At 42.6% G+C, this 105,077-nt stretch overlaps 2 protein-coding genes and 1 long non-coding RNA gene across 4 annotated transcripts; 2 read left to right on the top strand and 1 right to left on the bottom strand.

The window, feature by feature from the left end:
• The first annotated feature begins 10,957 nt into the window (after window positions 1-10,957).
• On the top strand, window positions 10,958-13,922 carry LOC129818827 (uncharacterized). The gene is made up of 2 exons (XR_008753983.1): window positions 10,958-11,111; window positions 11,206-13,922. It is a non-coding gene; the product is annotated as an uncharacterized LOC129818827 (long non-coding RNA).
• An 8,973-nt stretch (window positions 13,923-22,895) lies between these two features.
• On the bottom strand, window positions 22,896-30,488 carry LOC129818825 (sorting nexin-18-like). Its single transcript, XM_055875084.1, has 2 exons — window positions 28,678-30,488; window positions 22,896-26,819 (listed from the first exon to the last, which is right to left on the bottom strand). The coding sequence occupies exons 1-2, from the start codon at window positions 30,158-30,160 to the stop codon at window positions 26,581-26,583; spliced, it is 1,722 nt and encodes a 573-aa protein (XP_055731059.1). The 5' UTR covers window positions 30,161-30,488; the 3' UTR covers window positions 22,896-26,580.
• A 2,274-nt stretch (window positions 30,489-32,762) lies between these two features.
• On the top strand, window positions 32,763-94,805 carry LOC129818826 (ADP-ribosylation factor-like protein 15). Of its 2 annotated transcripts, XM_055875085.1 has the most exons (6): window positions 32,763-33,125; window positions 43,952-44,204; window positions 59,833-59,977; window positions 60,267-60,326; window positions 66,258-66,466; window positions 92,299-94,805. In XM_055875085.1, the coding sequence occupies exons 2-6, from the start codon at window positions 44,151-44,153 to the stop codon at window positions 92,449-92,451; spliced, it is 621 nt and encodes a 206-aa protein (XP_055731060.1). In that variant the 5' UTR covers window positions 32,763-33,125; window positions 43,952-44,150; the 3' UTR covers window positions 92,452-94,805. The 2 variants fall into 2 exon arrangements, with proteins under 2 accessions (XP_055731060.1, XP_055731061.1); XM_055875086.1 differs by lacking the exon at window positions 43,952-44,204 and having other exon boundaries at window positions 32,770-33,125.
• Window positions 94,806-105,077: the final 10,272 nt, after the last annotated feature.

Raw genomic sequence — 105,077 nt, 5'->3', positions numbered from 1 at the left:
TAGACAGCCATAGTGAAGTAGTGAGCGCAATACTTGTTATACTGTACTTACACAAGTAATTACACAGTAATAAAGGCATTGTAATGTAAAGCGTTATCCACCTGACTGTATGGCTCTAAATAATTGTGTAACAACATAGTAATAACTATGATAATTACTAGTATAGTAACCAGTAACAAGAAAAACAATGACCTGGTTATTACCATGTTGTTACCCAATTCTTCAGAGCCACGAATAAGTGCTCCCAAAATATCTAACGGAATAGAGTTGATGGATAATCAAATATGGATAATCAAATAAAAAAGATGATTTTTTGGAACAAATCTTTGGAAGGAGTTCTTCTAAAACGGACACCGTTTTGGTGGGTTCTGTGCTTAAAAATGAAACGTTCTGCTGGGCTGACCCAAGCAGCACATTGTTGGCTGATGGCTCTGTTTGTGCCCGGGGCTGAAAGGCTCTCCAATGGCCATAATTCGTTTCTCATTGTTTGGGTTGAGGTATGTGGAGGAGGAATGTTATGAATAGTGGAGTGAGGGGTTGAAGGCAGTGCCTCTCTGGGACTGTTTTCCTTTGAGGTTTCTAACAATGTATCCAACCTAAGAGAGTGGAAATGGGGCCAAATGGTTGGAACATTAGTAAGCACAGCCGTTGTTGTCAGCCATTGTGCTCGTGGCCTGTCGGATGCGTCCAAAGTGACGCTTGAGAACGTGAGCAAAGCACTCTTCAAGTGACCACGTGAACAGATCACTTCAGCGCTGTTGACGTTGAACGTCGAGTTTGAAAAACAGAGTGTTCAAGTGGAAGTCTCTCGTCCACTTTTGGGGCGATACTTTTTAACACCCGAGTGGGGTGTTCCCCATCCTTCCTTCCTCGTCTGTCCTTTCCCCTGTCCCTCCATGTCACTCTTCAGCTGAAGTGCTGATCTTAGGGAAATGGAATCAATCTGTCGATATGGGTGTGCACCATGTGTAAGTGTTCTGGACAATGTAAAAGCAGTTGTGTTTGTAGGGGCCAGGGGAACATTTTGATGTGAGAAAAACACACACACACACACAGTGAAGGGTTTGAAAAAAAATATTGTATCTCAGTTCTAGTTGGAGAAGTCCCAATTAGAGAGTTATAGTAGGCTGGGTATCCACACCGCTGGCTCCACCCATCAGTGGCTATGTCCCGCCATTTGGGGGACACACAGTGTTTTCTCAATAAGCCACAAAGGGCGGGGCCCCCCTCCCTCCTTCCCTCCTCTGCCACCCTCTCTGGTTACACCACATACGTACCACACTGCCACAGTGCACTATGGGCATCAGTGGGATTAGATTAATCTACCACAGACTCCCTCCAGTCCCGTCTGAGGACTAGTGAAGCACCTCTCTGCCGGAGACATGCATGGAAACAGACAGAATGGGGCCTCCAGGGCTTTGATTACTAATCCCTTCTGACCAGAGGTCCACACTCACTCAACACACCAACTTAACCTGCTCCAGAGCTGCAGGCAGGCAGTTAGGCAGACAGGCAGAAAGACAGAAAGAGCAGAAAGGCAGGCAGTCAGAGAGAGCATTGCTGAGAGAACAGGCAGGCAGTCAGAGCAGGGTGGGCAAGCAGGCAGGCAGGCAGGCAAGGTGGGTGGGCAAGCAAGCAGGGATTTATAGAGCGCCATGCATTTGAGTGATCTGGTCTAGTGAGAGACAACACACAGCCAGGAGAGAATCAGCGCGGCTCATCCGCTCACACTAGATAAAGCAGCAAGCAGCCCCCTCTCTCCACCCACCTTCCATCTCCTAACTCTCTTTATTCTAGTGTAAGACAAAGCAGTTGTGACTCAGACCCAGAGCAAACAAAGTTTAAGTTAGTTAGACTAGAGAGATCTAATAACTAGAGACGTCCTCTATAAAGGGTGCCAGCTGGTCTCAGCATCACATAGCATGAAGGGAGGAGGGGAGACGAAAGGGGAGATCAAATGTCAAAAGAATTCCAATGAGCACCCTGAGTCTTCAAGTAGGGCTTCTCTGCTCGCTGTTCCCATTGAGAGATTTCCAGATCTCTACGGGAAGCTCTTACATTACAACAACTCAAGCACTGCATAAAGTACAGACCCCAAAAAATGGGTCATTGTAAACTTTTTCAACAGAAGATTACAAGAACTCAAATATTGCATTGCAACAAAGTGCAGGCCAGACGGTCGTCTATAAAGACGGAAAGATTGCTGATCTTAAACAACATTCAGCTGTGTTTAATGCCTTTGTTTTTCCTCTGCTCCTCCAGAGTTGTGTAATCACAGTTCTTTAAAGGCCTCTCATCCACCGCACATTCTTTGTGGTATAAAATGCTGCCTTCCATGCAGGAAAATCCCCAGACTGAGTGATTCTGTGGCACTGTAGCACTTAGCTCTGGCCTCGGCTCAGTGCAGCAGTCAGGGGTGTCTTATGCAATCTCTTAGCCTACGCGAACGGCCACAAATAGTGTCTGCTATGCACTCACAGCCGTATGATTTCCCTACATTTACATAGACATTTGCATTGCATCGATCTGGAGAGGCGCTAGTTTGAGTTGTTAGATGATGAACTTCCATTCATCCACACACGTCCATGAATAGAGCTGTTACTGTATCAGAGGTTGAATTTAGGTCATTGTGTAGGATAACGTTCCTTTTTCATAAAGCCACTTGACTACATCCGTTCCAATGCAATACATCTTCATTCATTTGAACGTTAAGTCTTTATGTTGCGCTGCCACAGTACAGTACCCAACCTGACAATTGGCTCTCACCCAGCCAAATGACATTAGCCTACTGCCTAACTGCATCCATGTTTATGTTCACCTTCACCAACATTCCTCTCTCTCGTGCCACAGCTAAAGGACTAATAGGGTGTTGACTGTGGAGGGAACACTCGGTCTATAACAATTTGTAAGTCGCTCTGGATAAGAGCGTCTGCTAAATGACTTAAATGTAAATGTAAATAACGGACACACACTGGGCCTGCGTTACGTTGTGTTAAGTTTGAATAAGTCAACGGTCACGCTGGTCTTAACCTCCTGTGCTGTGCAGTGGCCTGTTTAAGCTGTTCTCTCTCTCCCTCTCTCGTTTTGAAATTGACCAGGCTACTTTGAGTCACCACAAATGAAAATGCCCCTCTGTTACAAAACACAAACATGTTTAAGACTATAGTATGGGATTAAAATAGATTTTCTCCCCAAATCTACTGTTGTTTTATATGTTCCTAAATTGTATAATACCTCAAAACATCAAATACTTGTTATATTTTTCAAATATAAAGTGTTTCCCTGCTGTCGAAGACTTAATATTGCATATTACAGTATATCCAGTTGTCTTATACAGTGTAGCATAAGTGAATGACCATGGAGTTAGTGATTGAACAGCACCCTCTGATGGCCGTAGGTGGAATTGTCAGAGCTATGTGAATTTCTTGAACTGTACAGATGTCGAATCTTAATTTGAACTCTCTCGTCGAAGGAGGAAAGTAATCCTGCAGCAAGATGATTTGAATATCGAAATATTTAAAAAAAATCTCTGCCAGGGGCCAGCTGGAAGCGGTGTTTGTAGGCTATATGCAGGCTACAGGGCATCTTGTGTGAATTAATATTTGCAGGTGGTAGATGTATCTTTGGGCACAGGCACTATGGCGTTATTGCTGTATTGTGCTGTTAGTGCTGGTGTTAGTGCTGTATTCTTAGTCTTAGTCTTGTATTGACGCTTTGCCTGTTTGATGGTTCGTCGGAGGGCATAGCGAGATTTCTTATAAGCTTCCGGGTTAGAGTCCTGTTCCTTGAAAGCGGCAGCTCTAGCCTTTAGCTCAGTGCGGATGCAGCCTGTAATCCATGGCTTCTGGTTGGGGTATGTACGTACGGTCACTGTGGGGACGACGTCATCGATGCAATTATTGATGAAGCCAATGACAGATGTGGTGTACTCCTCAATTTCATTGGAGGAATCCCGGAACATATTCCAGTCTGTGCTAGCAAAACAGTCCTGTAGCTTTGCATCTGCTTCATCTGACCACTTGTTTTATTGTTCTAGTCACTGGTGCTTCCTGCTTCAATTTTTGCCTGTAAGCAGGAATCAGGAGGATGGAATTTTGGTCAGATTTGCCAAATGCAGGGCGAGGGAGAGCTTTGTATGCATCTCTGTGTGAAGAGTAAAGGTGGTTAAGAGTTATTTTCCCTCTGGTTGCACATTTAACATGCTGATAGAAATTTGGTAAAACTGCATTAAAGTCCCCGGCTACTAGGAGCACCGCCTCTGGGTGAGCGTTTTCTTGTTTGCTTATGGCGGAATACAGCTCATTCAATGCTGTCTTAGTGCCAGCCTCAGTCTGTGGTGGTACAGTATGTAAACAGCTACGAAAAATACAGATGAAAATTCTCTAGGTAGATAGTGTGGTCCAAAGCTTATCATGAGATACTCTACCTCAGGCGAGTAATAGCTCGAGACTTCCTTAGATATTGTGCACCAGCTGTTATTTACAAAAATACATAATCCGCCGCCCCTTGTCTTACCAGACACCGCTGTTCTATCCTGCCGGTGCATTACATAACCAGCCAGCTGTATGTTGTTAGTGTCGTCGCTCAACCACGACTCCGTGAAGCATAAGATATTACAGTTTTGAATGGCCTGTTGGTAGTTTAATCTTCCGCGTAGGTCATCCATTTTATTCTCCAAAGATTGCATGTTTGCTAGCAGAATTGAGGGGTGTGGGGATTTATTCAATCGCCTCAGACTCCTCAGAAGGCAGCCCGCCCTCCTTGCCTCTCTTTCTCTGCCTCCTCTTCACACAGAAAACTGTGGTCGGGGCCTGTTCCCGAGGGAGCCGTATATCCTCCGCCTCGTCAGAGTTGTGAAAGAAGAAAAGGGATTCTGCTCGCCCGTGGTGAGTAATCGCAGTCCTGATGTCTAGAAGTTATTTTTGGTCATAAGAGACGGTAGAGGCAACATTATGTACAAAAATAAGTTACAAACAACGCAGATAAACTAACACAATCGGTTGGGGGGCAAGTAAAACGCCTGCCTTCTGCTTCGGCGCCATCTTACTATTAATGATGACGGTTACTGATGTCTATCGACTGTACATAAAATGACGGTTGTTGATGTGTATGGCTGAATTTCAGATACATTTTTGTACATTTGAATGTTGCAGTAATAGGACCTAGGCCTAGCGTTTGAGCGAGTGAGCAAGAAACAATGATTTTGAATGCAAGCCCTTTGTCAGGTTGGTGGGTGTAGCTGGTGTATAAAGTCAGGCGCAGGAGAGCAGAGATGAGTGAAACACCGCACGTTACTCGACAGCACAAAGTAAAAAGAAAAAAAAAAAGAAAAGAACGGTTGCCACATAAACATGGGTGATAAACAGCACCCGGTACAAACCAGCCGGAACATACCGACCTGAACAAAGAACAATCACACACAAAGACATGGGGGAAACAGAGGGTCAAATACATGACCAGTAATTGGGAAATGAAAACCCGGTGTGTGGGAAAACGAGACAAAACAAATGGAAAATGACAAATGTATCGGCGATGGCTAGAAGACCGGTGACGTCGAACACCACCCGGTCAAGGAGAGGCATCAACTTCGGCCGAAGTCGTGACACCCTTATCCTAACGACTCGACTGCCCCCACTTGGAGAGAAAGAGAACTGTTCCTTTTCAGGGACTAATGAGGCTCATTTGAATTTCCTGACGCAGCAGGAAATTTCTCAGTGACAAAAGAGCGATCAAGTTAAGATTAGACATCTGTAGTAGGCTGATGTACACTGTCTTTTACCAGAACAATGTTCATGGCTGAGTGATTATACAGTATATGTCACCGGTGAAAACTGAATAGCAGTAGGATCATTTGCATGTCTACCAGTATGTAATAACAAAATGCATGTGTTTCAAGGGCAGGATTTTTCAAATTAGTTTTTGAAGGAAAAAAATGTATTTAGTGCAATAATGTTGTCCGTGTATCAATAAACTGCACTACGTTAGTGCCTAGCACTTTATATGTTAGTAGCGATGTCATCTTTTTGTTGCATACGATTGCTTGCATCTAGGAATTTCGCTGTTTTGATCAAAACCCATTCATTTGTCAGATAGTAATAATACATTGCGTGAACCATTATTGTTATGTTGCCGTTATAACAGTAGGAGAATATGCGTATAATTCAATTCAATATGGGGCAGTGTTAAAGTAGACAGATTAAAACTTCTTAAGGAACAGGCCTCTTTTTTCTCAATTTCCTCCTGAATGACATGCCCGAAGTAATGACATGCCCGAAGTAATGACATGCCCGAAGTCTGTCTCCGACAGACGTGTATGATTGGTTCTTAGAGCTATTTAGATAATCTAGTGAATCCCACTAGTGAGATGTCTAAACTAATAACTGAAAGATACTACTTTTTGCTATTGTAAAACGCCAAACTTCCCAAATACCACCAAATAACTGAAGTAATCTCACGTCTTTCATTTCACCTCTTTTTTTCAGGTAACCCATAAGGACAGCCTCCCCTCTGAGATAGTGTTCACGGTGAAGATGGCTCCATTCCATGGTTTCCTGCATAGGTCAACACCAGGGAGAAGATCACCACTACCAGGGGACCAGAAAGTTTCTCCCAAGAGCATGTCAACACTGGCCACATCCAGCACCTCGAGGTAATGGATTATATGACCAATGAGGACCACTCTGGAAAGTGTTCTCATGTAACTCTTTATATTCTGTTATTCAAATGCACATCTTGTCATACAACGTTTTATTTGCAATTCAAAATGAAATGAAATTCAAATTGATTTAATTGAAATGTCATTCAATTCAGGTGGATCCGGACCAGAGCTCTTTCCTCCTGGACAAACTCCAACGGCATCAGAGGTCCATGACACCAGGGTCTCTGTGGATATCATCCCGCTCCATGTCATTAAAGTGACCCTGGAGGAAGGGCCCTGACCAAGGAGGTCATATAGGTCAACAACAGACACTTCTCTCAGCTCCACCTTACATCTACCTACATGTACAAATTACCTTGACTAACCTGTATCCCCGCACATTGACTCGGTACCGGTACCCCCTGTATATAGCCTCGTTATTGTTATTTCGTTGTGTTACTTTTCCCCCCAAAAAATTACTTTAGTTTATTTAGCAAATATTTTCATAACTCTATTTCTTGAACTGCATTGTTGGTTAAGGGCTTGTAAGTAAGCATTTCACGGTAAGGTCTACACCATGTGTTGAACATGCCCACATTCCTGGACTCGCCATTCCTTTCTTCACTCGCAAACAGGTTAGTAAAAGGTTGAAGGTCATCTACTGTAAGTTCTTATCTTCTTCAGGAGGATATGATTGATGTAGAACCTGTTCGACCAGCAGGGTTTTGAGAGTAGTGTCTCTACTGGGCAGATAGATTTCCTAACTTCTGGGTCATTTCTGTGGTTTCAGGTGGATTCGGGACATATTTATTATGTCCATGATGGAAGTGATACACTGGCAGATAACTTCAACATCATGGCCAATGACGCCGACATCTGGAAGCACACACTACACGGTGTTTGTCCTTGTGACGCCTGTCAACGATGAGGCCCCAGTCATAACAGCCAACGGGATATTAAGGGTGAGTGTTTTAGTGTGTGATAACAGAGATGGAAGAACTGAAATACGCATTGGAAGGAACTTGAGAAACTGTCCCAAAACAGAGTACAGTGGAGAATGTATGAGGTTACCTAAAAGTTGCTTTAGTCTCATGGTTTTGTGGGTGGGATTTATAAGGAAAATGTGTCATTGGATACTATTTTTAGGTGGGTTGAGGAAACTGTATCACTGGGTACTTGGCAGCATCTTTTACCTTTCAACTTCTGTCATGGAAAATCCTTGTGTAAGTGCAGAGGGTTAGAGTATAAAGTTAGGGTGAATTGATCAAATACCTGGAATTCCTCACATTCTCTCAGCTACCCAACACCTCTTTAGAGTAGCTGAGTATGATAATAAGAAAATGAATGACCTATGGAGTATAATGATCTGGGAAAAGAGATAATCCTTATTGAAGTGCCCAAAATGTCCACCAGGAGGTGCACATGAGCCACATTTATTTCCACCTACACATCATTCAAGGGCATCATAGCACTCTACTCCACAGATATAATTGTGTCACCATTACTTCTAGGTGTGTGTTATGTAATGCTATGTTTTGTCAGGGGTGGGTAATGCTTTAACCCTCTGTCCTCTACTGTACCTTTCCCCCATACAGGTGTGGGTGAACTCAGTCACAGAGATCTGCGTAGATGACCTGAGTGTTGAGGACAGTGCCTTTCCTCCTGAGGACCTAAAGTTAATCGAAACCCCGCCTAACAACAGACACCGGGCCCTGAAGAGCTCCCCCTTCAGGCACATCCGGAACTTCACCCAGACACACATCCTTTGGGGACAGCTGGTGTGTGAAATATTAAAATATATTTTTTGGGGGGTTTGTATCATTTGATTTACACAACATGCCTACCACTTTGAAGATGCTACAGATTTTTATTGTAAAACAAACAAGAAATAAGACAAAAAAACTGAAAACTTGAGCGTGCATAATTATTCACTCCCCCCAAAGTCAATACTTTGTAGAGCCACCTTCTTCAGCAATTACAGCTGCAAGTCTCTTGGGGTATGTCTCTATAAGCTTGGCACATCTAGCCACTGGGATTTTTGGACATTCTTCAAGGCAAAACTGCTCCAGCTCCTTCAAGTTGGATGGGTTCCGCTGGTGTACAGCAATCTTTAAGTCATACCACAGATTCTCAATTGGATTGAGGTCTGGGCATTGACTAGGCCATTCCAAGACATTTAAATGTTTCCCCTTAAACCACTCAAGTGTTGCTTCAGCAGTATGCTTAGGGTCATTGTCCTACTGGAAGATGAACCTCCGTCCCAGTCTCAAATCTCTGGAAGAATTTCCCTGTATTTAGCCCCATCCATCATTCCTTCAATTCTGACCAGTTTCCCAGTCCCTGCCAATGAAATACATCCCCACAGCATGATGCTCCCACCACTATGCTTCACTATGGGGATGGTGTTCTCAGGGTGATGAGAGGTGTTGGGTTTGCGCCAGACATAGCATTTTCCTTGATGGCCAAAAATAAACGTTTTTATCTCATCTGACCAGAATACCTTCTTCCATATGTTTGGGGAGTCTCCCACATGCCTTTTGGCGAACACCAAACGTGTCGCTTATTTTTTTCTTTAAGCAATGGCTTTTTTTTGGGCCCCACCTCTGTAAAGCCCAGCTCTGTGGAGTATACGGCTTAAAGTGGTCCTATGGACAGATACTCCAATCTCAGCTGTGGAGCTTTGCAGCTCCTTCAGGGTTATCTTTTGTCTTTTTGTTGCCTATCTGATTAATTCCCTCCTTGCTTGGTCCATGAGTTTTGGTGGGCAGCCCTCTCTGGGCAGGTTTGTTGTGGTAACATATTCTTTCCATTTTTTAAATAATGGATTTAACGGTGCTCCGTGGGATGTTCAAAGTTTAGGATATTTTTTTGTCACCCAACCCTGATCTGTACTTCTCCACAACTTTGTTCCTGACCTGTTTGGAGAGCTCCTTGGTCTTCGTGGTGTCGTTTGCTTGGTGGTGCCCCTTGCTTAGTGGTGTTGCAGACTCTGGGGCCTTTCAGAACATGTGTAAATATACTGAGATCATGTGACAGATCATGTGACACTTAGATTGCTCACAGCTGGACTTTATTTAACTAATTATGTGACTACTGAAGGTAATTGGTTGCACCAGATATTATTTGGGGCTTCATAGCAAAGGGGTGAATACATATGCATGCACCACTTTTCAGTTTTTTATTTTAGATCATTTTTTGAAACAAGTTATTTTTTTTAATTTCACTCCATTAATTTGGTCTATTTTGTGTATGTCAATTACATGAAACTCAAAGAAAAATCCATTTAAATTACAGGTTGTAGTGCAACAAAATAGGAAAAATGCCAAGGGGAATAAATACTTTAGCAAGGCACTGTATGTTTGATAGTGAAATATATCACACCTGAGAAGACTAACAAAGGTTTGGGATTGTTTCACCATAAATTAATAAAGATTGATTATTAACACAGGTGCCCTGTCAGGAGGATTCCACTTCCAGGTCAATGATGGGGTGAACTTTACCCCCGTCAGATCTTCAGTGGTTCTCAGCCTGGAGAGTAACCACGCCCTCACGGTGTTCCCAGGTAAATGGATATATAGACCTTAAACCAGACACTTAAGGTGTTCCCAGGTAACATAATAGGAAATAGAATTAAAGCCTCATTCTCTAGCCTGGTCCCAGATCTGTTTGTGCTGTCTTGTCAACTCGCCTGACAGTGACCATAGGCGTTGGCAAGACAGCACGTACAGATCTGGGACCAGGTTAGTAAAGCCTTATTCTTTCTGCTGCATAATAGAGTCATTCTCAGCCTGTACTGAATCAAATGATCACGGTGCGAGCTGCCAGCCTGTACCAGCTGGTAATGTGGTAGACCACTAAGTAACTTAATCATAGTCTTACTTAATGTTTCAATAATTACGGCTACTGGTCAGAGTTCTGGTTTATTACGGTTATACGATAAAGAAGGTGGCATAGTCCTACATTATACAGTAAAGCAGTCCAATCACCCTCGAAACCATTCTAATAGTGATACAGTATGTGATGCTTCCTGTTATCTATGCATACCTCAATGACAAAGCGTATCACATGATATTCTCAGTTTGTCTGCCTCCTGTTTATGTTTTCAATAGTGTAATCTTCCTAGATATCCTGCCTAGCAGATGAGGCTTGTGGGAGGAGCTATAGGTGGACGGGCTCATTGTATGGACTGGAATGGAATAAATGGAACGGTATCAAACATATGTAAACCACGTTTGCCTCCATTCCATTAACTTCATTCCAGCCATTACAATGAGCCTGTCCTCTTATAACACCTCCCACCAGCCTCCTCTGCTAAAAAAAGAACATGAAATTGCTACTTAGACTGCCTGTCTGTGTTCTAATGTTATTCTAGTAACGTTACAACAGACAAAGAATTTTGTACAACGTTGGTCATGCCGTTTATAGTTATAGCAGAAGTTTGTACAACATGCCTTTGGCCAGACATGCTCAGAAGGTAAGCCTATCAGGAAGAGGCATCCAGAGAATCCGTTCAAGGAGCCACTCCATAGGTTCCATCCCTACTTTACAGTCCTGTTTTTTCTATGCAGGCTCAGTGAAGATCAACTCTCAGAATGAACTTCTGGTGGTTACCAACGACAACGGTGATATAAGAGGGGACCACTCGATTCTTTACAGTGTTACCAGTCCTCCAAAGCTGGGGAGACTGGTCAGAAAACAGACAGGCAACTCTACCGCAGAGATCTCCTCCACAAAAAACATGGTATGCATATATGTGTATGTATAGTGGAGTTAAAGGGGCAGTGGTGTCTAAATGGGATTTTTCTGTGTTTTATATACAGTACCAGTTAAATGTTTGGACACACCTACTCATTGAAGGGTTTTTCTTGATTTGTACTATTTTCTACATTGTGGAATAATAGTAAAAACATCAAAACGATGAAATAACACATATGGATTCATGTAGTAACCAAAAAAGTGTTAGCATTCTCTCAACCATCCTCACCTGGAATGCTTTTCCAACAGTCTTGAAGGAGTTCCCACATATGCTGAGCACTTGTTGGCTGCTTTTCCTTCACTCTGCAGTCCAACTCATCCCAAACCATCTCAGTTGGGTTGAGGTCGGGTGATTGTGGAGGCCAGGTCATCTGATGCCTCACTCTATCACTCTCCTTCTTGGTCAAGTAGCCCTTACACAGCCTGGAGGTGTGTTGGGTCATTGTCCTGTTGAAAAACAAATTATAGTTCCACTAAGAGAAAACCAGATGGGATGGCGTATCGCTGCAGAATGCTGTGGTAGCCATGCTGGTTAAGTGTACCTTGAATTGTAAATAAATCACAGACAGTGTCACTAGCAAAGCACCCCCACATCAGCACACCTCCTCCTCCAAGCTTCACGGTGGGAACCACACATGCGGAGATCATCCGTTCACCAACACTGCGTCTCACAAAGACCTGGTGGTTGGAACCAAAAATCTAAAATTTTAACGCATCAGACCAAAGGACAGATTTCCACCGGTCTAATGTCCATTGCTTGTGTTTCTTGGCCCAAACAAGTCTCGTCTTCTTATTGTTGTCCTTTAGTAGTGGTTTCTTTGCAGCAATTCGACCATGAATTGCCTGATTCATGCTGACTCCTCTGAACAGTTGATGTTGAGATGTATCTGTTACTTGAACTCTGTGAAGCATTTATTTGGGCTGCAATATAAGGTGCAGTTAACTCTAATGAACTTATCCCCTGTAGCAGAGGGAACTCAGGGTCTTCCTTTCCTGTGGCGGTCCTCATGAGAGCCAGTTTCATTATAGCGCTTTATGGTTTTTGCGACTGCACTTGAAGAAACTTTCAATGTTCTTGAAATGTTCCGTATTTACTGACCTTCATGTCTTAAAGTATTAATGGACTGTCATTTCTCTTTGTTTATTTGAGCTGTTCTTGCCACAATATGGACTTGGTCTTTTACCAAATTGAGCTATCTTCTGTATACCACCGCTACCTTGTCACAACACAACTGATTGGCTCAAACGCATTAAGGAAAGAAATTCCACAAATTAACTTTTAACAAGGCACACCTGTTAGTTGAAATGCATTCCAGGTGGCTACCTCATGAAGCTGGTTGAGAGAATGCCAAGAGTGTGCAAAGCTGTCATCTAGGCAAAAGGTGGCTACTTTGAAGCATCTGAAATATAAAATATATTTTGATTTGTTTAGCAATTTTCTGGTTACTACATGATTTCAGATGTGTTATTTCATAGTTCTTCACTATTATTCTACAATGTACAAAATAGTAAAAAAAAAATAAGGAAAAACCCTTAAATGAGTTAGTGTGTCCAAACTTTTGACTGGTACTGTATTTTGTGACGACCCTCCCACTCTGTCTGCCGTATTCTCTCTTTGCTCTTGTTTCCTTATTAGGATGCCGGTGGGCGGAGTTGGGAGGGTCGTCAGCTACATGGGAAACACCTGGGCCCAGTGTGTCCCAGGATAAATACACCACTTCCCCATTCATGGAGGAGACTCTCTCCATGCAGACACCTTTATAGATTTTGTTGTGTATCTTGGTGGTTTTTGGTTGTTTGCTTTGGCACCTTTCAACACCCTGCATTTTCACATTCATGCATGCTAAACACTCACTTACACTACTGATTACACACACCATTGTATATTGTACTTAGTTTACTTTATTTAATAAATATATGTTTCGTTATTCCTTATCTCCACGTTGTCTCCCTTTTGTTACGGGCTTTGAGCCGGTTCGTGACAATTTCCACACAATGAGGTTGGAAAAATACTGTGAAATTGTGGAAATTAAGTGTAAGAATTTTTTTTTAAATTTCAGCTTGTTTTCCATGGTTGAAGTTTTGGTGACATCTAAGTTAATAGACCGATAACAAAGAGTTTCAAACCTCTCTGCCAATAACATCTAGTTTTCAGGTTACATAACCCTCCCATTAGCCTCTTCCAATTAGGCCTCTCACTCAGACCACTTCTAGTGTAATGTCCTGACCAGAGTTCTTATGTGTTTTGTTTGTTTAGTGTTGGTCAGGACGTGAGCTGGGTGGGAATTCTATGTTGTGTATCTAGTTAGTCTGTTTCTGTGTCCAAGTCTAATATGGTTCTCAATCAGAGACAGCTGTCAATCGTTGTCCCTGATTGAGAATCATATATAGGTGGCTTGTTTTGTGTTGGGGATTGTGGGTGGTTGTTTCCTGTCTTTGTGTTTTGTCTGCACCAGCTAGGACTGTGACGGTTAGTTTGTTTTGTCATTTTGTATAGTGTCTTGTTTTGTGTGAATTAAATAATGGAAAATTACCACGCTGCACATTGGTCCTCAGATCCTTCTCGCCTCTCCTCGTCTGAGGAGGAGGACGACAGACTGCCATTACAGCATTGGAATAATAATTTATTTTGTAAAGTGGTTTCTTGGGTCACACAGCATTTTCAGTCACCTACTTGTCTGTAGAACAAGTCGATAAAAAGGTTGTCAAGCCCCGCACAATGTTTTTTAAAAAGTCTCATGGAATTAGGCCTACATTGACCACCACACATGGCTGCTTCTATGGGCTGTATCATAGATTGAAATAGCTATTATATTTCCATGTGAAAATGTCATGGGGATGAATAAATGGTAGGCCACTCTGATAGGCCTTCATTATGATCAAATAGCCACAGTAGCCAACTTGGCCACTGTTAAAACTAACTTAAAGCATGTTCACAGTAAACGCGCGCCGGAGGTTGCACAGAATTTTCACAACATTTAAGTTTCCACTCGGGCAGACCTGAAATCAGCGACGAAAAAAATGAGGGAACATTGTTTCTCTCCCTCCTTTTGCGTGTGTTGCAACATGTCTGTGAAATACACTTGAAATAAATGCACATTCGTTGTGGTTTTATTTAGGTGATCAACAAACCCACCAATGGCTACCTGGGTCTTGGAGAGCACCTGAAAGAGACTTCTAGGCGGACATCCACGAAGGCAGGGTCCATCTCATCCAGGACGGGAAGCCATCTTTAGGTGTGTTCATCGGCCTCTCTACAAGCTCTTCAACCTGGAGGTCGCTGTGGCAATCGTATCCATGGTGAACAACACGGGCGTGAAGCTAGTTCAGGGTCAGACCACCGCTACCTTGACAGCAGAACACGTGGCGGTAGAGACCAATGGGAGACAGCGTGACCATCCACTACACAGTGACCACATCGCCACACCATGGCTGTCTCCTCATGTCTGACCTGCCAGTCAGTGAGTTTAACCAGGAGGATCTCCACTCAGGCAGATTGTCCTACCACATGACAGACCTCACTTCCTCCTCTGATAGCTTTGAGTTCACGGTCTTGACCACGGAAAGTAACCTAACTGCTGTGACGGTCGTCACGGTTCGACCGCTCATCCATCTCAGCAAACGCCTCCTGATCCCCAGCTGCATCACCGTGAGGCTGAGGAAAGACGCTCTGGACACCACAGAGCTTGCCGCACTCAGCAGCAGTGACCCCGTCTTCCACAACTTGTCACCTCCCAAACATGGCAAGCTGGTCAAGGGGACCTTTGACCTCTTGGATGGATCCAATCACTCTGTGGAGAGCTTTACCTTCCGGAACGTGGTCCAGGGCAGGGTGGCCATGGGGGAGGCCTTGGTACATCAAAGACGCAACAACAACACCGCCAATCAATCAACATATTTACTGTCCCAATTGGGAAATTTTGGCCGACCACAACACAACAGAGGCCCATGTGTCCATGCTCAATGACTCATTCACATTCCTTCTGAGGGCAGATAATATCCAGCCAGCTGTGGGAGTGTTTCTGTTTAGCATCGTGCCATATGACGAGAGTTTAAACCTCACGAGCAGGTCACCACGCACAATCGAACCACAGGCGACACAGCGACTAAAATGCACTCTGCTACCCACCCTCACAACACGAACCACAAGACCCACAACAAAAATACCCTAGAGAAGCAGTTCAAAGGAAATCACACAGAGGTTTAACCTCAGCTTGTATCCAATGTGACTATTGACTACCGACACATTCCATATTTGTGACCCGTTTCAGGAAACTAGGTGTATGTCTAAAGTTACAACTTCACAGGAGAGCCATTTTAAAAATGTTCTTCTTTTATCAAAATTCGTTTTTGGGGCAGAAATACCTTCTGGAACATGTGAACTTTCAAGTGCATTAATAACAAACCTGTATGACATCTGTAAATACGAATACAATTGTTAAATTACAACAGCAACCTTTACACTAGCCATGATTGGCTGAGATAATGAGTGGGCCGGACATGTCGAGAGAGGAGTTCAAATTGGTCTGCCATATAGAAGGCTTCTGTCTATTTGAGCTGGTCAGTCTGTGTTTGTGATCTTGTCGAACACAGCTTTTTCTAAATGTAGGAAATGTGTTGTGTAGTGGAGCTGCATAAGTGTTGCTCTCCACTTTCTGGAGGATCATGTCAGTGGACTTAGAGTATGACAGCTAAAGAGGTGGAGAAAACACCTGCCTCCGGATTACATCTTCAAATTAAGGGCTAGCGTTAGCTGGCTGGCTCCCTAGTCGTATCCTAGAGTTGTTTGCTTTGCTAGAGCGAGCCTAATGTTAGCTAGCTAACATTGAACAAGGTTGGTCAGCTCCCAGCATATGCATGCTGTGTAGTAACGACATGATGTGGCACTATGGTCATTGTTGTTTAACTAGCTAACGCTCGATGGATGGCTCATTAGCTAACGTTATGTGACGTGTGTGTGATCTTACACGTTCTTTACCTAGCTAGGTTCATTGTTTATCTAGCTAGATAGCTACATGTCTTAAGCTAAAGTGTACTGTTAGCTAGCTAGCTAGCGTTAGCTGGCTGGCTCCCTAGCTGACATTATTATTCGTAACCCAGAGCTGTTGGCTTTGCTAGTTAGAGACTAATGTTAGCTAGCTAACATCGAACCTGGTTGGTTAGCTCCAAGCATATTCATGCAGTGTAATAACGACATGATTTGGGACTATGTTCATTGTTGTTTAACTAGCTAATGTTAGCTGATTGGCTTGTTAGCTAACGTTACGTCATGTGTGTGATCTTACATATTGTTTACCTAGCTAGTTTCATTGTTTACCACCTAGCTAGCTAGCTACATGTCTGAAGCTAAATTGTACAACACCCGTTGAATATAGCCGGTGTCAGTAAACATCTGCAAAAAAGCAGAATGAAGTTGTTGCAGGCAGAGCTGGTTAGGCTGTTTTCATGTTATCCAGAGGTAAACAAATCGTCGTCCAGAGCGTCAAGTGCGGGCTCTGAACGCTTCGAGAGCAAAACAAGATGGGTGGGTCTAAAGCTTAAGAGGGTGTCAACAATGCTGAATGGGTGTAGACAAAAAAGAGCTCTTCACTAGATACCAAAACATTCAAAGGCCATTTTCTCAAAAGTAAGTTTTCAAGTTTATCAACTTTCCAAGCAGACTTACTTTCCCATTGTTCCTCAAAAATGTGGTGTATGATATACCATTTTGTATTTCTGAGTCTTTACTTTTATCCAATGTAAAAAACACAATTTCAGATTTTGCTACATAAGACCGAATCCAGGTGGTGAGTCACATTTTGATATTTTCAATGTTGCTGCTGCCTGCTGTTGGGCTCTTGTTCCCAAGGTGTTGTTGTTAAACCTGCTTCAATGACCCATTTTGTGTGAATGGGGCAATTTCTTAAATGGAAAGTTCTAAATTGGTTCTACTATTCGCCCTCTGTTACAATGTTTTACTTATGGTCGGACTTGATTACCAACAATAACGAGACAGTCTACAGGGAGGAGGTGAGGGCTCTGGGAGTGTGGTGCCAGAAAAATGACCTATCACTCAACGTCAACAAAACAAAGGAGCTGACCGTGGACTTCAGGAAACAGCAGAGGGAGCACCCCCCTATCCACATCGACATGACCGCATTGGATAAGGTGGAAAGCTTCAAGTTCCTCGGTGTACACATCAGTGACGATCTGAAATGGTCCACCCACACAGACAGCGTGGTGACGAAGGCGCAACAGTGCCTCTTCAACCTCAGGAGGCTGAAGAAATTTGGCTTGTCACCAAAAACACTCACAAACTTTTACAGATGCACAATCGAGAGCATCCTGTCGGGCTGTATCACCGCCTGGTACGGCAACTGCTCCGCCCACAACCGTAAGGCTCTCCAGAGGGTAGTGAGGTCTGCACAACACATCACCGGGGGCAAACTACCTGCCCTCCAGGACACCAACACCACCCAATGTCACAGGAAGGCCAAAAAGATCATGAAGGACAACAACCACCCGAGCCACTGCCTGTTCACCCCGCTATCATCCAGAAGGCGAGGTCAGTACAGGTGCATCAAAGCTGGGACCGAGAGACTGAAAAACAGCCTCTATTCAAGGCCATCAGACTGTTGAACAGCCATCACTAACATTGAGTGGCTGCTGCCAACATACTGACTCAAATTTCTAGCCACTTAATAATAAAAAATGTAATGTGTATAAGGTAGTTGTTGTGAAATTGTTAGATTACTTGTTAGATATTACTGCATGGTCGGAACTAGAAGCACAAGCATTTCCCTACACTCGCATTAACATCTGCTAACCATGTGTATGTGACCAGTAAAATTTGTTTTGATCAATTCAACCTGTCAGTGGTTAGAATGACAGACCACAGGAATAATTGGAGCACGAGCCATATACAGTATGTGTATATATATATATATATATATATATATATATGTATGGCTCTGTTTTTAGCCAGAAAAGTGAACTGAGACTACAATAGATCTGCTTTCAAGGTGTCTTTAGTTTAAATGCAGTCAGCCAGCCATCATGTGTTAATGATACCTGTCTTCTAGTCTTGTTAGGAACAATAGACTTGACTAACACACTCTTTTGTTTGTAAATAATAATACTTCATCCAGTATTTTTGTAACCAAATGATAACTGTATCATGCCTGTGATTCGGGCATGCCATACCCAAATCAGTGTTTTAAATGACTGAATGCAGAGTAGCCTACTGTACATGCAAGTAAATACAGCCTGCGGTCCACTATTCCTATGAAAATTGATATACAGCATTTGATAAGTATTACTGTGTAAATCTGTTATCACTTTTCTGTTTGACTCAGTATCATATTGTTCATAATTCTGATGAAATTCAAATGAAGTGACTTGGCAGATGTCTCTGACCCTGATACGTTGTTACCATGGTAAGTCTGTACTAAGGTCAGATCTACACCCTCGAGGACAGCTATGACGAGAACACCCAGTATCTTTTCACACGTACTCCACCCCCGTCAATGAGCTTTCTGTGCTGCAGCTTGCAGAAATCTCATTGTCATTTCAGAAGTTCTGCATGTTTTGCAAAATACACAGATATCCTATACATTATATACGTAATTATATGGCGAAAGATCTGTGTATTTAAACAAATTATATATACATTATATATACAAAAGTATGTGGACACCCCTTCAAATGAGTGGATTTGTCTATTTCAGCCACACCCTTTGCTGACAGGTGTATAAAACCGAGCACACAGCCATGCAATCTCCATAGACAAACATTGGCAGTAGAATGGCCTTACTGAAGAGCCCAGTGACTTTCAACGTGGCACAGTCATAGGATGCCACCTTTCCAACAAGTCAGTTTGTCAAATGTCTGCCTTGCTAGGGCTGCCCCGGTTAACTGTAAGTGCTGTTATTGTGAAGTGGATATGTCTGGGAGCGACAGCGGCTCAACCACGAAGTGTTAAGCCACACAAGCTCACAGAACTGTACCGCTGAAGCGCGTAAAAATCGTCTGTCCTCGGTTGCAACACTCACTACCGAGTTCCAAACTGCCTCTGGAAGCAATGTCAGCACAAGAACAGTTTTTGGGAGCTTCATGAAATTGGTTTCCATGGCCGAGCAGCCCACACAAGCCTAAGATCACCATGTGCAATGCCAAGCGTTGGCTGGAGTGGTGTAAAGCTCACCACCATTGGGACTCTGGAGCAGTGGAAACGCGTTCTCTGAAACACCATCTGGCAGTACGACGGACTAATCTGGGTTTGGCGGATGCCAGGAGAACGCTACCTGCCCGAATGCATAGTGCCAACTGTAAAGTTTGGTGGAGGAGGAATAATGGTCTGGGCTGTTTTCATGGTTCGGGCCCCTTAGTTCCAGTGAAGGTAAATCTTAACGCTACAGCATACAATGACATTATAGACGATTATGTGCTTCCAACTTTGAGGGAGGCCCTTTCCTGTTTCAGTATGACAATGAGATACTGTCATATTGCAATGGTTTGTCGAGATTGGTGTGTAAGAACTTGACTGGCCTGCACAGAGCCCTGACCTCAACTCCATAAAACACCTTTGGGATGAATTGGAATGCTGACTGCGAGCCAGGCCTAATCGCCCAACATCAGCGCCCGCCCTCACTAATGCTCTCGTGTCTGAATGGAAGCAAGTCCCCACAGCAATGTTCCAACATCTAGTGGAAAGCCTTCCCAGACGAGTGGAGGCTGTTAAAGCAGCAAAGGGGGGACCAACTCCGTATTAAGTCCCATGATTTTGGAACGAGACGGTCAATGAGGTCATGTAGTGTAGGTTGTGTGAATGTTTTATCCTTTGCATGTTGTTTATTTAATAGCCCAGTATTGCGTACCTTTAAACATCATCTGAAATGAGTAGCCTATATTGGTTTTGACTGACCTTTTTTAGTTTCCTTAAAGACTATAGTACAGCTTTTGTTTCTTTATATCCTTCCATGAAGCACTACACTTTTCCACCAGACCAGTTCATGGGGGCGATGTGGGCTGGACTGGGGAAGAGTGAGGTACACACGAGGGGGAGGATATGATTTCACATACGCAAACTCTGTTAAAGGGAACTCAACAAGGTTTAAGAAAGGTTCAAAAGTAACATTCCACAAACATTGCAATATGCTTCTGATTACTATCAGAAAGGACATCAGGCCCATTTAGTTACAGTTAGGAATATGATTTAAATCAAGTTCTAACAGGCTTAGTCTGTTTCCACAGAGAGGGACAACCCAAAAGCCCCAGCCAGTGGAAATAAAATCTCTTCCTTTGTTCTGGGTAATGAATGGACTTATACTTCTTCGCCACAAAACAGTCTTCAATGATTGTGGACTGTGGACATTACATAAACTGTAAGTTCGGCTCACATTAATAATTAAACGGGTATGATGATAGCGGAAATCACTCCAACTGTATAGAGAGACCGTGTGTTTAACATTGATGCCATTGCAGTTTGGCTGCACAGTTCAGAAGACTGCTATGATAGTCTGAATTTCACATTCAGAAACAGCCTTCACAGCCGGACTGCAATGTGGTCAATCTCAAACATGCAGTACTTTTGAGAGAGAGGAACAACCAGCCTGTGTAGCAATGAGTAATGACTGAATCAGCTGGCTGTGCTGTGCTTTGAACTTTGCTCGAGAGAGAGAGAGAGAGAGAGAGAGAGAGAGAGAGAGAGAGAGAGAGAGAGAGAGAGAGAGAGAGAGAGAGAGAGAGAGAGAGAGAGAGAGAGAGAGAGAGAGAGAGAGAGAGAGAGAGAGAGAGAGAGAGAGAGAGAGAGAGAGAGAGAGAGAGAGAGAGAGAGAGACAGAGACACAGAGACACAGAGACACAGAGACACAGAGACACAGAGACACAGAGACAGAGAGAAAGAGAGAGACAGACAGAGAGACAGAGAGAAAGAGAGAGAAAGAGAGAGAAAGAGAGAGAAAGAGAGAGACAGAGAGAGACAGAGAGAAAGAGAGAGAAAGAGAGAGAAAGAGAGAGACAGAGAGAGACAGAGAGAGAGAGAGAGAGAGAGAGACAGAGAGAGACAGAGAGAGACAGAGAGAGACAGAGAGAGAAAGAGCGTATGACCAAAAGCTGTTTGGTTGCTGTTTTTCCTGACTAACTTAACCCACCCAGGCAATGTTTGTGAATGTGAACTACCGTGAGGTCAAACTTGAATAGGGATCTGGAGGATTACTGTTTCCCTCTTCAAAAAAGTAATGTGCATGTCCAACGATTATCAGGACATGAGCAGTGCTTGATTTGGGCTGGAGCTGGCCGGAGAGCCATATCAGCGCCTCTATAAAACAAAGTAGCCCATCACCGACAGAGCCCAGACTTGAACCCATTTTTCTCTGCAGATCCTCTCAAGCTCTGTCAGGTTGGATGGGGAGCGTTGCTGCTATTTCCAGGTCTCTCCAGAGATGTCCGATCGGGTTCAAGTCCGGGCTCTGGCTGGGCCACTCAAGGACATTCAGAGACTTGTCCCAAAGCCACTCCTGCGTTGTCTTGACTGTGTGTTTATGGTTATTGTCCTATTGGAAGGTGAACCTTCGCCCCAGTCTGAGGTCCTGAGCACTCTGCAGCAGGTTTTCATCAAGGATCTCTCTGTACTTTGCTCCGTTCATCTTTGCCTCGATCCTGACTAGTCTCCCAGTCCCTGCCGCTGAAAAACATCACCACAGCATGATCCTGCCACCACCATGCTTCACAGTAGGGATGGTGTCAGGTTTCCTCCGGAAGTGACGCTTTGCATTCAGGCCAAAGAGTTCAGTCTTGGTTTCATCAGACCAGAGAATCTTGTTTCTCATGGTCTGAGAGTCTTTAGGTGCCTTTTGGCAAAGTCCAAGTGGGCTGTCATGTGCCTTTTACTGAGGAGTGGCTTCCGTCTGGTCACCTACCATAAAGGCCTGATTGGTGGAGAGCTGCAGAGATGGTTGTCCTTCTGGAAGTTTCTCCCATCACCACAGAGGAACTCTAGAGCTCTGTCAAAGTGACCATCGGGTTCTTGCTCACCTCACCTCCCTGACCAAGACCCTTCTCCCCCGATTGCTCAGTTTGGCCGCCCACAGCTCTAGGAAGAGCCATGGTGATGGAGGCCACTGTGTTCTTGGGGACCTTCAATGCTGCAGAAATGTTTTGGTACCCTTCCCCAGATCTGTGCCACAACATAATCCTGTCTCGGAGCTCTACGGACAATTCCTTCGACCTCATGGCTTGGTTTTTGCTCTGACGGTCAACTGCGGGCCCTTATATACTGTAGGGAAAGGAAAAGGGGGATACCTAGTCAGTTGTACAGCTGAATGCCTTCAACTGAAATGTGTCTTCCGCATTTAACCCAAACCCTCTGAATCAAAGAGGTGCGGGGGGCTGTCTTAATCGATATCCACATCTTTGGCGCCTGGGGAACAGTGGGTTAACTGCCTTGCTCAGGGGCAGAATGACAGATTTTTACCATGTCAGTATTTATTATGGATCCCTCTTCCTGGGGTCTGGCAAAATTAAGGCAGTTATACAATTATTATGATTTATTTTTTACATTACAATACATTCAATACAGAATACTTTACTATTTATATTTTTGACAACTTTTACTTCACTACATTCCTAAAGAAAATAATGTACTTTTTACTCCATACATTTTCCATGACACCCAAAAGTACTCATATTTTGAATGCTTAGCAGGACAGGAAAATTGTCTAATTCACACACTTATCAAGAGAACATCCCCAATCATCCCTACTGCCTCTGATCTGGCGAACTCACTAAACACATGCTTCGTTTGTAAATTATGTAAATTATGAGAGTACCCCTGGCTATCCGTAAATACAAAAAAAACTAGAAAATGTGGCCTTCTGCTTTGCTTAATATAAGGCATTTTTAATTATTTATACTTGTACTTTTGATACATTAAGTACATTTTAGCAATTACATTTACTTTTGATACTTAAGTATATTTAAAACCAAATACTTTTAGACTTTTACTCATGTAGTATTTTACTGGGTGACTTTCACTTTTTCTATTAAGGTCTCTTTACTTTTACTCCAGTATGACAATTGGGTACTTTTTCCACCACTGTATATAGACCTTTCCAAGTCATGTCCAATCAATTGAATTTACCCCAGTTGTAGAAACATCTCAAGGATAATCAAGGGAAACAGGATGCACCTGTGCTCAATTTCGAGTCTCATAGCAAAGGATATGAATAGTTATTTAAATAAGGTATTTCTGCTTTTTTTTTATTTAAATGTTTTATATAAATGTGCAAACATTTCTCAAAACCTGTTTTTATAAATGGTCTAAGGAATTGCATCTCAGTGCTAGAGGCATCACTACAGACCCTGGTTCGATTCCAGGCTGTATCACAACCGGCCGTGATTGGGAATCCCATAGCGCGGTGCACAATTGGCCCAGCATCGTCCAGGTTAGGGTTTGGCCGGGGTAGGCCGTCATTGTAAATAAGAATTTGTTCTTAACTGACTTGCCTAGTTAAATCAAGGTTAAATAAATACAAATATGGGGTATTGTGTGTAGATTGCTGAGGATTTAAAAAAATGTAATTCATTTTAGAATAAGGTTGTAACATAACAAAATGTGGGGAAAGTCCAGGGGTCTGAATACTTTCCGTAGGCACTGCATATAAACATGTCTAGTTAGATACTTTGCTTTGAAGTAGCCTATCCATGTGATGCCTGGGAATCATTTGATAAAAACTAAAGTATTTGGTTGTGATGTTGCAATATTTTATATCAAGGGTGGCAACCATCCTCCAGGATAGCTACTGAGTGTGCAGGCTTTTGTTCACGCCCTGGTCTAATCACATTGTAGCCGAAACATCAGCTGCTCAACAGTACCTTGGGTGTTTCAGGGCTGGATCAAAAGCCAAGCCTGCATACCCAGGAGCTCTCCAGATGGAGAGTTGACCACGTGTTGACAACTTTGTGGAAGTGTTAAGTGCCTTGTTCAAGGGCACAACGGCAGAAGATGGAAGGCCTACATGAGATCAGACACAGGAGTGTTCCAGTGTCAATAATTCTTACTTTTTCATGTAAGCTAAAATAATAGTCGTGAAAAGTTGGTTAAAAGTTATAGAGAAGTCATGGAAAATGTGTATGAACCCTTAAAACGATCAGAGGTCTCTATAGCACACCATTTGTGAATTTCGGCAGTGGTGGAAAAAGTACCCGATTTTCATACTAGAGTAAAAGTAAAGATACCTTAAAAGACAATGCCTCCAGTAGAAGTCACCAAGTAAAATACTACTTGAGTAAAAGTCTGAAAGCATTTGGTTTTAAATGTACTTCAGTATCAAAAGTAAAAGTATAAATCATTTCAAATGTCTTATATTGAGCAAACCAGACGACACGATTTTCCTTTACAAACAAAGCATTTGTGTTTAGTGAGTATGCCAGATCAGAGGCAGTAGGGATGACCAGGGTTGTTCTCTTGATAAGTGTGTGAATTAGGCAATTATCCTGTCTTGCTAAGCATTCAAAATGTAACGAGTACTTTTGGGTGTCAGGGAAAATGTATGGAGTAAAAAGTACATTATTTTCTTTAGGAATGTAGTGGATTAAAATCAAAAGTTGTCCAAAATATAAATAGTACAGTACAGATACCCCCCAAAAAACTACTTAAGTAGTACTTAAAATTATTTTTACTTAAGTACTTTACACCACTGAACTTCGGTAAACATAATCTAATGGATGGACTTGGGAAAAGACAGCTCCTGCACTTCTTTCATCCCAAGTCCAGCACTGGACATGGGTGAGCAAATACAGCAAACTCAGTTCAGAAAGATATCTGTGTTAACAAGAACAACAACCCATTTCAATTCCCTTCAAGTGTTTCAGATGTAACTTGATCCAGAGCTAGTGGAAAAGGAATCTGGTCTAAATAATGAACACAGTGGAGGTGGAGTAACTTGACTATTGGGAGAGGAGAAGAGATGGTGTCCTATATCAATAACAGTGGGCCTGGTAGTAGTACCTGAATTGCAGCCATGCTGTCCGCTGAATGTGGACCGGGCAAACATGAGAAAAAGGACTACACAGTGTTCCTTGTGTGATCAAGTAAATAGACTGTGATAGAGGTCCCTTCTACATGTATTAGGCTGTTCAGGGGGCGATGTGTGCCAAGTCATCTAGCACTACCGTAATCAACCTGGGAAAATAACTTACATACATTACACTTTTGGCTATCATCCAACAACTGTGTTTTGGGAGGATACCAATCAATGGTCCTTCAATCATCAAATTCACATACAGTACATGTGCAGGAGGAAGGATTTCATTTCAACAATGTCCTTCGACATCAGGGAATCCCACAGAGACATCATTTGCAGTATTATTCTGGCTGAGTTATTTGTGCCTCCCTCCTCCCTCTCCATTGGGAACAATAAGAAGGAATGGAAAATCAAGTGTTCTGTTCTCCTCCAGTGTTCTACAATCTTAAAGCTGGTTCCTGGCACAGAGCTCTCTGGGAGGTCTCAAATAATGAGGTTCAGAAACTACAACAGAATATTGAAATACCAATCCCCCCTTGGTTGCCCCCTCTATGATAAGACACACGTACACACACACACACACACACACACACACACACACACACACACACACACACACACACACACACACACACACACACACACACACACACACACACAAAGAGACATGTCATTCATATTTGCCATGAAACGGAAATTGTTATATTTGTTCAGAGAAAAAGGCAAATGAGGGGGATTCAATGCAACAGGTTAAACATGTATTTTAAGAGATATCTTTGCAATTCTATACAGTTCCTTTTGGAAGACATCCCACTCGTTTCTGAAGTGACACTTCTTGTATGTGATGACTTAGCATATCCCGTCAAGCTAGACTACATGATCAAGTTTTGCGGACAACAACGTCAATGAAGGAGCATCTTCAGTATCTTCCTCCCCCATTTTCCCATCCGTCACTGCATCACCTGCATAGATCCACTCACTTCCGACTGTAGAATGGATGAATAACCTGGTCATGGAGAACTGAACAAGTCATTCAAATGCCCTATCTCCTCCCGGGCACTTTATTTATCATCTCTAGCCATCTTTCTTTCTCTCCCTCTCTAAGTCCCCCTCTCTCTCTCTCTCCCTCTGTCCCCACCATCCTCTCTCCCATCCCTCTGCAGTCACCCGCCTTTCTTCAGGCCCTTATATGATACATTCGTCGTACTTCTGCAGTGCCTCCTCTAGCTTCCCAGTGATCTTCTGGAAGAAGCTGATCTGCTGCTGGAGGTGGTGTTGCATCTGGCTCTTGAAGTCACGTACGCGCGTACGGTGGAAGTGCTGGATCTCAGCCAGCGTGGCGCAGGAAATGATGTTACAGCGCTCGTTGATGGTTGATCCCTCCCCTTCCTGTTTCTGGCACTCCTTCACTTTGGTAAGGGCACCTGAGGAGAGAGGTGGCGGAGAGGGAGAGGGGAAAAACATGGGTGGGATAAGGGGCCATGGGAAGGGTTTCGAGAGAAGGGTATCAAAACTATTCCTATAAGTGGTGAAAAGGAAAAAGGCTATCTTAAGTCATGCCAACTCTAGCTGAATCCTACATCTGTCTCTGAAAAGTTTTAACATGACTCAGGGAAAAGAGTTGACTGTGGTTTCATACCCTTTCTGGCCATAGAGTAGTAGACTGAAGCCAATGCTCTATTGTCCCACTCACACAGAGTTATAATCTTCTAACTACAAGCAGTCCGTCTGATTTACAACTTATGTGCACTGTGGAGTATTCAGGCTAAGAGGTTCTCCAAGGCCACAAACAATGAGCAACCTTTTTTCTAAGTGAATAGCTAAGAACAGCGATAGTTTTACAAGTTGTAATGAGATATGAACCATAAAAATGTTGCAGTGAAGGACACATGCTTGAGCTCTGAATGTGTAAGTGGAAGATCTGACTTAAGACTTGGCCGCTGCCTTACTGAAATAACCTTCCCTACAGCCATTAGAATAGACCCTTATCTGGGGAATATAAATACCACACACTTCACACAAACGCAGGCAGGCTCCCACACAAACGTCAATGAATAAATATACTCGTGATATGAACTTGGCTATTTTCAGCGCTCGCATGCGATTACAGTACCAATGCACCAATAAACTGAACTGTTTCACCGGTGCCAGTGGGAAGAAATTTGTCCAGGCATATTGTGGAGCAGCTCCCCAGATCCCCACCCTTGGAGAGGGAAAAAATGTAATCCTGAGGCTGCTTCCATTCCGCATTCCAACATTCCCAGGGCAACGCCGGACAAGGGGCCCCGGAATCTCCTCCTTCTCATTCTATTCAGATGTAGGATAACCTAACCTTCAATGTCTCAATTGAACTTGGGCTGCATAGCATGTAACAAACAGTTCCCCCCTATTTATGTACCTACTGTGTGATAAATCAAAGTGACAAATCAGAGAATGTTGCCTTACTTGGTAAAAACGAGAACGAGAGAGTTCCGTTGAACCGTGTTTCCTTCCTTGGAGACTAGGCCAATCTGCAGTATCTTCGAGCCCTGCGCTGTGATTGTAGCCTCCTTTATCAGAGTTCTATTCAAAAAGTTAGTTACTTCAGCATTTGGCAGATGTCAGAGGTTTATGTGCCAAAGGCCCAACCTCTGATCTCACTCCTTTGAGTGGGTGTGAGACAACATTTCTGCGAGGACAGGTAATTAAATATCATGCCTTCCAGTCATGTTCGAGTGCATTACTCAACAGCATAAACTGTAACAGCAAACTTTTGCCAGCAAGCACAAAAGTTTAACATAATACAAAACACATGTGCATCAAGGTCCCGAGTGGTGCAGCGGTCTAAGGCACTGCATTGCCGTGGTAGACGCGTCACTACAGACCCTGGTTTGATCCCAGGCAGTATCACAACTGGACGTGATCAGGAGTCCAATATGGCGGCGCACAATTGGCCCAGTGTCGTCCGGGTTAGGGGCCGGGGCAGGCCGTCATTGTAAATAAGAATTTGTTCTTAACTGACTTGCCTAGTTAAATAAAGGTTCAGTAAATAAATGTTACATGAACTGAAGTAACGTTAAAAACATAAAGGATTTTGATTCAAGGGATTTCATGAAATGCCAAGGCAACATTTGTTTTTGTTCGTCATTAACATAACATCTGCATGACATGACCCCTATGAGGGTAGTGACCAAAGAAATCAAAATCCTATGAGGTAACACTCAAATGGCCATAGTCAGAGAGGCTTTGACTGGTCTATAGACTATGGCATAGACCAAAGACAGCTGTGACACCATACTGTACCTTTCTGAACATGGATGATATCAGGGTAGTTGGCCAGGTGCCCCTTGTACAGGTCCAGCAGGTCCGATATGGGGTCCAAATCCTGTCTGGGCTGCTCAGCAAAGTAGTCTCCTATAACCTCGTAGGCCTCTCCTGTGAATGCTATGGCACGGTTCAGTCCTACAGAATAGGCCTGTTGGTCCATCTCAAAGGCTTGGCCCAGCAGTTTGAAGGACTGGCCCACTTTCTGATACTCTTTCTTAAATCCGGTGATCTGCTTCCGGGCGAACTCGTTGATGGTAGCGTTGACTAACAGACAATTCTCATCCATCTTCTTGGTGAAGGCTTTGAAACCGTCTATTTTGCTCTCCACCTCCTGTAGGTCCAGTGGAACGGCCGGGGTGGAGATGGTCAGGAAGAAGTTAGCTCCAGTCAAGTCGTCCTTCTCCGCCTTTCGCTTGCCCATCTTCCACGTCTTCTCGTCTGTGCTGGGGCAGGTGAGGAAGTGCTGGAAGACGTCACACCTGGCCAGGACAGGATGGCTCGTCATGTGGTTCATCCACCATATTAAACCTTTTCTGCGCTTGGAGACAAAGTCCTGTTCGAAGCGCCCCGTGGCCTGTTTCTCGGGCAGATGGGGGACTGATATGACAGGGAATCGTTCGACTAGGCGGGCATAGAGCCAGTCAAAGTGCTTATACCTTCTATTCACCTGGCTCTGGGTATGAGAGGGAGTCAGTCTGTATGACATGTAACTCTTCATGCCTTTGAATTTAGTCTGTTTGGTTGGGTCATCGATGGAGCAGGCGAATGGATATGGGTCTTCTTGCCACTCTGGCCCATACTGGCCCATGACAACACAGATCTTGTCCCCGTCCTTGACGAAGGCAGCCGCCTCGCCCAACACAAAAGCCTCTCCGCCTGATTTCACAAAGGTTGAAAACCTGTTGAGGTTTTTACCCACTGTGGCTGAACTTTTGGCTTGGGCACTGCTACGTCTCTCAGGCAAAGTGGTAGTGACCGTGTATGCTGTGGAACTAGTTCTATCATTGTCATGTATCGTTCCAGGTTCATCCGCCACAGTCGAGCTGTCATCCCAGTCATCATCCCAGTCGTCATCACTACCTTGACTGGTTGGGTAACTGTGGTGCTGTGGAGTTTGCACAGAATAAGCAGAGTGGGTAGGGTTCGGAACTGTAATGCTCTCAGCACGAGAATGGGACTGGGAATGGTATGACGAATCATATCCACTTGATGGCAACTCGGCTTGACCATGATCTGCCGACATACCATTGTTGTTGGAGGAGATGTCAGATGAATCATTTGTGAGAATCTCCACATATGAGGCTGGAAAAAGACCAGTCTCCCCTCTGCTGTTAGTTCCCTCTAACCATCCCTCGACATCTTGTTCGCTGTACAAAGTAACAACTTCGTTCTCAGTAATCGATATCTCTCCTCGATTTTCGGAACTAAAGTCGTACAACGCTCTCGCTCTAAACGCCATAGTTTATATAAAAAAATAGGAGCGCGTGAGACCGAGTACTGATATTAATTAGTCATGCGAGCGAAACATGGGATCACCGTATCACTTTGTATTCAGCACCCACCTCTTTAGTTTTTAGTTTTAGTCCTTTGCAATGCGGCTGTAGAATCTCGTCCGAAAATAAGTTTCGGGTTGTAAAGCATGCGCCTGTAGTCTGTAAATTCATGCGTAAAAGGCAAAGAACAATGTATTATTTTTCTTCATGAATAGGTAGGAGGGAGAAAGTCCTATTCCAGATGCTTCAGTCTCGTAACAGGACTAGTCCTCACACGTAATAAGCCTGAATAGTCGAGGGTGGAGCTAGCTCTAGGTTACATTCAACCTGGTTTTAATGTCTATGCATTCAATAGGCAACACAGCAGCAGTTACCAACAGATTTGGTCAAGTTGCCGTATTGTTTCAATATTGCAATATTTTTATAACGTCGTTATAATTATTATTACTGCACTATGCATGCAGTGTGCATTGGGACTTTGGCAAAATAAACGTAACCATTTCATGCAACTGGAATCTGTCTGTTTTACTATTTTGAGAAGTTTTGGGCATTTGCAACATCTAGGTAGCTGCTACTGCGGGATTTTCACTATCCCCATATTTGTTGTATCATTCAAATTAACCAAGAATAATCAAAACCTGAAATTATACCACGGCTGTGTGATAATGTAACATAGGTCTGTGAAGTGTGGCCTAACATTGAGTGTTTCTCTGGCCATACAGAGGGTAGTGTGTACGGCCCAGTACATATATACTAGGCGGTGTCAGAGGAAGGCCCAAAAAATTGTCAAAAACTCCAGTCACCCCAGTCATAGACTGTTTTCTCTGCTACCGCACGGCAAGCGGTACCGGGGCGCCAAGTCTAGGTACAAAAGGCTCCTTAACAGCTTTTACCCCTAAGCCATAAGACTGCTGAACAATTAATAAAATGGCCACCCCAGCACATGTACCGGTACCCCCTGTATATATTTGTTATTTTATTACTTTTTATTTGATCTTTTGCTTTAGTTTATTTAGTAAATACTTGATTAACTCTATTTCTTGAACTGCATTGTTGGTTAAGGGCTTGTAATTAAGCATTTCACTGTAAGGCCTTTAAAATAAATGTTTTAACCTTTATTTAACTAGGCAAGTCAGTTAAGAACAAATTCATTTTTACAATGACAGCCTGGGAACAGTGGGTTACCTGCCTTGTTCAGGGGCAGAATGACAGATTTTTACCCATGTCAGCTCGGGGATTCTATCTAGCAACCTTTCAGTTACTGGCCCAACGCTCTAACCACTAGGCTACCTGCCGGTCTACACCTGTTTTATTCGGCTCATGTGACAAATACAATTTAATTGCTATTACAAACTGGTTACCAATGTAATTAGAGAACTCACTAATGAAAATTGCTTAATGTGTAAATTATACTGAACAAAAATATATACGCAACATGTAAAGGGTTGGTCCCATGTTTCTTGAGCTGAAATAAAAGTTCCCAGAAATGTTCCATACGCACAAAAAGCTTTTGTTGCACACACATTTGTTTACATCCCTGTTAGTGAGCATTTCCCCTTTATCAAGATAATCCATCCACCTGACAGGTGTGGCATATCAAGAAGTGTGCAATGGGTGCTGACTGCAGGAATGTCCATCAGAGCTGTTGCCAGAGGATGTTATGTTCATTTCCCTAGAGAATTTGGCTGTACATCCAACCTGCCTCACAACCGCAAACCACCTGTATCGCGTCATGTGGTCGAGCGGTTTGCTGATGTTAACATTGTGAAGAGAGTGCCCCGTGAACAGAGTGCCCCAAGCACAACGTGTATCGTCTCGTATAAACCACTAGAGGTCAAGACACGCACATTATTGGAGGGAGGAAATTCTCTTACTTTAAAGATACAGTTAATTGTCATGTCTTTCAAATAATAAAACCCAGATGTAACGATGGTGACTGTTTTAGTGTAGCAAATGGGACAGCCTTGCAATTTTTTTTAATCGTTCAAGTAAATGAAGCAAATACTGTACAAGGGTCACGTGACGTCCAATGACGAGTGGGGTAGGTCATAAAATCCAAGAATACCAACTTAAGTACGTTTCCGGGTTTCGACCAAGTTTAAAAACGGTGGTTGAGGTTTTGATTTTAACCCATCCAACTTCGATAGTATAGTAATAGTAATCGATAGTATAGCATCAAAATAATTTATTAAAATAATTTATTTTGATGTATAGGGTTTCAAATGTCTGCGATACATCATATAGTCAGGTCTAACCAAATGAAGACTATAGCCGGATATCACCGTTTCGCTCGAATATCTTTCATAATGCTACGCCTGAAAAAGGGCTATCACTAGTTACCACAGCCACAAAGTAAAAACGGCTATATCGTAAAAATTCATAAAAACACAAATGTGATTTTTGGTCTTAATATAAGGGTAGTGTTAGGAATAAGATTAGCAGTGTGGTTAATGTTAGGTTTAAAATAAGATTTTAAGAAGATAAATTATAGAAATGGGCGGGGTTTAGCCATAATTATGACTTTGTGTCTGTGGTAACAAGTGAAGACCTTGAAAAAACTATCCATACTTCCTGCAACATATCCTGTACAGCCCAAACTCGGATTCTTGCGAGGGAATTAAGTACCAAAACAAATCCAGGTGAAAAGAAGGCCGTGCATAGAATATCATGTTTAGATTTATGTTAGCTAGTCTATAAGAAAATAGTAATTGCATAACCCACAGAGTTTTAACGCGTCGAAACCAACACGCTCTGCACACATTGATTATATTGCTGTTTTTGGCCAAGGTGGGGAATACAAAGGCTAAATAGTTTACACCAGAACAAGATTTGAATGCATCCATTTTACCTGGAATACGCCGACCAACTTCTTAGCTGAAATCTCTCTTTTTTGAAGAGCACGTCAAACTGAAGTATTTCATGGATTATCTGGTATGGTATATTCTTCTGCTTTTCATGCTGCCATGTGTGGCTTTAGTTTACCTTAACTTCAGACAATTAGCCAATTGTGGTGTTTTATAATTGATTAATTGAACACCGTATAAATGCTTTTGGGGTCAGTCTATCGATCTGATCTGCTAGGAGGAGCACTAGTTTATTGACCATTTTACACCAACAAAAATTGCAACCATTAAAGCTGGGCCAACAAACAATCTTGGACTGCCTGTAGTTTTAGCCATAATAGGCTAGTAGCCTAGTCATAATGGCTATTAGGCCAGCTGTTTAAAGCTTGAGCTCATTCTAATATTTGTATCACATTATATGGCCTTCATCTTATGTATGTATGTATGTATGTATGTATGTATGTATGTATGTATGTATGTATGTATGTATGTATCTACACTACCGTTCAGAAGTTTGCTGTCACTTAGAAATGTCCTTGTTTTTGAAAGAAAAGCACGTTTTTTTTGTCTATTAAAATAACATAACAATGATCAGAAGTACAGTGTAGACGTTGTTAATGTTGTAAATGACTATTGTAGCTGGAAACGGCATTTTTTTATGTAATATATACATAGGCGTACAGAGGCCCATTATCAGCAACCATCACTCCTGTGTTCCAATGGCACGTTGTGTTAGCTAATCCAAGTTTATCCTTTTTAAAAGGCTACTTGATCATTAGAAAACCGTTTTGCAATTATGTTAGCACAGCTGAAAACTGTTCTGATTTTAAAGAAGCAATAAAACTGGCCTTTAGACTAGTTGAGTATCTGGAGCATCAGCATTTGTGGGTTCAATTACAGGCTCAAAATGGCCAGAAACAAAGACCTTTGTTCAGAAACTCGTCAGTCTATTCTTGTTCTGAGAAATGAAGGCTATTTCATGCGAGAAATTGCCAAGAAACTGAAGCTCTGGTACAACGCTGTGTATTACTCCCTTCACAGAATAGCCAAACTGTCTCTAACCAGAATAGAAAGAGGAGTGTGAGGCCCCGGTGCACAACTGAGCAAGAGGACAAGGACATTAGTGTCTAGTTTGAGAAACAGATGCCTCACAAGCCATTACCTGTCAGCTTCATTAAATAGTATCCCCAAAACACAAGTATCAACGTCAAATTTGAAGAATAGGCGACTCCGGGATGCTGGCCTAGGCTTTTTTTAAATGGTAAACTTGGATTAGTCTGGATTACACTGTATTTCTGATCAATTTGATGTTATTTTAATGGACAAAAAATGTGCTTTTCTTTCAAAAACAAGGACATTTCTAAGTGACCCCAAACTTTTGAATGGTTGTGTGTGTGGTTTTTTCTCATGTTTTTTTGTGTTAACATGTCAACATCTGCCATCCAAATCTATCACACCTGAGGGGTATACTACATATGAGGATCAATGAGTTAGCCAGCTGACTTGAATAAACAACTAGAAATTACTATAGATTTTTTGATTAAATGAGAAATCTAAGCTTAGATATGTGTTTTTGGTTGTTGAGTCAATTAGACCATGCTCATTTTAAGGTTATAAAAAAATAAAAATAAATAAAAAAAAAACGAAAGTTACAGTGCCTTCAGAAAGCTTTCATCCCTCTTGACTTATTAGACTGATTGTTGTGTTACAGCCTGAAAAAAAAAAAAAAAATAGATTAAATAGATTTCTCTCTCACCACACACAATACTCCATAATGACAAAGTGAAAACATGTTTTCAGAAATTTTCACAAAATTTATGGAAATTGAAATTCAGAAATATCTTAACCTGTTGGGGATGGGGGCGCTGTTTAGACTATTTATGCTAATGTGGCTAATTTTTTAAACGGCTTCCCACAAAATCCTTGATCGTACAATATGCATATTATTATTATTATTGGATAGAAAACAGTCTATAGTTTCTATAGGAGTTGAAATTTTGTCTCTAAGTGGAACAGAGCCCATTCTACAGCAATTTCCCTGACATGGAGTCAGATTTGAGAAACGTTGGCCACTTTTCTGAAGTCATTTAAACGGGCACTGTCGTTGCTATGACTATACGGACACTTCTTACGTCTTCCCCTGGATGCCTTTACGTGATGACGATTCCAACGGGCTCGATTGCTCGTTCACAGGCCCTACAAATGAAAAAAACCTTTAGCTAGCAAGTCTTTTCTTGCTGCGTAACGCGCGTGGAAGACACCGACCCTCTCCTGTTCCAAGCGTTAGTTTAGCCTGTTATATTTCTCCGGTCATCTTTTCACTCGTTATAGGAGTTACAAACATCACAAAGTAGTTCATTTAAAGCGTTTTATAGCAATTTATATCCGTTTAGTGCGATTTTGGGACATTTATTTTTGCAACGATGTGAAAAGTTGGGCACGCTTTTCAGTTCATCCCGAACGTAGTTGACATTTCCACATGGCAAGAGGACAGCTTTCCACCAAAAGACGATTTCTCCCAAGAAAGGATCCTTTGCCCAAGATACTGATGGAAGAACAGCTCAAGGTAGGACATTTTTATTATGATAAATCGTGTTTCTGTCGAAACATTTTAGTGGCTTAGGACGCCATGTTTTTTGACGTAGCTTCGCTTGGCGCAAACTGTATTGAAAAGTAAGGATAAATTAAAAAATGTAATAACGCAATTGTATTAAGAATTAAATTGTCTATCAATCCCTGTCCACCCTATATTTTTTAGTCACGTTTATGAGTATTTATGTATAAGAGTAGATCACTGTCTAAGTGGCGCAAGGACGTTTTCTTTACCAGCTTGTCTACATTTCACATTGTCTAACCATGATTTTGGTGGCTAAATATAAACATTTTCGATCAAACTGTATATGCATGTTGTAATGTGATGTTACAGGAGTGTCATCGGAAGAATTCTGAGAAGGTTAGTGAAAAAATTAATATCTTTTGGCGATGTTGACTTTTATCGCTCACTTTGGCTAGAATCAATGCTGGGCTGCTAATTGCTATGTGCTAAGCTAATATAACGATTTATTGTGTTTTCGCTGTAAGACACTTAGAAAATCTGAAATATTGTCTGTATTCACAGGATCTGTGTCTTTCGATTCGTGTATGCTGTGTATTTTTACGAAATGTTTGATGATTAGTAGTTAGGTAAACACGTTGCTCATTGTAATTATTCTAGTCCATTTGTGATGGTGGGTGCAATTGTAAACTATGCCATATACCTGAAATATGCACTTTTTTCTAACAAAACCTATCCCATACCATAAATATGTTATCAGACTGTCATCTAATGAGTTTTTTTGTTGGTTAGGGGCTATAAATATCTTAGTTTAGCCGAATTGGTGATGGCTACTGGTGTTGGTGGACAAATAAAAGATGGTGGATTATGCTAATGTGTTTTTAGGTAATAGATGTACATCTTTACATATTGTGTCTTCCCTGTAAAACATTTTAAAAATCGGAAATGTTGACTGGATTCATAAGATCTGTGTCTTTCATTAGCTGTATTGGACTTTAATGTGTGAAAGTTAAATATTTTAAAAAAATATTTTTTTTGAATTTCGCGGCACTGGTTTTTCAGTGGGGGGGGGGGGGGTGTGCCGCTAGCGCCACGCTGATCCTAGACAGGTTAAGTATTCCCCTGAGTCAGTACATTGTAGAAGCACCTTTGGCAGTGATTACAGCTTTGAGTCTTTCTGGGTAAGTCTAAGAGCTTTCCACACCTGGATTGTGCAACATTTGCCTATTATTCTTTTCAAAATTCTTCAAGCTCTGTCATTGATTGTTTATCATTGCTAGACAACCATTTTCAGGTCTTGTCATATATATTCTAGTAGATTTAAGTCAACTGGCCTCTCAGGAAAATGCACTGTCTTCTTGGTAAGCAACTCCAATGTCAAATCTAACTTTATTTGTCACATGCGCCGAATGCAACAAGTGTAGACCTTACCGTGAAATGCCAAATGTAGATTTGGCCATGTGTTTTAGGTCATTGTCCTGCTGAAAGGTGTATTCATATCCCAGTGTCTGGTGGAAAGTAGACTGAACCAGATTTTCCTCTAGGTATGAGGGGGCTGTCTTTACCAGACTTGTTTGTGTTTAGGGGCTATATGGCTAATGCTTTTGACCTGTCTGTCAGTATGACTGTCTTTTTAGTTTACAGGCATAGCCACGAAGTTCAGTACTCCTGCATGAATGCAGAATCATGCCATTCATTAGCTTGTTGTCCCTTGAACTGTAAAGGTCTTTGTGTTTTCTCCCATGGGAAGAACTGATAAGAAGTTGTCGTAGGATGGAGCTCTTCCTGAAGAAGTAACTAGGCTGAAAATAGCACTGCAAATGTTGGCTGCAAAACAACCAAGGGAGGGAGAAAGATAATGAGCTTGCAGTAAAATAAAATCCATTAAACAACAGGTGTGGACTAACAGTCACATTTTTACTTACGGGCCCTTCCCAACAATGCAGAGAATTTTTGGGGGGAGAAATAGTAGAAATGAGGTAGGTAATAATAATAATTGATGCACAATGAGTAACAATAACTTTGCTATATACAAGGCGTAACAGTACCATGTCGATGTGCAGGGGTACCAGGTAATTGAGGTAGATATATCTTTTTTAAATTGAACCTTTATTTAACTAGGCTAGTCGGTTGAGAACAAATTCGTATTTACAATGACGGACGACGCTGGGCCAATTGTGCGGCGCCCCATGGTACTCCCAATCATGGCCAGTTGTGATACAGCCTGGAATCAAACCAGGGTCTGTAGTGATGCCTCTAGCACTGAGATGTGATACCTTAGACTGCTGCGCCACTTGGGAGCCATACATATAACTATGAATAAAGTGACAGATAGTAACCTGTAGCAGTAGTGTATGTGATGAGGCAAAAAAAATCATAGTCCAGGTAGCTATTGAACTAACTATTTAGCAGTTTTATGGCTTGGGAGTAGAAGCTGCTCAGGGTCCTGTTGCGGTAGCAGAGATAAGTCTATGACTAAGGTGGCTGGAGTCTTTGATCATTTTTAGGGCCTTCCTCTGACACCGCCGGGTATAGAGGTCCTAGATGGCAGGGAGCTCGGCCCCAGTGATGTCCTGAGCCGTCCGCAGTACCCTCTGTAGTGCCTTGCGGTCGGATGCCATGTGGGTGAAAATGGAGTACAGGAGGGGACTAGACACGCGCCGCTGATGGGCCCTTCATGTTGAAGGGACAGCGTGGTGGATGTGTTGTTGCCTACGTTGTCAGGAAGTCTAGGATCCAGTTGTAGAGGGAGGTTTTCAGTCCCAGGGTCCTCAGCTTAGTGACAAGATCGGAGGGCACTATGGTGTTGAACAATGAACAGCATTCTCACATAGGTGTTGCTTTGTCCAAGTGGGAAAGGGTAGTGTGGAGTGCAAGAGAGATTGCGTCATCTGTGGATCTGTTGGGGTGGTATGCGAATTGGAGTGGGTCCAGGGTGTCTGGGATGATGGTGTTGATGTGAGCCATGACCAGCCTTTCAAAGCATTTCATGGCTACAGATGTAAGTGTGACGGGGCAATAGTAATTTAGACAGGTTATCTTTGCGTTCTTGGGCACAGGGACTATGGTGGTCAGCTTGAAACGTAGGTATTACAGACTGGGTCAGGGAGAGGTTGAAAATGTCAGTGAAGACAGTTGCCAGCTGGTCAGCGCATGCTCTGAGTACACATCCTGTTAATCTGTCTGGCCCTGCAGCCTTGTGAATGTTAACATGTTTAAAGGTCTTACTCAAATCGTCTACAGAAAGAGTGATCACACAGTTGTCCGGAACAGCTGGTGCTCTCACGCATGGTTCAGTGTTGATTACCTCGAAGCTAGCATTGAAGGTATATCACTCATCTGGTAGGCTCATGTCACTGGCATCTCGCGGGTGAGTTTTCCTTTGTAACCCATAATAGTTTGCAAGCCCTATAACATATGACGTGCATCAGAGCCGGTGTAGTAGGATTCGATCTTAGCCCTGTATTGACGCTTTGCCTGTTTGATGTTTTTTTGGAGGGCATAGCAGGATTTGGGTTGTTTGGGTTAGTGTGTTTGGGTTAGTGTCCTGCTCAGTGCGGATGTTGCCTGCAATCCATGGCTTCTGGTTGGGATATGTACGTACGGTCACTGTGGGGACAACGTCGTTGATGCACTTATTAATGAAGCCTGTGACTGATTGGTAAACTCCTTAATGCCATCGGATGAGTCCCGGAACATATTCCAGTCTGTGCTAGAAAAACCGTCCTGTAGCTTAGCAACTGCTTCGTCAGGCCACTTCCATATTGAGCGCGTCAATGGTACTTCCTGTTTTAAGTCTTTACTTGTAATCGGGAGGATAGAGTTATGGTCAGATTTGCCAAATGGAGGGCGAGAGAGAGCTTTGTATGCGTCACTGTGTGTGGAGTAAAGATGATCTAGTTGCACAGGTGACATGCTGGTAGAAATGACATAAGACTGATTTCAGTTTTCCTGCATTACAATCATCGGCCACTCTGGATGAGAATTTTTGCATTTGCCTATGACCCTATACAGCTCGTTGATTGCGGTTTTAGTGCCAGCATCGGTTTGTGGTGGTAAATAGACAGCTACGAAAGATATAGATGAAAACTCTCTTGGTAAATAGTAGGGATGCACGATATATCGGTGAACATATCGGAATCTGCCAATATTAACAAAGAAATGCCAACATCGGTATCGGCCCGATGTCTAGTTTAACACCAATTTGAAAAACCGATGTCAAAGCTGACGTGAGTAGCTATAGAACGTAGGTACATAGCCAAATGACGCCACGTAAAATGTAGCGCTACACGTGCAACACAGCATTCCTAACCTAGCACACAATGTCTGCTGTGTGGATCGAGCAGTCAACAAGTCGAGCAGTCATTTGAAAGAGTAAGAAAATTTCAGCGGTACAATTCAAAGGTGAAATCCATTAACTCCAAGATAATGGAATTCATTGCCCTTGACAATCAATCGGTCTCTGTTGTGGGTGATGATGGCTTTCGCCGACTGGCCGAGCACTGGTACACACTACCAAGTGCGCTATTTTTTCAGATGTTGCCCTACCGGAGTTACACAGTAATAGCATCACTGCTATTAACTTCAAGAAATACATACTATGGAACGCCGTTTAGGTCTTTGCTTGTGTCAAAAAAGATACAGTAGCACTGTCAAAGCTGTACAAAAAAGTCTGCAAACACCAGCCACGAACGATGTGTTTACAATACCGCGTTGTTAGTAAAGCATAATTTGCTCGACCTAAACTTCTGGGGTAGCTAGCTTTAGCTTGGTAACGTTACCTAGCTAGCACCAATACAACCAGCCTGAAAACAATGACCAGTAGAAACTGCAGTCATTTTCATTATTCTTAGCAATGATTTAGGAATCCTTGTGAGGAAGTATTAGCTAGGTTGCCACTTGTTATTCGCCTATTGAAATTGAACTTCAGTTCATGATTTTTGTTTTGTTTTATGGTTAGTCCTCGGGGTTTTGCCTGCTACATAAGTTCTGTTATACTTACAGATATGATTCAAACAGTTTTAGAAACTTCAGAGTGTTTTCTATCCAAATCTATTAATACTATGCATATTATATTCTGGGGATGAGTAGAAGGAAGTTGAAATTGGGCACACTATTTTTACAAAGGTGAACACTCTGCCCCCTATCCTAGAGAAGTTAAGAATGGATAAACAAAATTGATATCGGTAGAAATACTATAACTAACTGATAAGTCTACTTGTACTTGTTACTGCTGTGAACTTTCATTATCCTCCTTCCTTATGACGGAGAGAAATGAGGAAATGTCTTGAAGATACAGTGTCTTGAGAAAGTATTCACGCCCTTTGACTTTTTACCACATTTTTTTGTTTTTTACATTTTGAATTGTAAAATTGTTTTGTGAACAATTGTACACAAAATACTCTAATGTCAAAGTGGAAGGAAAAATGTTTTTTTTTATTATTATTTTTTTTTTTACTAATTAAAAATACAACACTACTGTTTGTTTTGATTAGATAAGTACCCCCCCACCTTAGCTACATTCCCTTTCTTTTTATCCTGAAAACTCCCCAAGCATACAGAGGAGATGGCAAGACGGCACACGCAGATCTGGCATCAGGATAGTGACATTACTGTGCATGGAGAGGAACTGAGCCCCACTATTTTAATTTTTTATTTCACCTTTATTTAACCAGGTAGGCTAGTTGAGAACAAGTTCTCATTTGCAACTGCGACCTGGCCAAGATAAAGTATAGCAGTGTGAACAGACAACAACACAGAGTTACACATGGAGTAAACGATAAACAAGTCAATAACATGGTAGAAAAAAAGAGAATCTATATACAATGTGTGCAAAAGGCATGAGGAGGTAGGCAATAAATCGAATAATTACAATTTAGCAGATTAACACTGGAGTGAAATCATCAGATGATCATGTGCAAGTAGAGATACTGGTGTGCAGAAGTGATCCACTAGACTGGATCACAGGCAATAAACAGTTAAATTAAAGATTAGCTACTCACTCTCCAGTCCACTCTCTACTTAACCTCAAGGATTACAATTTTCCATAGAATTTGACAAGGGAAAACATTATTGGAGCCCTGCAGTGCATCACAGCTGTTTTGATGGGAGAAAAAAACATCCACGGAGATTTTCAGCTTACATGGAATGGGTGGACCCGTTGCCCTTAACGGTTGGCACGGAGACGAGGTGTTTTTTCAACTGCCAGTTGTGTTTTTTCAGAGAGCTTGGCTTCCTCCACTGTGTGAGGTGGAGGAGAGGGTGGGCGCTTCTTTTATCGTTATTGTTGTTTTATTCACATTTGACAACTTCTGTCTTTTCCCATCACTACAGTCCTTTCAATTGTTGTATTATGGACACGGGTTCATTTCTGGATTTGGCCTGACATTGTCAAATTCATTTTTTTTTTTAATAGCACAAAGTTATCTGCCCTTTCCTCACAGAAGGAACAGTTCATCTCCATGAAAGAGGCTGTTGATTCGAGTCAAGAAATGTATATAGTGCACTACTTTTGACCAGAGCCCTATGAGCCGTGGTCAAATGTAGTGCACTTTATAGGGACTAGCATGCTATTTGGGATGCAGCCCCCACCTGTTTAACGCAGATGATCAGATGGTGACCTTTGATCACGGAAGAGATTTGAATGTCCACAATGCCGGAATGACTGAGCAGGGCAATAGGACGAAATATCCACACAGTTCAGTTGACGTCATGGCCGCACTTCATGCTTGCAGCCAGGCCTAGTTTTGTCACCCGGATCTTGGGAAAGATCAGCGATATCACAAAGGCTGCGTTCACACCGGCAGCCCAATACTAATCTTTTTTTTTCTCCACTAATCGGTCTTTTGACCAGTTACCTCAGATCTTTTTTCACAGCAGATCTTTTTCTGAGCTGATTGGTCGAAAGACTAATCACAGCCTAGATCAGAGTCGTATGGGCGATTGTCCACGCCAGCATAAGCTATTCTCACGTTGAAACTTCATTGGGAGGAAGGATGTATCACAAATCATTTTATATTGTTCTAAGCAATATGTCAAAAAATAAGAAATATCAAAAAGGGCACTTTTGAGCGATTTTAATAATAATATATTTCATCTTAAATAAATGAATGTGAGAAATGTATATTTCAGAATCTAAACATAGTCCTTATTTTAAAGCATGCTGTAAGAAGTATAACGACGCCAAGATGTCGTCTGTACCATGTAGCGTTCGCAGATCATTCAATATTTTGCTTACGCTGGCGGGGAATCGGCCACATAGCCTATTTAGATATCATTTAGATTACATTTATGTAGGCTACTATCTGAATATACTGTATGGGTCTGATAGTGCTAGCATGTGGGGAATTAGTCACCCTGTATCATCATTATTATCCTCATTATTATATAAAAATACGTCTGTGTACAGAAGGCTACATTATCTCGAGCTGCCTACTCATGGGATAAACTAGGCCTACATCCTCTTAAGGAAGGGAGGTCATTTTGAATCTAGAAGTCTTCATTTCAACTCTCTTTCTTTGGATGAGAGAGTTCAGTTCTAGTCTCAAACATTCAACTCTCGCTTACTTTCCTCTCAATGATTTTCTAGGCTCATACATACCTTATTACAAAGATAAGTAACTTTCTTGACTAGTGAGTTTTGAGTCAAGTATCTGTCCTTTTTATGTCGTCTCTCTTTCGTAAGTCAGTCTTAGTAAGATATCCTCATAATAATGACGCTTGGACTTTTCAAGTGCCTCTGCCTCCTTCCACCCAACAGTTTAGCTTGCAGTCCAAGAGTCCCTGAAGAACCCTGAGAAATTGGTTATTGCCGAGAGGTGTGGAAACCAGTTTGTAAAACATTACCAAGACAGGAGTGAAAGACTAGCCTATTGGTTCACGTTCGTATGGAACGGTTTTAAGGGTATAGTAGTGTGACGCAGACTGTGAGAGAACAGACGGTAAACAGAGGTACCTTTCCAGATCTGCTTCTAATAAACTCCTCTGCAGGGCCTTACAGACTTCACCAGCTTACTGTAGCTCAGTGGAATCAGGGTTTGGAAGGACGGTGGACCGTGGATGATTTTCGCACGTTGACTGTATTGTAAGGGATCTTTTTTAAACTGGACATGTTGACTGTATTATGAAGACCTGTTCGCCTTCAAACTGGACATCGAGTTGACGGGACCAGTTGTCTGTGATCCGCTAGTCCAACCCTTTGTAGATCGGACATAGCCTAGCAGCCATAGGCCTCGTGTCGCCTGCTGAATCACCAGTGTCATAGCTGTCGTTTGATCGCAATTAGTGTGAACAGATTTCCTGTCTCTCTCTCTCTCTCTCTCTCTCTCTCTCTCTCTCTCTCTCTCTCTCTCTCTCTCTAGCCTCTACTTCCCAGATGAAGTTGCCGAGAGCGGGCGATGGGCTTCGTTGGATCATAACTCCGACTGGAGTCCTGTCGCTTTCCTCCTGCTGCTGCTCTGTCTCACTCTGTTCTGTCTCCCTCTCTGACCGTGTCCTCTGTCTGTTGCTGTCGGTGACTCGTTAGTTGTTGAGGAAAGCGCTTGCCTTTAGCCGTGGACAATGTCTGAGTGCATGCATCTCACCCTATGCATTTGCAGGATTGGCGCCTATACGGTAAGGACAATGGCATGTGTCTTTAGCATAATAGTTTTGAGTGCATCTTCCTCCGTCTCTTCTGTCCTGTCTGTCTGTTACGTTGGTGATAAGTCTCATGTCAGTTGATACGATTGTGTGATCTTCAAGACCCCTCATAAAATGTATATGAACTATTTCCTCCTGCTCCACCCTTGGGATGGGCTTTGATTGTATACTTGGCTTATTTTGTGCTTGTACTGTAGGTAGAGAGAGAGCAGCTAGTGCAGTGGGCTGTGTGCAGAGACCCACCTCTGCTCCAAGGCCTCCTCTCACCCTCTAGGCAGGATTCCAGAAGAGAACTCTGATCAGGCATGTCCAGTCATGCTCACCTTCAGGAATGCTGTGCTCTGTCTGGCACAGAGTCATCAGCTGGAACCCACCTGATCTCTGACATTCCAGCTGTGCTGGGAAAGAATCTTTTGATCTCAGAAGTCGGGTGGCAATGCTTCCCCCGCTGCCGGACTGAAGCACATCGGATTTGTCTTAAAGGAGCTCGACTAATATGAGCGTGGTCGTTTGCTGGGCTTGTCTGTTTATGTTCAGTATGAGGTCGCAGTACAAAATGGAATCCAGCCCGTGCCAGAGTGTGGAAATGTCTTAGATGTTATGTTTGGACTGGAGTCAGTTGTTATCACGTGTGTTTTATCAGATGTTCCTTGGCCAGTTGATCTTTCGAAAGATGATGACCTATCAGCAAGCCATCCGATGGGGAAAAAAATGTTATTACGCTGTTATTATAGTACACTGGCTGAGTCGTTTAACACTTTTCAGCAGTTCTGTTTGAGTGGTTTTGAGCGATTTCTGGGGCTCTGGTTAGGCCTAGGCCGCGTGATAATGGGTAGGTTTGGTTGAGTGGCCAGAGCTCGTGGCTGTGGGTGTTAATGTCTGTCATTAGAGCTCACTGGTCTTTAGTGGAAGTGGTAATTGTGTTTAAAATCGCTTTTATCCGCCTGATCTCTCCCTGAAGGGGGAAACGGGGTAACCGGAACCTTGTTCTAGGAGTCACAGATATCATCATTATTCAACAGCCTCGGGAAACTGTGCTCAATGAACTGGAAAAAACAGACATATTAGGCTACTCAAAGACGTGTCACATACAGTAGGCAACAGGGCCTATTATTATTATTTGACCCTGCTGGTCATCTATGAACATTTAAACATCTTGGCCATGTTCTGTTATGATCTCCACCCGGCACAGACAGAAGGGGACTGGCCACCCCTCAGCCTGGTTCCTGTCTAGGTTTCCTCCTAGGTTCCGGCCTTTCTAGGGAGTTTTTCCTAGCCACCGTGCTTCTACACCTGCATTTCTTGCTGTTAGGGGTTTTAGGCTGGGTTTCTGTACAGCACTTTGTGACATCAGCTGATGTAAGAAGGGCTATATAAATACATTTGATGTGATTGATGTCAGAACATCTCAAGTTTCCTACAACGGGGAATTTGTAAAGGCCTAATAGCTGTCAATTCAAGCTTGAATGATGAGACTTAGGCCTATTGTGATTATGAAATATTTATGTGGTCTCAAATCCCAACCCCTGTTATGTGTTGTTATACAGTTGATGGGTCATACAGTGGAGTGGAGATGGGTGATGTCTGGACTCTGGAGGGGAGGGGGATGCTGAATATAGGCTACTGGGCTCCACCCAGCTCTCTGCACTTCCTCACTTTGATAAAGCAGGATGTGGCAGGCCCGCCTGCCGGTCGTTCCACCCCACCAAGGGGAATATCCCACGGTTCAGTTATTCAGCTCAGATTGACCCTGCCGTTATGCGGCCAAGGCAACCCACCCCTATGGCCTTCTGGGAAATGAGGGCCTTAACAAGCCCAAACAGGAAGCTGTTGTAGAAAAACATCCACTGAATGGGCTGTTTGAGTTAGGGGAAACAAAGATTGACGTCTGCTTTGTGCTTCTCACGGGCTTGGAACATTAACCCATAGGCCACGGTGGAGGCTGCCTTGTTTGCCAGATGTGAGACGGGGTGGCTGTGGGAAGAGACTTGGGTGGAGGAGGTGGCCTGACCAGTCAGTTACCCAACATACTGACTGGCCATTCTACACTTAGTCAAAGGTTCATCCAACCCCTCTCGTGAACAGATTTTGATTTACTCAGCTGATGATTTACAGATTTAGCTCATGATTTACCCTCTCAACAGCTTTTTCTGTTTTGGTCAGAATGTGAGTTACGATCATGCACTGTGTGTACAAAACAGTAAGGACACCTGCTCTTTCCATGACGGACTGACCAGGTGAACGCTATGATCTCTTATTGATGCCACTTGTTAAATCCACTCCAATCAGTGTAGATTAAGGGGAGGAGGCAGGTTAAGAAGGATTTTTAAGCTTTGAGACATGGATTGTGTATGTGTACCAGTCAGAGGGTGAATGGACAAGACAACATATTGAAGTGCCTTTGAACGGGGTATGGCAGTAGGTGCCAGACGCACCGGTTTGTGTTAAGAACTGCAACACTCCTGGGTTTTTCACGCTCAACAGTCTCCCGTTTTTGTATCAAGAATGGTCCACCACCCAAAGGACATCCAGCCAACTTGGCCCAACTGTGGAAAGCCTTGGAGTGCAACTCAATTAGGAAGGTGTCCTTAATGTTTTGTACACTCGGTGTAGATTAGCCAGAGGCCTGAGCCTTAGCAAGACTGTCTGAATGCAGGGCCAGCCAGGGAGGAAAAATGCGCCGCTTTCCAAATGGCACCCTATTTGCTCTAGTCAAAAACAGTGCAATATATAGGGAATAGGTTGCCATTTGGGATTCACACTAGCTTTCTCTGCCAGACCGAACGGACGGCATGCGAATGATACGGGGTTATAGACAGCAGGGGACCACCTCACAGTTTAGCTCTTAGCAGGAGCTTTGCGGAGTCCGACTCTCTAGTCGTAACATCCTGAAATATGAATACAGAAACAAATCCCTCTGTTGCATGATGTGGCACGCTACTTCACCACTGAGTGGAGAGCGAGTACGTACTGGGGAGGGCTAATGTCCTCATGTACACTTCTCCATGTCTATTGGATGATATGGCATCTACACTGTACAGGCTTCCTGATTTCCTCGGGGTAGGGTATCTCAAAGACATATATAATCTCTTTCAGACAAAAAATGGATCGACTTCTTTCTCGTAAAGATGCGTCTATAGATCAGTATTCATGATATGTCCATTCACAGAAGACAGGGATTTAAAGACCAAATATAGGTTGAAGTGATTTAAGCATCTCTGCTATGGGTTTGTGTGCTGTTAATGTGTATTTCTGTAGCCTTTTGAACGTTTTCAAGTCCAATTCTGCACTTCCTCAGTTCATTTTGAGTCCCAGTCTTTATAACCTCCAATTCAAATTCTTTTTCCTGTTTCCTGTTGTTCCCCCCGGTCCCGTCCAGTTGTTAAACTGTCCGGATTCTCTGGCCTTGGCCTGGCATTGCCCACTGTTACCATGGTGACCAGAATAGGAAAACTCACTTCACGCAGCGGGCAACTTCCTGTTGTGATTCTATACCTGTGGTTTTGCATTAGGTCTAGCCTCGCGGTCCAGCCTGTTTGTGCTTTAGTGGCTAGCCAACGCCTCTTTGTTCGTTCATTGCAGTCTATGGTTCATTGTCATGCCAAACAACAATCATCATGATGTATCATGTATTTTCTACAGCAAATAGCCTATCGTGTGGAACCAGGCTAGTTTTGCATTAGCGATGTTCTTCCCCCATGTGCAATACAGGATGTTTGTTCAGTCTGAAGAATTTAGTGTGTTTGTAACCAGGTTTCCATCCAACCTTTTTATGCAAGTTAAGTACATGTCGGATATAAAAAAAAATGTCACGGCAGGCATGATGGAAACAGCAAATTTGTAGGTAAACTTTCCAAATGTCAATTCAAAAATAGCATATGCAAGACAAGGTCTGATCTTTTTGTGTCTGCAATATTATGCAATATATTATGCAATATTGCAGTTTATTAGGCTACAGATTAAATAAATTATGATGAAAGTGCAAGGGGGTGAGCTTGATGCTCCTTTCCAATAAACATTGAGGGTCTTATTCTGGTGGCGTGATGATCAATGCCTGGCTGCCGTTTGACAAGTCCAAAAAAGTCTTGCTATTTTGTCCATAATAATCATGTAGGCTATACCCGCGCTGTATCTGCGAGTTGTTGGGTAGAGTGCAGGTGCCAACACCAGAGTGGGCACTGTCGTGGAAAATTGCATGATTTATGTTATAATGCTTGTATTGCATTATAATGGTTGTTTTATCATGTTCCTAATTATAATGTTTAATTCGACAGAATAGAGTATTGTGTGTGTGTTCCACTGAGGATGGGCCTCTATGAGATAGCACTGACAGAGGAGATTTACGATGTCTTTGGGTGATAAAACCTAAAGAGCATTCCAGAGAACATGAGCTAATGGTTCTGTTCTATGCCGTACCAGGGAGAGACGATTCCCTTTTGGAGTAAGGGGGCCAGACACTGGTCTTTACAATGAGAACTGTTGACACAGCAGTAACTGTCTGCTATGTTTTATAGATATCTTTCATACAAATCTTAACCTTTGTAAACTGTTCCTAAGATCTGTGGTTCGTCAGTGTAAGTTGAGAGGGGTGTATCTTGGCTATAAAAGATCTTTGTACTTTTCTGTTGGTACTTCTCAACGGTTCATTAGAAATAGTGAATTGTTGAAAGTCAAATGCTATTGCAAAGCTTATTATTATTAAAGATGTAGTTTAAGTATAACTCTGACTGGTGTGTAGTTTGTAACTCTCCTCATTTGGTAAAGCAGAAATATAATTCACCACAGCACATTCGCTATATAACGTGACAAAACCATCAGTAGAGTTGAAAATACGATAAACTCATTTAACCTGTAGTTTTTATTCGGTAAATGGGAATTTGAATGCAAAAGTAATTTTTATGTGCACTATGTCATCACGCACAGCCTTTTATTCGCAACAAGTACATTTTTTGAAATTTCACATGAAAATCTGTCGCCAGTTGGAGGGAAACCTATTGATGACGAGGCAAACCTGAAACGGCCAGATCTTTGAACTTTCACACTGTCTCTCTGATTTAGGATCCTAAGCATTTCTGTGTAAAAAGCCCCATGAGCACTAAGATGTGAAGTTCATAGGAGCATGTCAAATTCTGTATTGAATGAAAGGTAAGAGTCTATTTTTGAGAAATGAAGGCATACAGTGCTTTCAGAAAGTATTCACACCTCTTGACTTTTTTTTACAAAATGGAATAAATGTATTTGTTTGTCTTTTTTTTATCAAAGATCTACACAAAATACTCTGTCAAACATTTCAACTTAATTAGATAAGTATTCCCCCCCCCCCCCCCCCCCGAGTTAATACGTTAGAATCACCTTTTGGAAGTGATTACAGCTGAGTCTTTCTGGGTAGGTCTCTAAGAGCTTTCCACACCTGAAACATTTTCCCATTTATTATTTTCAAAGTTCTGTCAAATTGGTTGTCCATCATTCCTTGACAACCATTTTCAGGTCTTGCCATAGGTATTTAAGCAGATTAAGTCAAAACTGTAACTCGGCCACTCAGGAACATTCACGGTCTTCTTGGTAAGCGACTCCAGTGTAGAATTGGCCTTGTGTTTTAGGTTATTGTCCTGCTGAAAGGTGAGTGCATCTCCCAGTGGCTGGTGGAAAGCAGATTGAACCATGTTTTACTCTGGCATTTTGCCCGTGCTTCGCTCCATTACGTTTATTTTTTAGCCTGGAAAAACTCCCTAAACACTGTAACTGTTTTATAGTCAACATTGGCCTCATGGTGAATTCCCTGAGCGGTTTCCTTCCTCTCCAGCAACTGAGTTAGTCTGCTTTTTAAAATGTTTTATCCATACAGTACACCCAGTTAAACATCTGTCTCCTTGTTCTATCTGTGGCTATACAAGTACGGTTACAACACACATTGCTGTTGTCAAACAATGTCTATTGATGACAATGTTGAATCTTGATTCTTGGTTTTGTATAGTTCTGTAGCTAATGAGTGTATGACTGTGCATTCACAGGGGAAGGCTACCGAAGCCTGTCCTACCTGTTCTGTGCTGGGATTTTTAATATTTTTTTAATTTAACTAGGTTTGTATAGCTACAATTCAAGTAATTGTCCTTGAAACCGGTTAATTTTTTTATAGTTGGACTTAAAAGACTGTCAAAATACCAGCAAATCAGCTACAAGTGATTTAGTTTAGTAAATCTGTTCCAAAGTATTCCCACGCATAATAAAGAGATGTTATCATATACAAATGTAAGCAAGGCTTGAAATTATTGTGTCTTAGTCAAATAGTATAACTGTTTGGGCTTCTTGCAGGCCAATTTGCAGTCTACAAATTATTTGTAATTATGTTCCGGCCCCCAGACCATCTGCTCAATAAAAAGTCAGCCCTGTTTTGCTCAGTGCCTATAGAAAGTCTATACCCTTTTGAACTTTTTTTCACATTTTGCTGTCTTCAAATTAAATCTAGAAAGGGATTAAATTAGATTTTTTCCCCCCAACAGATCTACACAACCTACCCCACATTTTTTTTGAAGTGAAAGAAAGTTATTGAATGTATTTGGTTGGAAGCACCTTTGGCAGCCATTAAAGCTGTGAACCATGTTGAATAAAACTCTTATCAACTTTGCACAACTCACTTCTGTCATCATGAAGTGCTTTCCGAGGCTAGTCAAAGACCACATCACCTCCTCCCTCACAGACGCACTTAACCCGCTCCAATTCGTCTACCGCTCGACAAATCCACGGACAACGCAGTCGCCATCGCGCTGTACACTGCTCTTACCCACCTGGACAAGGTATGCATATGTGAGGATGCTGTTCATTGACTACAGCTTGGCCTTCAATACCATAGTGCCCTTTAAACTCACAACAAAGCTCACGGCCTTGGTTTAATTTCACAAACCCTGAATTCATTAGATTATTGTTGACTGTTTGAAATGCAGTGTATTTTACCTTTAACCTCTACGGGATCGGTGTCGCCCCCCGCGAGACGGTGGAGCTAACGTAGGCTAATGTGATTAGCATGAGGTTGTAAGTAACAAGAACATTTCCCAGGACATAGACATATCTGATATTGTCAGAAAGCTTAAATTCTTGTTAATCTAACTGCATTGTCCAATTTACAGTAGCTATTACAGTGAAATAATACCATGCTATTGTTTGAGGAGAGTGCACAATTATGAACTTAAATGTATTAATAAACCAATTAGGCACATGTGGGCAGTCTTGGGCTGGAATAATACACTGCTCAAAAAAATAAAGGGAACACTTAAACAACACAATGTAACTCCAAGTCAATCACACTTCTGTGATATCAAACTGTCCACTTAGGAAGCAACACTGATTGACAATACATTTCACATGCTGTTGTGCAAATGGAATAGACAAAAGGTGGAAATTATAGGAAATTAGCAAGACACCCCCCAAAAAGGAGTGATTCTGCAGGTAGTGACCACAGACCACTTCTCAGTTCCTATGCTTCCTGGCTGATGTTTTGGTCACTTTTGAATGCTGGCGGTGCTCTCACTCTAGTGGTAGCATGAGACGGAGTCTACAACCCACACAAGTGGCTCAGGTAGTGCAGTTCATCCAGGATGGCACATCAATGCGAGCTGTGGCAAAAAGGTTTGCTGTGTCTGTCAGCGTAGTGTCCAGAGCATGGAGGCGCTACCAGGAGACAGGCCAGTACATCAGGAGATGTGGAGGAGGCAATAGGAGGGCAACAACCCAGCAGCAGGACCGCTACCTCCGCCTTTGTGCAAGGAGGTGCACTGCCACACAAATAAGTTGTGTGGGTCAGAGTGCAGTATTTCTTTAGATTAATAGAAAAACTTTGTTGTTGCCTATCAACTTGACTCAGAGGGAGAACTTATTCATCACTCGACAAATTCCCATGATTTGTGAATCTGTTTCGAACCGAACAGCTAGCGCTAAGATTTCTAATGCTTCCCCTGTCTGGACGACCTGGAATGATAAAGAGTAGATTTGTAATGCTCACTAGCTCCGTCCTCCTTCTCAGAATCACGTTCGTTGCGCTAAATAGCTCAACTGGCTAGTTTTCCTGTCTGTAAAGAGAGTGGTGAGCTGTATGCCTCTGATTGGATGGAGCAAATTTAGGAATAGAAAGGTAACAGCTGTTTGTCGGAGTTTAGAGTGACAACGTGGCTAGATAACGTCAGCTAACAGCTCTTTGTGTCATCATTGAGCAGCCCAAACAGAACTGTTGCTATGTATACTCAGACGCAGAGGGCAAAATTATGACGAGGGTGAAGTGACTACAATTACTCAACACAAGCACACGACTACTGACTGCAATTACTGACCACAATCAAACGACTACTGACCACAACAACGCAACTACTGACCGCACACCTACTTACCATAACAACACAACCACAGACCACCGCTACTGACCACAATTAATGACCACAATCACACAACTACTGACAACGAGCACACAACTACTGACCACAAGCACACAACTACTGACCACACAACTCTTCACCTCAACTATTGACCACAACCACCGACCACAACCCCACAACTACTGACGACAAACACAACTACTGTCCAAAACGACTGACCTCAAATACTGACCATAACCACACAACTGCTGACCACACAACTACTGACCACACATTAAATCACTATAACTACTGACCACACGCCTAGTTAACCACACGCCTAGTGACCACACAACTACTGACCTAACCTTCTGACCACAACCAAACAACTACAAATTACAACTACTAACCACAACCACACAACTACTGACCACTACTACTGATAACCTAAAGACCACTACTGACTAGGGATGGGCATTTGAAATGATTTCACTATTCTAGTAATATAATTATTAGTACAACTTAACTTCTTCCACTACCACAAAAAGTATTTTAAAGAGCTTTAGCAAGCCCCACAACTTTACTTGTAAAGTTACCATCTAGTTCAAAGTAGATATTTAAGAGTTTTTGGAAAACTGAGGGAGCTTTTACCGTCATTCTGTTACCAAACTTTACATCTGCACTGTTCTTTGAATAAATTAGTTTTTATTTTATTTTTTACTTTCAGTGTAAATTCTTAAAAGTAGTCCTTGTTCATAGAATTGTATGCATTGTTTAACTTGCAATCAATGGATTTTGTTTGGCGTACTTTTATAGCGCAAAATGAGTCAGCCTCATTCTGTTACCGTGGAATTGCCCTCCTTGATCATCTTCTTTACCTATTATCTTCACTATCAACACAAAGCAAACACAAATCTTTACATGCTAAGATGAGGCATTACAGTTCTTGTGTATATCTGACAAAGGTATTTCCCACATTCAGGGAGTTTGAGGATGAGTGTGGAGTAGGACCCACAGCCGCTTGTATGCAGTCAGGTTGATCATGACTAACAAGGTGTCAATATTTTAATAACAGAAGGATAAAGTCCATTCTTCACATTGTTTGTGTTGCCATGGCACTGATTTCTTAAGTTTACAGCAATTGGGGGCATGGGATAGGATGAGTAGCTTTTAACCCCCGTTTTGAAAAGCCTGCCTTCGAGGGTGGGAACAAGCAAGTATGGCTCCCGTCAGGCTGTATCTCTTTACAAAGCCAGGGATAACGACTCAACCTAGATATCCTGCAATGTCCTGGCAGATAGGAACATCGTTGAGAAATGTCCAATTGCTCTATTGAACAAGGACAACCATATCTACTCACGTGATCGGCGAAACACAAAGGCCACAAAAATTTATACAAAATGTGACTCCATTCATTTTTAGATCAGACAGCAAGCTCAATCAACCAACGACATCATTGGTTGAACTCTCCCGGCACGAAAATTCTAAAATACAGCTATTGTGCATATTAATGTCTGATACGCCCTCTCATCATTCATAATTATGTAGGGAGACTGGAAAAACACCCCAAATCTAGCGGTGAAGTTTCCCTTTAAAAACGCAATGTCATTGTTTGAAAAGATTTGATTAACTATTTGGATGTTGATTGTAAAGGGTCGGAGAGTGAGCTCGGCTCAGTCCCTACCTACAGTTGATTGTGCTTCAGTCTATGGAACATACAGGATATCTAAAAAATTCCAAAAGATTTTAAGAAGTAGGCCTATTTTGATGTTGATTGTTACGTTTTGAACAGGGCTCAGCCCCTACCTACACTTTACAAAGTTTGTCATGGACCAGGCTTTTCCCACAGCCATTATGCCTTTGACACTCAGGGGGTGGCGTGCCATGAGTCTGGCAAGTAAGTCTATCCTGGACCCCGTGTGTCCTCAAGGCAGCATTTGTCTGTCAGCGAGGAGGTAAAAATGCTTCCTTAACAAACCCTGGTGTCATCCGCTCCGATGACATGGAAGCAATCTCACACGCCTCAGTTTCCTTCTTTCTGGGATATTTTCAGAGTCGGCTAAGAATAGGCCAGAGAAATCTCTCCGGTCACAGCAAGCAGCAGACACAACGTCTATTATTACACGTTTAATGCAGTCTTTGTTGTTGTGTAGTACAGTGGATTCAATGCATGTGGTTCATTACCTAGGTAACCAAGTTGGCTGGATGTCCTTTTCGGTGGTGGACCATTCTTGACACACACAGGAACGCGTTGAGTGTGAAAAACCCAGCAGCGTTGCAGTTCTTGACACACTCAAACCGGTACGCTTGGCACCTACTACCATACACCATTCAAAGGCACTTACATATTTTGTCTTGCCCATTCACCTTCTGAATTGCACACATACACAATCAATGACTCGATTGTCTAAAGGGTTAAAAAAATATATTTAACTGTCTCCTCCCCTTCATCTACACTGATTTTGAAGTAGACATCAATAAGGGATCATATCTTTCACCTGGATTCACCTGGTCAGTCTGTCATGGAAAGACCATGTTCCTAATGTGTTGTACACTCAGTTTATGTTAGTGTGGGTGTGTCTTGTTGCTCCTGACCATTTCTTATAGCAAGCCTGCAGTAGGGGTCTGCAAGGACTCCCTCAGGTAGGACTCATTGGCTATTGATCAGCTGGTTCAACCTGTTGTTCATGCCCCTAAAACCCCCACAACCCGCTCTCTCTATCTCCATGGGAGCCCAACTACAAATACGCTAGTCAAGTTGTCTGTTTGTTCTTAGACTTGCCTGTCTGGTATAGGACTGCTCAAGCTTTGTCATCTGATCTTGAAATTCTCAGTAATGGAATAACTTGCTGGCACATGCCACCTGGTGTTGGAGTTGAAATAATAAACTACACTGAACAAAAATATAAACACAACATGTAAAATGTTGGTCCCATGTTTCATGAGCTGAAATAAAAGAGCCCTGAAATGTTCTATACACACAAAAAGCTTATTTGTGCCGGGGACAATAAAAGGATGTGCAGTTTTGTCACAAAACTCAATGCCACAGATGTCTCAAGTTTTGAGGGAGCATGCAGTTGGCATGCTGACTGCAGGAATGTCCGCCAGAGCTGTTGCCAGATAATTGAATGTTAATTTCTCTACCATAAGCCACCTCCATTGTTTTTTGAGAATTTGGCAGTACGTCCAACCGGCCTCACATTCGCAGACCATGTAACCACGCCAGCCCAGGACCGGCTTATTCACCTGCGGGATGTTCTGAGACCAGCCAACCAGACAGCTCATGAAATTGTGGGTTTGCACAACTGAATAATTTCTTCAGAAACCGTCTCAGGGAAGCCCATCTGCGTGCTCGTCGTCCTCACCAGGGTCTTGACCTGACTGCAGTTTGGCATCGTAACCGACTTCAGTGGGCAAATGCTCACCTTCAATGGCCAATGGCACACTGGAGAAGTGTCCTCGTCACAGCTAAATCCCGGTTTCAACTGTACCGGGCAGATGGCAGACACTGTTATGTTACGATACATTTTTACTTGGATTAAATGTCAGGAATTGTGAAAATGAGTTTAAATGTATTTGGCTAAGGTGTATGTAAACTTCAGACATCAACTGTATATATATATTAGGGCCTAATGAAATTATTTAAATTGACAAATTTCCTTACAGTTCATATAACTCAGTAAAATCTTTAAAATTGTTGCATTTGTGCTGTCTTCGGAAAGTATTCAGACCCCTTGACTTTTTCCACATTTTGTTACGTTACAGCCTTATTCAAAAATGTATTAAATGGTTTGATTAGAAAATAACTATCTACACAATACCCCATAATGACGAAGCAAAAACAGGTTTTTAGATGTGTTTGCAAATGTATAAAAAACATTTACATACATTATACATTTACATAAGTATTCAGACCTTTACTCAGTACTTTCTTGTAGCACCGTTGGCAGCGATTACAGCATTGAGTCTTCTTGGGTATGACGCTACAAGCTTGGCACACCTGTATTTAGGGAGTTTCTTCAATTTTTCTCTGCAGATCCTCTCAAGCTCTGTCAGGTTGAATGGGGAGCGTTGCTGCAAAGCTATTTTCAGGTCTCTCCGGAGATTTTCGATCAGGTTCAAGTCTGGGCTCTGACTGGTCCACTCAAGGACATTCAGAGACTTGTCCCGAAGCCACTGTGTTGTCTTTGCTGTGTGCTTAGGGTCGTTGTCCTGTTACGCTCTGGAGCAGGTTTTCATCAAGGATCTTTTCTGAACTTTCCTCTGTTCATCTTTGACTCGATCCTGACTAGTCTCCCAGTCCCTGCCGCTGAAAAACATCACCACAGCATGATTCTTCCACCACCATGCTTCACCGTAGGGAGAGTGCCAGGTTTTCTCCAGAACTGACTCTTGGCATTCAGGCCAAAGAGTTCAATCTTGATTTCATCAGACCAGAGAATCTGGTTTCTCATGGTCTGAGAGTCTTTCGGTGCCTTTTGGCAAACTCCAAGTGGGCTGTCATGTGACCTTTTACTGAGGAGTAGCTTCTGTCTGGCCACTTTACCACAAAGGCCTGATTGGTGGAGTGCTGCAGAGATGGTTGTCCTGGAAGGTTCTCCCATCTCCACAGAGTAACTCTAGGGCTCTGTCAGAATGACCATCGGGTTCTTGATCACCTCCCTGACCTAGGCTCTTCTCTCCTGATTGCTCAGTTTGACCGGACGCCTACCTCTAGGAAGAGTCTTGGTGGTTTCAAACATCTTCAATTTAAGAATGATGGAGGCCACTGTGTTCCTGGGGACCTTCAATGCTGCAGACATTTTTTGGTACCCCTCCCCAGATCTGTGCCTCGACACAATCCTGTCTCTGAGCTCTTCGGACAATTACTTCGACCTTATGGCTTGGTTTTTGCTCTGACATGTACTGTCAACTGTGGGACCTTATATAGACCGGTGTGTGCCTTTCCAAATCATGTCCAATCAATTTAATTTACCACAGGTGGACTCCAATCAAGTTGTAGAAACATCTCAAGGATGATCAATGGAAACAGGATGCACCTGAGCTCAATTTCGAGTCTCATAGCAAAGGGTCTGAATACTTATGTAAATAAGGTATTTCAGTTTTTTTATGTAATATATTTTAAATAAAAAAACTGCAGTTTTTGCTTTGTAATTATGGGGTATTGTGTGTAGATTTTTTAAAATCAATCCATTTTAGAATAAGCCTGTGACGTAACAAAATATGGAAAAAGTCAAAGGGTCTGAATACTTTCCGAAAGCGCTGTATATTTTTGTTCAGTGTAATTCACAAGCTGGACATTTTATTTGGCGTAGTTGAGGATCATCATTTTTTAGTTTTTCTGAAAATTGTATTATTGTCAATCATCTGATTAGGTATACTTCATGAGCCTGCCATCTCTTTTAGAATTTTCTTTTTTCTTTTAGAGATTCTGTTCCAGACTGGTCCTGCCATAACCATCTCATAATAGTGATGTGAGAAAATGAGCATTTGGCCTTTCATCAATTAGATTTGCTCACCTCCTTCGCCTCCGCTCTCCTCCACTCTGACCTCTCTCACCTCCTTAAAAAGGTCAAAGATAATCGAGGAGAGTTGATGTGAATGGAAACGGTCCTTCTCCACTCGCGCGTCATTAGCCAGGGGTGGATTGCAGGGGTGGATCCCAAAGTGCTCATAACAAATTAAGTTACTATTTTGTAGATAATAATAATTAACATTTTGTTTTTAAACGTGTGTATGTTTTTCTCCTCTGACAAAACAAAAGCTGATTAAGGGGCTGTGGCAGATTTCTAAACTCTTCTATGGTAGGATACACATTAGTATCCTCGATGAAAGGTGACTATCGAGGAGGGGACGACACTCTTCCATAAGCCTACTAACGAATTGACACACTCCTCAACCACTTATCGGGTTCCGGGTTATGGAGAAGAGAGGATGGAGGAGACGAGACAGAGAACGGTCTTTTACCCAAAAGACAATCTCCCATATATTCAATGTAGGTTGGCGCAGTTCCTATAATCGCCACCAGAGAGCAGTCTCTTCCCTTGTAATGGTAGCCAACAGTTAAGGCGCATTGATTACACTGTCCCTGTGCTGTTATCAATCATATACTGATGTAGACTTTCAAAATCTCAACCTGACCTACCTTTTAATCCTTTCCTGTATATGTTACGATACATTTTAAGTTGTTATTTCAGACTCTGGTAGGTCTGTAAGTGGTATGTACCAGTGATGAACATGCTTATCTGGTGCAGCATCTGTGCAACATGAAAGGTTTGCCTTGTCTTATCTCGTAGCACAAAAGGAGGTCAGTGGGGCTGCTGTTTTTACAGAGCAGAGCATGCTTCTGGTTTGGGTTTCTGTGATTGAGCTGCATAGTCTGCTGAGAGACCCTGCAGAGAGTCTACAGTGAATCTACAGAGTCTGACCCGTGTCATGTCCTTTATCAGCACCCAGAGAAAGGTGAGGGATCTGTTTATACTGAACAAACCGGAGACTGGAGGCCGATTTTTGCTTGTTGTGTAGGAAGAAACATGACATCACCTCTATTGGGCCCTTACTGTCCCTGTGTGTGCTCTGTGCGCGTGCGTGAGACCGTGGCCAGCGTCCCTGGTTTCCATTTCAATAGGAGGCCCCCTTTTTTCTTTGATCTTCCGTGTTGACGGAGTAGCAGTCCCTCAGTCCCTTGACCATGTTGCATACCACATCTTGAGGTTTACTTCACTCACAACATCCTGTGCCCCTATACAAGTATCAATGTGTCCATTCTTACTATGCACAGGGTGCCTGTCGTGTGCATTCTACAGGCTATATACGACTCAAAGGTTCTTTTTGAAGTGAACTCACTTTTTTATGTGAGTTCAAAGGAAATGTAGTGTGGCTGAGCACATCTGAATTGGAATGAAAGCGGAGAGAAAGAGAGAGAGGACACAATGTTTTTTCCTCTCCAAATCTTATAGTATCTTTGGCTGGAAACAGATGGCGTTAACAGATGTGATCCTGCCTGGCGTCTCCAGAGTGGCGTGCTCAGTGACAGAACAGACGTCAGTAGTGTCACAGAGTAGATCAGTGGGTGACGTGGGTGCAGCGTCCAAACGCCAAAAAACACGGACTCACTGTGCACTAGCTCTGCCCATCACACCTCTCAATGACTGATCTCTGACTCTGTGTCCCTTCTCTCTATCTGTCTTCTCCCCCGCTCTCGATCACCTCTTTTCTCTCTTTCTCTCTCCATCCCCCCCTCTCCCTCCTACCTCCAGTGTTTCAGGACACTGTGCTGTAAAGGACAGCCCCCTCCCAGACCAGAGTATGACCTGGTGTGTATTGGACTCACAGGTTCTGGGAAGACCAGCCTACTGTCAAGACTCTGCAGTGAAGCCACTGACAACATTGGGCCAACGACGGGTGAGGTTCGACTCCACCTGATGAAATCACAGTCCAAATGCTCCTTATACAGTTCTCCTTACTCTGCATCAAGTTTTTTTTTTGCAGTTACAGCAGTCAAGTATCCTATGCATTGAATCAATTTAGCGTCAGTAGTTAAGTGATGAGATTACGGGACATATTCCTATACCTGCAGAAAAGAGCACGATATGAGTATTTTCCAACACAAAATTCATGTACTTTCTCTTGCCTCTTTTTTAAAGCAATGTCTGCCATTTCTTCCTGCTTTACATTTAATTCTCCTTTCTAGGTTTCAGCATCAAAGCTGTTCCATTCCAGAATGCCATTCTGAACGTGAAAGAGCTCGGAGGTATTTTTTTCACCTATTTTCCATTATGATGTGAACACAATGTTCACGTTGTCAGGGTACTCAAGTTTCGTAGTTCAGTGGGCAAAACATTTTTATTTACACTTATTGAGTCTTCTTATTGGACAAGTGTCAATGGGACTTCCTCCGTTTCCCAAAAAGTTGACTCCCATTCCGTGCCAACTGAACATGACCCTAGCTGTGCACAGTCCAAGAATATCTGCAAAATATTAACATATAGGAAACCCTAAAGGTTCTAAAACGATGTTCAGGAACTTTTCCTTTGCTAGCTAAATGTTAGAATCCCCTAAGATAGTAAATGTTATTGAGACCTCGAATGACACACATCCTCTGTGATGATGAGTCATAGTTATCTCTCAACTGATGATCTCTGCATCAGAAAGCAACGTGTCAGACAGACAACACGCAAATGAAGTAGCTAACACATTCGCTCAAATGTCACTCGCCCGCTGGGCGTGCAACTGTGTGTGTCAGAGAGGCAGTAATGCGTAAGTCCTTTCTGTGGTGGGGGGGGGGGCGCTGTATGACATCATTGGTGTGGACAGGGACTCTCCCTTATTTCCAGACAGAGATCACCTAGCTGCTGTTCTCTGAATCTGTGTCCCAAATGGCACCCTATTCCTTATTTAGGGCACTACGTTTGAACAGGACCCATAGGGCTCTGGTGGATCATATAGGAAGAAGAGTGCCATTTGGGATGCACCCTGAAGTTGGGAACATTCAGCCTCTCATCCTACAGTTAGAAGCTGGAGACACACACCCCAAAATGTTGACAAGGTGCAGAGTAACAGTCCATCAACCTGGGGAAAAAACTGATCGCCGCACCCTCTAATCAGTTTAATGTATCAGGCCTACTCCCTTAGTCTTTAGGGACCAAACCGAGGTTTCGAAGAAAGCATTTGTGTGCTGAAATGTTAAGGACACACCATAACGAACGCTGGCCTTGCGCAATAGATCACCTGCTGGGTGTCGACGAATGGTGGTATTTCAACATGTAGAATTGTCGGTAAATTAACAGAAAAGAATGGCCGATGATGATGTTAGATAGAATGGGCACCCGGCCATTCGTCGGCGCTGTCTATTTTGTAATTTAGTCCATCACTAAAGAAATGAATGATTGGGTGTCTCGTGTAGTTCGGGAGACAGTAGTGTAATGTTTTTCTAGGTTATCTGTGGGGTGTTTTAGAGGTCAACAGGTCAAACGGGACTGGTAATGTTTCTGTTTGGGTTTCACTCTCTATCTCCGTGACTGTAATCTTGTCTGTCTGCTACGGGTTTTAGTGTTGTTGGTTCATCTGCCCCCTGGCTGGGATGTGTGTGTGTGTGTGTGTGTGTGTGTGTGTGTGTGTGTGTGTGCGCGCATTTATGAGCGATGAGATGGGAGTTCAAAGACAGTTTCCCATCAATGGGATGGTGACACCATACTGTGTGTGTGTGATTCCTCTGTCCGTCCGTCTGCCTGTCTGTCTGTAGCTAGGTTTCCATCCAATTGGCAACAGATTTTCATGGGAAGGTTCTAAAATCCGTATAGAAAATGTATGCACATTTTCCCACGAGGTATGTTTCCATCAAATTGACTTGTTGAGTATAAAAAAATTCTGTGCGTGATGATGTAATGTACATAAAAGCACTTTTGCACTTAGTTTCAGTGCTCTCTTGCACGCTCGTTTGCAATTTTGACCTGTTATAGCCGACGGGCACTTTCGCCAGGATTGGTAATTTACCTGTCTTATTAGAGCTCGCTTGCGCTTAGTTTATTCAAAGATGACGTTTGGGAGCAAGAAAACAGTGAGTGGACATCCACTTAAAAAAAAAAAAAAATCTATGTAGGCTATTATACATTATTTTAGCCAGCTCTTGTTATTTTGAATGTGTGTAAAAAGCCCTCCGTGTACAGTAGGCTATATGCCCATCATGAAATCGGAGATGCGATACTCCTGTGACATTCCTAAATGTAACAACACAGCTGGTGACTCCAAGTTTACTTCGGCATGATGCTATTAGGTCAATATTTACACGTAAATACATTTTCTTTATTGATGTCGTGTAATCTATTTCACTGACTTTTTTGTTGTTGTTGCCCACCTTGTCTAGCATATTGTCGTTGACCTTTTTTAAAATGCGTCATCTTTCCCCAAGATGCTTTGGAGAAGAAGGGACAAGAGGGGGAGGGGGACTTCCCACTGGAGGCACACCGGTTGACTCAATGTTTCCACGTCATGTCAATGAAATAAAAAACGAAGGTGGAATTAGACCTTGAATTGACGTCTGTGCCCAGTGGGTTGGACATTCGGCAATACGGTTGAGAACAAGGTGAGGAAATAGGATGTGAGGACTCGTGGAAAGATGAAATTGAGATCGAGCCGGTCTACCTGGTCGGTTGGCAGATCGCTCCAGGAAGATGCTCTGAATGCCCAGATGCTCCGGTGTAGAGTAGACCGGTGTGTAGCAGTCAGTCAGTGTGTAGCCCAGGCATCTGAAACCACTTATCTCACACATTTTCCTGAGAAACCAAGCATGATGTAATGCCATTTGTGGAAAGTGTGGTTTCTGTTACTGTCACACGTGATTGTAACACAATATGTTTTCTGGTGAACACTGGCTTGTGGTCATGTTTTTGTTACACTAAAGCTACATCGAAGTAGATTGTGAGATATAAACACAATAGCCAATAGCCTACATTGTTACAGGAATGAATGGAGACGTGTTGCTATAATAGTCTGTAAAACATCACTCAGCGCGATGACGTTTGAACATTGGTTTCGATAGTCATCCCTAGATTCATGTTGTCTCTTTTGGTTTTTGTAGCTCGAACCAGGAGGAGGCAGAATTGAACAGGCCACAATAGTGATGGATAGCCTAGCTCTTATGCTTGGCAGATTTTTCAGCATCTGTTCTTGAGCAATACATTAGTCCTTGATAATATGGCCTGGTTGAGACTTAACTTCCTTCCTCCCCTCTAACCCGCATCCCCCTCACACAATTATTGGAGGTGTTTTGAAACTTAATAGTCAATCTGTAAGCTGTTTCAGCTCATAATACGACTGTCACGCAATATTACTTAATTTTAGAGCAGGCATATTGGTCAAGTGTTTTGGGGGTGGAGTTGTTCATGGATTCTCACAGGGTCGTAGTAGGCTAATCGCCTGTAAACACTTGTAACGAGGGGCGGCGTTTCACCGTAAACTAGCCTGGGTCGTGTTCATCAGGGCCCTTTTGTACGAAATGTTTCAATGTGGTTTGCAATGGAAAACGAAAACAAGCCCAGGTAGTCCCTCCCTGTTTCAGAAATGTTTCCTCCATTTGATGCCCTAATGACTGCCACCGAGATGAGGAACCTTTTTAACTAGCGATGATGGTGGGCGTGGTCAAATTGCAGTCAGGTCCACTTTTACTATAGCCCCAGAGATGGAAGAGTTAAACCATGGCTTCCTCCTCTCCCTCTTTAGATTTCAGAAAAATAAGTGGTTGTTTTTCCAGCCACACTCAGGGAGAGTAATTTAACTGACACAACTGACCCTTTTCCTGTGGGTTTCTGGTTCTATTCCACCACTCTGTCACTCACGCTAACCAAAGCCATGCCCTGCCTCGTGAGCCTTGGTGGCCACATTTTTGTACCCCCAAATTGCAGTGCAGAAAAGGAACCATATGTTCATTGTAAAAGAAGAAGGTTCATTTGAACTGTGCTGTAGAGTGGCCAGCATAGGAAACTGCTTTAATGTGCTCTCTGAGTTGTTTCTGCTTTAAAGAGAATCTTGGGATGCGTCCCAACTGGCACACTATTCCATTTAGAGTGCACTACTTTTGACCAGGCCCCTGTTGGGCGCTGGTCAAAAGTAGTGCACTGGAAAGGGAATAGGTTGTCATTGGGCCACAGGTTTTGTGTATTGAACACACTTCATTTAGACAGACATGTCGTTTTCCCACCGGCCCCCCAGCGCAGCGCAGAAGGCTAGAAGTTGGCATGCAGTCCTGAAGTCTGAAGAATATATAATGCAATATCCGCAAAGATTTTATGAAAGGAGGGTGGAAGCATTTGCAAAATGCACTCCAGACGTGCTCCGATTGAAACGATGTTGAAATTCAATGCATTTTTACTGTTTTCTTGCTGGAGGTCTCCATTACTCATAGGTATCCATTTTATTTGCCGGATTATCAACGTACAATTGAATTAGGTGGAATGATCCTCTGGAAGTTGAGGTTGAAAAGCCAGCTTCGTTGCAGAAAAACGTGACGGGCACTAAAATAAAATATTTTAATCGTTTTTGACAGTGTGTTAACTTTGATAAGAATGCTGCAGCCAGTGCCAAGAGTGTGTGTGTGCAGTGCTGTGCTTTCGGAAAGTGTTCAGACCCCTTGACTTTTTCCACATTTTGTTACGTTACAGCCTTATTCTACAATGGATTACTTTTATGTTTTTCCTCAACAATCTACACACAACACCCCATAATGACAAAGCAAAAACAGGTTTTTATTTACATAAGTATTCAGACCCTTTGCTATGTGACTCAAAATTAAGCTCAGGTGTATCCTGTTTCCATTGATCATCCTTGAGATGTTTCTACAACTTGATTGGAGTGAGTCCACCTGTGGTAAATTTAATTGATTGGACATGATTTGGAAAGGCACACACCTGTCTATATAATGTCCCACAGTTGACAGTGCATGTCAGAGCAAAAACCAAGCCATGAGGTGGAAGGAATTGTCTATAGAGCCCTGAGACTGGATTGTATCGAGGCAAAGATCTGGAAAGGGTACAAAAAATGTCTCCAGCATGGAAGGTTCCCAAGAACACAGTGGCCATCATTCTTAAATGGAAGAAGTTTGGAACCACCAAGAATCTTCCTAGAGCTGGACTCCCGGCCAAACTGAGCAATCGGGGAAGAATGGCCTTGGTCAGGGAGGTGACCGAGAACGCAATGATCACTCTGATAGTGCTCCAGAGTTTGTCTGTGGAGATGGGGAGAACCTTACAGAAGGAAAACCATCTCTGCAGCACTCCACCAATCAGGCCTTTATGTTAGAGTGGCTATACGGAAGCCACTCCTCAGTAAAATGCACATGCCTGATTGGACCAAGATTGAACTCTTTGGCCTGAATGCCAAGCATCACATCTGGAGGAAGCCTGGCACCATCCCTACAGTGAAGCATGGTGGTGGCAGCATCATGCTGTGGGGATGTTTTTCAGCGGCGGGGACTGGGAGACTAGTCAGGATTGAGGCAAGGATGAACGTAGCAAAGTACGGAGAGATCCTTGATGAAAACCTGCTCCAGAGCGCTCAGGACCTCAGACTGCAGTGAAGCTCCCCATCCAACCTGACAGAGCTTGAGAGGATCTACAGAGAAGAATATAGATGTGCCAAGCTTGTAGCGTCATACCCAAGAAGACTCGAGGCTGTAATAACTGCCAAAGGTGCTTCAACAAAGTACTGTGTTAAGGGTCTGAATACTTATGTAAATGTTATAATTTTTTATGTTGCAAAAATGTCTAAACCTGTTTTTGCTTTGTCATTATGAGGTATTGTGTGTAGATTGATGAGGGGGGGAAAAAAACGAATGAATACATTTATATTAAGGCTTCAACGTAACAAAATGTGGAAAAAGTTAAGGGGTCTGAATCTTTTCCGAATGCACTGTGAATACAGTATATATGTTTGCGTGTGGGTATAGTTTGTATAGGGGCCTGTATCGATTTTTGAAGGGGCTGATTAAATTAAGAGGTACTGTGTGTGTGTGTGCCTGACTGTCCATGTGTGCGTCTCCAGAAGTGGACTCCATTTACAAGTACTCTGTGTGTGTGTGTGTGTGTGTGTGTGTGTGTGTGTGTGTGTGTGTGTGTGTGCGCGCGTGTGCCTGCATTGCTGTGTGTCTATGTGTACATGTGTCTGACTGCCTGTCCGTCGCTGTCTCCAGGAGCGGACTCGATAAAGAAGTACTGGTCGCGGTACTACCAGGGTTCCCAGGGGGTGGTGTTTGTCCTGGACAGCGCCTCCACAGACGAGGATCTGGAGATGGCCAGAACTGAGCTTCACTCTGCCCTGCAGCACCCCCAGCTCTGTACCCTGCCCTTCCTCATACTGGCCAACCACCAGGACAAACCAGCCGCTCGCACCACACAGGAGGTAGGCAAAACGCACACACAGATGCACACTCACACAAACCTGCTACACGCTCCGAACAGGAGGAAACAACCAATGATTCATATATAATACATATGTAGTAGAATATATACACTGAGTGGACAAAACATTAGGAACACCTTAATATTGAGTTGCACCCCCATGTGCCCTCAGAACAGCCTCAATTCGTTGGGGAATGGACTCTACAAGGTGTCGAAAGCGTTCCACAGGGATGCTGACCCATGTTGACTCCAATGCTTCCCACAGCTGTGTCAAGTTGGCTGGATGTCCTTTGGGTGGTGGACCATTCTTGATACAGGTGGGAAACGGTTGAGCGTGAAAAACCCAGCAGCGTTGCAGTTCTTGACGCACTTAAACAGGTGTGCCTGGCACTTACTACCATACCCCGTTCAAAGGCACTTAAATATTTTGTCTTGCTCATTCTCGCCCTGAATGGCACACATACACAATCAATGACTCATTTGTCTCAAGGCTTAAAAATCCTTCTTTAACCTGTCTCCTCCCCTTCACCTACACTAATTGAAGTCGATTTAACAAGTGACATCAATAAGTGGGCATAGCTTTCACCTGGCATTCGCCTGGTCAGTCTATGTCATGGACACTCAGTGTATATCTATGGTAACGATAGACTAGCTACCTATCCAGGGGGGTGTACTTGTACATCAAGCTGCCTCAGGGTACAGGGATGTTCTGGCCCAGACAAGGCAACTTATGGTAACAATGCAAAACTGACATACAAACTAACACCAACCCTGGGCCTGGGGGCGCAGCTTCACACTCAAGTAGATCAATTATGGTAACATAACACTTAGACAGTGGGCTTTTTACGCACCTCTTTTGGCACATTTTGAATTCAAACAGACAATGAATACTAAAAACCATACCTAGCAGGCGTAATTTGGCACATTACGATCAGGTAAAGACGTCTTCCCCATACAACCAGTATACAACCTGCCAATGGAGTCATGAAAGACATTGTAATGATGTCACTCTAACCCACAGGTGTCAAACTCATTCCACGGGGGGCCGAGTGTCTGCGGGTTTTCGCTCCTCCCTCATACTTGATTGATGAATTAACATCACTAATTAGTTAGGAACTCCCCACACCTGGTTGTCTAGGGCTTTATTGAAAGGAAAAACCAAAAACCTGCAGACACTAGGCCCTCCGTGGAATGAGTTTGACACCCCTGCTCTAACCAGTTATAGATGCTGGTTATAGGCCAGTAGACACCATATAGAGTTCTAACTTACAGAACCTTGCAAAAGTATTGAGACCCCTTGGATATCTTCACATTATAAACTCAGCAAAAAGAGAAACGTCCCTTTTTCAGGACCCTGTCTTTCAAAGATAATTCGTAAAAATCCAAATAACTTCAAAGATCTTCATTGTAAAGGGTTTAAATACTGTTTTCCATGCTTGTTCAATGAACCATAAACAATTAATGAACATGTACCTGTGGAACGGTCGACGACACTAACAGCTTACAGACGGTAGGAAATTAAGGTCACAGTTATGAAAACTTAGGACACTAAAGAGGCCTTTCTACTGACTCTGAAAAACACCAAAAGAAAGATCCCTGCTCATCTGCGTGAATGTGCCTCAGGCATGCTGCAAGGAGGCATGAGGACTGCAGATGTGGCCAGGGCAATAAATTGCAATGCCCGTACTGTGAGACGCCTAAGACAGCGCTACAGGGAGACAGGACGGACAGCTGATCGTCCTCGCAGTGACAGACCACGTGTAACAACACCTGCACAGGATCGGTACATCCGAACATCACACCTGCGGGACAGGTACAGGATGGCAACAACAACTGCCCGAGTTACACCAGGAACGCACAATTCCTCCATCAGTGCTCAGACTGTCCGCAATAGGCTGAGAGAGGCTGGACTGAGGGCTTGTAGGCCTGTTGTAAGGCAGGTCCTCACCAGACATCACCGGCAATAACGTTGCCTATGGGCACAAACCCACCGTCGCTGGACCAGACAGGAATGGCAAAAAGTGCTCTTCACTGACGAGTCTCGGTTTTGTCTCACCAGGGGTGATGGTCGGATTTGCGTTTATCGTCGAAGGAATGAGCGTTACACCGAGGCCTGTACTCTGGAGCGGTTTCGATTTGAGGGGTGGAGGGTCCGTCATGGTCTGGAACGGTGTGTCACAGCATCATCGGACTGAGCTTGTTGTCATTGCAGGCAATCTCAATGCTGTGCATTACAGGAAAGACATCCTCCTCCCTCATGTGGTACCCTTCCTGCAGGCTCATCCTGACATGATCCTCCCGCATGACAATGTCACCAGCCATACAGTGCTCGTTCTGTGCGTGATTTCCTGCAAGACAGGAATGTCAGTGTTCTGCCATGGCCAGCGACGAGCCCGGATCTCAATCCCATTGAGCATGTCTGGGACCTGTTGAATCAGAGGGTGAGGGCTAGGGCCATTCTCCCCAGAAATGTCTGAGAACTTGCAGGTGCCTTTGTGGAAGAGTGGGGTAACATCTCACAGCAAGAACTGGCAAATTTGGTGCAGTCCACGAGGAGGAGATGCACTGCAGTACGTAATGCAGCTGGTGGCCACACCAGATACTGACTGTTACTTTTGATTTTGAACCCCCCTTTGTTCATGGACACATTATTCCATTTACGTTAGTCACATGTCTGTGGAACTTGTTCAGTTTGTCTGTTGTTGAATCTTGTTTTGTTACAAATATTTACACGTTAGGCTTACTGAAAATAAATGCAGTTAACAGTTAGAGGATGTTTTTTTTTTTGCTGATGGGTTTATTGTGTTACAAAGTGGGATTAATATTGCTTTGTCATTTTTTTTGTCAACAATCTATACAAAATACTTTAAAAAATATATAGTCATTGCATAAATATTAAGCACCCTTTGTTTAGGTAAGCCTAAATTAATTCAGGTGTAAAATTTGGCTAAATAAGTTACTATGAGGCCGTTGGGGATTTTAAAACCGTTACAGCGTTCAATGGCTGTGATGGGAGACAACTGAGGATGAATCAACAACATTGTAGAGACTCCACAATAATGATCTAAATGACAGCGTGAAAATAAGATCTATTCCAAAACATGCATCTTGTATGCAACAAGGCACTAAAGTAATACTGCAAAAAAAACAAAGCAAAGGAATACACTTTTTGGCCTAAATGCAAAGCCTTATGTTTGGGGCAATTCCAATACAACACATCACTGAGTAACTGCCTCCTTTTTTCCAAGCATAGTAGTGGCTGCATCGTGGTATGGGTATGCTTGACATCGGCAAATACTGGGGAGCTTTTCAGGATAAAAAGAAATGGGATGGAGCTAAGCTCAAGCAAAATCCTAGAGGAAAACCTGCTTCAGTCTGCTTTACACCACAGACTGGGAGAGGAATTCACCTTTCAGTAGGACAATAACCTACATCACAAGGCCAATTATACACTGGAGTGGCTTAACAATAAGTTAGTTCTGTTCTGACTTAAATCTGCTTTAAAATCTATGGCAAGACTTGAAAGTTGCTGTCTAGCCTTTTTTTTTAAAGAATAATGGCCAAATACTGCACAATGCAGGTGTGCAAATCTCCTATAGACTCGCCCAAGAATACTAACAGCTGTAATTGATGCCAAAGGTGTTTCTAACATGTATTGACTCAGGGAACTGAATACTTACCCAACAACTATATTTCACGAATGTAATTTCTATTCATCTTTAAAAAAATAAAATAAAATAAAACTTTTTTTAAACATTTCTTCCACTTTGACATGAGAGTATGTTGTGTAGATTGTTGACAAAAAAATTACAATTCAACATTTTAATCCCACTTTATAACACAATAAAATGTTAAGAAATCCATGGGCCTGAATACTTTTACAAGGCACTGACCTGCACTAACTTCTGGTTGAGAAGATTACAATCAAGATTACAATCAAATGAACATGTTTTATACAATCAACCAGACTATGAAGCTCTAAAAGACATAATGATATCATTGCAACTCACAAATTGCAAATCACATTATTGTTGGAGTACCTGCATGAATTAGGCTTTTTGAGCTTTGAATCCTAAGCAACCTGCCTACACATTGATTGAATTACGATAGACCAACAGTAGACGGTGCCTACTTATCACACAAGACATATTGTTTTTGTCTTTAATAGAATCAGAATTGATGATGCCCATGATGCACCAGCGCAGCCCTGTGATTACAGTGGGGGTCAGGCTGTCGTCATGGATACCACTCTAGAGTTGTTTTAAGGTTAGCCGTGCTCATGCGAGCTAAACCAATTAAAGTAGCTGTCTGATTTACCCTTGTTAACCTGCCTATTTTAAAGCAGCCGGTAAATGGCAATTGCGTTACTGCCTCAGCTGTGGCTGGCGGTGTGGTTCTGCTGTGTTTTTTAGTTTTAACAACGAAGAGGATTTGGTCATGGAAGTATTTGTTTGTCAGGTATGTGAGGCCTGTGTAGTCCAGCAGTTAGTGTCGTGGACCCCGGCACGCATGTATACGAGAGTCGCCATTGGTGTGGAATCCAATCCGCTGCCTTTCTGACTCGCACTCTGTCCTACCTTTCCTGGCTCCTCTTCACTGTCCTATCCCCATAAAACAACACACACAAAAAGGGAAGAACAAAGGTCTGTGAGGTTTTTAATCATGTCTCGTCTCACACCTTCTCATGCCTGCCCTCACCGCACTTCTCTCCTGCTGTTTCAGCTAGGGACTGTAGAGTTCTCATATTGATCGGAAGTAAAAACCAACAACAAACAAACAGTAAAAGTTCTGTCCCAAGTTGTAAACAGGATGTACATTAATTGTTATGTCTTGCGATCAGTCCCGATATATCCCAAATGACACCTTATTCCCTATGTAGTGCACTACTTTTGACCAGGACTGACTGGGTTCTGTTCAAACGTAGTGCACTATATAGGGAATAGGATGCTATTTAGGATGTAACGCCTGTCTGTCTCAGTCACTGGTCTTTGACCCTGCCTGGTACACATCTTAAAATAAAGGTTCACCCATTTTGAATGTTATATTGTTTTTGTGCATCTCTGAGTGATGTTCTATCGATTCCCTGGTTAATTTCATGTGTATCTGAGTTATTGACGTTCAAGCAGGCAGAAATCCGTCTGGTGTTACGTAGCACTGTGATAAAGTCGCTTTTCGATCGAAAATGTCTATCTCGGGAGGATGTCTTCTCTCGAATGAGCCATTGATCATATGTTTTTCTTACCTCGAGGAATTTGTAATTTAACGGAGGGTCTAGCACATTTGCATTGTGCAGTTGCCAGAGATATTATACAAAGGAGACTGTAATCCAATGAATGAAGAAACGTTTCACGCCGCACCCAGCAGATTGTCGACCAATCGCGTTCACGTTATTATGCTGCGTCACGCGATTGATAAACTAATCGTCACGCAATCCCTTCTCAAAGTCGGTGTATATGTCGAGAAACTTGCCTATTTTCCTCTAAAGTACGTAATGTCACGATTCCAAAGATATACGATACTACAGATAGCTAGTTAATTATCTCACATATCGGAAAATATGTGTAATGTTGTGCTTTCTTGTTAGCCAAATTCGTGTTGGGTTTTTGAGCTTAAGCACAATAGCCTCCTTGTCCCAATACCGCCCAGAATGCATTGCGCGCCATATTGATGTAACATGATGGGCAACGTTTCCCATCTCCTCAAAAGTATATCTGCCGTTGCGAATGTTAGACTCCAAATTGTTAAGCACATCCATCTGCAGGTTGAACATGGTGAGATTGTGGACTCCTAGTGCAGTTTGTTTAGGCGATTTACAGCTAACTAGCTATGTTACTTGCTGATATTGTGTTTGGTATTAGTGTGTGTAGCTATGTTTGCTAGTTAGCTAGCCAGCCTGCCCATAGAAAGAGCATTGCGTTTTGGATTTTGAAGTCGACTTGAGCTGCAACAGATTTCCACAACAATTTTCCATGTTGCTACCAACCTCACTATATGAAACCTTTGTTCACCAGAAAAAACATTCTCACATATTAGTGTTATTTAGTACTGTAAATAAAATTTGTGGATTTGGGTGGATTTTTCCTTGAATGTTATTTCGTTTTAATGGATTCATTAGCAGCTATCACTCAAAAAGAGTGAAGGAAAACTGGATGGGAACACAGCATTCCTGAGTGGGGTTGCAAAGGGAGGGTACTGTGCAGTTCTTTGTTTTTACTATTTTCTACATTGTAGAATAATAGTGAAGAAAGACATCACAACTATGAAATAACACATATGGAATGATGTAGTAACCAAAACATTTGTTAAAAAATCCTAATGTATATTTTAGGTTTTTCAAAGTAACCTCCCTTGCCTTTATGACAGCTTTAGACACTCTTGGCATTGCCTTGACCAGCTATACCTGGAATGCTTTACCAACAGTCTTGTCATCAGCAAATTACCATCACACTTCTTCCTCCATGCTTCATGGTGGGAACCACACATGCGGAGATCATCCGTTCACCTACTCGGCGTCTCACAAAGACACGACCGTTGGAACCAAAATTCTCAAATTTGGACTCATCAGACCAAAGGACAGATTTCCACTGGTCTAATGTCCATTGCTCATGATTCTTGGCCCAAGCAAGTCTCTTCTTATTGGTGTCCTTTAGTAGTGGTTTCTTTGCAGCAAGTTGACCACGGAGGCCAGATTCACACAGTCTCTGAACAGTTGATTTTGTGATGTGTGTTACTTGAACTCATTTATTTGGGCTGCAATTTCTGAGGCTGGTAACTCTAATGCACTTATTCTCTGCAGCAGAGGTAACTCTGGGTCTTCCTTTCCTGTGGCGGTTCTCATAAGAGCCAGTTTCATCATAGCGCTTGATGATTTTTGCGACAGCACTTGAAGAAACTTTCAAAATTCTCGAAATTTTCCAGATTGACTGACCTTCACGTCTTGAAGTAATGATGGACTGTCATTTCTCTTTGTTTATTTGAGCTGTTCTTGTCATAATATGGACTTGGCCTCTTACCAAATATGCCCATCATCTGTATACTACCCCTACCATGTCACAACACAACTGATTGGCTCAAACACATTAAAAAGGAAAGAAATTCCACACATTATCTTTTAACAAGGCACACCTGTTAGTTGAAATGCATTCCAGGTGACTACCTCATGAAGCTGGTTGAGAGAATGCCAAGAGTGTGCAAAGCTGTCAACAAGGCAAAGGGTGGCTACTTTGAAGAATCTCAAGTATATAATATATTTAGATTTGTTTAACACTGTTTTTGGTGACTACATAATTCCATATGTGTTATTTCATAGTTTTGATGTCTACACTATTTGTCTACAATGTAGAACATAGTAAAAATAAAGAGAAACCCTGGATTGAGAAGATGTGTCCAATCTTTTGACTTGTACTCTAAGTATTCACACCCATGAGTCAATACATGTTAGAATCACCTTTTGCATCGATTACAGCTGTGAGTCTTTTTGGGTAAGTCTCTAAGAACTTTGCACACCTGGATTGTACAATATTTGCACATTATTCTTTTTAAAATTCTTCACTCTGTCAAGTTGGTTGTAGGTCATTGCTAGACAGCCATTTTCATGTCTTGCCATATATTTTCAAGCCGATTTGAACCTTTTCACAAATACCAACAAACGGGTGTGATCATTCTACAGTGGTCCCTGCAGCGTACCCTCCAATCGGTGTGACTAGAACGCTTATTTAGAAAGTACAGTTTCGATTTACGCAACATTCAGCATTTGAGCTAGCCACACTGTTTTTTCACAGAATCATTTTGCAGAAACACAGTCCTTACAAAGTTAAAGTCGGAAGTTTACATACACCTTAGTCAAACACATTTAAACTCAGTTTTCCCAATTCATGACATTTAATGCTAGTAAAAATTCCTTGTCTTAAGTCAATTAAGATCACCACTTTATTTTAAGAATGTGAAATGTCAGAATAATAGTAGAGAGATTTATTTCAGCTTTTATTTCTTTCATCACATTACCAGTGGGTCAGAAGTTTACATACACTCAATTAGTATTTGGTAGCATTGCCTTTAAATTGTTTAACTTGGGTCAAACGTATCGGGTAGCCTTCCACAAGCTTCCTGCAATAAGTTGGGTGAATTTTGGCCTGTTCCTCCTGACAGAGCTGGTGTAACTGAATCAGGTTTGTAGGCCTCCCTGCTCGCACATGCTTTTTCAGTTCTGCCCACATATTATCTATAGGATTGAGGTCATGCCTTTGTGATGGCCACTCCAATAATTTGACTTTGTTGTCTTTAAGCCAATTAGCCATAACTTTGGAAGTATGCTTGGGGTCAAGCAAAGAGGCACTGAATTTCAAGGCCTACCTTCAAACACATCCACATGTACACCTCCAATTGACTCAAATGATGTCTATTAGCCTATCAGAACCTTCTAAAACCAAGGCATTATTTTCTGGAATTTTCCAAGCTGTTTAAAGGTACAGTCAACTTAGTGTATGTTAACTTCTGACCCACTGGAATTGTGGTACAGTGAATTATAAGTGAAATAATCTGTCTGTAAACAATTGTTGGAAAAATTACTTGTGTCATGCACAAAGTAGATGCCCTAACCGACTTGCCAAAACTATAGTTTGTTAACAAGAAATTTGTGGAGTGGTTGAAAAACGAGTTTAATGACTCCAACCTAAGTGTATGTAAACTTCCAACTTCAATTGTATGTCCTGAATGTGACCAGTTCAGTAGCGACAGCATACACAATCATCCAAACCGGGAAATTGACGTAGCACAAGCGGAAACTGCGATATGAATTAGCCAATAGCAATTACTGTTTAATTCATCACATCACGGGTGAGCTCACCATTGATCTAAATAATTCCGTTTTTTTTAAATGAAATCGAAAGTAATCCGACGATGGGTAGTTTGTGCGCGCCGCCATGTTTGTTTTTCTCAGCAACCATAGATGATGATAATAAGAAGAGACGAGATGAGTCGTCTATGATCGTTCACTCCCAGAAGTTTACCCTTCACCTCATTATTACATCTTAGGTCTGACAGACGTTTACGTGGTACCCCGAATGCATTGTATAATGTCAACAAACATTGCGCCACACATAGGTGGCAAATATCTTAGCACTAGCTCATTATAATAGTAGAATGTTCCAAAAAGTATTTTAAACACATCATAGGTGTCCTTTACAATCTATGCAATAATCGGAGTGCATTAGTTTTCACCAGACTTGAAAATGTGAATAAAACTGTAAATACATTATGCTCCATACATACATACTGTATGCTACAATGGAAACGACAACACGATATGCAGAAAATAAGGCACTTTATTTTGATAGGAATGCACACATGTCCAAAGTTATTATTTGTAAGGAAAATAAGGCAGGCAATGCGAGCGCCAGCCAGAAAATGTGCCAATTAGTGCAAGACTTCGCAAATGTTTGCGTACTTGATCTGCGGAAACATTGTTAAAGTGCTTGGGCTGTCCTCGAAGAGAGAAGTTTGTCCGGCTCAGTAAATCCTCAAACATAAATGTCCGCAACACTGAAATGTGCTCCTATGTGAATTAATGAGGTGGAACACACCTCAATTCAAACTGTTGTTAGAAAATGAAACTTGGTAGAAAGTCATTTGAAATTGAAATATAGCCTATAGATAATTAGTGTTAAGTGTCCTGTTGCGTAACAATCACATTTTGGAACAGTGAGTGCATTCTGACATTACGTGCATAAAACAACTAACTCTTTGGAACTCACATAATGGGTCAAGTAAAAACTGTAACTAGGCCCCTCAGGAACATAACATGTTGTTTTGGTAAGCAACTCCTGTGTATTTTTGGACTTGTTTTAGGTTATTGTTCTGCTGAAAGATGCATTTGTCTCCCAGTGTCTGGTGTAAAGCAGACTGAACCAGGTTTTCTTTTAGGGTTCAGCCTGTGCTTAGCTCTATTGTTTCTTTTTATCCTAAATAAAACTCCCTAGACCTTGCCGATGACAAGCATACCCATAACAGGATGCAGCCACCACCATGCTTGAAAAATGGACAGTGGTACTCAGTTGTGTTGGTTTTGCCCCAAACAAAATGCTTTGTATTTAGGACAAAAAGTTAATTTCTTTGCCACATTTTTTGCAGTTTTACTTTAGTGCCTTATTGCAAACAGGATGCATGTTTTTGGAAAATTGCATTATGTATAGGCTTACTTCTTTTCACTCCGTCATTTAGGATAGAATTGTGAAGTAACTACAATGTTGTTGATCCATCCACAGTTTTCTCCTATCACAGCCATTAAACTCTTTAACTGTTTTAAAGATTCCGGTAACTTTGCAACCTTATTCATGACCTGCAGTCTGCCTGTCTCGATGCACTAACCAGAGGTGCAGGTGTTTGCTGTCATCTTTAACACTGTATTATCTCTCAAAGCTTTTTGTCATAATGTACTTTTTCACATTGTCATTTTTCTGAGGCTTGGGGTGTTTTTCCCCCTCATTTTGTGGTGGAAGTAGATCAGGTTTGAATGGAATGTTTTCTAGGTGCGTAGTTTGTAGTGAGCATGGAAATTGTGTGTGTGTGTGTCTGCTTGCACTCGTGTGCGTGCTTGTGTATTTGCTTGCTCGAATGTGTGTGTTCGGCACTGCAGGTCATGGTGAAATGGGTCTGTATCAGGCTGGGGTTATAGAAGGCTCCAGGGGGGAAGTGAAAACCCAGAGCTCTAATGACCTGGCTGAGCAGTAGTCCTAGGTGGGTAGTAAATATCAGCCCCTTACAGAGTATCACCTCACCTCCCAATACGTGCGTGCGCGTCTCTCTCTTCATACAATGTGTGTGCACTTTCTTGGGCAGTGTTGCACTCACATTTTTGTCTCATATCAGATCAGCTGCAGGAGGCTTGCATATGATACCAGCGGCTGATGATGTGCAATGAAACTAACATGAAGAACTTCAATCAGCAACCGTAATCCAGACTCCATCTGATTTATAACCCTGCATGTGCACACTGCTAGAGAGGGGAGATTAGCACACCATGCACCATGTATAATCTTATCTAACTTTTTAAAGATAGTTGAACCAGTCAGTCTGAATCGTTACAAAAGTCTACTTCTCAATGAGGTAAATCAAACTTTATTGTGCTTTCTCTATAGAAGTGCACAGTATGTATCCTGCAGTTTAGCTAGTCTCAGCTCAGTACAGTCAGCCAAATGTATGGTGCAAAAATGTGCAACACACTCGCATGAAATACAATTCCCCTATTCGACCGTTCCTGTGAGGTGATACTTTTCTTCCGAAATACTGCTCTCAAATATTTCACCTTTGCAATTCACACACCTCTGGGATGCGGGCAGTATCGGATGGAGTATCCATCCGATACATTAGAAGCGATAGGGATGTGTGTGCGCGTGTCTGTGCGTGTGTGTGTGTGTGTGTTTGCATGGGTGGGTGTGTGTGTGGTGTGAGTGTGCGTGCATGTACTTGTGCGTGTTTATGTGTGTACATGATGAGCGAGGATGTGGGGCCCAGTGGCCTGTTCCATGTGATACTTAAGGGGGATAATGATGATGGATTATCTGGCTGGCTCGGAACACGTTGACTTGGAACGGCCATTTGATAATGTGTTTTTGTCCAACAGTGCTCCCTGCTGTGTTTTGGGCAGTACAGTAATATTGTATTGTTTAGCGCTGCTGTGGTTGCCTGACAGGCAAGGCAAGCGCTTCATTGAATTATGGTCCTCTTGGTTGACTTTTGTAACTTGATTTGTTGTAGCGAAACATTTGTTCAGCATTAGAGGTCAAATGAGCTCGAGTCAGCTTTCTTTCACTACCTGTCTTTGTTCTTGGAACATCAAAGCCCATAACAGTTTGATGACCAATAGTTATGTATGGGGAATGTAGTCTGTAGGTTTTGAGGTATGCTGTAGGTTAAGCTATAGAGAGGGGTTCACTCAGTCCAGGGCCTCATTCTGCCTCCCTTTAGCAGGTAGGATAACCTGTGTCCAGGGGTAGCCTATTTCTCAATAGTCTAAAGTCTCTTTCTAGTCTAGCCTCATCCCTGACCAGGTGAAAGCAAGTCTTATGATGAGCCTTCACCTGTGTGATCTTGCTTTAAAAGGCTGCGTCATGAGACGCATTATCCCAGACACCCTGGATCCACTCCAGTTTCGCATACCGCCCCAACAGATTCACAGATGAAGCAATCTCAATTGCACTTCACACTTCCCTCTCCCAACTGGACAATAAATGAAATAACTATGTGAGAATGCTGTTCATAGACTACGGCTCAGTGTTCAACACCATAGTCCCCTCCTAAGCTCATCACAAGCAAGGGACCCTGGGACTGAACACCTCCCTCCTAAGTGCAAACCAGATTGGATGGCGTATCGCTGCAGAATGCTGTGGTAGTCATGCTGGTTAAGTGTGCCTTGAATTCTAAATATATCACAGACAGTGTCACCATCAAAGCACCATCACACCACCTCCATGCTTCACGGTGGGAACCACACATGCAGAGATCCTCCATTCACCTACTCTGCGTCTCACAAAGACACGGCGGTTGGAAGCAAAAGTCTCATTTGGACTCATCAGACCAAAGGACAGATGTCCACTGATCTAATGTCCATTGCTCATGTTACTTGGCCCAAGCAAGTCACGTCTTCTTATTGGTGTCCTTTAGTAGTGGTTTCTTTGCAGCAATTCGACCATGAAGGCCATATACACGCAGTCTCCTCTGAACGTGTTGAAATGTCTGTTACTTGAACTCTTAGTAGCATTTATTTGGGCTGCAATTTCTGAGGCTGGTAAATCTAATGAACGTATCCTCTGCAGCAGAAGTAACTCTTCCTTTCATGTGGCTGTAACAAAGACGCCGTGAGTTGAAGCAGGTGAAACGTTTAGTAAAACAACAAACATGGAACGAGACAACATAACAGTATCGTCTACGCATAAACACATGAACAATACTGACTGGGGAAAGAATATAGGGGAGGTAATAAGTGAGGTAATGGAGTCCAGGTGTGCCTAATGATGATGTGCAGGCGCGCGTAATGATTGATGCCAGGTGTGCGTAATGATGGATCTCAGGATCGGTGGTTATTATACCGGAGGAGTGGGAGTAGACGTGGCGGTCCTCATGAGAGCCCGTATCATCATAGCGATTGATTGTTTTTGCGACTGCACTTGAAGAAACTTTCAAAGTTCGTTGACTGACCTTCATGTCTTAAAGTAATGATGGGCTGTCGTTTCTCTTTGCTTATTTGAGCTGTTCTTGCCATAATATGGACTCAGCCCTATTTGGTAAAAGACCATCTTCTGTATACCACCCCTATCTTGTCACAACACAACTTATTGGCTCAAACGCATTAAGAAGGAAAGAAATTCCACAAATTAATGCACACCTGTTAATTGAAATGCATTCCAGGTGACTACCTCATGAAGCTGGTTGAGCGAATGCCAAGAGGGTGCAAAGCTGTCATCAAGGCAAAGGGTGGCTACTTTAAAGAATCTCAAATATAAATATTTTTGATTTGTTTAACTTCTTTGGGACAAGGGGCAGCATTTTCACTTTTGGATGAATGGCGTGCCCAGAGTGAACTGCCTCCTACTCAGTCCCAGATGCAAATATATGCATATTATTATTATTATTGGATAGAAAACACTATGACATTTCTAAAACTGTTTGAATGATGTCTGTGAGTATAACAGAACTCATATGGCAGGCAAAAACTTGAGAAAAAAATCCAAACAGGAAGTGGGAAATCTGAGGTTTGTAGTTTTTGAACTCAGCCCCCATCGAATTCACAGTGGGATATGGGTTATGTTGCACTTCCTAAGGCTTCCACTAAATGTCAACCGTCTTTAGAACGTTGTTTCAGGCTTCTCATGTGAAGGGGGGCCGGATGGGAGCTGTTTGACTAAGGGGTCCGACAGCAGCCTCGTTCTCAGTCACGCGCATTTCACATGAGGTAGCTCTCGTTCCATTGATTTTCTATAGACAATGGAATTCTCCAGTTGGAACATTATTGAACATTTAAGATAAAAACAGCCTAAAGATTGATTCTATACTTAGTTTGACAAGTTTCTTAGACCTGTAATATACATTTTTGAACTTTTGGTCCGACTGGACCTTAATGCGCTTTTGGATTTGTTCACCAAACGCCCTAACAAAATAAGCTATTTTGACATAAATGGACATAAATGATGGACATTATCGGAAAAAAATACATTTATTGTGGAACTGCGATTCCTGGGAGTGCATTCTGATGAAGATCATCAAAGGTAAGTGAATATTTATAATGCTATTATGACTAATGTTGACTGCGCAACATGGCGGAGATTTCTTTGGGCTCTGAGCGTCGTTCTCAGATTATGCTTTTTCCGTAAAGTTTTTTTGAAATCTGACACAGTGGTTGCATTAAGGAGAAGTGTATCTAAAGTTCCATGCATAACACTTGAATTTTCATCAACATTTATAATGAGTATTTCTGTGAATTCATGTGGCTCTCTGCAAAATCATAGCATGTTTTGGAACTACTGAACATAACACACCAATGTAAAATTAGATTTTTGGATATAAATATGCACTTTATCGAACAAAACATACATGTATTGTGTAACATGAAGTCCTATTTGTGTCATCTGATGAAGATCATCAAAGGTTAGTGATTTAATTTTATCTCTGTGCTTTTTGTGACTCCTCTCTTTGGCGGGAAAAATGGCTGGGTTTTTCTGTGACTTGGTGGTGACCTAACATAATCGTTTGTGGAGCTTTCGCTATAAAGCATTTTTGAAATCAGACACTGTGGCTGGATTAACAAGAATGTTATCTTTAAAATGGTGCCTAATACTTGTTTGAGAAATCTGATTTATGAGATTTCTGTTGATTTGTATTTGGTGGCCTGCAATTTCATTGGCTGTTGGTGAGGGGTTCCGCTAGCGGAACCAGTCCTAGACAGGTTAATACTTTTTTGGTTACTACATGAATCCATAGGTGTTATTTCATCGTGTTGATAATTCTACAATGTAGAAATAGTAAAAATAGAGAAAAACCCATGAATGCTTAGCTGACTGGTTGTGTGTGTGTGTGTGTGTGTGTGTGTGTGTGTGTGTGTGTGTGTGTGTGTGTGTGTGTGTGTGTATATATCTCACACAAAACCTACACACATCTACATACACTCCATGTGCTAACGCATATGACACAACACATACGCACACACTTTTATAGTCATTATATGCTGCTGCTACTCTGTTTGTTTTGTCTAGTCACTTCACCCTGCCTTCACATACATATCTTCCTCAAATACCTCGTACCCCTGCACATTGGTCTGGTACTGGTACTCCCTGTCTATCGCCTCATTCTTGTGCATGTTAGAATTTTCTGACTCCGCGTTGTTTGGAAAGGGCTCTTAAGAAAGCATTTCACGGTCAAGTCTCCATCCGTTGCATGTGACAAAATACAATTTCATTTGACCTGTCAAGTCTTTTCTAATCAGTGCAAATTACGGTAAAGAGACAAGGAGAGGAAGAAACTGTAGACTATTGAGATGGAGCCCAGGTCTACGAGGACTGACGGGGAAGGCTTAAGCTAAGGGAAAGGAGACAAGGAGATTAAGCCACTGTGGACTTCTGAGATGCGCCCTTAGCAGAACTGACGGGCAGACCCAAGCAAGACCCACCTGGCTGGAACGCTTGTTGTGGACACTAGGAAGCACTTATCTCTGCGTGGCTGCGACCTGCATGGTCTGGGTAACTGGGGCTCTACAGGTGAAATGGCCTTGTCCGTTATGTGGATATGAGGCGGACGCTGCAAGTGGAATGTGGTGATAGCCTCGCCGTGTGACTGAAGTCGCGCAAATCACCCAGCCACACACACACACACACACGGCCACACTGCAGCCTTTAGTCCCTTTCCATCCGAGCCAGACCTCCAGGCTTACGTTGGTCCCTGAGCCACAGACAGGCAAACACGCACTCGGCTCCCTTCAGTTCCCTCCATCCCCGACATGCTGCATAGCTGGGGGGTGTCATAAGCTCTTTATTACAGAGTTAGATCCCTCGGCAGGGGGCAGAGCGATTTGCAGACAGACGCACTCTGCAGTTGAGTCATGGAGGAGATGGGCCGATCCAGACAGAAGCAATACCAGGACCGTGTAAGAGCAGCACCTTTCAGGTTGCAGAGGAAGCGCTGCGTAGAGCTATTGTTCACCAAAAGGATCAATCAAGTTTTGTAACAGTTGCTTGTTCACGCACATGAAGCGTTATACCTGTCCACTTGAAGAGTTGCGTCTTAATTCAGCATTCTGTTGTTATAGTACGGCTGGTCATTTTAACACCGCGGCGTAGTGGACTGTGTTAGTTTGCAGTGCAAATGTTGTTTTCAGTGCCGCTTCCACGTGCAGCCTCTGCACTCACAGTCAGGCATGTGCGCTGTAGCAGATGATGCAGGTGTAATTCAATAGCATACAGACAATTGAACGTGGCAAATCCGTGCTGTGTTTACAATGTGCAATACCACGAACATGTGTGTATGGAAAGGGGCGACACAAATGAGAAGGTCCTGTAAATCGTTCACTGCGATACAGTTCATTGTACAGTATATTCCAAGAAGGATTCGTTTTGCAGAGGGACCGTCCCAATGGCCACACCTGCGGCTGTATTGCAGGTGAAGCAGGTAAGGTACCACAGCCGTAGAGACTTAGAAAGCCAACAGAGCCACTTGGAGAACCACTTTCTTGTGAACGTTTGGGTCGGGGACAACAAAAGCACATTTTTTTTTAGGAGGATCAACCAAAGAAATCTATAATATTTTTAATAGGGAAAAGTTGTGTGTTATTGAGTCTGTTTGAGAGTGTGGGTGACTGAGGGTAGCTGGTATCACAGTCAACTAAAATAGAGCACTTTGAAACTGCTTAAATTCACATGGAAAAGCTTTAAGGGAATGGCATACATTAGTAACTCAGTTGAATCCTTGCATGACTCAAAACTCAAGCCTTATAATGAAAAATAGTTTGTTGGAATTTTCATTTGATATTACGGCAGATAAGAAACAAATATGATATGCCACAAACTGTGTGCCAGTCTACACCACGGGTGGTAGGCGTAGTAGGTAGGTATTGGACTCAGAAGGAAAATAATTTGGGTCTGGAATCAACCTGCTCTTGTTCCCTCCTGAAACTCAAGTGGAATGTTCTGGATTCTATATTCCAGCGGGCCAACAACACTGTGGAGGGAGGCATGGGTTCAAATACTATTTGAAATTGTTCAGATACTTTGTGTGTTTGCTTTAGCCTGCTTAGAGTTCCCGGTAGGCTGGTTTTGCACTTTTGGGACTTTTCTATTACAGCAGGCAAGCTCAATCAAACACAGCAAAAGTATAACACATTATTTTGAATAGTACTTGAACTCTGGTCTGAGGGGGAGGGGCCACCCACCCACCCACCCAGAGTCTGTGGAGTCTGTTGGAATCTGTGTTTGTGTCCTTGTTTGTCCCTGTGTTCAGCAACTCCGACAGACGGCACGCCCTCCGCTCTCCGCTCCGACCACAACGGGCCCGTTTGTTTTCTGCAGAGGGATGGGAATTCACTCAGGCGACGTTGGCATCGATGCCTAATATGGGTGCCAAGGCCAGTGTCTGATCAGCAGAAGGAACATCAAAACCACACACACCAAACCACAGCAACAACCCCTGTCCTCCCTCCCTCCCTCTGTCTGTCAGGAACCCCTCTCATCCTTCTCCTATGACACTTCCTAGTGTCGGGGAGAACCACCATGGATGGTAATACCGCAGGAAGCACACACAGGGACAGTGACACCCCTTTCTCTGTCTGAAGCCCAAGACAACAAGGCAAGGCAACATGTCTTGGCAGTCCCTTTATAAAGAACATTCTCACTCATAGCTTTAGGTAGAACGTATGCCGATATTTTGGGGTAAGTAAGACAATCACCTCAGCTGCCTCCTCCACGTACTGCTGTGTGTGTGCCTGTGTGTATGCATTCCCCCCATGCACATCATGAGCACACATGCACAGTTGGTGAGTAAACCTCTTGTGCTCTTATCCTCATTATAGAACCAAGGCTTTTGCTCTTTGATTATTGATGTGCGGTGCTCTTGAGCCTCCACTCTCTCCATAACTAACCCCCGTGGCAGCTGAAACTCTACCCAGCCCAGGCTTGACTATCTGGGGTAATTTACTGCCCCCCCCCCCCACCCGTCTGGGGAGGCTGCCCTCCCTCTGTGCAGTAATGGGGGTCAATGCCTTTCCTTTAAAATAATCTGCTGGGGTCTCACCCCTCCTCCTCCATCTCCCTTCCTCCTGTCCCTGATCTGGCTGGCTGGTAATTTAGAATAATAATAGAATTACCTCAGCTTGAGAGACTAGACAGAGCATCCCTACCCAGCATCTGCACCTAATAGAGTTATGGACTGACTGATAGAGACGGATGCCTAGGAAACCCACAACATATGGGGCCGCTAGTAGAGGAAGACCTCGTCCAGATAACAATCTCTCTAGCGACCTTCTGGTGTGTTCTCTGTCCCTAGGTCGCTCGTACCGCAAGTGTAGCGTAACGGAGATACTCGTATTCCCTTTGATACGGTAAAACTGTTGCAGCGTAGGTGTAAAGGCACTGCTCAAAGTGAATAGTAGCCATGCTTTAGATGTAAAAAGAGAGAGGGCAAAGACAGAGGAGAGGAGAAAGAAAAGAACGAGAGCTTTTCATTGCGTTCAGGCTCGATCATTTAGACAAATATCTTTGCGGGGGAGGCTGTAGATTTTCTTTTCTACTTATTGAAAGATGCGTTTGAGAGGCGGCAGACAAAGGCCATGTTGTGTGTCTCGCAGACAGACAGAGGCGGGACTGTGACAGTGGCATGTCCTGGGGTGTGTTACATTCTGTCTGCCCTGAGAGAGGGAGAGCGGCAGAAAGAGAGCGAGAGAGAGGGGGGAGAAGGAGAGAGGGGGCAAAAAGAGAGTTTTTAAGGGAGAGTGAGAGAAGGGAGAGGAGTCCAGACACCATTGTGTGGCGCTCCCATTCTAAAGGTCGCTGCGCCAGTCGGTCACACAGAGAGGGGTTGTCATGACTGGCCAGGTCCATGTACGCACGCACGCACACACTGTCTGGTGGCATTGGCCAGGTCTGCTGAACCCACTGGCTCCTTTTGTTGCTGTCCCCAACGCCACCTGTGTTACGTCTACCTTGTAGCAGCTAGTACTGTCTAGACTGCTGCTGTCACACAGGCTGGACGTGTGTGTGTGTGTGTGTGTGTGTGTGTGTGTGTGTGTGTGTGTGTGTGTGTGTGTGTGTGTGTGTGTGTGTGTGTGTGTGTGTGTGTGTGTGTGTGTGTGTGTGTGTGTGTGTGTGTGTGCCTCTGACATGCATTTACAGGCATATACACACACATTACGTATTGGCCTTCACTGTCATTATAGGATGCCAGTCATACATATGTGTGGATACATGGCTGATGTACACGTCTCCCGAGAATTATACAGGCATTCAAACCAACATCGTGCATAATATTTCCTCCCACCAGGTTTAATGTACCTACATATTGCGTACAGCCACTCAAACCAACAGCATTGGGCTGAATGTAAACTTCACCTATTGCAGACCGACCGTTCCACATTCTTTACCCACGATGCTCGAGTAACAGGAACAACACGGGCCCTCTGTCCCCTCTGTTCCCCTCGACCCTGTCTTCACCGGCCAGACAGACCCAGACAGCCTGCTGACATCTATCTCACTACGCAGTTTGTGTGTGTGCGCGTGTGTGTGTCTGGCCAGAGGATGCAGACTAATCACATTGACTGCTAGCTAGACTTCTTCTCATGGCAGTAGAGTAGACAACTTTCACCAATAGGTATTTTTATCCAATTAGATTTCCAGGTCTGTATGTCTGAGTGGGACGTCTGGTTTTATGTGTGTGTGTGTGTGTGTGTGTGTGTTACTCGGTGCACGGCGTTGTGTATGCATGTGTGTGTGTGCGTGAATCGATGGATGAATTGAACGTGTACATGTGTACGTGCGTGGGGCTTATGTCGATTGAGTAATTTATTAGGATCCCCATTAGCTACTGCTAAAGCTGCAGCTACTCTTCCTGGGGTCCACATTAAACATGACATTAATAGTTAACATTAATAGACAAGTACATCACAGGGATAGAACTACATGCGTTTTATAATTGAGGTCTGCAATAGCTCCTGTGTTCCCAGGGGCCTCTCTGTCTGATGGCCAACCCTGGAGGGAGTGTGTTACTGTGGCTGTGGCATGTGTTAGAGCCTCCTCTGCTCCAAGATGTGTGTCTAACTGGACTAGGTTGTGTCCCAATTGGCTCCGGTCAAAAGCATTGCATTATATAGGGAATCGGATGCCGTTTGGTACACAACCCTTGACTGTGGCCCCCGACCGACGGAGGCTCCTGCCGCACCCCGATGCGGTTCAGTTGATCTGGCCCTCTGGCGCTGAAGCCTCTGAGGGCCCCAACCAGCCGCACCCAGTCTACTACACCGCGTGTGAGTTATGGACTACCTACCCCAGCCCCAGCCATCCACTCCACTCAGCAGCCAGAACTCACACACCAGCCTTGCATAATGGAGTGGCGTCACTAGTCGTGACGTGAGGAGAGATTCATCACACAGATGAATGATGGCACCAGATGGGGCCTTTTATCTCAGGTGGGCTTACGTTGGCCACTGTTGCTCACGGGCTATCACAGCCTCTCAACCCTACTCACACATAACATTTCACTTTAGACTCCGGCTGCATTCCGAATGGCGTACAGCACCATATAGGGAATAGGGGTGCCATTCAGGACGTACCCTCAATCTGCCATTTTGAAAGGGGAGACTGGGACCGAAGGAATGCGAGAGGAAAAGAGTTAAGTGCTCCTCAGAAGTTTGCTGTTAAATTTGACCTGGCTCATAAGTCGCGTATGAACGCAGCGTTTTATCGATGCATGTGTAGGTACTAGTACATAGTACTAGGGGTACTAGTACATAGTACTAGGGGTACTAGTACATAGTACTAGGGGTACTAGTACATAGTACCTACATGCGTAGGCTACCTAGGTTAATTCATCCAGGCCTTGTTCTCCGTGCTCTGTGAACTGTTGTGCGAAATGTCTGTGATATGTAATATGTACATACAGAACAAGTTCATGGAATACACAGGCCTTGTTTGAATATTAGTGTGCGTGGCGTCTCTGCCGTTTTTAAAAATGTGAATCAGGTCTTGGCTCAGCGTTGGTTACTGAGCTACCTCGTGGAGAATGTTTTACCGCTGAGGAATCCCCAATGCTTGTCCCTCTACTGCTCCACCATGAAATATTATTCCCTCCACTGCTGTGGGGAAATAGCAGGGATGATCCCAAGGCTTGTTTGTGGAGGTTATAGGGCTTACAGGAGGTTTGGTTTGGAACGGTCCGTATTTTCCACTGATTTTATACAAAACTGGAGCCACCCCAAAGATCAGATCTTGGTCTGAAATATGAGAGGTATGTCAGACCATCATCTGAAAAGTGAGATTCAATTGTGGAGCTGTGTTGTTGGTGGGCTGAAGTTCTTTTTTTCTGAGATGTTTTCAGTAATACGGATTTACACGATCTTCCTGGTTCTATTCCCCCTAATCAGTGAGCTATTTAGTCAAATATTGCATGTTACTGTGGCTGTCATCAGCCTCCGCTTAATAAGAACGGTCCTGGAAAGGTCTCCCATGACTATGAAAGTTATGCAGAATGTAAGCCATTAAAAAGACATCAGTCTTACCTTATGTGTGTGAGTGTGTGTAAATCCCCTTCAGGTTGATTGGTAGATCTCAGAGTATCTTGGTGTTAAAAGTATTGGGTCACCTGTCAATCAATGGGTTGTTTTCTTTGTGAAGCCTTGCGTGGATTTCTCAATTTCTGGATGAATACATGGATGGACAGAGGGCAGTGAGGGAGGAAGGGAAGGAGGGAGACCTGTGAGGGCTGGAGTCTGGGGCCCTCTCCTTGCCACGGATACTGCTGATGACATGGCATGTTGCCAGCTCCCCAGTCCAGCTCCAGCCTCAGGACCAGATGTTTGCTGTCAGCCCGTTCAGGCGGCTCGTAGTCGTAGCCCCCCTGTAAAATTGAGTTACTGTAAATCTACCAGGGGTGTTTCGCTGCCTCCTCCACATCCCCTCAAGGCCTGTTGGGGAAACAGGTCTCCTTTTTAGAGGGGAGGCCCCTGTTTCTACACAGGGGGTTATACAGGAGTCACTCAGCAGCACCCTATGGTACCAATAGGGTCTGTCAAAGTGTTTAAGAGGTCAAATCCTTGATTTCTCCTGTCCTTGATTCCTCACCTCTCTCTCACGGCGCATTGGAGGAAAGGCTTAAACCGAGCTATAGCCTCCACTCTAAGCATTATGGTTATACAGGAAGTCAGTCCGCACCATGTTAAATACCTATACCCATATACAATCTAACATACTCTCTGAGCAGAACAGGAAGTAGCTGGTTCTACTAGCTACTTCAGGGTCATATTTAGTAGGGCACAAGGAAAAACAAAACAAGTATTTCTTATGGAACCGCTTTAGGTAATACCTTCTTGTTTCAAAACATTTTGTCTACTGGACATGACCCAGTTGTCTTCCAGATGCAGGTCTGGATTTGCGCAGTTGTGAACTGTCACCACGGGAGGAACAATCATGTTTTGGAAGAGTTTCGTTTTTCTTTCCTCAAATGAACTCTTACCACTTTGATCATTTATGTTTAAAGCACATGGCCCTTCCTCAGGCTAACACCATCTTACTGTGGTTTCAGCTCCCATCCTCCCACCGTTTTTCACCAGACTCGATCTTGATCAGATTAGATCTCGTCAGCCCTGGAAAAATATCCTATTGATCCCAGCTTTGAGCAGGTTTTTCTGGGGCTGTATGACGTATAGGTCACACCACCACAGTCCGTAGAGTCAAATAGAAATATAATGAATAGAAAAGGAGTCCCCATTCAAGTCAATGATGGCATAATTGGTGGACATTGCGATTGTACCCATAGAAACAGAGCTGGAAGTAAAATCAGGAAGTGTACACATCAGTCTGTGCTGTGATTTGTTGAATCAACTCAACTGACATTACAATAAGTACATTCCATTGCATGAGCCGCATCAGTTAGCAAAATGTTAATTAACATTCTACAGTACCATGGTAATCCAGCATCAGTTGCTGGAACATTCTACATGACCATGGAAAATATTGCATCACAATTCGAGGCAGCCATTGCGAGTGTACCCATGCGTTTCCCAGTCAAATTGCCAGGGTTAGAGGTTCCAAGCCTGTTCTAATCACTCTATTTCTATGCCTTCAATCCTTTATCTGCTGTTCACACTGAATGACCTTCCCACATCTACTTCATCTTATTAGCCTCGCACCCTATACTTGCTGTGGGTTAGCTAGCTCCGCCTACAGCTAAGTCAGGCTAAGCGAAGCTTGCCAGCTTGCCCATCATCATGACCCTGCTGAGACATCGAGCAGAGAGAAACTCATGTACCTGACAGGTAACTTTGTCCCCAGGATATTTGTCTGGTGCACAAGACTAGCTGATAGGTAAATCCCAGTCTGTAAAGAGAAAACCTCCGGGTCTTACTGATTTGTCCCACCAACATCTCTCCTCCGGCTTGTTAGCAAAGTCTTGCGTTAGCTTGCTCAGCCTACATGTAGGCTAAGTTTGGCCAAGTGAGGCTACCAGCTTGCCCATCATGACCCCGTTGAGATGTCCAGCAAAGAGAGACTTGTAATGGGAAAGTTTCTGCTGTGTCAGTCTTTTCCACCAGACAGTGGATTGTTGTACTGTATCAGGCTAGCCTCTAACCCCTCTAACCCCTAACCTTACCTCAACCTCTCCTTCATAGACCTGTTGATTTCTCCATGTTGAAATTCATCAACATTCATCCCACTGTTACACACACACACACACACACACACACAAAAATAAAAACAATAGACAAAAGCTGCGGCGCCTTCTAAGCCTGTTCTCTCTCTCGCTCTCTCGGAGGAGGAGGAGGAGGAGGATTGTGTAATTTCATAGCAGCGAGCGATGAAGTCCCAGACAGGGAAATCTTAATCAGCATTCTTGGCATGCTATGGGAGCTTTGGCTCAAAGGATGTTTTGTTTGATTATTTATTTATTCTCTTTCTCTCTGCTCTGAAAGGAAAAGGGCAAGAGCAGCTCCAGCACTTTCTGGAGAGCTTTTTACAGCCTGTCAGTGCAGATTCTAGTCTCTCTTGTTCCTGTCGGTTTGGCCATCAGTGCAGTGTGGTGTCCTAGGGTATCCTATGATATCCTCCCTAGTCCTATTCTCTGAATGGGTTTGAACATGATATCCCCCCCCCCCCCCCCCTCCTCAGTCTGCACAGAGAAGAGGAAGTTGTCCCTACTGACTGGCACTGACAGACACACAGCCAAACACTGGACTCTCCTCTTTAAACACAGATGGACAGAATCTGTTGGAAAAGTTAACCGTTAAGACTCTTGTTTACTCAAATTGTTTTATTTATTTGACCTAATTTCCTATTCCCTTTATCCAAGTGCTGAGTCATGTTCCTTAGGGCACAACGTAGCAAAACGTTTTGCCATGGGGGGAAAAAAACACGAAAACCAGCATTTAGCAGATCCCTCGTTTCGCTCCGTTTCTAAGCGTTTTCTTGCCCTACTTACCACGACCCTGCTATAGTATCCACTATCCAGACCAGTTTTATTCCAAATGTGAAAAATGACTCCTCCGAGTACTGACCTGACACTCGGGTTGGGGCTTTGCCAGGTATTTATTCTTGGCCTGTGTGGGGTCACGATTCTCCAGACACTACTCTGCTCTCTCAGATCATTATTACCCGGAGAGGGCAACAAGTAGCGTTCCGTCACCACGCTGTCTGATGACCAGGAGACCAGCATGGCCTTACATCGCCTTGGTAGTAAACAGTCAATGAAACAGTCTGATGCCCTACTTATGGCTATAGAAATATACCTAGTAGAACGGAAAAGCCCCTCATTCTATTTATAAGGTTATGGCCTTGTTGGCCTTGCCTCATTCCCCCCCTCTGGTAGTAAACCACCACAGAGACTGACCATTATGGCCTTAGGCTTACTGACTCATATAAGTGGTCCTGTGTGGTTCCCATATATTTGTGGGATCCCTGGTACCAGGTAGTAAACCTTCCCAGAAACGGTCTGCTACGATGGCTTGACCACCTATCAATGTGAGTCAAGTGTTTGCAGAAGTTTTTAAAGTGTTGAGAGAATCGTAGCCGTGTTTTTGTCTTTTTCGACATTTTGACATAGCTGGACACTGTTCTTGTTTTCCAAAACGGTGTGTATTTAAGCTCAACTGGGAGTTAGCAGAATCCACAAGGGTAACCTTTCTCCCATTTGATTCAGGATTGATAGTTATTGTTTTTGCTCTCATGCTTCCATGGTTGGACGGAGTTGTATTGCTTAATTTATTTAGACACTTTTTTTGTACAACTTTGGCCTAGTTTGTGGTCTCCACTTGGCTCTTGTTAGATGGAATGTAAGCTTTTGGCAGATATTGGTGTAATTACATAGGAATTAAAACTATTTATTCAAAATCAGTTATCTTATACTATGCCGTACACCCGCACATCAAGAAGGAAATACCAAATGAGATAATGTTACAGATATTTATTCACTGTTATGTGTTTTTCAATGTGTCCAAACCACTGAGCTCTCAATCTCTCTCTGTGTCTCTGTCTCTCTCTCTCTCTCCTCTCTGTTGGTTTCTGTCTCTCTGTCTCTCTGTCTTGTTGATATGTTACTTAAAATGATGGTGTTAAAACTCTGTCCTCTCTCCTTCTACGTCTGCTTCTCTGTTAGATAAAGAAGTATTTTGAACTGGAGCCCCTGGCCCGAGGGAAGAGCTGGATTCTAGAGGGCAGCTCAGTGGACAACATAGATGCCGTGAAGCAGAGCTTCACTCAGCTTATTGAGCTGCTGGAAGACAAGGACCAAGACACAGGCAGGATATGAGCCGGGATGTGCACATCTACTAGGAACTGCAAATCCCACAGGAACTACAGACTCCACATGACCTGCACATCTATAGGGAACTACAAATCCCAGAAGACCTGCCGAGTACATGAACTACAATCCCCATAGGTCCTGTACATCTACTGGGTACTACGAAACCAACAGGTCGTGCTGAGCTACAGAGACTACAAATCCCACAGATCTCACAGGACGTGCTGAGCCACAAGAACTACAAACCCCACACGGCCCTGTTAAACCATAGGAACTATAAACCCCACATCGGTCTATAGTCGGACCGAACAGGAGCTACATCATAGCTACAAAGCCAATGGGATGGCAAACCACAATGGATTCACCTGATCCCAGAGGAGTCATAGAGCATGGAGTCATTCCCCGCCACCGAGAATCTATGGACCTCCATGGTTTTCATGGTAAGAGGATGGAAAAGTCTACTACGGTTTTCAAGCTGTAGAGACCTAGTGGACTCCACGAAAGAAGGACCCATTTCATGTGGGAAATGCATCGCCTCCACTCAAAATATATATCCCTATTTAAGACTTACAGAACACCAGTTTGACACTATCTGTAATGTGTTATTATAATTCTTGTTATTCACTCACCATTGTTCTTGTACATTGAATGACTGATAGTTGCACATTGCTACTAGACTGTCTGTGGTAAGTGAACACGTTTGCGTGACGTTTAGAGTAACTGGGATACGCTTTATCTCCTGTAGCACATTTCTTACAGAGAATGCATTTCAACGTGCTTGACAAATAAAATAACGAAAGGGGAGAGTTAAGAACGTAAATATGTTTTCTGTACAAATATACACTGAGTGCACAAAACATTAGGAACACCGGCTCTTTCCATGACACAGACTGACCAGGAGAATCCAGGTGAAAGCTGTGATCCCTTTATGAATCCACTTCCATCAGTGTGGATGAAGGAGAGGAGACGGGTTGAATAATGATTTTTAAGCCTTGAGACAACTGAGACATGGATTGTGTATGTGTGCCAGTCAGAGGGTGAATGGGCAAGACACAATGTTGAAGTGCCTTTTGACCTGGGTATGGTAGTAGGTGTGTTTTTCCACACTCAACAGTTTCCCCATCTATATCAAGAATGATCCACCAGCCAAAGGACATCCAGACAACTTGATACAACTGTGGGAAGCATTGGAGTCAACATGGGCCAGCATCCCTGACGAATTGAGGCTGTTCTGAGGGCAAACGGGATTTAACTTAGTATTAGGAAGGTGTTTGTAATATTTTGGACACTCAGTGTATCATGCTCAATAGTGATTTATCCCACAACACTTTCTGGTCTGTAACAAATAGTTTCTACTTCACTGCCTTAATGTGTTTTAAAAGCCAAACCTTTTTCTAAGTGTCTTCACAAACAAGTGTTGGTTCGATTTTTTTTTTTTCTCCCTCAACTCCACAACATCAATTTGCTGGACGCAGATAGAGGTGAGACTTAATTTGAGTTTGAATTAAAAGCTTTCTCCCACTGTTTTCACCGAAATGCATACGGCGTAGAATTAACTTTAGATAGTATGTCGAAGTATTTGAGTGATTTGATAGTCTTGTTACTGAGGGGCGGAACTCCTGCCCCTCTGTGTTTTTAAGAAAAGGTGTAGTATGCGATTGGATGTAGTTTGCACGGCACAGCCAATGACATTTATATCAGGATGAAGATTCTCAATGAATAGTACAGAGTCTTCACAGTGAACGGTGTGTTTCGTGTACAGCGATGATGTTGCTACTGAAAATTGAATGTAAAAAAAAAAAAACACTCCTGTACCTGAGCGAGTCAGCACCCAATGTTGTCAATTAGTGCCTCGACGCTGTCAATCATCTGCGACTGCTGTTCCCTGCTGATGACGTCATCTGTTTGGTTGCTCCGCCCCCCTGGACCTTTGAGATGACCCGCCTGGTTTCCGCGGTTACCAGACCAGCCGTGTGCCACAGGTGTAGCTCGAGAGTGCTAGATCTAGGATACCTGGTGTTTGTTTAGTCTTTTTAGGGCGAAGTATACCAATATTTAAACATGTTGTATTTATAGTAACGTATCGATCAAGTGTTTATACCCTGATAGCCAAACTCTTCAAGTTGCCTATTTTCTAATTCATTTATATCTATATCAAGATCAATTTGTACATTTGTTACAGATGGTTTTGTTATAATCTGCAAGGGCAGGCACATGTCTGTGTTTATACTGGAAGATGAAATTGACATTTAGCAGTTTTGCTTTACTGGCTTAGTCTATTCTGAAGGTCTACTGTGTATATACATAATTTATGCATAACTCCACTTGGCAACATGGACAATAAAGGCAAAAGAAAAAGGACATTTGTGTTCACTCCATCAATTATTTCATTGTCAGGTTGCTAGGATACCTTAAGTATCAAGAATCAGAGCCATATAAAGAGGTATGGCCCTGTCAAGAACTATCTAATACTTATGCAACTTAAATATGAATTGTTATTCTGGAGTCATTGATAGGATGTTTTTAATATTATTCTCTCGATTTAGATTTTGTTTGACATTTGAAAAAGCATGATTTGTTTTATTATTCTGTTGCATTCATTTCTTCCCCTGGACTAGACTGAGCCTCACTGAGGCCACAAACCCTCTCCCTGCAGCCTGCTACACTGAGGCCACAAACCCTCTCCCTGCAGCCTGCTACACTGAGGCCACAAACCCTCTCCCGGCAGCCTGCTACACTTAGAGCCATAAGCAAGAGGAACTGCTCATATTATTTCTCTAATGGTGACTCATTCAGTACAGTTTACGGTCAGGGCTTACCCCAAGTGTGTGTGTGTGTGCATGCGTGTGTGTGTTGTGTACAGTGATGAGTCATACAGTAGTACAGTATACAGTCAGGGCTTACCCCAAACAAGCATATCTTAACTGTCCTGGCATTCAGATCAAAGAATGTAAAAAGATAGAGACAACATATCCAAATAAGGACTTCCTGACAGAAAACTACCCTGTGACGTCAACATGGTATTCACTAGGCACGAAACGGAAGAAAATATGACGAAATGGCAAGGTACTATCTGAACTCTATCCAATAAGAAACTCTCATTTTAGTTTTCCGTCGCACAGCGGTTTGCAACATGTTGCTACTATGTGTCCTATGAATACGACCCATGTTTGTCAAGCTAAACAATGACATGGCACATGTAATAGGGACTTCCTGACTAAAAACGAACACCTGTGGCGTCTTGTCTGGCACGAGATAAATAGTAGGTTCCGAAATTATTGACACCCTTGAAAAAGATGAGCAAAAATAACTGTATAAAATAAATAAATCAAATACTGAGCTATATTTGTATTTAATGATATAATTATGTTAGTTTATACAATTGTTTAGAGAAAGTGATTTTGTTAATAAAAATAAAAATCCTCAAAAAGGTAGGGGTATAAATTGACATCACTGTTTTCAACACCTTTCAATACCTCACCTTATGAGGAAAACAGAACTGAGCCTTTTTCTCAAATGTTTTATTAGATTGGAGAACACATTAGGAGAGATCTTAGACCATTCCTCCATACAGAATCTTTCCAGATCCTTGATATCCTTCATCTGCTCTTATGGACTACCCTCTTCAATTCAAACCACAGGTCTTCAAATCAAATCAAATGTATTAGTCACATGCGCAGAATACAACAGGTGTAGACCTAACAGTGAAATGCTTACTTACGAGCCCCTAACCAACAGTGCAGTTTTAAAAAATACGAATAAGAGATAAAAGTAACAAGTAGTTAAAGAGCAGCAGTAAAATATAACAATATATACAGGGGGGTGCCGGTTAGTTGAGGTAGTATGTACATGTAGGTAGAGTTAAGGGGGGGGGGGGGCAATGCAAATAGTCTGGGTAGCCATTTGATTAGATGTTCAGGAGTCATGGCTTGGGGATAGAAGCTGTTTAGAAGCCTCTTGGACCTAGACTTGGCGCTCCAGTACCGCTTTTGCACGGGTTTCAAGTCCGGAGAGATGGCCATTGCAAAATATAGATTTTGTGGCCAATTGATGTGTGCTTGGGGTTAATGTCTTTTTGGAAGATCCACTTCAGGCCAATTTTCAGCCTCCTGGCAGATGCAACCAGGTTTTTGACTAAAATGTCCTGGGTACTGTCCAAAGTTCATGATGCTGTTGAGTGTTGACCTTAACAAGGCCCCCAGGACCAGTGGAAGCAAAATTTCCCCGTTACATGAAATATCCACCACCATATTTAACATTAGGTATGGGGTTCTTTTCTGCTTCCAAGGGTCTTTTTTTTTGCTTCCAAGGATCCTGGGACCCTTGTTAAGGTCAACAGCATCATGAACTTTACCCAGTACCAGGACATTTCAGCCAAAAACCTGGTTGTCTCTGAAAGGAGGCTGAAACTTGGTCAAAAGTAGATCTTCCAGCAAGACAATAACCCCAAGCACACATTAAAACCCACAAAGAAATGGTTAATTGGCCACAAAATCAACATTTTTGCAATGGCCATCTCAGTCTCTGGACTTGAAACCCAATCAAAATCTGTGTTTTGAATTGAAGAGGGCAAGTCCATAAGCGCAGACGAAGGATATCTATAATCTGGAAGGGTTCTGTATGGAATGATCTCAGGTCCCTCCGAATGTGTTCTCGCTCATAAAACATTTTAGACAAAGGCTCATTGCAGTTGTCCTCGCAAGGTGAGGAATTGCAACAGGGGTGTCAATCATTTTTATTCCAACCTTTAAAAAAAATTATGGTATCACTTGTTGAACAAAATCTCTTTCTCTGAGCAATTGATTTAGTATGAAATATCATAATTATATAATTAAATAACAATATAGTTCGGTATTTGATTTATTTATTTTATACAGTTATTTTTGCTCATCTTTTTCAAGGGTGCCAATAATTTCGGAACCCACTATTTATCTCGTGCCAGACAAGACGTCACAGGTGTTCGTTTTTAGTCAGGAAGTCCCTATTACATGTGCCATGTCATTGTTTAGCTTGACAAACATGGGTCGTATTCATAGGACACATAGTAGCAACATGTTGCAAACCGCTGTGCGACGGAAAACTAAAATGAGTGTTTCTTATTGGATAGAGTTCAGATAGTACCTTACCATTTCATCATATTTTCTTCCGTTTTGTGCCTAGTGAAAACCATGTTGACGTCACAGGGTAGTTTGTCAGGAAGTCCTTATTTGGATATGTTGTCTCTATCTTTTTACATTCTTTGATCTGAATGCCAGGACAATTGAGAGATGTTTGTTTGGGGTAAGCCCTGACTGTATATAACACTATGTTCTATATTCAGTGATATGTTCTGGCATGTCTAAATGGTGACATTCATACATGTAGGAGTTCACACCGCTTGGTTGATGACCATTCGATGGAGATTGATATGATATGTGTGTCAGACTAAGTAAACTGTTCATGGTTGCAATGACATACATTAGTTGGCCTTGATGTTGCATGGATTGATGGATCTAATCAATATATTTTATAGTCATATAATAGTGTACATAGATATATAATCAAATCAATGCTACTGAACAGAATATAAACCTTCCCAAAATATGCTGTCTAGAACCACAGTTTGAAGGACAGGATAGAGAAATTCTTTCCTCATATGTACTAAAAGTCATTCTCTTTGTTTCTAGTTTAACAGCTTGAAAACATTCTCTCACTGCTGAGAAATGCTAATTACTTGAAATGAAACAATGGTACTTTTACTTTCTTCAATCATTCTTATAACAACAAGCATTCTGTCTCGGGCGAGAAACTATATATAAAAAGTAGTTAAGTCCATTTCCAATTGCTCTGACTGTCTCTGTCCCTGTCTGTCCCAGACAAATATTAGTATGCAGACAGATGAACACTTTTGGGATTAATCTGAAAACTTAGACCATGTCTGAACAACTTCACAAAGCCGTCTGCAAGACAGAAACTTTAAATCTGTTCTCGCTTTTATCCAGCGAGGGTCTGGCTAGACAGTGTTACACTAATCTTCTTTAAAAAGTCTAATCTTCCATTTCCATTACACCTGGACATTAGCACATCATTTCCCAGGAAAGTTTCTCAGCAAACAAGACTAAAGAATGACTCTCACCCAGAATCACTTACTTTTCTGACACATTTCGCAACCATGAGGAAAATATCAATCATAATGCTGTAATGTAACATTTCATACAATGTTCACAGAGTAGAAAACGTATTATACTTCTATAGACAATTAAATATTTCACGTATAGGTGATAAAATAACATATTAATAAATGTAAATGACAAAAAGTGATCCATGGGGTGTTATGGAATTGTACTCTGTGTTAGCTCACCAAATAAACAAGATTTTCAACTGGGTGGTTCGAGCCCTGAATGCTGATTGGCTGACAGCTGTCGTATATCAGACCGTATACCATGGCTATGACAAAACATTTATTTTTTTCTGCTCTAATTACATTGGTAACCAGTTCATAATAATAATAAGGTACCTCAGGGGTTTGTGGTATATGGCCAATATACCACGGCTAAAGGCTTCGTTGCGTCATGCCTAATTGCTGAATTATAGTACATTTATGCCTAAAACCTAAGTTCCCAGCTTTAAATAAACAAATAGATATCGCTGTGGCCCCTACTACAGTACAACACGGACATCCTTGTTGCAAAAGACCCAACTAACTGTCCATGTTGTACTAGACGTTTGCTCAACTAATGGCCCTAATGAAAGAGAAGCAGCAGCATTCCTTCAATCTTTCATCTCTTCATTTAGAGTGGCTGATTGTATATGGGATCAGTGAGGCATGCACGCATACTCACTCTTATGGGACATATTAGCCTGTATTCACAAAGTGTCTCAGGATCAGCTTTGCTTTTTAGATCATAATTATATGGACAGCGGGGACCTGATGTCCTGATCCTAGATTAGTGCTGGTACACTGGGACGCTTTCTGAATACGAAGGCTTATTGTCATGAATCTTGCCCTGGAGAAAGAACTGAGCGATTCCCGTGAGATGGTACAGCTGCAAAATCCAAATTGGCTATATTCAAAAAATTTATTAAAAATGTTGGTCTAAATTTAAGGTTAGGATTTGGCAATAGGGTTAGCAGTGTGGTTAAAGTTAGGCTTTTATGACTTTGTGGCTGTGCCAGCTGGGGACCACTCTACAGAGCTGCCTCCAGTGTAAGATTCATGACAATAAATGCCAACCTGCTCTGAATACGGGCCATTGTGTGCACTTTGAAACGTGATCACAGGGAAGGGAAGTCGGAGAGGGGACTTGTATGTGTTTCAGCTCATTTTAACATCCTTTTCACATTTCCAGAGGATACCTTTTCTCGCTCCCTGTCAGATATAAAAGGCCAATGGGAAAAGTGTCCGTCGGGCCAAAGACTGCAGCCGGGGACTACCGCCAGTCTGCTGACCATATTTTCTGCTAATTGATTAATGTTTTTTTTTTTGCTGCATGTTGATTTTTGGTTTCAAAGTCAACTTTGCCCTATGGAGGGGTTATGGGAAGGCACAAGCTACAGACAATGAATCCAATTGCATTTTATCGATGGCAGTTTGAACGCACGGAAACGTGACGAGGTCCTGAGGCCCATTTTCATGCCACTCATCCGCCGACCATCACCTCATGTTTCAGCATGATAATGTACGGCCTCATGTCGCAAGGATCTGTACACAATTCCTGGAAGCTGAACATGTCCCAGTTCTTCCATGGCCTGCATACTCACCAGACATGTCACCCATTGAGCATGTTTGGGATGCTCTGGATCGAAGTGTTCGACAGCGTGTTCCGGTTCCCGCAAATATCCATCGACTTCGCACAGCCATTGAAGAGGAGTGGGACAACATTCCACAGGCCACGATCAACAGCCTGATCAACTCTATGTGAAGGAGATGTGTCACACTGCATGAGGCAAGTGGTGGTCACACCAGAAATTGACTGGTTTTCTGATTCACGCCACTATTTTTTTTAAAGTTATCTGTGACCAACAGATGCATATCTGTAATCCCAGTCATGTGAAATCCATAGATTAGAGATTAATGAATCTATTTCAATTGACTGATTTACTTTAATGAACTATAACTCAGTAAAATAATTTTGTTCAGTGTATATTGATTTAACCGGACTAACAGGTTGTTACATAAATCTGATTTCAATATATTCATCAGAACTATAGTACCAGTCAAAAGTTTGAACACACCTACTCATTCAAGGCTTTTTCTTTATTTTTACTATTTTCTACATTGTAGAATAATAATGAAGACATCAAAACTATGAAATAACACTATGAAATAACACATATGGAACATATGGAAGATTTTAGATTCTTAGAAGTAGCCACCCTTTGCCTTGATAACAGCTTTGCACACTCTTGGCTTTCTCTTAACCAGCTACACCTGGAATGCTTTTTCAACAGTCTTGAAGGAGTTCCCACATATGCTGAGCACTTGTTGGTGGCTTTTCCTTCACTCTGCGGTCAAACTCATCCAAAACCATCTCAATTGGGTTGAGGTCGGGTGATTGTGGAGGCCAGGTCATCTGATGCAACACCCCATCATTGCTTGGTCAAATAGCCCTTACACAGCCTGGAGGTGTGTTGGGTCATTTTCCTGTTGAAAAACAAATGATAGTCCCACTAAGCGCCAACCAGATGGGATGGCGTATTGCTGCAGAATGCTGTGGTAGCCATGCTGGTTGAGTGTGCCTTCAATTCTAAATAAATCACAGGCAGTGTCACCAGCAAAGCAGCCCCACACCATCACACCTCGTCCTCCATGCTTCACGGTAGGAACCACACATGCGGAGTTCATCCGTTCACCTACTCTGCATCTCACAAAGACACGACGGTTGGAACCAAAAATATCAAATTTCCACCGGTCTAATGTCCATTGCTCGTGTTTCTTGCCCCAAGCAAGTCTCTTCTTCTTATTAGTGACCTTTAGTAGTGGTTTCTTCGCAGAAATTCAACCATGAAGGCCAGATTCACACAGTCTCCTCTGAACAGTTGATGTTGAGATGTGTCTGTTACTTGAACTCTGTGAAACATTTATTTGGGCTGCAATATAAGGTGCAGTTAACTCTAATGAACTGATCCCCTGCAGCAGAGGTAACTCTGGGTCTTCCTTTCCTGTGGCGGTCCTCATGAGAGCCAGTTTCATCATAGCGCTTGATGGTTTTTGTGACTGCATTTGAAGAAACTTTCAAAGTTCTTGAAATGTTCCGTATTGACTGACCTTCATTTCTTAAAGTCATGATGGACTGTCGTTTCTCTTTGCTTATTTGAGCTGTTCTTGACATAATATGGACTTGGTCTTTTACCAAATAAGGCTATCTCGGGTATACCACCCCTACCTTGTCACAACACAACTGATTGGCTCAAACACATTAAGAAGGAAAGAAATTCTACACATTAACTTTTAACAAGGCACACCTGTTAGTTGAAATGCATTCCAGAGGACTACCAAATGAAGTTGTTTGAGAGAATGCCAAGGGTGTGCAAAGCTGTCATCAAGGAAAAGGGTGGCTACTTTGAAGAATCTCAAATATGAAATATATTTGGATTTTTTAAACACTTTTTTTGGTTACTACATGATTCCATATGTGTTATTTCATAGTTTTGATGTCTTCACTATTGTCAACGTCACTGTTTCAACGTCATGCCATCAATCTAAATAAAGAGTTATATTGGTATAAAATGTGAAGCCATAGTCCAACAATTTTTGCCTGAACATTGACTTCATGTCAACACATTTAGCTTCCATACTCATTTGCGTAGACTACCTAAAAAACAATAGCTGGTTGAAAGTAAGTCCTCTACATTTTCTTACACAAGTTGTATGTGAAAGTTTATTCGGAGTAAGGTTGGCTTTATGTAAGCTACATTGACATCTGATTTGCCTAATGGACACCATCATTTCAACGTGAAGCTAGGTATACTGTCATTCGTCCATAGTTGATTGGAACTTTGGAAGTCAAGAGGTAGTTAACATTAGCCCTGTAAATATGATGCAAATTCATGATATTAATAATACACTTTTACTTTTGGACATTGTCTTTTATATATGTTATTCATAATATACACTATCCAAGCAGAAGATACACCTTCAATTGTTGATATTTGGTTGCGTTCATAATTCAATATCCAGTTTGTTTACAATTGAATGCTTGATTTGTTGCATTCACGTCTCCATCTCAACCAAAAATGTAAGTGAATGAATAGCACTAAATCAAATCAAACTTTAAATGCGCTTCAAATAAAGTTTGATTCGATTTAGTCCTATTCTTCAAGTGGAGATGGAGACGGGAATCCATCATATTAATAATTTGTAGATTCAATTTCAAATCAACCAACCATGTACAAGACAATATCCAAAGGTAAAATTATATTATTAATATAATGAATTTGGCATCCTAAGGGGTAATGCTAACTACTTCTAAACTTCCAAAGATCAAATCAACCATGGATGAATTATAGTATACCTAGCTTCCCTTTGAGTTGATGGTGTCCAATTGGGCAAATCAGATGTCAATGTAGCCTACATGAACCCAACCTCACTCCGAATGTACTTTCACATACAGCTGGTGTAAGAAAAGTTAAAGGACTTACTTTCAACTATTCAATGTTATTTAGGTTGTCTACGCAAAATAATAAGTATGGAACCTGATCAATGTCTAAATGTGGTGGGATGATAGCTCAGCTGAGACGAACTCACACTGTTAGGAAACAGAAGCAGGAAGAGTGTATTACCCCTCATATACCAGTAGGAGTCACTGTTCAAGTAGAACTCGTTGGACTGTGGCTTCTCATTTTACTTAATATTTATCTTTTTTTCAGCTGATAGCATTACGCTGAAACAATGATGTTGATTCAAAGATACCATTTTGCTATCAGCATTGACACAAGGTCAAATAAAATATGTCTACTCAAATATGAAATTCCACCATCCAATGTACTATTGTATATAGGATTTTAACGTTTCTACGTGGAAATTTTATTGCAATTTTAACATATACACTACCGTTAAAAAGTTTGGGGTCACTTAGAAATGTTCTTGTTTTTGAAAGAAAAGTGTTTTTTCCCGATTAAAATAACATCAAATTGAACAGAAATACAATGTAGACATTGTTAATGTTGTAAATGACTATTGTAGCTGGAAACGGCAGATTTTTTATGGAATATCTACATAGGCCCATTATCAGCAACCATCACTCCTGTGTTCCAATGGCACTTTGTGTTAGCTAATCAAAATTTATAATTTTAAAAGGCTAATTGATCATTAGAAAACCCTTTTGCAATTATGTTAGCACAGCTGAAGGCAGAGTTGCAAAGAAAAAGCCATATCTCACACTGGCCAATAAAAAGAAAAGATTAAGATGGGAAAAATAATAAACACTGGACAGAGGAACTCTGGCTAGAAGGCCAGCATCCCGAATTCGCCGCTTTACTGTTGACGTTGAGACTGGTGTTTTTCTCTTTCTATTCTGGTTAGAGCCAGTTTGTGTTGTTCTGTGAAGGGAGTGGTACACAGTGTTGTATGAGATCTTCAGTGTCGTGGCAATTTCTCGCATGGAATAGCCTTCATTTCTCAGAACATGAATAGACTGACGAGTTTCAGAAGAAAGTCTTTGTATCTGGCCATTTTGAGCCTGTAATCGAACCCACAAATGCTGATGCTCCAGATACTCAACTAGTCTAAAGGCCAGTTTTATTGCTTCTTTAATCAGAACAACAGTTTACAGCTGTGCTAACATAATTTCAAAAGTGTTTTCTAATGATCAATCAGCTTTTTAAAATTAACTTTGATTAGCTAACACACCGTGCCATTGGAACACAGGTGATGGTTGCTGATAATGGGCCTCTGTACGCCTATGTAGATATTCCATAAAAAATCAGCCGTTTCCAGCTGCAATAGTCATTTATAATATTTACACTGTATTTCTGATCAATTTTATGTTATTATAATGGACAAAAGAAAATGCTTTTCTTTAAAAAACGATCAGGTTTCAGGGAAGACCGAAGTGCAGACTGTGTTGAAGTAACAATGTTTATTGTAACAACATAGGCAGGCAAACGACAGGTCAAAGCAGGCAGGGGTCGATAATCCAGAGTAGCGGGGCCAAGGTACAGGACGGCAGGCAGGCCCAGGGTCAGGTCAGGCAGAGGTCGGTAATCCAGAGTATGGGCAAAGGCACAGGACGGCAGGCAGGCCCAGGGTCAGGTCAGGCAGAGGTCGGTAATCCAGAGTAGGGGCAAAGGCACAGGACGGCAGGCAGGCAGGACAGGCAAGGGTCAAAACCAGGAGGATGAGGAAAAAGAGAGACTGGGGAAAGCAGGAGCTGAGACAACCCGCTGGTTGACTTGAACAAACAAGACAAACTGTCAACAGACAGACAGAAAACACAGGTATAAATACACAGGGGATAATGGGGAAAATGGGCGACACCTGGAGGTGGGTGGAGACAAGCACAGAGACAGGTGAAACAGATCAGGGCGTGACAAAAACAAGGACATTTCTTAGTGACCCCAAACTTTTTAACAGTAGTGTACATCTGATGATTATGTTGAAATTCAATTGATGTAACAACCAACAAGTCAAAAGTATTAAGTTGAAGTTTTACCCT

Source organism: Salvelinus fontinalis, chromosome 21 (assembly GCF_029448725.1).
Source record: "Salvelinus fontinalis isolate EN_2023a chromosome 21, ASM2944872v1, whole genome shotgun sequence".
NCBI classification, from domain to species: domain Eukaryota; kingdom Metazoa; phylum Chordata; class Actinopteri; order Salmoniformes; family Salmonidae; genus Salvelinus; species Salvelinus fontinalis.
The sequence above is the reverse complement of the archived record's forward strand: the minus strand, read 5'-3'. Positions and strand labels throughout refer to the sequence as shown.

What these genes read in the sequence shown, in the direction of transcription:
- LOC129818825 (XM_055875084.1), bottom strand. Translation starts at nt 30,160, where the DNA reads ATGGCGTTTAGAGCGAGAGCGTTGTACGACTTTAGTTCCGAAAATCGA. An exon ending in TATCATCCATGTTCAGAAAG is followed by an intron (nt 26,820 to 28,677) that starts GTACAGTATGGT and finishes CTCTCTCCTCAG; the next exon opens with GTGCCCTTACCAAAGTGAAG.
- LOC129818826 (XM_055875085.1), top strand. Translation starts at nt 44,151, where the DNA reads ATGTCTGAGTGCATGCATCTCACCCTATGCATTTGCAGGATTGGCGCC. An exon ending in CAACATTGGGCCAACGACGG is followed by an intron (nt 59,978 to 60,266) that starts GTGAGGTTCGAC and finishes TCTCCTTTCTAG; the next exon opens with GTTTCAGCATCAAAGCTGTT. An exon ending in CCGCTCGCACCACACAGGAG is followed by an intron (nt 66,467 to 92,298) that starts GTAGGCAAAACG and finishes CTTCTCTGTTAG; the next exon opens with ATAAAGAAGTATTTTGAACT.